Here is a 138,506-nt window from a genome sequence, read left to right as displayed (position 1 = left end):
ACTTGATTTTTCAAAGTCCTTAGCATTACATAGTATGTTCTAAGTTCAAAGCACAGTTGCCATTGACTTCAGTTACAGTGGTGAGTGCTCAGCACTTCTGCAAATGGGACCTCAGGTTATCAAGTTAGGCACTCAGAAAATGAGGAACACACAATTGATGACCACCAGTGAAAAGTTTGGTTTAAATTACTTTCCTAGCATCACTCAGGAGCTCTGTGGCTGAGGCAGGCATAGAATCCTGTTCCCCGGGGCAGCATTTAATTACCTTAACCATGACCTGCTTCTTTCTTTTCCTGCAATCCCCGGCCTTATTCACTACACACTTTCCAGCTTCCACCTCTCAGTTCTCTGACACTTCAGCTAATGAAGGAACTGATAGCAGTAGTAGACAGTCACACTTCACATGCACCAGAACCAAAAGAGGGTTAGACACATACCTACTGGAAAAGTATCACAGCTAAGGAATGGCAAGACTGAGAAATCTTGGGGTCTATTCCAGGCTCTGAAGAAGGTGTGGTCTAGGGGGCACAGTCTTTCCTGTCCATGCCCTCAAGGTTGATCTCTTCTGCCCCATCACCTCCAATCTATCCCTGTCCCAGGCCTGTCTGTTCCCCATCCCTGTCTCCCTATCCCAGTCTCCCCACCCAACCAGTCAACCACCTTTCCCCCTCAGTTATAATTTCTTCCCCCTCCTCCAGTGCCAGTCTCCTTATCCCAACCTACTCCTTCCCTCCCCCTCAAAGGCTGTTCTTATTCTCTTTGCATTCAAATCAGATAGCATTCTCCTCCAAGCTGCCTTGGCACCAACAGGGAGGTCATCAAAACCAATGGAGAGACAGGCTCCCTGCTCTCAGTTCCAGTTCTTGGACAAATCCTGATGCAGCCCACCTGGGCGCTACGATTACCGGAAAAGTCTGGCTTTCCCCATAGCTCTGGGCTGGAGTATGCTCAGTTGCTCTGTGGGGATGGTGCATGTACAGTCCGGTTACAGGTGGAAGCTGTGTGGGGATGGAGCATGCTTAGTCCGGTCAGCCCTGGGAACTGAGAGAGACTCAAGCAAGCTCCGGGGGGGCTGAATCTTTGGAGATTTTAACTTCTAAAATAAAACAAGTCTCCACTGAGCATGTGCAAACTACAGTTGTTTTAAAATTTATATATTGGCCAAATTTGGTCAGATTTTTACAGCAACAGTAAAGGGCATATTCCTGACACAAAGGCCTCCACCCTGCCGATTTTCAAGTCCCTGTGCCAAAGCCGTTCAAAGATGAGATGTCAGAATTTTTTAATATGGGCAAAACAATGCATTTTCCCCTATCCTTGTTCTCTGAAATGGGTGAACTGCTTTGACTGAAATTTCCCCAAAATATTCAGCCTGCTGCAGATACTCAGCATAGAAAATTTGAGCCCAAACAGCAAATGTATAAGGAGCTGAAAACAGGCTTTAGAATGAGAAGTAAGCGACCTTAAAAACTGGTGGTGCTACCAGCCTTGCCTATGATACATGAACCATAGTGCAGGTGCAGTGGTTTATAACGGAAGCATTTATTGCATTGTTGACCTCATTCCTCTGCTTATTCCATTTCCCAGTTCATAGAAAGCAGTGTTACAGAACTGAAAAAAAAACAAAAACCCACAATACGTTATGTGTAGTCTTTTCATTGTAACTCACTATATGTCAGTGGTTCTCAAACTTTTGTACTGGTGACTCCTTTCATATAACAAGCCTGTGAGTATGACACACCCCCCCCATAAATTAAAACCACTTTCTTATACGTTTAACACCATTATAAATGATGGAGGCAAAACAGGCTTTGGGTGGAGGCTGACAGCTCGCGACCCGCCCCCCCCCCCGTGTAATAACCTCACGATCCCCTGAGGAGTCCCAACCCTCAGGTTGAGAACCCTTGCTATAGGTCATTCTAAATAGTAATAAGTCTGGAATAGCAGAAGTAAAATATGTATTTCAGGCTGAACATGTTCTGTTGAAACTTTTTTTTTCAATAGAAAGTGGCATTTCTACTAAAGGGAAATTTTCACACACACACACAATATTTTCATTAATATTTTGGGAGGTCTCACCAAAGTACTGAAAACTCACCCCCACCTCCAATTTTTTTTAGTGTTCAGCAACCAAACACATTGTGTTTTGGTTGCAGAAAACCCAAATATATTCCAGAAAAAAAGTGTATTTGAATATTTTCCTTAGGAAAAAAATTATTATTTCCCAGCCACTTCTGGTCTACACACAGATCATCAAATAGGACGCCATAGAGCTCTTCTTACCAAGAACAAAGGATTGCCATATTATTTATGGGCATAAGAAATACAACCATGTTTTCCCAGGATATACTAATGCAAACTTTATAGCAGCCCTACAACACCACGTTATGTTTTTTGCCAGTTTTACTGTTTGCCTTTGATTCTTTGAGTCTTAATCTGTTTACCCCTATGAAGTACCTTCCTTTGTGTATGATGTTCCTGGAGTCATTTGTTGTTCATGTAGAGGGATGGTTTTTTTGCATGAATTAATTAGAATGTGAATACTATGTGGGATGGGGTCAAGAATGAGAGGGAGATAGACTCAGACTCATAGACTCTAGGACTGGAAGGGACCTCGAGAATTCATCGAGTTCAGTCCCCTGCCCTCATGGCAGGACCAAATACTGTCTAGACCATCTCTAATAGACATTTATCTAACCTACTCTTAAATATCTCCAGAGATGGAGATTCCACAACTTCCCTAGGCAATCTATTCCAGTGTTTAACTACCCTGACAGTTAGGAACTTTTTCCTAATGTCCAATGGTTTATAAAGGAAGCATTTATTGCATTGTTGACCTCATTCCTCTGCTTATTCTATTAATTTCAGTGTTCTTAGGCCAGGTGAGTGGATGAATAAAGTGGTTAAATTATAATTAAACTGGGCAAACCTGTTTATTGTGAGAAGCCTTTGGCAGAGCAGGAAGGGAAAGTCATCCTTTGGCCTAGATAGGTGATAGGAGATCCCACCACTATCATAATGGGTGGCACAGTCACATTGACACACACCTCCTGGGGACTATCTATGCTGAAAATTTAGAAGAGGAGGAAGCATTGTGTGGGGGTTTTCAGTCATGGAAGGACAATCTGAATACAGCCTAGGGTGGCTATAAATTTTCTTCTGGTCCTTTTTATAAGGCAGGTTAAGTGTTGATACTTGTGTGGGGGAGGCACCTTGGTAAAGGTTGTGGGTCACTTCTCATTTCCCTTGCTCCTCTATGGGAAAACTAATCACACAAGTTCTGCTTTTCCAAACCAACCTTGCTTTACAGAGCTGGAAGCAAGATTTTTAATTAAGAACTGGCTGAGGAGGCATATTTCATCCTAGGGGGTTAAAGCAAGTTGCTGGCAGCTATCTGAGAGCATTTTGAGCCAGCCTCATGTCGAGTCTCTGGTCACCTGCTGAAGCGCATTTGTCTGCACTGCCCTGGAAACAGGTGGTTCTTTCCAGACTCCAGCAGGTGCCCTATCAGCCATTGCATCAGGTCCTGGGGTCACCGCAATTCTTTGGAAGCACCATGGGGCCTAGCTCCTATTCTGGAGAGCACTGTTTAAGCAGGCACAAAGCATTCTGGGATGCAGAGGTGGCAGATAGGGTGCAGATGACTGAAATGGGGGGTCATGTTCTGAAAAAGGATGAAAAATGCTGATGAAAAGGAAATTTGATTTGCGTTTCTAGCATTCTACTCTGGGCTTGCTCATACTTGCGTGTGCTCCTCCACTGCTTAGTAAGTACATCATGGGTTAGGATTGAGGGAAGTTCTATCCCTTCCTTTCCTCTTCTCTTGTGACACAGCTATGCTGAAAAGAGAAGACGACGACTTTTGGCTCCACATCATTGCTGTTGGGGAAGGAAAGAGACTCGTACTCTTAATGAGGCAACTGTGGGTTTTAGTGACCCATGCCCCACAGAACTGGGGAATTTTAGAAAACCGTGACTTGGATTGTTAGTAAATAGCAGAAATGATTGCCCAGAGAAAGCTGAAATTCACCAGCCCACCAACCTGATGCCTCTGCTGTGACTACAGTTATAGATACGTGCAGAGATAATAGAGAGGGAAAGATGTCTACAGCATCCAAAGTTATTTTTTGTTTTTACTAAAATCAAATTACAAAGTAACTACACAATCATCTGAGCCTAACATTACAAGATTCCTTAATACTTGCAAGCAGAGTCAATCATTAGTGTATGAAATTCAAATATTTTTTATGATGATGGGCCCACTGAAGACAGTAATTCCATCGTGCTAGTTGCTGTATAAAGATATACAAATATATTCTTTGGGAAAATTTATGCTAGGTTCCTCATACAATTAAATAGGTATTTTGGTCACTTATAAATAGGTTAATAAATGATTAATAGATGCTCTTACCATATTACAGACAGGAATAATATGTGCCATAGCTGACTATAAATACATCTGTAAAAGGCATTACAGATGGTTAGAAATCATGGCTATGGGCAATCTATTCACCTGTTGGGTGCTATAACAAATGACGAACCATTTGTTAAAACATCTTTTAATCATTTATTATGCTTTTATAAGCTATTTATAAATATACCCTTTGTGACGCTGCACTCCATAAGTTTATGGAAATATGCTTTTGAATGTGAATATGATGTAACTGGAATATGCTTTACGGAAAAGGTCTCTTGTAAGGTATCATTACAAAGCTCATCATCTATTGAGTGTGGTCATCCTATTTGTATGTATGTATGATTCTTGTATCTAAAACTAGAAATATGAAGTATTACTCTGAAGTCCTATTGCAAAGTGTGAGCCATTAATGGTGGTTTAGAATCTTGATGGCTCCCATTGACTAGGACAATTGGTTGTAAATGGCTCTGTTTACTTGCAAGCGTTTCTGCGTTTGTGTGAGTCAGGCCAGGAAGAATGAAGGCTTGGGGTCTCACAGGACATGTGACTATGTCACCTAGTACTGGAATCCATCTTAAACCTGTTGCCTTTCTATTTAGAAGGAGGGGTGGGGACCCAGAGAGACAAAAGATTCCCGCCTTGTGCCAAAGCTATAAAAGGAGGTGGAACAGAACAAAGGAGATTGCCAGTCATGAGAAATCCCCTAGTTCAGTGGTTCTCAAACTAGGGTTGCTGCTTGTTCAGGGAAAGCCCCTGGCGGGCTGGGATGGTTTGTTTACCTGCCGTGTCCACAGGTTCGGCCGATCGTGGGTCCCACTGGCCGCGGTTTGCCGCTCCAGACCAATGGGGGCTGCAGGAAGCTGCATGGGCCAAGGGATGTACTGACCCCCTTCCTGCAGCCCCATTGGCCAGGAGCAGCGAATTGCAGCCAGTGGGAGCCGTGATCTGTGAACGCGGCAGGTTTCAGCCGAACCTGTGAACGCGGCAGTAAACAACCCAGCCTGCCAGGGACTTTCCCTGAACAAGCGGCACCCTAGTTTGAGAATCACTGCCTTAGTTACCTCCTGAGCTGGAACTAATATGGACTGTACCAGGGGAAAGAATTGGGCCCAGACTAAGAAGGAGTCTAGTCTGTGAAAGAAGCTTACTGGAACATCTCTGAGGGTGAGATTTACCTGTATTCAGTTTTTTAACGTATGAGGTTTAGACTTGTGTGTTTTGCTTTATTTTGCTTGGTGACTTACTTTGTTCTGTCTGTTATTATGTGAAACCACTAAATCCTCCTTTTTATACTTAATAAATCACTCTCTTTTATTAATCACTTACGCTGGGTTAATACATACCTGGAGGAGCAAACAGCTGTGCATATCTCTCTGTCAGTGTTATAGAGGGCGGATAATTCATGAGTTTACCCTGTATAAGCTTTATACAGAGTAAAATGGATTTATTTGGGGTTTGGATGCCACTGGGAACTGGGTGTCCGAGTGCTGGAGACAGGTAATCTGCTGAGTGGTTTTCAGTTAAAGCTTGCAGGTTTGGGGGCATGGATCACATCTGAGTCTATGTTGCAGCAGGCTAGCGTGTTTGGCTCAACAAGGCAGGGTTCTGGAGTCCCAAGCCATCAGGGAAAACGGGCTCAGAGGCAATTTCAGCACATCAGGTGACAGTCCCAAGGGAGTCTCTGTGACCGAACTCCTCACCCCCTTAATATAAAGTGCGACCAGCACCATTCTGTCCTACTACTTGGGACAATTGTAGGGGTAAGGTCAGTACCCTCAGGTCTTGTCTAGTGGGAGAGAGCTCAATAATCTGCACCCTCCTGACTTGCCTGGATGGAAAGAGAGCAGAGAACAGTAGACATCTATCATTCAAACCTTGCATTCCTTAGGCAATCTCTCACTGATTACATTAGGGGTGTTTGGGATCTACAGGGAATTCAGGATAATACCCTGCTGTACACAAAACCAGAAGCTGCTGGAGTACAGTTGGCCCTCTTCAGTTGGGGTTAGAGGGTTAACCAAAGTATAATGTACTATAATTTAGACCCTGCCACAAACTGTCTGCCTGGCATCATTATTAAGTGATCTTCTCTAAAGTTGAGCTCAGACTGGTCACTGAAAATACGGTGAACTGCAAACAGTGGATCATTCCAGCTCAGTGCAGGATGGTGAGAGCCAATGGGACATTTTTCTTCTCTGAAAATCAACCATTTGGTGAGAGCAGCTGAAGCCCATTCCTCCCATTTTGATCACCTGGAGGAATGTGCTTATTCAGAAGCACCACACTTGGACCATTGCGTTTGGTTTAACTTAATGATATGTGGAGTTCAGTTTAAAACTTGACCTTTCAGTGCACTGGAACGCAGGGGGAGGAGTTGTGTATGTACAGTGTAGGTGAGCTTGTGCGAGTTTTCAGATTGACGGCCCTGGAGACTGAAATCCTCTGTGTACCTACAGAAAATAAATATCGTAGACAACCACACTGCAGCATTCTCTCACACTCAGAGGTGAAAGTGGACCAGTACGGGCCAGTACAGTGTACTGGTAAGAAGTGGCATACTGGTAAGAAGTCATTGTCCCTTTTGCCACTGCCCACCCCAGTCCCATCGGCAGCCCTGGGGGGGGAGGCAAAAGGGGCAGCTTCCCTGGGGCCTGGCGATTTAAAAGGGCCTGGGGCTCCTGGCTGCCACTACCGCAGCAGTGGCCACAGCTCTGGGCCCTTTAAATTGTCACCGGAGCCCTGGTGCGGAAGGGCTGGCTGTGGAGCAGGGGAGGCTGACCCCAGCCCTGCCCCTTCCTCCCAAGGCCCCGCCCTTTCTGGGGACCTGGAGCCAAGTCCCTGTACCGGTAAGTCTTTTATCTTACTTTCACCCCTGCTCACACTGCACCCAGGGCAGTGTGCCTAAAGCCTGACTTAAAGGGACAGCTGCACAACCCGTTCCCTTCTTAACCTCTCTGCTGAACGAACTGAACTGTAGCGGTTGTTTTTAATCACACAGGCAATGGCCTGCTACCAACTGGAGCACTTGAAATAGAGTCACAGAGCAATAACTCTATATCTGAGTTATCAGTCCTCATTTTCAAAGGAAACCTGCACACACACATTCAAAAGATGAGCCTGGGAGCCTAAAGTCATAACTTTGCTAGACACAAAAAATGGTAGACTGAAGTAAGACACTGGATTTATGGCTTATTACAACAGCCTGTAGCCCACTAACGTTCCCTCCCAGCTGCTTCCCCCTCCCTTTCCTCCCTGTGACTGGAGGGGTATTAACAAACCACTGCACTTTGAATGATCCCTTGAAATCCGTGTTAACTACTGATGCTAAACAATCTGTTCCATCTTGTAGTTAGTGGTGACTCTGAGTAAGTTTCCTAGACCTGAAGAACAGTTCTGTGGAAGCTCAGAAGCTTGTCTCTCTCTCACCCAGAAAAGGTGGTTCAATAAAAGATATTACCTCACCCATTTTGTCTCTCTGATATCCTGGGACCGACACAGCTACACCACCATTGCATACAACATCTGCATTTCAGTCATTTCCAGCTCAATGGGAACCAAAATGCTGTTATTTGGGGGAAGCTTGCTGCGCCACTCGCTGGGTGGGATTGCGTCTGACTCCTAACAGGATTTGATTTGCACTAGGCGTCAGATGAGGAGGGGAGCCTTTGGAGGATTTCTGCCCACTGATCCCAATTATCAAATGGGCTGGCTCTTTTCCACACCTTTTTGGAGCAGTGGGTGTTGTCTGGGATTCTCTGCTCAGTATCCCCCTGGTTCCCATTTATAGAACCTTTGTTCTCACTCTCCATTTTCATGTTCATCGCTGTGTCTTTGTGGCCCCGCCCCATTCCGGAAAGGGGGTGCCATTGCTGCTGCTGTGATGGAGCTCCTTCACAGAGGTCAAATAGGCTCTTTTAAAAAAATAATAATAGGTCCCCTTGCCCCAAAGTGACTCCAGAAACCAGGACACTGACTGGAACTGCAAAAATATGAGCATGTAACACCTTCCCGTAAGCTTTCAACACTTCAGAAATTATCACATGGCAATAAATTGCCCAGTCATGATTTTCAGCTGCCCTCTAGAAAACCCTTCAGTCTGATTGTGTTTTGCAATATCACAGCAATGTGTTATTTTGTCCCTTACATGACCACCATGCAAATAATTCACCATTAAATAGATTCATAAATTTTTAAGGCCAGAAGGGATAATATAGGCTGATCTCCTGTATATCATAGTGTGACATACCAGGGCACAATCCAGATTCTGGAGTAGCTGCATCACCCTTGCCCTGTAACCTGGGGTACTCTTTACAATGCCCTGCTGCTGTATCCTCTACCCTGGACTGCTCACAAACAGTCTCCAGCATGTAAATCACTCCCAGCTACGTCTGTGTATGCTGCAGCCAGCCAGCCACACCTTGACTCTTACCAGTCTGGGTTATGCCACAGGGTGACCCCAACCCCCACCCCCACCCCAGTCCTGGATCTTCCCCCAGAAATTAAGTCCTGTCTTGCCCAGTACTCTCCTGGACAGTGCAAATATATTAAGTGTGTTATTCCTTTAAGGGAATAATATGTCAGCTTATTATTTTAAAATAGTTATCCAGATATTTCAATTTAAACACACAGGATTAGATAAAACAACTACAAAGAGACAGATTTTAAGCAAGTCCAAGTAATAGAAGTCAGAAATGCTTACAAGAAAAATAAAGATAAAACTCTTTCTGGTGCCTAACTTAAACTATATTAGATTCAAAGAGAAGTTCTCTCACCACATGCTTTCGGCAGTCTTACCGGCCAAATTCTTTAGGTCAGGATCCTTCCCCCAGAGTCCATCAGCTGCTTCCTTTGTCTTTTCAGGTGCAGAGAATGCAATGGGTGGAGGGAGAGAGACAGTCTGGACTGCCCTTTGAAAATTATTTCCAGCTGGGAGCAAGGCAACAGGCAGCCTGTATGGAAGGAAAGTCCATGCTGTTTCTTTGCTGACCCCTGACCCCTTTCCTGCCAAAGAATGGGCGCTTTGCAGGTAATGGTCCATCAGCCCTGTGTACACCTGGCTAAGGCATCAGCTTCCCCTTTCTCTCTGAGGAACTGGTTTGACCATCTCCAAGGTTTATCTGGAAAACATATGTTTAGTCATGATCTCAGCTCGTTTATAACTGCACAGATATGCTGCTATGTGCATTTTGCCATGCGATTATTGATCATCAAATTATGAGGTATTTAAATGATACCTCACAAGGCATACCTCGTACAAACATTATTATAATAGTGTGTAAGGTATGAACACAGGGACATATTCTATCACATTTCCCCCTTTACAAAGCTGCAGAAAGGTTGGCCACTGGCTGACCTGTAGGCAGCAGGGTCAGGACCCTCCTTCCTGGGTAGGGAATTTGCATCATGTTTTTTTTCCTCCTTTATATATACAATTTCCATATTAAACACCTGTAAGCCCCTAATCCAGTGTCTGATGCCTCTGTACACAGTTCAAACACCTTTTCAAAATATGAACTGGCTAGAACAGGCTTTTTAGACAAGATTTTTTTTACCTTATCAAAACCCTCTTGCCATGCCTTTGTCCATATGGCTTTGGTTTTTTTTTTTTACATAGATCTGTGCTTGCAGATACAATGTCAGTCACTGAACTGACACACAAACCTTCTATAATAATTTACCAGATCTATGAAGGATTGGAGTGGTTGTTTTGGTTGGGGAATAGGCCAATTTACAATGGCTTCAACTTACCAGGGATCAGGGGATATTTGACCTTCCCCTACCCAGTGTTCCCAATAAGGAACTCTGGCTGATCCAATTTTACGTTTGGAGGCGTTTCTAGTTAGGCCTGCTTCTTCGAGCTTTGATGCCACAATTTTGAAGTATTTTTTGTGATCAGTCCAAATGTTGCTAAACACTCCGACGTTGTTGACATCCGCCCTTGCAAAGTTCTGCAAACCATTTAACACTTGGTGGAGCAGCTTTCAAAAGGTAGCTCCTGCATTAATTAACCCAAATGGTAACATTGTGAATTCAGATATTTCGCTTGGCTTAAAATGCCCAGCATATCATCAATTCTAGTCATGGGATACACATCTGATATAGTGACAGCATTGAGTTTTCTGTGCTCACCACAAAACCTTATCATGTTGTCTTTCTTGGGTACCAAGACCACAGATGACACCCAAGAGCTGTCAGACTCTTTAAATTACTCCCAGTTCTAACATGCTTTACATTTTTATATTAATTTGTTCCTGCACCTTGCCAATGGCCCTGTAGGGTCTGCTGGCAGGTGGCTGTGCTCCTGCTGTCATGATTTTGAGTCAGGAAGTGTCTTCCCTGACTTGTTAGAAAACACCTCTCTGTGTTCTTGCAGCACTGACAACAGCTCTGCCCTTTCAACTGGAGTTAAGGCACTGCAGATATTAATGCTTTCCAGAGTTGAGTCAGTCTGGTGTTCAGCCATCAGATCAAAGAGGCAGCGTGCCTCCATTTCCCCTTCTGCGCAGCAGATGTTTACCCTGTCATCCCTGCTGTGGTATACTTTAAGTCTGTTTACATGTACTGGATGTGAGACAGCATTACATGAGACTTTTTAACATGATATGCATCTTCATCTACCTCGATCACCTCAAGAAGTCTTTCCCAAGAATTTCACATTTTTTTCCACCAGGTTAATACCATTACCAAGTCTCTTATTTCAAAAGTGCATTTGCAAGTATGTTGATCATACTACACATTTTCTTTGGATTGACTGTCTTTGGGGTTAGTTTGTCTCTTCTTTCTTTTCTGAACCTTTGTACATATCCAGTTACTGGCTCTCCCTCCGCCTCAGTGTTAGTCAGAGCTATTGCTTCAGGATATCTAGAGACAAAATCCACAAGGATATGTTCTGTCACACACAGGACATTAATTTTCACACAAATACTTTAGCTGCATTTCAGTCCTCAGAAAATGAAGTTGCATGCCGCAGACTGAGAACAGGAGAGACCAAGGTGCGACCAACGCCCACGACCACTGCAGTGGCAAGGAATCGATTAGATGAGACATTCCCAGATGACACGAGTATGTAAACCACGCCCCATGCTGCAGAGGACGACTAATAAACCTGCAAATCTGATCTGGGAGAAAAATCCCCTGACCCCAGATCTGGAGGTCAGTATGATCCTGAGTGTGTGAGGAAGACCCACAAGCCAGGGTCTTCTCCTCTAATCCACCCTATATGGTGTTCTGTCTCCTGCTGTGGCCAATCTCTGATAGTTCAGAGGAAGGTGGAAATGAACCAATCCCAAGGCATGTAGCCAACTGAGCATTGGGGAAAAATTGTCCTTTCTGACACCTACTGGTGACTGGTTGAAGCCCTGAAGCATTAGACTTGATAATAAACATTATCTTAATGAATAACTGCAGGTGTTATGAGTATGCTGAGGGCAATACAAGTGGTCCCATTCTCCACTTGGCCCCAGAAGGCAGCGGATGAACAGGAGGATTCAGCTTCATAGATTCCAAGCGCAGAAAGGATAGCCACAACCATCCAGTCTAACAGGGCACCTACTCCTTCCCAACCACATGGAGGCTATTGAATTTCTCCCAGAAGCTGGATTAAGGCATATGTTTTAAAAAGATACCAGTGCTTGGAGTCTTTGACATGAGAGAAGGTAAGTCCACCACCTCGCCTGATAAGTGTTGGGATTCCCTTCGAGACCTGTTTCCACTGGACTTCTCAAGAACTAACTTGGACTCCAGACTTTGTTACTCTGTTATCTTTATTTGGCATACAGCAAGACTATGCTAAATTGGTCAGATTCAAACCCAAAGGGTGGGTGCAGGGTACATCACAGCTCCAAAGTTACACAGAAACCCTCTCCCTTTGTATACATTTACACATTGCATCATACCTTTTGGATTGGTTCCTGCAAAGGAACCAATCCCTGTGCATTATGTGCTTTCCACCCATTGTCCACGCTCATTCCTAACTTATCTTGTCCAATAGTAAATGGTTCCCTCTTATCTTAGCTGACTCAGACTTTCCGTCTTTTAGCCTACTGCCATATTTACTTATCTGTGTTGCATAATGTTCTGTTTTCAGCCTAATGATCTAGTTCCCTCCCTAATTCTATCTTCCAAGAACTGCTCCCCCCATCTATTACTCATTTATGACAGGCAAAGCCTCAGCTACATTAAACTGTTCCAGTGTTTAATTATCCTCAAACTAGGAAATTATGTCTTATTTTAAGGCTGAATTTATTTAACTTCATCTTCCAGACATTGGAACTTGTTATGACTTTGAAACATGACCCCCACTCCCCAATCAAATGTCTCTTCCATGTGTAAGTGCCTACAAACAGTGATCAAGTCAGCTCTCAACCTTCTCTTCGGCAACTTGAAGAGATTGAGTTCCTTCGCCTCATATCAAAGGCTTGTCTTCTAGCCCAGGGATCATTTTTTGGTCCTCCTTTGAACTCATTCCAGTATTTCCTCAGCCTTCTGGAAGTGTGGACACCAGAACTGGAGACAGTATTCTAGTAGCGATCTTACTAATGTTGTATACAGATGCAAGATCACATCCCTACTTCTACTTGATATTCCCCTTTTTAAATATCCAGGAATCTCATATGTATCCTTTTCGATACAGCATTGCACTGAGAGTTAACAGTGAGGTGATTATCTATAATGACCATATAGTCCTTTTCTGAGTCACTTTTTTTCCAAGATAGATAGTCTCAATGTGTAGGTATAACCTGCATTCTTGGAACCCAGATGTACCACCTAACATGTAACTGTATTAAAACACAGTTTGTTGGATTGTGATCAGTTAACCAGATGATTCAGATCCCTCTGAAATAGTAATCCAGCCTCCTTGTTATTCACTACCTCACCAACATTTGTGACCTCTGAAAATGTTACCAGAAAAGATTTGTACATCATAATCTAAATCATGGGAACAAATATTAAATAGCATTTGACCAAGAATCAACCCCCAGAGGATAGTAACAGTCCACTCATTGATAGCTCCCCATTAACAATTACCTGTCAGTGACTCAGATTTTCATCCATCTAATGCGTGACCTCTCAATTCCATGTATAGTAATGTAAGTTTTTCAATCAAGATGTCATGTGGTACTATGTCAAATGCCTGGGGAAAATCCAAGTATACTATCTCACACAGTTGCCTTTATCAACCAGACCTGTAATCCTATCCTGTTTGACAAGACCTACATTGCATGAAACTATGCTGGTTAGAATTAATTATATATTTATATTTTTGACCTTCCTTATTGCTTTAAAATCAGATAGCTAATGTTTTGCATCTGCTGGAAGTTGCAAAAATGGAGTGGGTCCTATCAGTCTCCACAAAATGATCCTCTCTCCTATCAGGTACAAAATGTCTTGTCAGTGCCCCGGCTCCCATCATACACTGGTCCCATCACACCAGCTAAGTCTGTTGCAACAGGTTTTTGATGCTCTGCTGTGTTCCATCAGTAAGAGCAGATCTAGCATTGCCTTTTCCCTGGGTGGTGCCTGACTACTTTCAAAATATCAGGTGTCAGGATATCCCTGTGTGAAAGATGACCCTCAGCACTTGGGTTATACCTAAACATCCAGCACATGTATGATAATACTCTACAAGGGAAGTTAGCCTTCTTTACTCTTAGGCTATGTCTTCACTACCCGCCGTATCGGCGGGTAGCAATCAATTGCTCGGGGATTGATATATCACGTCTCATCTAGATGCGATATATCGATCCCCAAATGCACTTATATCGATTCTGGAACTCCACCAACCCGAACGGAGTTGCGGAGTCGACATAGGGCGCCACGGACATCGCTCCCGCGCCGTGAGGACGGTGAGTAATTCGATCTTAGATACTTGGACTTCAGCTACGTTATTCACGTAGCTGAAGTTGCATATCTGAGAACGATTTTCCCCCGTAGTGTAGACCAGCCCTTAGATGCTTGGTACATTCCCTCAAGCTGAGATATTTAATCATGCACATTCTTACATGCAGAATGATGAAAGGCATGACAAATATGCTGATTTTACAGTCCTAGAATTTAATTACTTCATCTCATGTTCCTCCTCTGCTACCCAACCTCCCCACATCCGGACTATACTAGTGCCAGCAAGCCTGCACATTTCCACGACCTCATCACCAATAAAAACACTGTCAGCATTTTCTGTTTCCATTTTAAAACCTAGGTTTCGTAGCTCTAGATTTTTAAAACCGTTCTCAAGAAAAGAAACGAAACTTGTGGGGTAGGTGGAGTGAAGGAACTGGATCTAAATATGATGGTGAACAATGCTTAACTCTGCTGCTGCAGCCAGATACATTCATGCTTCAAAAGAGAGCAGTAGCTGGAAGTGCAGATATTGAAATCAAACCTGTTCAGACTGGAAATGATACAGGAACAACCACATTTCCTGACACATGCGATTGGTTTGAAATTGTATTAGAACAGCTAGGTCTGCACAGCATTGCTGCTCCCAGCAAAATCCAGACAGAGCAAAGATATGTGACAAATTACAAACCAAACTGAAACAAACAAACCCAAGTTTTTTCAAAACCAAGAAATTGACCCCATTCAACGACTCCTAAAAATCAGCCAAGGGCACTGCATATACAACAGGTAGCAATTAAAGAGATACAAATGTAAAAGATCTCACAGGTAAAGGACAGATACAAAAGTACTGGACTGATTAGCATTTGGTAGGTACTCACCTGTTAGAATACAGATATTCAGGCCTGCTTGTAAAGGTTTATACTTTAAGAACGTAGGTGTATTTTTATCACTTAGCTACTTATAGAGGTATAAAACAAAGAATCAAAATCACCATCTGCCTGCGTAGGGGCCTTCTCTCACTAGGAGTCTGAAGCCTTGTCCTGAAGCAGGGGCAGCGGTCACATCCTCAGATTCCAAACCAATCACATTGAAATAAGGTGGTATTGGGCTGTTAGGAAGACAATCCTGTCCTGATAATGCCCATCACCACCAGATAGAGAAACAGATCTTAAGATTGATTTCTTGCCAGACAGGATGCCCTTATCAACAGTTATGGTTGTGAAACCCTCATTTCTGTATTGTTTTATCTTTATGGCCCCCCCGTTTCTATTGTGAATCTGTCTAGTTCTCTAGTTGTTTCTGTCTGCTGTATAATTATTTTGCCAGGTGTAAGTTCATTAGGGTAACCAATCCTAACCTATTGTAACATAATGTTACAATAGGTTAGGATTGGTTAGTTAAATTTCAGTAAAATGATTGGTTAAGGTATAGCTGAAAATATTACTATGTAACGGGTCAAACAGGAAGTGGAAGGTGGAATTGGAATCACGCTTGCTAAGTGTGTGGGGGAAGTAGGAATAGGGAATGGGGAACAGACACAGGCAAGGCTCTGCGGCATCAGAGCTGGGTAGGGGGACACAGGGTAAATGCTCTGTGGTGTCAGAGCTGGGAATGGAACACTGGGGAACAGACTATCAGCGTATAGAGATAAGCCCAACTGGTGTGAAGGGCTTCAGAATATGCTTGCTTGGAAACTAACCTCAATGAGCATTGCATTGTTTGCACTTCTCACTTCTGGTCTTTTGCTGCTTGCTGTCTGCGTGAGAAGAACCAGGGAAGTGAGAGGGTTGAGGGAAAGCCCTCTAATACAGGGGTGGGCAAACTACGGCCCAGGGGCCACATTTAGCCCTTCAGAGGTTTTAATCCAGCCGTCAAGCTCCCATCAGGGAGTGGGGTCCGGGTCTTGCCTTGCTCCAGCTGGGGAGAGGGACCAGGGGCTTGCTCTGCTCCACATATGCCGTGGCTTTGCACAGCTCCCAGAAACAGAAGCACGTGCCCCCTCTGTAGGGCAGGAGGGAGATCCGGGCTGGGGCAGGGGCTTGGAGCATGGGACGGAGTTAGGGGTGCAGGCTTTGGGTGGTGGCTACCTCAAGAAGTTCCCCCTCGAGCTCCTATGCGTAGGGGCAGCCAGGGGGCTCTGCATGCTGCCCCACCTCAAGCCCCACCCCCGCAGCTCCCATTGGCTAGGAACTTGGGCCAATGGGAGCTTCAGGGGCAGCACCTGTTACCAGGGCAGCACGCCAAGCCACCTGGCCGCATCTCCTGCACCCCTAACTCCATCCCATGCTCCAACCCCCTGCCCCAGCCCTGATCCCCCTCTGCCCTCAGTCCCACCCCAAAGCACCCTCCTGTATCCCCAGCCCTTCATTCCCAGGCCCACCCCAGAGCTTGCACCCCCAGCTGGAGCCCTCTCCCCCCTGAACCCCAACCTCTGCCCCAGCCTGGAGCTCCTTTCTGCACCCTGAACTCCCCATTTCCATCCCCACCCCAGAGCCCACACTCCCAGCTGGAGCCCTCACCCCCTCCCATGCCCCAACCCCCAATTTTGTGAGCATTCATGGCCTGCCATGCAATTTTCATACTCAGATGTGGACCTTGGGCCAAAAAGTTTGCCCACTCCTGCACTAACATCTTGGTGCTGTGACTCGGATACATCACATCAGACAGGCGAGTGGCAGCCAGGTGAGTATCCCTCAGTCCCCGCAGCTGCTTGGAGTGGTTTATGGCAGGCTCTCATGACGGTAGTTGCAGGTCCTTGCAAACTGGGGTAATGGTCTTTTTGGATAAGTGGATATGGAAGAATCAGGGCCCATTCCAGGCATGGGGGTCAACCTGGGATGAGATTAAGAAGGAAATGGAAGTAGTGTTAGGGGACCCAGAGGGATGGGGGCTGGCTGAGGAGCCCACCCTCCTGGATAAATGGGTAGTGGAAGGAGGTCCGTGCCCATGGGGACAGGATGCCTTCCAGGGAAAGGAGGCACTTAAGTCCACTTGTAAGATGTTTGAAGTAAAGGCAGCATTATGGGAAGCTACCAATAATCTTTCAAGTTTGGTGCTACTCCAGCGAAGGCTACTGGAGGATTGTAAATTAGTATTAGAGGTGGTTAAAGATGATTTGGCACAACAGGTTTTGGAGACAAAAGCAGAGTTAACAGACCACCTTAAGAGGCAGGAGCTGGGACTTGGTCCTAGGGGAGTGGAAAAAAAAAGTTTCAAAGTAAAAAACGGTAGGTTTTGCAGGAGTGGGTAACACTCTTCTCCCAGAGCCAGGATAAAAACCTGGGGTTAAGGGTTCCCAACTGTTTAAACTTAGGGAGCCCTACCCTGTGCTCAGAGCTAACTATATCTTTTTCTTCTTCTTCTTCTTTTTAATAACTTCACAGGGTTAATTGGTTGCTTTCCACCCCACTCTCCTCTCTCACACTTTTGGTTTTTCTGAAGTTTTAATGGAAGGTACTTTAGATATCCATGTGAAATGTTTGTTTGTTTTTGGAAATCTGCTGGATTCTGCTAAAATTTTTAGAGTAAAGATCCAGGGGTGACCAAGGAGATAAAAGTTTTTTACTGCCTTTTCGAACAATCCCGAGGCAAAGACAGCACAGGGTAAAAGGCAGTTGTTTGTAGAAATTAATACCACAGAATGTGGGGGGAATTTGGAGGGAAGTAAATGGTTGGGAGTTGTGGAAATGTTAAAAGGTAATGGTTGTGAAGATGTTACAGAGTAACAGTTGTGGTGTTATAAGAAGGAAGCTTTTGGTTTGATGATAAAACCCAGTTATGTAAATGTAATTATTTGTCCAACTCAGTACAGTCGCATTGGGTTGAATTGTGGTAGTTAAACAAATTACACAAGTGGGGGTCAGGTGGCTACTACCACCACCAGGGCCGTCCTTAAGCTTACGCAGCATATGCTGCATAGGCAGGGGTGGCTCCAGGCACCAGCATGCCAAGCACGTGCTTGAGGTGGCAAGCCGAGGGGTCGTTCTGCCGGTCGCTGCGAGGGCGGCAGGCAGGCTGCCTTTGGCGGCATGCCTGCGGAGGGTCTGCTGGTCCCGTGGCTTTGGCAGATCTCCTGCAGGTGTGCCACGGAATCCGCGGGACCGGGGACCTCCTGCAGGCAAGCCGCCAAAGGCAGTCTGCCTGCTGTGCTTGAGGAGGCAAAATATCTATAGCCGCCCCTGTGAGTAGGGAACTCAAAAATTAGGGGCAATTCCAGGTCTTACGGCTTGGCTACACTGGAGAGTTTCAGCGCTAGTGGTGGCTTTACAGCACTACAACTCACTCACCGTCCACACTTGCAAGGCACATACAGCGCTGTATCTCCCTGGCTACAGCGCTGGTTGTACTCCACCTCAACCTAAGGAATAACGACTATAGCGCTGCCGATGCAGAGCTGCTCCGCCAGTGTGGCCACCAAAAGCGCTGTTATTGGCCTCCAGAGGTATTCGGAGGTATCCCAGAATGCCTGTTCACCTACTCTGCTCATCAGTTCGCACTCTGCTGCCCTGTCCTCAGGACACCAACCATCAGACCCGCCCTGTAAATGACCCAGGAATTTTAAAAATCCCCTTCCTGTTTGCTCAGCCAGATGTGGAGTGCAATCAGTGAATCTTTCCAGGTGACCATGCCTCCATGCGCCAAACAAGCCCCAGCATGGAGCCATAGTGAGTTGCTGGACCTCATCAGTGTTTGGGGGGAGGAAGCTGTGCAGTCCCAACTGCGCTCCAGCTGTAGGAATTACGATACCTTTGGGCAGGTATCAAGGGCCATGATGGAAAGGGGCCATGACCGGGATGCGCTGCAGTGCAGGGTTAAAGTGAAGGAGCTGCGAGTGCCTACTGCAAAGCCCGTGAGGGAAACTGCCGCTCCGGCGCTGCCCCCACGATCTGCCGTTTTTGCAAAGAGCTGGACATGATACTTGGGGGTGACTCCACTTCCAGTCCAAGGACCACAATGGACACTTCAGAGCGGGGGAAGGAGGAGGAGGGAGGAGGAGGAAAGTGAGAGTGAGGGTACTGGGGTGAGGGGAGACACCCCAGAGTCCCAGGAGGCATATAGCCAGGAGCTCTTCTCAAGCCAGGAGGAAGATAGCCAGTCGCAGCAGCCCGTACTTGGTGGAGGACAAACAGAGGAGTGGGTTCCCGGTAAGCGGCTTTTATTTTCAGGATGGAAATTTTTCAGGAGAGGAGGGAGAGTTCGGGTTGCATGCATGCATGCCCAGATGTGGAACAGCGCATTGATGTGGTCTATCACGTTGCGGTAAATTGGCCTCACTAATCTCTTCAAAAGTTTCAGCCAGAGCATGGGCAATGCGCTTGCGCAAGTTTATTGGGAGAGCCACTGTGGTCCTTGTCCCAGTCAGGCTAACGCGGCCGCGCCACTGTGCCGCAAGGGGTGAGGGGACCATTGCAAGACACAGGCAAGCTGGATAGAGGCCAGGGCAGAATCTGCATTGCAGTAGAAGACCCTCCCGTGCTTCCCAGATGACTTGCAGCAGTGAGATATCTTCCAGGATAAACTCCTGTGGAAAATTTTGGGATAGTGTTCAGAGTAGGTGCCCCCTGCAGCTGTTTGCTTTCCCCAACACACAGAAACCCCAGTACAGCCCTGAACCAGTCCCCCTTACTCACCATTTCGGGGCTCTCGTGGATTACGTGCGCTCTCTTTAGTATGGGAAAATTATGCTGTTGTGAAGACTGTTACTGTGGGGGAATAATTCTGTCTGGTATAAACAATGCTGCCTCTGTTAAGTGTTGCATTTTGGCTTTACAGATGCAACCTTGAGATCTCGGCTGTCCGTGTTATCACTGGCTAAGAGACTACAAAACCTTCGGAAGAAGCCACGAAAAAGCAAAGAAGACATGCTGCAAGAAGTTATGCAGCAATCTCTCACAGAGAATCAAAAAGCGCAGGACTGGAGGGAAAGGGAAAGCAGGATCCGCCAGAAAAACGCAGCGAACAGGAAGAAAAGCATGAAGCAGCTGATAAGGATCCTGGAGCACCAAGTGGACTCTATCCAGGCACTTGTAGCCATGCAGGCAGAGCACTACTGCGCCCGCCCCCCCCCGCCGCCCTTGTCCCAAAGCTCTTTTCCTTGTGCCTCCATGTCAGCTCAAACCCCCCTTCCCCAGCGTCCAGGTTCTTACCACCACCAGCTGCCTCCAACACCTGTATGTTCACCAACCAGCCCTGAGAACTACGACCCTTACCCTCTGCACTCAACCCCCATCACCATGCAGTATAGCCATCCTGAAGTGCAGCAGTCATTGCACAGCACTCCAGACAGGACATAGTCAAGCCTGTGACTGTAAAGTTCCTCACCCCACCCCCTTGCCCTTTTAGGTTCCCAAAAAGTTCTGTGTTTGTCAATAAAGTAATTTTCTTTTCAATAAATGAATTCTTGGCTTTGAAAAGAGTCTTTATTATTGCAGAAAGTCAAAGATACCATAGCCCAGGAAAGAAATAGGCACTGCAAATCAGCTTAGGAAACACAGATTCCTACTAACATTGTAACCACTGCACTTCACTCACGTGCAAGGTACCAAACATTACTGTTGGTTTTCAGCATCAAATTCTTCCCTCAAGGCATCCCTAATCCTTGCAACCCTGTGCTGGGCCTCTCTAGTAGCCCTGCTCTCTGGCTGTGCAAATTCAGCCTCCAGGCGCTGAACCTTGGAGGTCCATGCCTGACAATGTTTCACCCTTCCCTTCACAAGTATTATGGAGGGTACAGCACGCGAATACAACCATGGGGATGCTGCTTTCCCCCCCCAGCTTCCCATACAGAGATCACCAGCGCTCCTTCAAACAGCCAAAATCACACTCCACAGTCATTCGGCACCGGCTCAGCCTGTAGTTGAACTGTTCCTTGCTGCAGTCAAGGCTCCCTATGTATGGTTTCATGAGCCACGGCATTAACAGGTAAGCGGGGTCTCCAAGGATCACAATGGGCATTTTGATATCCCCTACTGTGATTTTCCTATCTGGGAAAAAAGTCCCGGCCTGCAGCTTCCTGAACAGGCCAGTGTTCCGAAAGATGCATGCATCATGCACCTTTCCGGGCCAGCCTGTGTTAATGTCAATGAAATGCCCACAGTGATCCACAAGCGCCTGGAGAACCATGGAGAAATACCCCTTCCGATTAATGTACTCAGATGCTAGGTGGAGCGGGGCCAGAATAGGAATATGAGTCCCATTTATCGCCCCTCCACAGTTAGGGAAACCCATTTGTGCAAAGCTATCCACAGTGTCCTGCACGTTCCCCAGAGTCATGGTTCTTCTTAGCAGGATGCGATTAATGGCCCTGCAAACTTGCATCAAAACAATTCCAACGGTCGACTTTCCCACTCCAAACTGGTTCCCGATAGATCGGTAGCTGTCTGGAGTTGCCAGCTTCCAGATTGCAATAGCCAACCGCTTCTCCACCGGCAGGGCAGCTCTCAATCTTGTGTCCTTGCGCCGCAGGGTGGGGGCAACCTCCTCACACAGTCCCATGAAAGCAGTTTTTCTCATCCGAAAGTTCTGCAGCCACTGCTTGTCATCCCAGACTTCCATGACGATGTGATCCCACCACTCAGTGCTTGTTTCCCGAGCCCAAAAGCAGCATTCCATGGTGCTGAGCATGTCTGTGAAAAGCATAAGCAATTTTGTGTCATACGCATTACACGACTCGCTATCATCGTCGGACTCCTCATTGTCACTTTGGATCTTGAGGAATAGCTCAACTGCCAAACGTGATGTGCTGGCAAGACTCGTCAGCATACTCCTCAGCAGTTTGGGCTCCATTTCCCGCAGACTGAAACAGAACACAGAATTGCGCTGCACAGAAACCGTTGAAAGATGCAAGATGGAGCCAAAGGTTGAGGGAAAACCAGGGATTGCTGGGATGTGAAGCGATGCATCACGGGGCATTGGGACAGGAAGCAGAAAGACTCGCACCCTTCCCTCCCCTTCCCACAACCCACGGCGCCAAAATGGGACGAGGTGCTCTGTGGGATAGCTGCCCATAATGCACCACTCCCAACACCACTGCAAATGCGGCCACACTGCAGCACTAGTCAGTGTAGCCAAACCCTTAGTGTCCACCTCTCACCTTTTCCTATCGCTGTTCTGACCCTTCCTACAGGCTCCCACAGCTGGCTGCTGCAGCCTGGTGAGTCTTCTTCCGGAGAGGATCTAGTAACTTAAAAGTGAAAAAGCCTTCCAGCCTGCCAGACCTATTAGCACAACATCAAAACTGTTAAAGAGCCATTCAAGTGGCAATGAAGTCAAACCCCAAGGTATATACTGTCAGTTTCTGAGGGTATGTCTACACTACGGGATTATTCCGATTTTACATAAACCGGTTTTGTAAAACAGATTGTACAAAGTCGAGTGCACGCGGCCACACTAAGCACATTAATTCAGTGGTGTGCGTCCATGGTCCAAGGCTAGTGTCGATTTCTGGAGCGTTGCACTGTGGGTAGCTATCCCGTAGCTATCCCATAGTTCCCGCAGTTTCCCCCGCCCATTGGAATTCTGGGTTGAGATCCCAATGCATGATGGTGCAAAAACAGTGTCGCGGGCGATTCTGGGTACATGTTGTCACTCATTCCTTCCTTCGTGAAAGCAACGGCAGACAAATCATTCACGCCCTTTTCCCCTGGATTGCCCTTGCAGACGCCATAGCACGGCAACCATGGAGCCCGTTCAGCTTTTTTTACTGTCACCGTATGTCTACTGGATGTTGCTAACAGAGGCAGTACTGTAGCCCTACACAGCAGCATTCATTTGCCTTTGCAAGATAGCAGAGACAGTTATCAGTTGTTCTGTATGTCTGCCATGCCATTGTAAATTGGCTATGAGATGACGGTTATCAGTCGTTCTGTACTGTCTGCTGCTGTCATCGGTGCCCCTGGCTGAGGTCGGCCTGGGGCGCAAAGACAAAAATGGGAATGATGCCCCAAGTCAATCCCTCCTTTATGGTATCTAAAAATAGAGTCAGTCCTGCCTAGAATATGGTGCAAGTGTACTAGAGAACCAGAAAGCACAGCCGCTTCATGTCAGATCCCGCAGAAATGATGAGCTACATGCCATTCTAGGGGGTGCCCCTGCAACAACCCCACCTGTTGCTTCCCTGCTTCCCCAACCCTCCTGGGCTACTGTTGTAGTGTCCCCTCATTTGTGTGATGAAGTAATAAAGAATGCAGGTATAAGAAATACTGACTTGTTAGTGAGATAAAATGAGGGGGAGGCAGCCTCCAGCTGCTATGATAGTCCAGGCAGGACATTAAACGGTACAGGGGAGAGGAGCTCAGCATCCCGCTGCTATGATAGTCCAGGCAATACAGAATCTTTTCTTTACACATGAAAGGGAGGGGGCTGATGGGGCTCAGCTCCCAGTTGCTATGATGAAGACGGTTACCAGCCGTTCTGTACCATTGACTGGGAATGACCAGAAGTCATTCCTATTTTTACCCAGGCGCCCCCAGCTGACCTCACCTGAGGCCAGCCAGGAGCACTCACGGGCTGATTATGACAACGGATAGCAGTCACATTGTACCGTCTGCCACCGGAGATGGGAGGGGAGAGGATACTGCTGTTCACTGCCGCAGCATCGCGTCTACCAGTAGCATGCAGTAGACATAGGGTGATGTTGAAAAAAGTCAAGAAACAATTTTTTCCCCTTTTCTTTCACGGACGGGGAGAGGAGTAAATTAATGAGCTATACCCTGAACCACCCCGGACAATGTGTTTGACCCTACAGGCATTGGGAGCTCAGCCAAGAATGCAAATACTTTTCAGAGACTGCTGGGGACTGTGGGATAGCTGGAGTCCTCAGTACCCCCTCCCTCCCTCCTTCCCTCCCTCCCTCCCTCCATGAGCGTCCATTTGATTCCTTGGCTTTCCGTTATGCTTGTCATGCAGCACTGTGCTGTGGACTCTGTATCATAGCTTGGAGATTTTTTTCAAATGCTTTAGCATTTCGTCTTCTGTAACGGAGCTCTGATAGAACAGATTTGTCTCCCCATACAGCGATCAGATCCAGTATCTCCTGTACAGTCCATGCTGGAGCTCTTTTTGGATTTGGGACTGCATCGCCACCCGTGCTGATCACAGCTCCAAGCTGGGCAAACAGGATATGAAATTCAAAAGTTCACGGGGCTTTTCCTGTTTACCTGGCCAGTGCATCAGAGTTCGGATTGCTGTCCAGAGCAGTCACAATGGTGCACTGTGGGATACCGCCCAGAGGCCAATACCGTCGATTTGAGGCCACACTAACCCTAATCCTATATGGTAATACCGATTTCAGTGCTACTCCTCTCATCGGGGAGGAGTACAGAAACCAGTTTAAAGAGCCCTTTATATCGACATAAAGGGCCTCATTGTGTGCACAGGTGCAGCGTTAAATCGGTTTAACGCTGCTAAAATCGGTTTAAACGCGTAGTGTAGACCAGGCCTGACAAAACTAGTTGTGCATTACTGTAATATTTACTCAGAACATTTTCATCTACATAGGACCTTAGTTTAAAATTTGCTTTAAAGATATTTCATTAGAAGATTGCTGAGGATTATAAAATCACATCTCTAAAAAATCCTTGCATAGATTTTTAGATGCATAATCTGAGGGTTTGACTACACTTGCAGCTGTACAGCGCTGGGACTTACAGCTGTCTTCGTACAGCTGTGTAGGGAAAGCGCTTCATTGTGACCACATTTGCAGCTTTGCAGCAGTGTTGGAAGTGGTGCATTATGGGCATCTATCCCAGCGTTCAAGTGCTCTCAAAAGAGTGGGGTGGGGTGGAGTGTGACAGGGAGTGTGGGGGAGACAGAGAGAGTGGATTTTTGGAGCTGACACTGTGTCAGCTCCCTGCCTTGCAAGTTCTAAGGACTTGAAGATACACAGCACCAACCTTCAATCATTTTAAAAGTTTCGACCCCTTCCCCCACCCCTCTCTCATTCAGTAGTCTTCAGACCAGATAAGTAGCTGCTCCAAAACGGACCCCCCCCCCCGCTCTGGGCTGCTTCTCTCCTCAAGCAAACACTAGCTGTGGACATTCATCCCCCTGCCTGCCTCTGCTCGAGCAAACAGGAGCTGTGTTTGTTTTTTAGATAAGCAGCTCTGGGAGCTCGAGTTCAGAACAAAACAAAGAGAAGCATCACAACAAAACCAAGAGTGTTATCTTTACTTAAAAAGCAGAATGGGAAGGTTCCGGAGGTCAGTTACAGCGTAGTAAGATTAATCACTGTTTACCACTGGTACCCCAGGGCTGTAAGAGCAGCGCTGTTCTGTTTATTCCTCTTGTTGAGGTGAAGTACAGCCAGCGCTGTAGCCAGGGAGATACAGCGCTGTATGTGCCTTGCCAGTGTGGACAGGGAGTAAGTTACAGCACTGTAAAGTCACCACCAGGGCTGTAACTCTCAAGTGTAGCCAAGCCCTCACTTTTCATCTTTAGCCTTAAATGCTTGGCTCTTCAGACATAGTTTTTTAAATAAATCCTTCAAAAGACCACTCTTATCTAAAATACACATTTTAATTACTAGAGTAAAAAAAACTTGCTTCCAAAATCTTCCTGTCCTTTCTGTCCATCCCTTTCTCCCTCCACCCCCTCGTGCCCTCCACCCCCATTGAAGAGAGCCCTTAAAGACACAATACCCCTTTCCTCCAGATAGCTGGACAAACAAGTTTCCCTTTCTTTACTTCTGACTATTTGATGAACTGGTTTTAAGAGAACACTTCAGCAAAATCAGTACCTTAGTAAGATATAAAATCCTTTGTTATGCATAAAACCTTTGGAAACATTTTTTAAAGCTGGTGAAATTTCATAAACATGTCTGTTGTTATGGAGATCACACAAAGTAAATTAGTGTTCCCTTTTTCTAAAAGCAATGAATATTATGAAGACACTAAATCTCTGTGAATGAGTAATTTAAAATTATGTCTTTGTTTCAGTGAGTTAAGTCTGTAGTACTTATCTGGAATGATTATTTTATGAAGGCTTAAGAGTACATTTAAAATATAAAATCAGTTTAGAATTACTGATTAAGAAAATGGAAAATAGAAGAGCTGCATCATGTATTCCATAATATTTAACGTATTCATCAGGACAACTGACTCGCCCTTACTATGAAGTTTTTGCAAATAAATCTCTGACAAACTTCAGGGCATATAAAAAAACCTGTGACTGACAGTTTTTATTCCCAAATTTAGTGCTTTTAATTAGGTACCTTCTGCATGTCCAATCTTCACCAGCTGTCATGCAGTGGAAAACCTGCTCTTCTGCAATTTCTTTAATGTCATTTGCTTCATTTGGGTTCAGTGATTTGGCTGGAAGGGGGTGAGCAGGGAGGGGGAGGGAAGAGAGAAGGAAGACAGTGGGGAGAGGGTGGGACCTGCAAAGAGTGGGGGTGGGGTTTGGGGCGGAGCAGGAGTGGCTTATGGGCAGGGCCATAGGCAGAAGAGGTGGTCTGGGGAGCTGGCCTCCCCAAGCAGCAGTTTCACTGCACATGACAGCAGGTAAGAGCGGATCGGCTCCTGCATACCCAGTGTGCACTGCAGTCTCCTTAGGCAGGGGCCATATTCTCAGAGCCGAATGCATCGGCGCCATGCATTCTGCGAGAGGGAGAGGGAGAGAGGCTCTCTGCAGGAAACTGTGACTCTCTGCCGCCATGGGGCAGGCCGGGCAGCTTGGTATTCTTAGTACCTTGCCCTCCCCCCGGGCTGCCGTAGGGCACAGGGGCACCAGTTTAATAATACTGCGTGGGGCCCCATAAATCCTAAGGACGGCCCTGACCACCAATATTTTTTTGTCCCCAGGCTATTGCTATTGTGGGGCAAATGGGCCCTTTTCCCACAGAAATGGTCTGTAAAGGACTGCTGCAGGCAGCCAGATACTCTGATCTATATTATTTGACTATTGGACGAGTTAATCAAAATCACTAAAGGAATGTAAGGGGTTTCCATTAAAAATTGGCTGTCTCTAATGTACAAAATGGGAATGTAATCTGGATACAGTTGTGTAAAAAATAATAAAAGCAGTGCAAGGGGTGTTGGGTTAAAGAGAATGCTTGTGTGTGAATCTTTTTGTGGAATTATGTGAGGTTTTAAGGATCTAAACTAACACTCATGGTTTGTAGAATCCTGTTTGTAGGTTTAAGATAAATTGGTTTTGGGTTTTTTTTTAAATAAAGAAAAAAACAGTGGCACTAAATCCATTTGAATCCTTCATTCAAAATTGCAAAACTGAGTTTTTGCCAGACACAGGTAACTAGTGTTGTTTGGCTTTGGTATTTAGCATTCAGCCCTTAAGGTACCTCGATGTTTAATATGTTTTTAAATAAAGCCCAAAGTCGTGGCTGTTATGGGAGACGGCTGTGGCCACGGGCTGAGGGAGACATTCTGGATCTTTTGTGTATGTGTGCACAGGAAAGAAGAGAAGGAAAAGGGGAGCAATGTTGGAAACACAGCCTTTGGGTGACTCTGAGTGATCGGACTGTTGCTTTGGTGGGGGTGCATGAGAACTCTGTGGGCATGGGGGAGGCACTTACATCTTGTGTGAAAGTTGATGTGGCTAATATAATGTTTAGAGTTGAACTGTGGCGGGGGGTGGGGGTGGGGGGAAGAGTGCATTTTCCCAGAACAGGTGCAGTGTATATTGTAGAAGGGGTAAAAGAAGTGCAAACAAAACATGATCCTTAATTAAAATCCTATTAGGGCTCCAAAAGGAGCCACAATAGGTTGTTTTTTCTTTTGCAGGTGACTGTGTGTTTTAGAAGCAGGAGTTAAAAGTGAAAAGCAATCAGAACCTAAAGTTAATTATGTCCCTTTAAGACAGTGTCTCTGAGCTGCTAATAGCTTTGGATCCAAAAGCAAGCCAGAAAGCCTATGTGGATGCAAATTACCTAGCTGATAGGGGAAGGAGAGAACTGCCCATAAATGGCAGCACAAAGGAGCAGCAAATAATAAACAGTGGCATATTATTGCCTAGGCCAACAAGGCCTAGGCCTAGGGCAGCAAATATGCAGGGGTGGCAAATTTGCTCATGACTCCTCCCCAACTCCACCCCTTCCCCAAATCCCAGGCCTGCCTCCTCCCCCAGGCACGCCGTGCTTCCCTCCGAAAGCGCTGGGAGGGAGGGGGAAGCGAGTAGCAGCGCGCTTGGAGGAGGCAGAGCAGAGGTGAGCTGGGGCCCGTGGGCGCGGGGAGTAACCCAGGGGGGCCGGGAACCGCTCCCTGCCCCAGCTCACCTCTGCTTCACCACTGCCATTCCCCGAGTGCGCAGCAACTCCCCTTCTCCCCCTTCCCTCCCATGCTTGCTGCGCAAAAGCGCTAGGAGGGAGGGAGGGAGAAGCGAGTAGTGGCGCGATCGGAGGAGACGGAGCAAAGGTGAGCTGGGGCCAGCGGGCGTGGGGAGTGACTCGGGAGGGGGCAGGGAACCGCTCCCTGCCCCAGCTCACCTCCACTCCACCGCTGCCATCCCCCGAGCGTGCCACAACTCCCCTTCTCTCCCCTCCCTTCCAGGCTTACCGTGGGGGAGCAGAGGTGAGCTGGTGTGGGGGGAGGGGAGTGGCAACTTTTTGAGGGCCTAGAGGTGCCAAATTTGTTAATCCGCCACTGATAATAAATATACCTGGTCAGCAAATAAGCTACTTGTAAGCAAGACGACTCAGATTATGGCCCTCCAGGAAAGGGAGGTAGGAAAACAAGTCAAGCCTGAAAATAAGAGGGGACAGATTAATGCTAAGTATTCCTTTGTGTGTGTGTGTGTCTCCACAGTGCTAAAATCTGAAGACAGATACAAAAGGAGTCCGCTTACATACACAACACCCTGACCTTGTAATTCACCAAAACCCTAAGCCTATGCAAAGATTTCAAGAGGGTAATGAACACACTGGCCTCAAAGACAATTTGTCTAAATAAAAGGCATAGTATAACAAGATACTTATGTAACCCTTCTGCCCCTCTGAGTTGGCAGCAACAAGGACCAGGTTCAGTATCCAGGGGTTCCGTTTCAGTAACACAATGCATAACCGGCTCGAGCCCACACCCAGTGACCTGGGACACTCACATACCACACCCCCCTGGGCGCCTCTAGGAGGCAATACTTCCCCTCTCGCAAGCACGGAGTCTGAGCGTAGCAAAATCTTTTTAATAAAGGAAGGAATCAATGCGGCATCCCATTGGAGAAACACCACAAACAGGGTTATAACACAAACCATAAACAAAAACCCACCTCCAAGTACGTTTGGCACTGTCCTTTTTCCCCTTAGGGTTTTAAGTCCAATCACCCCAAAGTCCAACAAACCAAAAGTCTCTGGTCAATGCCACCCCAGAGTTTGAGAGTTTATCTGTAGAGGTCCCTCCCCCCAGCCTGGGTAGAAAGGGGCACCTTACGTGGTACGGGGCCAACTGCCCTGCCTCTCCGTGGGTTCTGCTTCTGCCTTCTCCACGAACTGCTCCGCTTTACCAGCCGCTCCACGCTGCTCCTCCAGCCGTCCTCACAAACTGCTCCGCTCCACCAGCTGCTCTGCTCCATGAGCTGCTCCAGTTCTCTCTGCAAACTGCTCGGCTCCGCTCGCTCTGTGGGCCGCTCCACCCGTCCCACAGCTACTCCGCTCTGCCAGCCGCTCCGCTGCCACCAGCTGTCCCGTGATCCGCTCCAGCCGTCCCCACAACTGCTCCACTCCGCTAGCTGCTCTGTTCCACAGTATAGCTTCAGTCTCCCCCACTAGTTAGCACAGTACTCAGTGCTCTCAGCTCAGTAATTTCAGCTCTTTAGTGATTTCAACTCTTAGAGATCTCAGCTCTTAGTGGAGGAGCCCCAGTGCTAGTGCACCATTAGCCCAAAGTGAGTTCAGCTTAGTAAAGTAACCTGTATCTAGATTCTTGAGGGAATAAAAAAAAATCAGCTCTGACATTCCACAGTGGAGAGAGGAGGGGGTGGAACTGGTGCTTCTGGCTCCACAAGGAGACTGCACCACCAGGCACAGATACCTGTCCCCAGCCTCTCTCAATTCACTGGGTTTTGGAACCCATGTCCCTTGTCTAGCAAGTACCACCCAACTGAAGGTGAGTCATTTGTCACCAAGCAGTCCCACAGCTCAGCAGTCTGGGATAGGGTAGGCGTGCCTATGCAAATACACTTTCTGAAATTCTTTCCACCAGATGTCAGGGTAGAACTTATCCTGCCTCTGCTTACATCCTCCCCCCAGCCAAGAATTTGTCGTCCCGACAAATCACATTCCCTACTATACCAACTTATTGGTCCTCTCCAAAAGGCATTAGATAGCCCACTCTAGCTTTCACAAACCTGTGTGCTAAATGTATAGGCTCCTCACTAATCACCCCAGGTGCATCGTAAGTTAACCGTTTCACTGGTCTTATTACCCTGTCTCGCCTATTGAGAATCTCTGTTGCTATGATGGGGGGACATCCTCTTGAGTGACAGATGGGGAGGTTTCCTGTGAGTTCCCCTCAGATACTGGCATAGGCCCCTGCATTTCTAGTTCTAACAGTGGAGGGTCGCAGGTGCTCTGGAAATCCTCCATCTGTATGTCACCACTGTCCAATAGCCTGTGTAAGTCATTACACAGGGGTCCCACCAGTGGCTCAGGGATGTCAGGAATGGGCCTAAATACTTCTGCCATAGGGTTTAGGGCGGAAGAGGATGTGCTCTCTTCTGATTCAGCGGATCGAGACTGAAATCTTGTCTTCATCCCAGGATACACCATGGTTGTGTCTTCCTCCTCAGACTCACTCTCAGATGTGCTGAGTAGGGGTAGGTTAGCAGCAGGGAGCCGACTGTCCACGTTGGAAGGCGGCTTTGGCACAGCACCTTCGTTCTGCCCAGTTGCCCGGTTGTGGCCAATCTCATAAGGGCTGCCTACCAGTTCCCCCACAGGGAGCAAAAGGTTTCTGTGGACGGTCTTTGTCTGCCCTGTACCCTCTTCAGGTTTGATCTTATAAACCGGCAGGTCTCCTAGCTTTTCCATCACTAGGTAAGGTATTGCCTTCCACCTGTCAGCTATCTTGTGTTTGCCAGCAATACCCAAATTTCGCAGCAGGACTCTGTCCCCTGGCTGGAGCTCTTGCAGATGTACCCTAGCATCACATCGATGTTTGTTGCGGCCTGCATTCTTCTGAGCTGCAGATGTAGCTAAGTGATAAGCATCCCGCAGCTTTTCTCGTAGTCGGGATAGATATTGCTGGTGAGTTTCATAGCTATCTCCATCCTCGGATACACCAAAGCACAGGTTTATGGGTAATCTTGGTTCTTGCCCAAATATTAAGAGATATGGGGTGACTCCCGTAGCGTCATTCTTTGTGGCGTTGTAGGCGTGCACTAGAAATGCGGCATGTTGGCTCCAGGTTGCCTTCTGCTCTGGCCGCAAAGTCCGTAACATATCTAACAGGGTTCGGTTGAACCTCTCTGGCTGAGGATCACCCTGTGGGTGATAAGGCGTTGTCCTTGACTTTTTAATTCCTGCTATCCTCAGCACCTCCTTCAGATGGTGACTCTCAAAGTCTTGTCCCTGATCCAAGTGTATCCAGGCTAGGAATCCATACCTGTCCCCAGCCTCTCTCTCAATTCACGGGGTTTTGGAACCCATGTCCCTTGTCTAGCAAGTACCACCCAACTGAGGGTGAGTCATTTGTCACCAAGCAGTCCCACAGCTCAGCAGTCTGGGATAGGGTAGGCGTGCCTATGCAAATACACTCTCTGAAATTCTTTCCACCAGATGTCAGGGTAAAGCTCATCCTGACTCTGCTTACATCTATAAACACCTGTTGGTAATAGATTTGACGCTAATGTTATTGTTAGTTCATATGGCAATAATGCTTCTCACCTGCTACCTGTGAATAAACAAAGTTAGGCACAGCAGAAAAACCATTACAAACGTGGTCTGTTGTACAAGAGGGGAAACTGAGGTACATCACCTCATGAATTTCATGAATGAACAGTGGGATAATTCACTAGCATGCTTATAGAACAAAACAAGGAAAGGATGGAGGTAATGCTTCTCTTTTCCCTGCAGTCAGCAAGATTTAGAAGGGTTATTTTTAGGCAATAATCTGTCCCCACCCAGGGGGCTGGGAAATGTTCCTTTTGTTTTTCAGACACTCTGCAAGCAAGCTGGTGCCAGGAGAAGAGTAACCCAGAGCACCATGGGTCTACTGTCGTGACAAAGATGGTGTTGTGTGTTTGTCTTCTTACTCTTATTTTGGTGGATGTTGTACAAGGAGGGCTAACACATATAGCAGCAAAGGTCAATGCATGGTGGGACATGCCTGGGAAGCACGGTCTACCCAAACCTGGAAATCAAGTGCAAATAAAAGGCACAAAATGGGAGTTAAGAACGAGGAAATATAAATTGTTACATGCATCTTACAGGTCGACCTACAAAGGGGAACCCAAGGATTCCACGGCCTGGAATGGAACAATCATTGTTGCTAATCACATTTGTCACTATAGTAAACCCTGCCCAGATCCCGCGATGTGAAGTGGCAAAAGGAGGGAACACGTGGACTGCTACAGCCCCAAGTTGTGGTAATAAGGCAGATAAGGACCTTAAGGATACAGCTGCAGAAAATTGTACCACTGATCCCTCCCATGGGAATTTGGCAGTGTTGGTATGTGGTATACTGATTGGAAGGGGGAGGGGTCCTAACCCAGTAGAGAATATCAAATTTATCAGGAAATATTGCATGGTATTTCTTAGGCTATGTCATGAAACACAGTCATCTGAACATGTGGTTTGTCACAGAGTGCCCAAAAAACATATAACCTTCTGGGCTTCTGGGGTGTTTGGGTTATGGGGTCCCACAGTTGGGGTGTGATGTTACCATGTGTAATCATAATGGTACCTCCACAGGGGAAAATCCCTGGACGTGTAGTTATGTACACATCACACTGGGCTTACAGTCTCCCTGGGATGCTGGGTATGACAATTTAACCACTTTACAGAATGTAACCCTACAGGTAATATGGATATCAAGCTGGAAGAATCCTGATCAAAGCTGGGTGCAGCCTGGAGCTGGAAATACTTGCGAATGCATGGGAGCCATTGTGGGAGTGGGTGCAACCAGCGCTTTTCAGCGTGTCTTTCCAGTCTATAACGTGGGTGGTACAGCCCAGAGAATGGTGGGCAGACCGGGTACAGCCCAACTGCAGTACATACATAGAAGGGTTGAAGCAATAATTTAATTGGTGAGTGAGGGGACTTACATGGAATCATCGCTGGAAAAGGGATTTGTGGGCAGCAGGAAACATAGGCTTGGGTGTATGAAATCTGGGGGACCGTTGGGTAACTAAGTAGTTGATAAGCCAAAATGTGAAACTGCAGTGGCAAATCAATGAGCTACTGACACAAAAGCTGTCTGCAATCACAATGGGATGGAAAAGGACAGCAAAAGTGAACCTGCAGCTAACTCAATGGACAGGAAACCTCGTGACGTGGTTGGAGGATGGCTTCAAAAGGCTAACTTGGGAGGGGTGGTGAGTATGGGGATACAAAATGCTCAACTCTGGGGCTAGCACTTGTGTAATAGTTACTGTGGTACCTTGGAATTGGACGGCTACTAAAGTGGTCCCCATGAGCCCTGCAGCAATAATGAGAAAGGGAGGAGCTTGCTGGGAACCACTAGGAGATAGATGGGGAGGATGGAATGGTGTAAAATGGACAATAATTCAGTTAAGTAATTGTTTGTCCAGAGAAAATATTTGAATGTGTCCCTCCTCAGTGGCCATAGAGGGGCAGAATTAATGGTCTATTGCAAACGGGGGCCATTTGGAGTGATTATATATTGGGTATCAGGTGTTTGCTGGGAATGTACACAACACTTTATGTACACAAGTGCATGAGCATCTGGAATAATTATGCACATTTACGTGCTCCCATTGGGACTTCAGTGCATGAGTGGCTCTGTGGAACTCATTGCTGTGGACAATTGAACCAGTGCACACTACCCAATTCCATACCAAGTGGTCGAGCTGGTTTAGACAATACCCAATTTTTCTGAGAATATCCAGTGGACTCATATTATGGACAAAAGCATGCGAAGACTGCAGGAGCAGCTCACTGCAACTGCCAACAACTGGACACATTTAAAATATATTCTCCAAAATGGTGTTAATTTTTTTAACCGGGTCAAAGGAGGAGAAGCAGTGTTTTTGGTGGTGGTCAGGAGTCTTGGTGGCGCTCTGGATTATATCATAGTATTGTTAAGTATACTTGTGTTACACTGTATATGGAAACAGTTAAGAGGGGCACAACCCCCTAAAGAATGGCTGCTAATTATAACCTATAAATAATGTAGTAAGGCCTCCCCCCCCCCCAGTGTACTAGACAACCCAGACTCAACCTTCTCAGGCCCACTATAATGGGAAGTCTGGAACACTAATTGCAAGAGGTGTAGGATGCCCATACAAGAGAAAGTGCAGGGCATTGTCCCACACAAGGGACAGTGGAACAGATGGAGCATTGACACATTCCACCTTGATGCCTGCCTCTATCAGGAAACGTGTCGCCATATTTTCTATGCTTTTCCAGGGATACCCGGGCAGGAGGATCTCAAAAGAAAAAGAGAGGTGGAGTGTTAGACTATAGATTTTCAGGCCTGCCTGTAAAGGCCTATACTTTAAGAACGTAGGTGTATTTTTATCACTTAGCTAGTTATAAAGGTATAAAACAAAGAATTAAAATCACAGTCTGCCTGTGTATGGGCCTTCTCTCACTAGGATAGTCTGAAGCCTTGTTCTTAGGCTAAGGCCCTTGGCTAAGCAGCAGGGGCAGCCATAACCTAGGAAGCGAATGGTCACATCCTCACATTACCAACCAATCACATTGAAATAAGGTGGTATTGGGCTGTTAGGAAGATGATTCTGTCCTGATAATGCCCATCACTACCAGATTAAAAAAAAGATCATAAGATAGCATCCTGTCTGGCAAGAAAACACTTATGAATGATCGTGGCTGTGAAACTCTCATTTCTGTATTGTTTTATCTGTATGGCCTCCACTTTCCTATTGTTAATTTGTCTGGTTCACTAATTGTTTCTGTCTGCTGTATAATTAATTTTGCTAAGTGTAAGTTAATTAGGGTAGTGAGTTATAATTGGTTATAGAATTATGTTGCAATAGGTTAGGACTGGTTAGTTAAATTTCAGTAAAACTTTTGGTAAGGTATAACTGAGAATATGACTATATAACTGGGGTCAAACAGGAAGTGGAAGCAGAAATTGGAATTATGCTAAGTTGCGGGGAGAACGGGGAACAAGGACACAGGCAAGGTTCTGCGGCATCAGAGCTGGGTAGGGGTACACAGGGTAAATGCTCTGCGGCATCAGAACGGTATAGAGATAAGCCCAACTGGTGTGAAGGGCTTCAGAATATGCTTGCTTGGAAACTAACCCCAATAAACATCACAATGTTTGCACTTCAGACTTCGGGTCTTTTGCTGCTTGCTGTCTGCGTGACAAGAACTAGGGAAGTGAGAGGTTTGAGGGAAAGCCCTCTAACATCACCCTCGAGGGACAATAGTCTCCTCCCTTAACTCAAGGCTTTGACAACAAGAAGAGCTACAAGCCAGGTTCAAACAGGTTGGAGCTGCAATTACTGTATTTGAAAATAATGTATCTGGTGTCAAGTCAGTCACCACTGGACTATGTGAAACCATTCAGTTTAGGTGAGCGCAGATGCTGGATATCTCCCATTGGCTGCTGGGCTTCTCAATTCCCCACCTATGGAGGACAAGTGACCTGTCTATATGCTGTGTGCACAGTATACCAAACCAGTTGGCATGTGCATGAGAAATCAGCTTTACACAGAGTGGAAAGTTTTTATTAACACAAACACTTAAGAGCTGGCACAAGGGATGGTTGTTAGCATATGATTCCATGCTAAAACAATGTTGCCTATATTAAAGCCTAAGGGCAAAGCAAGGAGCAGAAAAAAGCGACAGCAGGAGATGCAACAGTCCTAGCCACAGACTTTTTAAAAAGTATCTTCCATCTTTTCCAAAATGTTAAAAATGTAATTCTAGCAGGAGACGAAAGAAAGGGACTCTCTGAAAGAATAGGTCCCAAGTTGCAATTTGAGATACCATATGATTGGCTAGCTAGCTAGCAGCCAAGCTTTACTACAGAATACATACAAACTTCCTTACCGCAGTAGAGGTATGGTACAAAAACTATTACAGAGCAAGATGTAGATGTAGAGTTTATTCCTTTCCACAGGTACCTCCAGTGCTGTGTGGTTCTTATTTTGACCTGGCTTTCAGTTTTTTTCCTGAACTCTCCTCGTGTTATTAAAAGGACCTTCCATTGTCTGTACTGAACGTTAAACCCGAGAGAGAGAGAGAGAGAGAAAAAGAAACTTCTCACCGTGTATCATTCCTGGATAGTTTACACAAGGAAGCTGATTTTAGGAAGGTTTCATGCAGTTCTCAAGCATCAATAGGGCAGACTGGATTCCATGAAGAACCAGAGGGTGATGCAATTGCCCTTCAACAATTAAAGCAATGAGCTTAATATTTTTTTATCAGAGAAGGTGGTGGAAAGGATGAAGGGCTTCCCGTAATGAATAGTCACCATTCAAGCTCTACAGCCCTATCTTCTGCGCTGTTGCTGGTGTGTAAATGCTGGTTTTCTATGGAACATCCCCCAATTCATATTCAGATGCTGTTGCTTTCCTAAGAGTTGCATAGTCATTCTTTTTCACTGTGCCAATTGTCTCATATTCATTCTCTTTCACAGGCTGTGATGTATAGTTGTTTTCACCTCTAGATTTTGCTTCCTCATATGTGCACTTGTCATTGACTCCTGAACAAGTCTCTCCTCTTGTGAGGTTCTTGGAGTTATGACTGAAAGAAAAGTCTAATATTAATGGGACGAAAGAACCAGGGGAGACTCAACATCACCCAGCTTCAAGATCCTGGGCAGTGTTCCCTCTAATTTTTCCACCATGTATGGAATGAATTTTGTTATGTGCACCAGTAGGGAGGCGATGTGTTGCGGGGGTGGGGCTGAGGGGTTTGGAGTGTGGGAGGGGGCTCAGGGATGAGGCAGAGGATTGGGGTTCAGGGTGTGAGAGGGGGCTCAGGGCTGGGAGTGCAGGGAGTGGGCGAGGTGCCTCTCCATGTTACAGCCCCAGAGGTGGGAGGGAGAGGCATGTCCCCTCGTTGTGCCGCAGCCCTGGGGCTGGGGGAGTTAAGTGCACAGCCCTTGGCGGCGGCCTGTGTGGCCATGAATTTTAGAGGGAATTTAGATCCTGGGCCAGATTTTAGTCTGCATTACACCAGCATAACTTCAATGGAGTGACACTGGATTTACAGCAAGGTGGCAGAGATCAGGCTTTGGTCCTCTACTTTTAAATGACAGTGGAATATTAGTTATGGAATAACAAGACTCTGAATACTAACCCAAAGGACATTATAGGAGGCTGAAAAAGTTGTATTGAAAGGAAAAGCAACAATGATAATAGAAAGAGCCAGAAACAATCTGTTAACTTTGGGATGAAATTCTCTGCTGACATTATAACGCTGACCTCAATGGGGCTATGCCAGCTAGGGATTTGGCCCTTGGAAAATAAAGGACAGAATAAATAGTGGACAAATTGCAACCTATGGGCCAAGTACAGCTGATAAAGTTCTGCAAGGTGGCACGTGGCTGGCAACATCTTTTACAATGCAGGTGCAGCTGATGGAGAAGTCCCAGTATGTAGTGAACAATATTGATCAGAGTTAGACCTTATTTTAACATACGGCTACACACACCTCACTTGGACAAATTTCATCAGCAGAATACCACACTGCAACACACACTCTTATGATCACTTTCATTGGCATCTGGATAAATAGCTCCTACATTACATATTGTTTTATTGTCAGGACATTTAAATTGGCAGCTTGTCCTGTGTTAGTGAATGGAAGAGTAGGACAAGGTGATACAAATTTAAGATTAGGACAGTCCAGGAAGAAATACCAGGGAGTAATGGAAGGAGGTTCAGCAAAGGAGAGTTTTGGATGAACATCAGGAAACGATTCTCAACTGGGAGACCCATTCAACTGGGATACTATCCCAAGGGAAGAGCTAGAAATTCCTGTTCTTTAGATTCTGGACAAAACACTGGGAATTCACTACAGAAGACAATTGTGCACTGGTCTCTCTGGTGGAGGAACAGAGGATCCAATAGGTCTTTTTCAACTCTAATTTTGGTGATTCTAAGATATTCACAAACATTTCTATCGCTGTCCCCCGTGTGAATATCCAATGCTGTCAATCACAAATATCATTAAGCTATTCAAACCCCTCCTCCTGTGTAACCAAAGAGGACATTCATTCTTCACTTGGCAAATAGCTTTCCTGCCACAGAAATCAATATTACAACCCCAGAAGTTCTTGCAGCATGACAGATGAAGAATTTTACTCACTCTGTTATTTCATTCAGATTATCTGAAAAAAAGAAAAAGAAATGAATATTTTGCAGTTTTATTCTTCCTAGTGGAAATGAGATTTTTATTTTTACAGTCTTACCATTGAAAAATGGAATAATAATTAGTACTTACATAGCACAGTATGCTTTCATAACGCTGTACAACCATAAATTAGTGCATCCATTCCAAGACCCTGTTAGGTAAGTATTGTTATTCCCATTTTAGCCACAGTAAAGCCAAGGCACAGAGTGGTTAAGAGACTTGCTAAAACTGGGGATAGAAACAGCCTTGTGTTCAGTCCATTACATCTTGCTGCCCCTCCCTGGATGATGGTTCTACATAAAATGGCCATGAAGGGTCAGACCAATCGTCTATTCTAGCCCGGCATCCTGTCTTCCAACAATGGCCAATGCCAGGTGCTTCAGAGGGAATGAACAGAAGAAGCAATCATCGAGTGATCTAATTCTTTTTTTGAGTCCTGTGACAGTGATACTTTCCAAAAGGCATCTGTCACTGAAGTGCCCTATCCTGCAATGAATGCTGAAAATCTCTTTGTTTCAAACTGAAACAGGTTCAGAGAAGGGCTACTAGGATGATCCAAGGAATGGAAAACCTGTCTTATGAAAGGAGACTCAAAGAACTTGGCCTGTTTAGCCTAACCAAAAGAAGGTTGAGGTGGGATATGATTGCTCTTTATAAATATATCAGAGAGATAAATAGCAGGGAGGGAGAGGAATTATTTAAGCTTACTACCAGTGTGGACACAAGAACAAATGGATATAAACTGGACACTAGGAAGTTTAGACTTGAAATTAGACGAAGGTTTCTAACCATTAGAGGAGTGAAGTTCTGAAACAGCCTTCCAAGGGGAGTAGTGGGGGCAAAAGACATATCTGGCTTTAAGACTGAGCTTGATAAGTCTATGGAGGGGATGGTATGATGGGATAGCCTAATTATGGCAATTAATTTGGCAATTGAACTTTGATTATCAGCAGGTAAGTATGCCCAGTGGTCTGTGATGGGATGGGATCTGATCTGATCTGAGTTCTTTCCTGGGTGCTGGCTGGTGAGTCTTGCCCACATGCTCAGGGTTTAACTGATCACCATATTTGGGGTTGGGAAGGAATTTTCCTCCAGGGCTTCTGCCAATCTGCCCTGGAGGTTTTTCCGCCTTCCTCTGCAGCATAGGGCACGGGTCACTCGTTGGAGGATTCTCTGCAGCTTGAGGTCTTCAAACCACAATTTGAGGACTTCAATAATTCAGACGTAGGTTAGGGGTTTGTTATGGATGTGGATGGGTGAGATTCTGTGGCCTGCATTGTGTAGGAGGTCAGACTAGATGATCATAATGGTCCCTTCTGACCTTAAAGTCTATGAGTCTAAACTTGACACTAGTTTTGCAAAGTGATTCAGTTACATTTACCTGTGCACATCCTGCAATGACAAAATATATCCATGACATGACATCCAAACTAGTAATATATAGATACTTGGTGCTTTGAAAAAAAAAAGTCAGTTTTACAAAACTGAAAACAATCACAAGCCAAATCAGCTGGGTGAAGTACTTAAACAGGAAAATGTGTATGATAATTGGGAATTATTTAAGATGCCCATAAGCCACAATTGCACCATTTAACACTGGAGGAAGCAGATCATCATGAATTAAAAAACAAACAGCTAAGAATTGTAGAAAATTGATTAAGGAAGCAAAAGAAGTCTATGACCAGCAGAGTTACTAACAAAGGAGTTTTTAATAACAAACAAGGAACAAAAAGGAATCCAGACAATAGTATTGGTCCATTATTAGATGAAAATGGTAGTATGGTCAATAATAATGCAGGGGGGGAAAGGAAGTGGCCAATAATAACTAAATAGCATAATAAACTACTTATGCTAAACAATCTGTTCCACCTTGTATTTAGTTGTGATACTTGGCGTTAATATCCCACACCTGAAGATGTTTGCAACATCAGAGTGTCACTGTTAAATACAAGGTAGAACAGATTGTGTAGCATGAGTAGTTAACATATATTTCAAGGGACTAGATATGTAGCTCAAAAGCTTTTCTCTCTCAGTAACAGAAGTGGATCCATTAAAAGGTATTACCTCACCAGCTTGTCCCCCAGAATTGTTGGCATTTGACTAGAAGCAGCTGTAGGCGTTAGGTGGTTTTCTCTTCTCTCTGTCATGCACTCAGTGACAACTTTCTTGCTGCTTTATAACTTTCGCTTTCTCCCCATTTATTTTTACTCTTTTTGTAACAGACTAAGAGACTTTTGCTTTTCTCGGCTGTTCTCTCTCACTGTGTGTCTTGTTTATCTTCTCTAATATAGATGCTCTATTCTTTATTTCAAAAAAGACATACAATTATTTTTCACACTTTTTCAAAGTAACCTAAATGCATAAACAATATTTTCAAAAAACTAATATTTAACACTTTTACTTAAAAAATGGATAAAATATTTTCTCTGAAAAAACCTCAGCATATGTAAGGGACTTATCTTTTCTGTAGTTTTAAAACCCTCTTTTCTGACATTTCTTCTTTATTGCTTTGTCATAATCCACATTATTTTATAAATTATCTAAAAATGCCTATAAAAGCACTTTTCTTTAAAAGTGTGTAAAACTATGTTCATGTAAAACTCACACAAACAGCGCTGAAGTTCCCAGCTGCACCAAATGGCCAGCTGCACCAAAAGTAGACATGTCCCAATAAAAGACTGGTGCAGAACTAAACCAAAACGGGGCATGGAAACTGGGTCAGAGTTCTGTGGTGACAAACGCTATAGACTGCTTAACTATGTAGATCTGAATTATCCCAACACTGGGGCAGTATTTGATCTGGGAGTTGAATTATTACACTTTTAGGGGACAATATGGGGCCAGATCTGAATTTCATGTCTGTTCAGATGCAGGGTTTGGGCCTTTCGCCATACTGACATTATCCATTGCCTGCTCAGTTCTTGGTTGCCTGGTGACCGCTTTGCGCCAGCTGTGCTAGTGTAATATGGCTGCCAGGAATACCCCAGCACAGAAAGCTTTCTTTGGCAGATGCTGAGCCACCTTTCTGCCCTTTCATATTTGTTCACCACCCATGGAAGGAGTTGTGATGAATCTGCCAAGCAGGGAACTATCCATTCCCATCAACCACCTCCCTACCACACTTCATCTTCCACAGGCCAGATAGAAGGAGGGGGCAGAATTCTATGGAAAGAATGGACCAAGGAAGTTATCTGGCCCTTCTTTGGAAGCAGTGGTGGCATGGCCAGTAGCAGCAGTGAAGCCTGAGGCAGAGCGAAATGTCCAGGAACTATGTACAGAGAAGGTTGCACAGAAACCAGGAAACCACATGTGGAACGGGGGATGACTTGAAGCAGGAATTAATTCAGAGAAGTTCTGTGGCCTGTGTTCTGCAGGAGGGCCAAGGCTAGATGATTACAGTGGTCCCTTCAGTCATCTATCTACAGTTAATACAACTGTTGAGATGTCAATTGGAAGCAACTTTTATGGAATGAAACCATGTTGACTTCCTAGCAAACATCTCTGGGGCACACAGCTGGAAGAAGAGCATTCACACTATTGGAATGGATAGATAAACTACTACATGTTCAGTGCTCAAAGAAAATGAGACTAGCACAGTGGATTATGATTCCCCTGTCAGCTCCTGGTCTTGATACGATATGCCTACCCCTTAGTGTTCCATTTCAAGAAGTGATCTTGACCGACTCATTTTCTTTCACTGCATTGTAGCAATGTTTTTATTTGGCCCCTCTCCAGAAATCTTCAGAAACAAAGTCAGCCTGTTCACCCGGAGCATCCCCAGCACACCCTACTCACCCTTCTTGGTCTTTCTCTTACACAAGACGAGCGCAATGACAACACACACCACAGCCACACAGAGCACAACGATCAGGATGATGAGATAGAGGGGCAGGCTGGTCCCCTGGTAACCTAAATCAAAACAGCACATGGTGAGGTTTCAACTAAAGAAGCAAATTTGCTCCGCTGGGCTCCCCAACATACTGAATCCTCCCAAACCACTGGAGTTATGGAGGCAGGAATTTTGCTCCTGATGACTTCATGCTGTACCACATGGAGCTAAGGAAATCCATGACTTCTCTAGGCATGTCCTTCCAAGTGTTAGAACAGCTGCCATCCCATGGAGCCTGTAACTAAGTAGCCCAATGGCACAGGTCATGCTTCACAGGACTGCAGAGGAAAGGGGTCTAGCAGCTAGAACCACATAAGGCAGCAGAGGTCATTTCCAGCAAGCTCTATCGACCTGAGGACTAACTTCTAAAATGGCAGCAAGTGGATGTGTCACATTCAGCCCACCCTTCTCCATCATTCACACAGAACCGCAATGAAAACACCAGTTCCCTTCCAGTCTTCAAATTGCTTCCAGTTCAGCACTGAGCAGGCCTCACCTCCTTCTGAGACGATGGTCTCCCAAGTCTTTTAGAGCACTTTGCATTCGTACATCTCAATGGGCATTACAAAGGAAATGCCTGTTATCTCCAGGGGTAAACTGAGGCACAGGAAGGTGACTTACCTAAAGGCAGCAAGCTGGCAAGTGGCAGAGCTGGAGGATAGAGAACCAGTGATCACCTGCATCCTAACTATGAAGGCTGACAGTGAGAGCTAGGGAGTGTCACTACAGATGTTGTTTACATCCAGTCTAAAGGTCTAAACCATTCTTAAACCCTCTAAGCCATTTGCCTCATTATCATCCTGCAGCTGGGAGTGTCTCAAAGACCACCAAGCACTAGTTTGGGGCACTTACCCCTCACAGTCAGCTGCACTGCATCACTCTGCTGCATGACTTGCGAGCTTGCTCTGTTTTCTGCTTCACAGTAATATTTCCCCGTGTCAGACGTTCGCAGTGAATCAAACATGAGTATGGCATGATTGCTCACAAGCACTGTGTTTCCTCCTGGCTCTCCCTTGAACCAACGGTAGGTGATGGGTGGGGACCCTTTGGCAGAGCAGGTCAGGCTTGTCCTAGCCCCTTTTGGTACAGTGAATCCCAGAGGCCCTGGTCTGACGATGGGTTTAGTCACTGCAACTGAAAGACACACGGAAAGGGATCTGGGTCTGAATTGTCCTGAAATTGCGGGGTATTTGATCTGGGAATATCGATATTATAGAAAGGTGCAGGAGTCTTCCCTGAATTCCATGGCTGTTCACCCTTCTCCAGAAGGGATTAATTCATTACCTGCTCATATAACCCCCTTGTATACAGAGTTCTGAGCTCCATTCATGGTTTCCTTGTGACTACTTTGCACCAGCTATGCTAGCACAATGTGGTCACTGCAGGGAATACCCCAACACTGCAGGCTTTCACTGCCAGAGGCAGAGCCATCTTTCTGCCTCTCCATAAACCTTTCACATCAATGCACAGAGAGTTCTGGGGGTGTGTTGGGGATGTTCTGCAGTGTGTAGCTGGGGCAATTCTGTACCGCAGTTCTTCTATAACTGCTGCAAGACCCATAGAGATGTTCAGCACTGAGGTACCTTAAGGCAGTTGTGAAGGCTACCCCAAGTAGCACTAGTGGCCAAACTAGGTACAAGCCAAATCCCCAAATCAATGTCGCAGGCATGAATCCTGTTCTTTGGCTCATTTTCCACTCATTAGGGTGGGGATAGTGCCAGTGCAGTGAAGATGACGCATGGCGCTCAAGAATCCATGGGAAATGCTGGCCCCAACCTGCAGATGGGGGTAGTCAGTGTGGAGTTGAAGTCCCTCTGCATAACCCCATCCCCACCAGATCTGCAGCCAGCTCAGTCAAGTGCTTTATGACTGACAAATGCTACATAGGAGCAAGGGTTTATTACTGGATTTACCTTTAACAACCTTAACTGTAGTGGTTCTCTCCCTCGTTAGCAGGCTCTTGTCCTGGGCTCTCCAGGTGACTTTGCAAGTGTAGTGTCCACTGTCTCTAACTTCAAGCTTCTCAATTTCAAGAGAGACATCCCCTGGCATGCTATTTGGCATGCTGACCCTACCTCTGTACTGTGACAACAGGATGTGATCGCCAGAGCTATCCCTTCGAAAGACGGTGGCAGGGCTTTGATCTCGGAACAGGGTCCAAATGACAGTTTGCTGCACAAAGTCCTGGGAAGGCTCGTAGACACATGGCAAAGTGATGGAACTCTTCCACGTCCCTTCAGTGTCGTGGGTGCCAGTCAGTTCCAGGATGGCTGCAGAAAGCAGGAATGAGAGATGGAAATAAAAAGAACAGAGGAGAGAACGTCAGTAAGACCAAACCATGCTAGAAGCACATCCAGGTGGAGTCCACTAAGTTGCAGACAGTTATTCTTGACAAACACTGCTGCTTGGTTTCCCTAGTCACACCTAATGGATAGGGCACTGGCTTAGGATGTGGGAGACCTGGCTTTAGTTCCCTGTGCCACCGTGGAATTCAGGTGTTACCCTGGGCAAGCTACTTATTTCTGTGACTCAGTTCCCCCTCTGTAAGATGCAGATAACACCACTTTGCTGTCTCACAGGGGTGTGGTGAGGATACATACATGAAAAGATTGTGAAGTGCTTTGAGCTCTATTCATGAAAAGGAATTATGGTTATTGCCTCTCAGATCCTGTCATAGCTTAATGTGGCTGCTTGGAAAGCTTTTCCCCCTCTTCCTGCAAGTGCCCCACAGAGCAGAAAGAGATGTTCAGAGGCTGATGCACACAAGGCATGTTGTCCTAATTAGTTCGAACACAAGTCATGAGTTCTCTTGCAATGTCACTAGCCTTTGGTCTGTGAACTGGAACAATGGATCCGAAGGTCCTTGAACTTTGGGGCGGTCCAGATCTGCATCTGGTCTTCTTGTTCATGGCCACCTTTATAAAACAAATCCCAACCAGAGCACTGAATGGGAACTATGGGCAGGTTTGCATTTGGAGCCACAATTCTTATCTCATCTCCAAGTCCAGTGAATCTAGGCTCACTCTTCCAGTTTATTAGATGCCCATCCAAATTTTAGCCTCATAAATACTCAGAGAACTGCTGAAGCTCATTAGCAAATGACTTCAGAATTTTCCTCAAAGTCCAGCTTTTACTTTTCATCCCCCTGGTCCCCTTTTCTGAAAGTCTCCTGTTCCTTTTAACTCCGTTTAAAACGGAACTCCAAATAAGCAACTGAAATAGGAGTTCACATACATCTAACCTTCTACTTTTTCATCACAAACCAGGACTGGTGCCTTCCCCCACATCCTTTTCTAAAACATGGTAGTAACTGAGGGTTTCCAGACTCACCTTTCAAAGCAGTTTTCAACATTTTCCTCTTATCCTGTTTCCCAAGTTCTCTGTCATTCAGTGCAGATTTACTGATAAAGTGCAAGTGCATTTCATTTGAAACTGCAGCACAATGTAAAATGATAGCTTAGATTCTGATTTCAATTACACAAGTGTGAATAGAATCTCTTATAGTTATGGAGATCAGAATCTGTCTGGAGGAGAGTTGTATGTAGAGCCAAGCTAGCACTGTAATTACAATGACACCCACTAGTAAAGGGGTGGGCAAATTATGGCCTGCAGGCCGGATCTGGCCCATGAGCCCTTTTAAGCTGACCTGTGAATTGTACCATGTGGCTCAGCCCTGCTCCAGTGCTCCAGCCGGGGAACTGGGTTGGGGCCGCACCACGCAGCTCAGCCCCACTCTGGATGGGGCCCTGGGTTGGGGGCCAGACCATGGGGCTCAGCCCAGCTCCATTGCTGCAGTTGGGGCACTGGGTGGGGACTGCACCATGTGACTCAGCCCCACTCTGGACGGGCCCCTGGGTTGGGGGCTGGACCACGGGGCTCAGCCCAGCTCCATCACTCCAACTGGGGCACTGGGTCAGGGGCGCACCACGCTTGAGTTAAGTGCTGCTCAGAGCCTGCACCCCTGAGCCTCTCCCTGTGCCCCAACCCTGATCCCCCTCCAACTCTCCAAACCCTTTGATCCCAGCTCGGAGCACCCTCCTGCACCCCAAACCTCTCATCCTCCGCCCCACCCCAGAGCCCACACTCCTAGCCAGAACCTGTACCCCTTCCCACATCCCTGATCACCTCCGTCCTCCGAACCTCTCAGTCCCAACCCCAAACTCCTCATCCCCAGCTTCACCCCAGAGCCCACACTCACACCCCAACCCCAATTTTGTGAGCATTCATGGCCTGCCGTACAATTTCTATTCCCCGATGTGGCCCTTGGGCCAGAAAGTTTGCCCACCCCTGCACTAATATGATTCTGAAAAGCTAAGTTAAAAAAGAATCAACTTATTCCAACCACAACACGAATTTTGAAGAAGCGGAAATGCCAGAGAATAAACTCTCCCAGTACCCTGGACAGTCTTATTTTATTCTTACTCTGAGTACATTAAATCTGACAAATTGCTCAATACTGTGCTGTTTCTTACATTCTCCTCGTTGTATGTGTTGCAAAATGACTGAACTGGAAATATACAAGCTGCATTTTCACTCCAGGGATAATATGCTGCTACTTTCTACATGATTTGAATTTGAAGGGACTGAAATCCAAGCTGGTAGAAGGAACAGAAGAGATACTGGTTTTCACAGCCTTTTAATGTTTTAAATCTTTTATCAAGTCCATAGCTATGTGAACTTAGATTAACTGTCTCTGAATATGGAAAACGTTTTCATTTACTCACCATGGAAGGTGGTGAAGGAATTCATGAACACCACTAGCCACACTAACTTTTCCATTCTTCACAGAACCGCAGCTACTTCTCTTACCCTGGACCTCCTCTCCTGTCAGCAGACGCCAAAGCAGCCATACTTCCTTTCAGCACTCTCTCACTCAGCTAAACATACAGAATTGCCGATGCTCTTTTCCTTCCTTTTTTTCTCAAAAACCACAAGTACGTCTTACTGGCAGCTGAAGGTGTCAGAGTGATGGTTCTACAGATAGGACAGATCCTAATGAAGGATGGAGTTCAGAAAAAGGACTGTTTTTTACCCTCTTTTTGCATTATATATTGCACTTACTTTGAGTCTGCCTTGCTTGCCATTCATTTGATTGTCCAAGTAATTGCTTCCTTTGATTATCTTTTAATTGGACATTTTTGCCTTCTCTTCATGTTTTCCATTCTTCTCTCAAAGGCCATATATTTATATTCTCTATCACACACGCAAGTTCTGTTAAAAGCACATTATGGTTGCAAAGAGAAGCACTCAATAGTTAGGAAGTGCCAGAATTAAGACAGACTGTGTCAAATCAATTCAGGGCCCTTGTCTATATGCATTAAGGTACAGTATTGAATTATACGATCACATTTTTTCCACGGGACCCCTGTCTTATTCAGTGCACAAAATGGCTGGTGAATGAACAGCTGTTTGATTTTGTTTTCTCCTCATTGTTCAATGTGTGGACTTTGGCTGGTTGAGGAGCTTGATGGATTGTTAATATTGATTTTCAATAAGTTTTGGGGCACCGGGGAAGTTCCAGAAGACCAGGAGAAAGCACGCGTAGTGCCAATTTTTATAAAGGGTAAACCTGTGTAATCATAGGCCTCTCAGCCTGCCATCAATCCCAGCCAAGATAATGGAGCAACTGGTATGGGACTCAGTTAATAAAGAAGTAAAGGAGGATAACATAATTAATGCAAATCAACATGGGTTTATGGAAAATAGATCCTGCCAAACTAACTTGATAGCTTTTTTTAAATGAGATTACAAGTTTGGTTCTTAAATGTAATAATGTTGGCTTAATATATTAGACATCTTCAAGGCATTTGACTTGGTATCACATGGCATTTTGTTAAACAAACCCTAGAACAATATAAAATTAACATGGCTCACATACAATGGGTTAAAAACTGGCTAACAGGTCTCAAAATGTAACTGTAAATGGGGATTCAATCAGGTTGGCTTCCCATGTGGTTTTCCAGAGATCAGTTCCTGGCACTGTGCTATTTAGCTTTTTAATCAATGACCTGTAAGGAAACAAAGTCACGTATAAAGTTTGCAGATGATACAAAAACTGGGGGAAGAGGTAAATGAGAAAGAAGACAGGTCACTAATGCACAGCCATCAGGATTGTTAGGTAAACTGGGGGCAAGCAAGCAAATAATATGGGTTTTAATGTGACTAAACATAAATGCATACATCTAGAAACAACGATGGTGGCCAGGCTTATGGGATGGAGAGCTAGATCCTGAGAAGCAATGATTCTGACAGGGAATGGTTTCCCATGTCTGGGCATCTCTGACATTTTGAGAAGTGTTCTGGCATCTCTACTTTCAATCTGAACAGCTTCTAGAGCTGGACAGAAGGGACACTAGCATGAAATGTTCAAAAGGAAGGAAGGAAAGGTGAAGAGAAACCATCTTCCCTTAATTATTTTATCTCATAGTAGCCTGTTATGAGGGATCGCTCCCTACTGGGAAGCCACCTAGTAAGATTGCTAAGCTTATCTATATGGCAATGTCTGGGAACCTACAGAACTACATTAAGGCATGCTTAATGAGAGAAGACTGTACATGTGGAGGAAGGAACATAGCCTGAATGTCACACTGTCTTGGCTTGCTCTCTTTTTATATGTGAACACTGAACATGGAGTCAGAAGAGAATTGGCTCCTCCAGGTTAATACATTCAGAAACTAAGTATATCAAAAACAAGAACTCGAAGAGAAAAGGATAATCATGGCAGCAAAGCAGATTCCTGTCTCTGAGCAGATAGAGAAGACGGACAATGTATTTTGCAATTGGACATTCTTTAGATCACAAGGGAAAACTACAAAATTGCAACAAACTGGATAAAAAAGAAAATAGAATAAGAGCAGCCTCACCATTAACTGTGGGAGGCAAAGGCCACCACATGGACCGTTTGGGATCGCAAAACTTACACACAATAGAACATTTCCATCTGGACAAGAGAAGGGACTGAATGTTTAACTCTGTGCCCGAGAACCTCTGGGGAGCCAGAGTCGGGGAGCTCGGATGGTTCAAGGTGCCTGAAGGGATGACTGAGAAGCGTTGCCACATAGATAGTTTATGTAATACATAGCTTCTTCGTTGTCCAGGTGTAGTGGACTGCCCTTAGTTCTAGGATGCTGTTATGGAATGCTCTCTCTTGGGGGACCATTTGCCCTCTGCTGTGACCTCTTGTAGATTGTTGGCCCACCCACCCTGGAGAGAGGTATCTGTCATGAGAATTTTTGGAGGTAGGGGATGTGAGAATGGGCTCCCACACAAACCTTCAGGAGATCTTTCCACCACCTGAGAGTCTAGTACCAGCTGAGGCTCTGTGATTAGTTTGGAAAGACCCTGCCTATTTGGGGTCTACATAGTCCTTACCCCAGCCTGAAGACATCTGAGGCACAGTCTCACATGTGGTGTAACAAATATGGATGACAACATGTGGCCCAGGAGTTCTAGGCAGGCCTTTGCAGTTGTTTAAGGACTGTGCTTTAGAGGTGAGATCAGGCTGGTCATAGTGAAGAATCTTTCCCTGTGGAGATAAGCCTGGTGGATGGGAAGTATAGTGTGGCTCTGATAAAGTCTATCCACTGGACAGTGGTGCAACTGTTTAGTGCAAAGGGGAATACTGCCAGGATTATGAGTTCAAGCGCTACCTGGAGCACTGGTTTCTATTACCCATATGGGTCTTTTGCTCATGAATTGTGTTATGAAACCTGTTTGTGGTGTTTCCCCAACATAATGCCGCATTGCTTCCCTCCCTTATTAAAAGGATTTTGCTACATTCAGACTCCGGGCTTGCGAGAGGGGAAGTATTGCCCCTTAGAGGCGGCCAGGGGGTGGGGGTATGTAACTGTCCCAGGTCATTGGGTGGGGGTTCATGCCGGTTTTGCATTGTGTTATTGAAACGGAACCCCCAGATACTGAACCTGGCCGCTGTTGCTACCAACTCAGACGGGCAGAAGGATTACACATGTGAAATACTAGAAGTGTTCCAAACGATATGAAAGACGTCTCTTCAACAAATGTAATCAAGAATCTGAAGAAACAGATCAATATATTGCCAAGCTATGAAAATGACTGACTCATACATTACTAATAGATTGGTAATGGGACACAAGACAAAGGAGCTCAAAAAAGAATGCTCACAGAGCCCACACTAACTCTACCAAGAGCGAGGGACACGTGCAAAGCTAGTGTTCAAGGTCAAATCCAAATGCAGAGCATAAAATGGAGCAGACAGAGATTAGTTTACCAAGTAGCCGAGGGAAAGAATAAAAATAAGAAAAAAAATACACCAAAATTTGTGGAAAAGCAAATGCACAAATCACAAAGCAGAAAAGATAAAAATGCTGAGGAAGGTACTGTAGAGAAAAACATGTTAATGTAAAATACCAGGCATCTAGGGGCTTGACAAAGTTACGGAATAAGAAATTATGCCAAGGCTTGCAGAAAAAAAAAAAACACAAATAAAGAGTGTACCATGTCAAGGAAGCAAGCAGCGACTCAGAGAAGGAGATTCTGCACGTGATAGAGCAAAACAGCAAAATGAAATGGTTTCTGAAGCTCAGATTAGCAGCAGATGCAAAGACAAGGCAGTGGCACACATGCAGGAAACTGAATGCCAAATAGATGGGGAGGCATCAATGAACGTGCTAGGCTAAAACGATTGGTATTATGTAAGAAAAAGTGAAATTGCAACCAAGTGAAGCCAAATTAAAATTAGGCAAGACATGATCATAATACATTAGGATAGTGTAAATTACTAGCAGAATACCTAGGAAAAGTGATCAGGCAGTAAGGTGACCAGATATCCCAATTTTATAGAGACAGTCCCAATATTTGGGGGGAGGGGTAGCTCAGTGGTTTGAGTATTGGCCTGCTAAGCCCAGGGTTGTGAGTTTAATCTTTAAGGGAGCCCTTTAGAGATCTGGGGCAAAAAAAATCTGTCTGGGGATTGGTCCTGCTTTGAGCAGGGGGTTGGACTAGATGACCTCCTGAGGTCCCTTCCAACCCTGATATTCTATGATTTTCGGATTTGTCATATCAACACCTGTTACAGCCCACCCTCATCCCAATTTTTCACACTTGATGTCTGGTCACCCTATCAGGCAGAAATTTCTGGTAGCACAAAACACAGAAACCACTTATGTGAGCTAAAAATTGAAGGCTGAAACCTGGGACAAAGGATTCATACAACAGACACAAGCAAAAACATACCCAGAGCAGACAGTAAACCAGAGCAACCCTGCAGCAAAGCTGTCGAAAGATCATCAGGCTGGTCATCAAGGCACGTCACACCCAGAAACAAATAAAACAATTCAGCCACAACCTGCACTCTGTGAGGCAGATAAACATAAAAAAAAAAATAGGAGCAATAAAACAAAAAACTTAAAAAGGCAGGCAACATTATTAAAGTCAAAGCTCCCAAGTTGGAAAAATAGATTCAAATAGTTTAAACAAAGCACTAAGAGCAGCTCAGTACAAAATGCTTACAACAGAAGTGTTACTTGACATTGTAAAGCTCAAAATAGCCTCAGTATTTGCCAAAGACTGATACTGACAAGTGTGACTAGGTAAGGAAAGCAGCTACTTCAACACATTTTGGACATCAGCAGGTAGATACAGAGGGCTGAGAATGCTGTTTGGGAATCAAACCTGTAGCGAAAGACAATCAATGCCGCCAGCAAGCCATACTAAGAGGATTCGCAGGGATAAGTGTCACTCACAGCTGATGACGTTCTAGCATGCGGATGCAGACACAGCATTGCAGAAACGATGGCGGATAAGGACCTCAACCTCATCTCTCTGCTAGAAAGAGCCAAGGAAGTAAATCTGAAACTGAATTAAAAACAAGTTGTAATTGTGATTGTCTGCAGGATGATACAGGGGACATTGGCCGACCACTCAAGAGCTCAGACCACAGAGGCAAGTATTGGACAAAGATTCAATATGGACCTGGTTACCTTAAAATGATGCAGCCATCATACACACAGAACTGGGGCTCAGCTCAACTCTCCCATCCTGGCATGCTGTGATGTGAACCAAGAGGAATCCATATAATGTGATGACAGTGAAAAACGGGTTGGGGCATGTCTCCTACAGCAGCTTTCACATCAAGATCGCAAACACTAATGGGGGCAGGGGGAAGATACACCCAACATGAAAAGGAACATCTTGCTAGAGCTTCCCAATGAAAAGTCTATTATTGGAACAGAACATTTCTATTCTTTTCAAAACAATTTTTCATTTTGAAATTTTATTTTTTGAATAAAGATGTTGTAATTTTCTCTCAACAGAATGTTCTGATCAACCCAAAATTCCACTTCCCAGACAATTTCAGTGCCCCCCCTTCAGATTCAAAACAAAAATAAAACTTTCAATTCTGAACATTTTTAATTGAACAGAAATGCCAGTGACTCAACAGCTCTAATAGCATGTGTGCTGGGTGGAGGGGCAGTTACATTACCAAGATAGCAGTTGTTTAGTCTGTCATCACATTGTACCAAAGTGTGTCAATGTTGTCACTCCTTGTTACTAGGAAATAAACCACATTAATAAGATGGGTGTTTCCTTCTATTTCAACACCAATGTAACTAGCTTTCTCCTGCAGTGTCCCTCAATTTAGTACAGAGATCTTGACTTTTAAGACAATCCAAAGAAAAAGAAGTGAAGGGACCTGGATGGTTAAGGAAACTGTAAACAAGGATAGTGCTGCTTAAAGGAGGGGGTAAGGCAACAGTCTCTCATAACCTACCACATGGAGTCTTTTACCTTTGGGTCACAGTGATTCCAGGCAAAATGGGAACTGAAATCTGGGGAAGCTTGCTGTACCACTAAGTGTATGGCATCACTTCTGCCTATTCTCCAGGGCTGCCACACTAGGCCCCACCATCCCTTGCATGGGAGGGCTTTCTGTTCCAATGCTCTCTGCCCACCAATCCCAGTTATTAAAAACATAAGAATGGCCATACTGGGTCAGACCAAAGGTCCATCTATCCCGGTATCCTGTCTTCCAACAGTGGCCCATGCCAGGTGCCCCAGAGGGAATGAACAGAACAGTTAATCATCAAGTGATTCATTCGCTGTCGCTGATTTCCAGCTTTTGGCAAACAGAGGTTAGAGATGCCATCCTGGCTAATAGCCATTGATGGACCACCTGTGAATTTATCTAGTTCTTTTTTGAATCTTGTTATAGTCCTGGCCTTCACAACATCCTCTGGCAAGGAGTTCCACAGGTTGACTGTGCATTTTAGCTGCCAAAGTAGCTCAGTTGGGAGAGCATTAGACTGAAAAGCTAAAAGGTCCTTGGTTCAATCCTGGGCTTTGGCAGGCCCTTTCATCCCTCTTTGGGGGAAGAGATAGCTTAGTGGTTTGAGCATTGTCCTGCTAAACCCAGGATTGTCAGCTCAATCCTTGATGAGGCCCATTTACAGAATCTGGGGCAAAAATCTGTCTGGGGTTTGGTCTGCTTTGAGCAGGGGGTTGGACTAGATGACCTTCTGAGGTCCCTTCCAACCCTGACATTCTAGGATTGTGTGAAGAAATACTTTTTTGTTTTAAACCTGCTGCCTATTAATTTCATTTGGTGATCCCTAGTTCTTGTGTTATGAGATGTAAACAACACTTCCTTGTATACTTTCTCCATACCAGTTATGATTTTATAGACCTCTCTCATATCCCCCCTTCGTCATCTCTTTTCCAAGCTGAAAAGTCCGTCTTATTAATCTCTCCTCATACAGAAGCCATTCCATACCCCTAATCATTTTTTGTTGCCCCTTTCTGAATCTTTTCCAATTCCAAATTTATCTTTTTTGAGATGGAGCAACCACATCAGCACACAGTATTCAAGATGTGGGCACACCATTGATTTTAAAAGAGGAAAGATGACATTTTCTGTCTTATTATCTATCCCTTTCTTAATTCCCAACATTGTTTGCTTTTTTGACTCCTGCTACACGTTGAATGGATGTTTTCAGAGAATGACTCAGTGGTAAAAGCTAATTTAGACCCCATCATTTTATATGTATAGTTGGGATTATGTTTTCCTAGCCTGTGTTTCCTAGCTTTTAACCAGTTATCAACCCATGAGAGGACCTTCTCTCTTATCCCTTGAAAGCTTACTATGCTTAAGAGCCTTTGGTGAAGGACCTTGTCAAAAGCTTTCTGAGCACCTAAGTACACTATATTCACTGGATCCCCCTTGTCTACATGCTTGTTGACCCCCTCAAAGAATTCTAGTAGACTGGTGAGGCATGAATACTCTTTATAAAAATCATGTTAACTCTTCCCCAATAAGTTATGTTTATCTACATGCCTGACACTTTCATTCTTTACTATAGTTTCAACCAGTTTGCCTGGTACTGAAGTCAAACTTACTGGCCTGTATTGCCAGGATCAGCTCTGGATCTCTTTTAAAAAACTGGTGTCACATTAGCTATCGTCCAGTCATTTGGTACAGAAGCTTATTTAAATGATAGGTTACAGACTACATCATGAGCCTTCAATGCCCCTCTGCCATGTACATTGGCCAGACTGGATAGTCTCTAAGCAAAAGAATAAATGGACACAAATCTGACATCAGAAATTACAACATTCAAAAACCAGAAGAATATTTCAACCTCCCTGGACACTTAGTAACAGACTTAAGTGGCAATTCTTCAACAACAACAACCACCACCACCAACAAACCCTTCAAAAACAGACTCCAACATGAAACTGCAGAACTGGAATTGATTTGCAAATTGAACACCATCAAATTAGGCCTGAATAAAGACTGGGAGTGGATGAGTCATTACAAAACCCAATTTTACTATACTTATTTCCCCCTACTGTTACTCACACCTTCTTGTCAACTGTTTAAAATGGGCCACGCTCATTACCACTACAAAAGTGATTTTTCCTCCCTTGGTATTCTATTAATTGAATTGTTTCATTAGACTGAGCCCCCACCCGGTAAGGCAACTCCCATCTTTTCATATACTATGTATAAATATACCTGCTACTGTATTTTCCACTCCATGCACCTGATGAAGTGGGTTCTAGCCCATGAAAGCTTATGCCCAAATAAATTTGTTAATCTCTAAAAGGTGCCACAAGGACTCCTCATTGTTTTTGCAGACTATAGTTAGTAGTTCCGCAATTTTACATTTCAGTTTCTTCAGAACTCTTTGGTGAGAACCATCAGGTTCTGGAGACTTATTACTGTTTATCAATTTGTTCCAAAACCTCCTGTAATGATCTCTCAGTCTAGGACAGTTCCTCAGATTTGTCACCTAAAAACAATGGCTCAGGTTTGGGAATCTGCCTCACATCCTCAACCAATGCAAAGAATTCATTTAGATTCTCCGCAATGGCCTTATCATCCTTGAGTGCTCCTTTCAATAAAAATAAATTTGCTATTACTTTTTGACTCAAGTCAGCAGTTCTTAAAATTCTTTTTTGGCTTTCCTAATTATATTTTCACATTTCATTTGCCAGAGTTTATGCTTGTTTCCATTTTCCTCACTAGGATTTAACTTCCACTTTTTAAAGCATGTTGTTTTGCCTCTCACTGCTTCTGCGGGTACTGTGGGATAGCTGGAGTCCTCAGTCCCCCCTCCCTCCCTCCATGAGCGTCCATTTGATTCTTTGGCTTTCTGTTACGCTTGCCATGCAGCACTGTGCTGAGTCCCCACTGTGGCCTCTGTCTATCATAGCCTGGAGATTTTTTCAAATGCTTTGTCATTTCGTCTTCTGTAACAGAGCTCTGACAGAACAGATTTGTCTCCCCATACAGCGATCAGATCCAGTATCTCCCGTACGGTCCATGCTGGAGGTCTTTTTGGATTTGGGACTGCATTGCCACCCGTGGTGATTAGAGCTCCACGCTGGGCAAACAGGAAATGAAATTCAAAAGTTCACGGGGCTTTTTCTGTCTACCTGGCCACTGCATCCAAGTTCAGATTGCTTTCCAGAGAGGTCACAATGGTGCACTGTGGGATACTGCCCAGAGGCCAATACCGTCGATTTGCGGCCACACTAACCCTAATCCCATATGGCAATACCGATTTCAGCGCTACTCCTCTCGTTGGGGAGGAGTACAGTAACCAGTTTAAAGAGCCCTTTATATCAATATAAATGGCTTTGTTGTGTGGACGGGTGCAGGGTTAAATCGGTTTAACGCTGCTAAATTCGGTTTAAACGCATAGTGTAGACCAGGCCTTTGTTGTTTAGCCACGGTGGCTCTTTTTCAGTTCTGTTTTTTTAATTTGGGATCTATCTATCTATCTATATTATATAGATACAGATATATAGATATAGAAGTTGAGCCTCTATTATGGTGTCTTTAAAGAGTTCCCCTTTCTGAAATTAAATGCTAGTTTTGAGCCACTGTGGAGTTTTCCCCACCACAGGGATGTTAAATTTCAATTATATTATGGTCCCTCTTACCAAGCAATCCAGCTATAAGAACCTCTTGGACCTGATCCTGTGCTCCACTTAAACAGTCCTTAAACAGGCTAACTTCTTTGCACACCTGTTCAGAGCACTTGTGTAGGATCATCCGCACACTGTCCCCCTCATTCTCTTTTGTTGTACCTTTGAGCTCACTTCCCATTGTCATTTGTCCCACATACTTCATCTCCATGTCTTTGTGGCCCCTTCGCATTCCTGTAGTGGAGACCATTGATCTTGCTGTGGTGGAGCTCTTTCAGACGTCAGATGAACAGACTTCCTTCTTAACCTATTTACTCTTTTTTGGGGGGAGGGAGAAGGGAAGTGGGTTAAATAAAAGATCAGGATCTTACCCCAAAGGGACTCCAGCAACTGAGACCTTGAGTGGAACTGCAAATACAGGAGGATGCAACAGCCCCTTGGAAACTTTCAACAATTCAGAATTATCACTTGACAATGCATTGCTCAGACTGCCCTCTGGACAACTCTCCAGTATAATTGCTTTGCATTATCATTACAATGTGCTATTTTGTCCCTTATACCACCACATACAGAAACAAATACTCAACAATAACCCTCATCACTTAAAATTAGAAAGCTAATGTCCTGCATCTGCTGGAAGTTGATAGGACTCGCTTCATTTTTGCAGTTTCCATAATAAGATCCATTTTCCTTTATCACGTGCAACACATCCCAACACGCAAGCTCTAATCCAGGGGTTCTCAGACTTTTGTACTAGTGACCCCTTTCACACAGCAAGCCTGAGGACGACCCCTTTTATACACGAAAACACTTTATATATTTAAGACCATTATAAATGTTGGAGGCTACGTGGGGTTTGGGGTTCAGGCTGACCACTCACGATCCCCCATGTAATAACCTTGTGACCCCAAGGGGTCCGAACCCATTTGAGAACCCCTGCTCTAATCCCAGTCTGCTCCCACACCAGACCAACTCTTTTGCAGTTCTTTCCCCCCACCCTCAAAGAACACATTTTTATATGCAGAGTAACAAAAGGCATGAAACTTTGTCCTGATTTCACAATCCCAGAATTTAATTACTTCAACTCATATTTCTCCCTTGCTCCCACCCGTCTCACATCCAGCATAGGCTGGTGCCAGGAAGCTTGCACAAATTCACACATTTCCAAGACCATCATCAACAAAAAAAGCTGTCAGCATTTTGAAACCTAGTTTTTTTTGGCTCAAGTTTCATAAGCTCAGTCTCAAGGAAATAAAATGTGGAGAAAAAAATAAAGAAGAAATGAATTTGATCTAAACCAGTGTTTCTCAAGCTGGGGTCGCTGCTTGTGTAGGGAAAGCCTCTGGCGAGCCGGGCCGGTGTGTTTACCTGCCCCATCCGCAGGTCCGGCCAATCGTGGCTCCCACTGGCTGCAGTTCGCTCCTGCAGGCCAATGGGAGCTGCTGGAAACGGCGGCCAGTTAAGTGCCTCGGCCCGCGCCACTTCCAGCAGCCCCATTGGCCTGCAGCAGCGAACGGCGGCCAGTGGGAGCCGCGATCAGCCAGATCAGCAGACTGGGCAGGTAAACAAACTGGCCTAGCCCATCAGAGGCTTTCCCTACACAAGTGGTGACTCGAGTTTGAGAAACACTGATCTAAACCCTCAGATTGAATACATGATTGGCCCTGCTAATGCAAGGTACATTCACGATGGGTGATTTCAAGACAGATCAGTAGCAGGAAGTGCAGATGTTCAAATCAAAATGATACAGGAACATCCACATTTCCTGAACTGGGTGGTTTGAAATTGAACAGCCTGGCCTGTACTACTTTGCTACTTTTGGCCAAAGGTAGGGATTGCAAAAATGTGTGAAAACAAAAACCAACCAAGCAAGCTTTTTCAAACCCAAGAATAGGCCAAAACCTTTCAGCTCTTTCTAACAATAGCTTGGGATCCTGCACCCTTAACACCCAGCAGTTAAAGAGATACGAACATGAAACATCACCTAGGTAGAGGGCAGTTCAAAAACACTGGTTTAGGCCAGTCCTTTTTTAAGTTACACAACTTTAGAAACAGCCACTTCCTCATTTAACTCAAGACTCAGAGCAGGAGCTACAAACCAGGTTCCAACAGGCAGGAGCTGCAAATTACTCTATCTGAAAATAATGTACCTGGCATCGTTAGTCACTAGCCAAATAAATGTGGAACAGTTGTGTTTAGGCCTATCACTCAAACACCTCAGGTTCTTGATCAGGCACTTTTATGATTCAGGATATTTCAGAGTGTTGGGAATGCAAGTTCATTACAAACTTAACACAAAGTAAAGTTATTTCACAACAATTGCCATTCTTTCTAATGGAATTGCATCACATTATTGAATGTGTTGTCTCCAGCTAGCTCCCAGCTGTTTTGCTGGTTCAGGATATTGTCTGTTTAAAGACTATGAACCACACCAGCCTGAGCACAAGCAGGTTACACGTTTGATATCAAGGAGAAGCATCAGGTTATACCAGTGGCTGAATGTGTCTCTACATCACAGCTGATCACAGGCAGTGGCCAGCAGGAGTACAGGAGGGCTGTTTCAGTGCTCAGGGGGAAAATTTTTGACACCACTCTTGCTTTTTTTAATAAGCAACTTGGGAACAGGTTTAAAGGTGCTGAACACGTTATTTTTAAAGGAGAAAAATATAGTCTTGTAATTAGAACCCTTAGGAAGAGATTTGGGAATAGAGGACATTGGCTAAGGACAAAGTTCTGCCAAAGATGTGCAAATTTCCCAGCACACCATGCCTCAGATATAGCTGAGGGCAGAATCAGGACTAGTGTACGAGTGCAGTTGCATGAACAGGGAGATGTCATGGGTGAAAGAGAGCAGTGTACAGGAATTATTTTAAGTTAATGAAAAATCACCATGTGGCTCTTTCAGTTTGCTCCAAGTGAGCCAAGGCAGAGCTCAAGCTGGTTAAAGCACCTGTCAAGCTTTGTAACAACAGGTGCAGGAAAATGTCAAACTGTGCTCTTTTCTCAGGCAAGATCAGTTTCTGGACTTCTATGATCCCGAACTACTGAGGCCAAGTGACCCATGCGTATGATATGTCCAAATTACGCCAGAGGAGCTGCCATGCATTGTGCACAAGAAATCAGTTAATAGAACACTTAAGAACTCTGGTCAAGGGATGGCTGTTAGCTTATTAAAAAGTAATACTCCATGTTAAAAATACAGTTTTCCATAAGAAAATAATTTTGCCTACATTAATACCTAGGGGCAAATCTAAGATTAGAAAAAAGTGACAAAGGCAGATGCAAACAATCTTAGCAGCAGACAAAATATATTCCGTCTTTTCAAATGTAAAAAAAAAACAACAAAAAAAAACTACTTCTAACATGAGACAAGCCACCTAATGAAAGAGACTCTCAGAACAAGTAAATCCCATGTTGCAATATTCAATAGGATGTGACAAGACAGCTAAAAAAATACAGCCCAACTTTACAATAGGATACAGATTTCCTTTTGCAACAATATAAAATTTTTTTACATATTACAGTGCAATATATTGGTGACATTTGCTCCTCTTCCAAATGCCTTCCGTGCTGTGCAGTTCTTGTTTTGACATTGCTTTCAGCTTCTCGCATGAACTGCTCTTGCATTTTTAAGAGACCTTTCATTATCTTTGCATATTAGGCCTGGAGGAAGTGAGCGGAAGGGAAGAGAAGCTTCTAACTTGTACCATCTCTATATTTTACACCAGGAAGCTGACCATAAGATTTTGCGCAAGTTCTCAAGCAGTTTCTATCTCTGAGGCCTCTTCTATAAAGTTAGCAACAGGACTGAGAAGCAGGAGGGGAAATAATTTATACTCTCCATTTCCGTCTTCTGAAAGTAAAGGCTGATCATACAGTTCCAAGGTATCGAGGGATTCAGCCTTGTTTGCTGGAGCTGCCAGTGGTGAAGCTGCTTCGCTACTTGATGGAAGAGAGATAGCAGGTTTCTCCTCCAGTGAGGACAGGAGAAGATCTTTAGGATCCTCGGTCTTCCCTGCACCTTCAACAGAAGGCAGTTCTTCGAATAACGAAAGCAGAGGGTTGCCCCTGTATTGTATCAGCTGCATGTCTGTAAGGAAACAAACATTTAAACTCCGATTCATGACAGGTGCCAAGAGCAAGGAGGTCTTATTCAAAAAGGGAAATGGGGCAGGGGAAAATTGTTTCAAAAATTCCTTTACTTCAGATATCAGAGACAAACCACCTTTGGCCAGCTGTGAGCCAGAAACAAGAGGATCCCGAGGACTGCATTTAAAGCTTGTGTGAGATGGAGCAGACTTGGCTGCCTTCATTTTTAGGCTGGACACACAATTTGTGGATGCTACAAATCACATCACAAATGCATTTTAATTAAAAATGGCCTGCCCTGACCACTGTAATGCTATACAAATGGCATGCACCAGCCTCTCAACAACTTCCCTCTCCTCACTCTGCTGCTGCTAAAAGTTTCCCTCGTGTCACTCCAAACATCATTCCCTCTCCCTCAAACCCCTTCAGTGGCTTCCTGTCCTTATCACATAGTGCCCTAAAGGCACTATTGAATCTTTCTTGTACTTCCTCCTACTCTGCTTCTAGAGCCACACATGCTGCCGTGTCTTTACAACTGCTCCAATCTCACCCATCTGCCACTCCCCAGCTTCCAGCCTTTGCCATGCTGCATACTCTGTTTGGAGCAACCTCACACTTCTCAATATGCCTCCTTTCATGAAGCTTTCCCTTGCTGTCGCCTCAACCATCTTCTGTTTCAGGCTCCCTTGCATTTCATATTCATGCCTGAAGTAGAGTGCAAACTCATCGGAGCTGGGACCTCATACATCGCATGAAGCTGCATGTACACTTACCACGATCCATAAATAAAGCGGACAGAGCATTACATTTTGGGAGCTGAAGTCTACATGAGCCACACCGCCACAGTAAAAGGGGGTGCAGCTGTGGACCCCACTTTGAAGCTGTCTGAACTGCACTTGCTCCCACCACCCCAAATAGAATTATTAAAAAATGTGAAGTCTCCTTGGTGACATTAAGACATGAAATATTAAATCCAGTAGCTATGCTGATGCAATAGTAAATCCTTAAGGGCTTGACTCAGCTCCCTTTAAAGCCAATGACAAGTCAGGGTCTTGAACAGGAATTGGACTGGGCTCTCAACTATGGAAGTGAGGTCATACCAACATAGGCTGGGAAAGCTACATTCAAACCCCAATGATGTATTTTTAGGGTTTTCCCTGCTGCCCACCTTTGTTTCCTGTTTCCTGCTCACTTGTTCCTAGCTCTTCAACGCTGTCCGTCAAGTCCTCAATCTAGAGGGTAAGTGAACACACAGGCAGCAGGTTTAGTAATAGAGAATTTTTAGAATCAGAAATATAACTAGGACTTCCAGCTTTCCGTTAAGTAACGGAGACTGAGGGTGGGGGTAGTCATTAAATAAAACCTCCACCAAAAAAGGCCAAAATGGCATGCATGCACTCTCACCCTCCCCTATTTCTATTATTAATCTGCACAGCCCTGATCTTAAGGACTGTTGCTGCTCATAAGAGTGAAATAGGAGCTTTCAGATATGCTTCTTGTAATTCAGGTAACTAATGTTTCCTGTACACGTTTGCTGCAGCTGTTTTTTGGCAGATGTTTTCCAGTAAATATTGATCTCACCCTAAAATCAAAAGCTCTACTAGCTCTTTTATTCCATCATGGCAGACCATGAAAAGTTGTTTCAAGTAATGCTTACAAATTAAAATCACACCTGATGAAAGTTGCCAGCATTTTACTCTGATTAACGTGATCCAAAGCAGGCTGACAGAGAAGCTTATTTAACCAAGGTACATTGTTTCAAGATTTGTAAAATCAGAAGCCATATTTGCACAAGTTTTCTGTTTCAAGAGAGGAATTTACGAACTGGATTAAATACCAGCTATAAATTCTGATGTCTCATGTCTCCCTTTAGGAAGCTGCTATGGAGGTGTATTTGGGATAAGTGTATTTTATTCAAGTTTTTATGTCACGATGAAGAACTGGTGTCAATTCTTAAAGATGACAAATCTTCATCAATGCCCCGTTTACAGAGTTGACTGTATTATTCACAAATATATGAACTGAAAGCATTTCTGACTAGGTTTCTCCCTCCCCATTATTCCCCACTTCTGTTGACAAATCAAAGAATACAATACCAAAGGCAAAATGAGAATGGGTGAAATAAACATTTTCCAAAATAGGTGGGAATACTACAAACTTTAAGGGGACACTCATGACAACTTTCTCTTACTTGCTGCACATAGTAACACCTGAGATAATTCAACAAATCTAAACTTCAAGTTTTTCCCCATTTCTGCTCTTCGCTCACTTTGGATAGTGAAACAAACTAGAATGGCAGTTTTCACGTTGCATCTCCAATCAATTTCACTTGTCACACAGACAACTTGTTGACTAGGGTCAAACAAAACTTCAGCTCCTTCAATACCTCGTCAATCCTTTCCATCAGAAAAATTCCCCAACACTCACATTCTCCATACTGGATGAAGCATCTGTCAAGTTCGTGTCCAGGGCTGGGAGCTCAGGATTGAAAGTCTAAAGGTAAAGGGAAAGAACATACTATGTAATATATATTTTATGGAAAAATCACAGTAACACACACAGTATATGCAGGTTCACAAAGGAAGGAAGGAAAAAGGAGGCTAGGCAGATTGGGGAGTCTATTCCTCCCCTCTGCAATGGAAGGACACCACCTTTACTAGAGGATGTGTTACATTCAACAATATGTAGGGCCTTCCATTTGAGAATCTAAGTGTACTTCACAAGCTTCAGAAGATGATAGATTAGTATTTTCCATATTTTACAGGAACAGAAACAGAGGCACATAGGTAAAGTGTCTTGTCCAGTATCACAGCAGGACAGTAAGAACAGAAAAGAATTCTGATCTCCTATGGCTCAGAACTGCACTGTTGCTAGATAAGACACCTTATAAATTGATTTGGCTGAGATTAAGAGCAACAAGGCCCAAAATACTCGTGATCTTGTTTCCCCAGAGGAGCTGAGAATCCATAGTTCTCACTGATTACAATGGAAGTAGCAAGCACTCTGCTGTACAGGCTGTTAGTTTCTTGCATCTTATGTTCACTGTAGCCCCTCAGGACTTTCCAGTCATTAGATACAAGAAACAGATTGTAACAATGATGCAATGGAAAGTCCCACCACAGTTTATAAGGTTAGATGTGTGTTAAACCCTTCATATAGTGACTCTGAAGCAGTGAACACCAACCAAAAAAATATTTAATGCTGCATCATCCTGAATTCCTCAAGAGTTAGGGCAAACAAACACAAATATCTAGTGGGTACACAGGCAACTAAGGCATGACACGAAGGGAGAACGTGCTTGATTAACAATCTGTAATGCTGACAGGTAGGGCATGTTATATTTCTTGTTCCATGTAGCACAGGAAAGCGTACATGAGGGTAACAAACCATAAGATGGTCTGATATGAGTCACTACAGTGACTATTTATAACTGTACTATTTCATTCACTGAAATCTGCATTTATGAGGATCTCCTCCTCTACACACTCCTATGGAATAAAAGCCAACATGAGGAGAAAATGTAAATGCATCAATTATTACATCTGAGAAATCAAAGTGTGCAAATAAGGAGACACTCACATCATTAAAGGATTCAGAGCCAAAGTTAAATTTCTTCCCAGACAGCATCGCCTGGAGCTCCTCAAGACTGGCATCAATACAATTCAGAAAATCCTGAATCTCTTCCCTAAAAGAAATAAAATGACAATGTAAAGCAAGATTCATCAGAAAACCAGACATGTGCACTGTACTGCAGGCTGCGAACAGCCCAGGGGATAATCTAGTGGCCAAGTGATAGCAGGAGAACAACGTGAAATGGCCAGGACCCATAGTGGGCCACTGCAAGTACAAGATATGTCTCATTCCCATGCCACAGACCCGATTACATTGCAGTGTTGACACATATAGCACTGTTTACTTGTCAGGTAGTCTTCCTCCTCATGCCAATATACCAAAACCTACTGTATCAAAAAGAAGCAGGAAAACCATCTTTCATTCTCCCCTTTCTGCATATATTTTGCTCTCATGTTAAAATTTCTTCCAAATACTCAGGATCCTGCTGTGGTCTGAAATACATGAAGTTTCTCTATTTTAGCTCAGGTTCAGGATGCGCAGCTCTTGCCTTATAGACAGCAGCACTGAATGCAGCATGGGAAGAACCTGTTTGCAGGAAAGTCGGTCTGTATGGACACTGCTTATGTTGTAACACGAGCAGCCAGATTCTTGCCAGGCTGTACCTGCTTCCTATGGTGGCTGGCAGAACACAAAGGGCCTGACCTCAAATGGAAAGGAAATATGTAGTGAATGCAGACTGGCACGCGAGCCAGGAAGGAGAGAGACTGCAACCCCTCTCTGTCTGTTGAACTACTTTCCACAGTGGAAAGATATATATATATAGCTAAACAAAAAACTGTACAAGTGCAATGCAATACTCCAGGTCTTGCATTCTCAGTGAGGTGATATACTACTGGATATTGGGGATTTGCACCCACCACTCCACCAACTGTGTATTGCTGCAGCTATTCATCCCTGAAGGATAGCACCAGGGTCACTATGAAAAAGAGTTACTAGGTGTCATTTGTTCAGTAACCAATCTTGTCAATATGGCTGTCTGTTCTTATGAAACAGAATAAAGGAGAATTCAACCTAAAGCAAGAGTTAATTATAAAAGAATATGCTGGTAGAAGACTGCTTGGCAGAGAGACTATCACCTCTAAGTCACTGATCCAAACCTAGCCCGGGTCAGTACTGACTAACAGTCACTAATGGTTTTCCACATGGCTTACGTGGAGTTCATCTCAGTCCAGCTTCTCTTTTTATCTAATGTGCACTCCCATCCAATAGAACCCATAAAAATGGCACTATTCAGTCCCATTATTAGCAATCCCAGCTACAGCTGAATGGACCATTGAGAGAATTAACTCTCCACCTGTTCTACACGGAATTAATTCCCCATCTGCTTGAGAACCTGAATGTGTAAACCTTCAAGTCATTCTCACTGAGATACCTGTTTTGTAGGATAACAAAGCCCCTCAGTTTGTGGGGCTGGTCAGCCTAACCTCCTTTCCCAGCAGCATATAAATTCACTGCTGACAGCCTCAAACTCCGGCCAGAGGCAAAGGATTTTTTGCGGTGGTTGGGAGAAGTCCAGCTACATGTTTATTGCTCCCCTCATCTATGCTAACATGCACTTTTAGAATAGGCATTTGCCATGTTATATTGACAGATACAATTAAGTTAGAGATTTCTACCCAGAACAGACAATGCTCAGTTTCAGGAAATGAGACCTATTCCTGCAGGAATGCTAAGTAGTATTAAGCATCACCCTAATTTAGGGCTTAATTTTGAGAATGCTGGTACAGATGGAGAACAGATGATACCTGCTTTCAGTTAGCCACACATGCCCAACAGCTTTCTGTATGACACAGCAGAAAAATTTGAGGATCCACCTATTTTTTCCTATGAAGCCTTGAACAGTTTGTGAAACAATAACCCAAATCACTTATCAATTTGAAGACAGAAAAATTGGAGTGGGTATGTTACAAATTATTATGTTGAGGAAAAAAGGCTTTTGTGTTGTTTTTTTTAAATTTAACAAGAGACTCAATACTGCTATCCTGTCTTGCGGGGTTTACTGAACACAGCCTACGGCAGCATTCTCCTCAAAGCTGTCATGTGCCTGTTTTTGCCTGGGCTATTGTCTCAGAACGTTTTGATCCCATGTATCAAAGGCTGATCTGAGCGTATTGTTTTGGACAGTTACTCCTTTTCCCAGAGGGCTCTTTCATGTAGGATTCCATTCAGTCCTGTTCAGTGTGTATGAGGAGCAAGCGGAAGAGACAGCGAGATTGATTTGGGCTGTGATGCCATCAGGATACAAGAGATGCACAGATCTGTGTCTAATATTTCCAACAGATCCAGAGGGTTTGGCATTTTTTGCTTTCCTAGTGCTTGACTGAGAATGGCATTTGGAGGGGAACAAACTGGCTAAAACTAACTCTGGACAAGATGCAGCATGTGATAGAGGGTTGCAGGCAGAGAACAAATGTATGGCTCCTATCACAACTACTTTGCTCAAGGGGTTTGCAGTTGGAGAGTACTTGCATACCACCAATTACTATTGGTAGCAGTGATAAATGACAACACCTGATTTCACCTTAAAGTATTCAGGACCATGTCTCTTCGATCTGGACTTCACTAATGCTGTGCATACTGCTGGAACTTATAGACTGGATAACTGCAAGTGCTCCACCGGGAGCCACCTTACAATATCCCTTAGCACCAGCTGCATGGAACTATTACACAAAAACTTCAACAAATCCACTGGCTTTCTGATTTCTTCTTGGTGCATTTCAAGCTGCTGACTGATTTTAAAGCCCTACCATATACAGCATGACTCCTGACTAGCAGAAAGTCTGCCTCTCTCTCTACAAACTGCCATGGTAGTCGATGACAGCGGGGCCATTTGAGGGGACAATCCTGAGATTTTTTTAGTATCTGGAGGATATACATTCTCCGTGAATGACCCACAGCTCTGGAATTCACTCCCCCTGACCTAGTACAGATTGTGCTGACCTTCAACACATGGTGCAAGACCCATCTCTTTTCCAAAGCTTCTGAATGAGGAGTGGGGAATTATGTATCAGAGGGGTAGCCGTGTTAGTCTGGATCTGTAAAAGCAGCAAAGAGTCCTGTGGCACCTTATAGACTAACAGACGTTTTGGAGCATGAGCTTTCGTGGGTGAATACCCACTTCGTCAGATGCATGGGGAATTATGATTAATGGAGGGAAGAGAAGAAGGTCTACATTTTTCAAAAGTATTTGCTGTGTTCCAATACATACATACGTCTGTAATTGGAAGCATTTTATAAAATTAGCACAGTGTTATGTCACAAGAATACTAGTATATAGACTAGTCACCAGAATTATATTAGTATAAAGATACTCTGTACCTCTCTAGAAAAGCATCACTTTGAGCAGTGGAGCTGCTCTCATTCAAGATGGAATCAATCACCGATGCAGGATCTTCGGGAGCATTAACTTGTGCAGAATGCAGCTCTACAGCATCATTTCCTACTGCACTGGACTCGAGGGGATTGTCAGCAACTTGGGCTGGACAGTCTGGTTCTGTATGACTTAACTCAAGAGGGTGTGATACTTCGCAGACAGGCAGATCCTGTTCTTGAGCGGTCTGGGGCTCTCTAAGAAATACAAGATACATAATGAAAAGTCTCAGGAGCACTCAGCTACTACAATAGTTCATAAAAAACATAACAGCAGCCATAATGGGTCAGATCAATGGTCCATCTAGCCTAGTATCCTGTCTTCAGACGCTTCAGAGGAAATGAAAAGAACAGGGCAATTCATGAGTGACTGATCCCCAGTCGCAGTTTATGGCAATCAGAGTTTTAGGGACACCTGGAGCAGCGGAACGCATCCCTCACCATCTTGGCTAACAGCCATTGATGGACCTATCCTCCACAAACTTTATCTAATTCTTTTTTGAACCCAGTTATACTGCTGGCCTTCACAGCATCACACGGCAACAAGTTCCACAGGCTGGCTGTGTGTTGAAACAAGGTACTTCCTTCTGTTTGTTTTAAACCTGCTGTGTATTCGTTTCATTAGATGACCCTGGTTCTTGCGTTATGTGATGGGGTAAACAAACACTTCTTTATTCACTTCCTCCACACCATTCAATATTTTATAGACTTCTATCATAAGTCCCTCTTGTATGTCTCTTTCCTAAGCTGAACAGTCCCAGTCTTTTCAAGCTCTCCTTGTATGGAAATGGTTCCACATTCCTAATCCTATTTGTTGCCCTTCTCTGTACTCTTTCCAGTTCTAATAAACCTCTTGAGATGAGGTGATCAGAACTGCACCTGGCATTCAAGATGTGGGTGTGCCATGGATTTATATAGTGGCATTATGATATTTTCTGTCTTATTGTCCATCCCATTCCTAATGGCTCCTAACACTTAACTTTTTAGGCTGCCACTGCACAATGAGCAGATGTTAGAACCATCCACAATGAGTCCACGATCGCTTTCTTGAGTGGTAACAGGTAATTTAAACCCCATCATTTTATATGTATAGTTAGGATTTGGTTTTCCTATTTGTATTACTTTGCATTTATCAACCATGAATGTCATCTGCTATTTTCTTGCCCAGATACCTAGTTTTAGCAGATCCCTCTGGAATGCTTCATAGTCTGCTTTGAACTTAACCACCTTCAGTAATTTTGTATTGTCTGCAAACTTTGCCACCTTACTGGCTACTCCTTTTTCCAGATCATTAATGAATATGTTGAATTGTACTGGTCCCAGTACACATTGTTGGGAGGGAGCTGCCATTACCTGTCTCCACTCTGAACACCAACCATTTATTCCTATTCTTTTTCTCCTATCTTTTAACCAGTTACTGATCCACAAAAGGACCTTCCCTCTTATCCTATGACTGCTTAGTTTCCTTAAGAGTCTTTGGTGAGGGACCTTGTTAAACGTTTTCTGAAAGTCCAAGTACGCTATATCTACTAGATCACCCTTGCCCACATGCTTCTTGACACCCTCAAAGAATTCTAATGGATCGGTGAGGCATGCTTTCGCTTTATAAAAGCCACTTGGACTCTTCAATGTATTATGTTCATGCTATGATAATTCTGTTCTTTACGATTGTTCCAGTAAATTTGTCTGATACTGAAGTTAGGCTTACAGGCCTGTAACTACAGTGATAGCTTTTTTAAAAATCAGTGTTACATTTGCTACCTTTCCATCTGGCACAGTGGCTGATTTAAGCAATAGGTTACAGACCACAATCAGTAGTTCTGCAATTTCATATCTGAGCTCCTTCAGAACTCTTGGGTGAATAGCCTCTGGTCCTTTTGACTTACTGCTATTACAGTAATCAATTTTTTCTGAAACCTCCTCTACTGACATCTCAATCTGGGACAGTTCCTCAGATCTGTCATTTAAAAAGAATGGTTCAGATGTGGGAATCTCCCTCACATCCTCTGCAGTGAAGACTAATACAAAGAATTCATCTAGCTTTTCCAGAAATGGTTGCCTTCCTTGAGTGCTCCTTTAGCACCTCAATCGTCCATTGGCTCACTGATGTTCAGCAGGCTTCCTGTTTCTAACATACATAAAGAAAATCTGCTATTAGTTTGTGTCTCTTGCTAATTGCTCTTCAAATTCTTGTCTGGCCAGCCTAATTATACTTTTACGCTTGACTTGCCAGAGTTTATGCCCCATTCTATTTTCCTTAGTAGAATCGGACTTCTAATTTTTAAAAGGATTTTTTAAAATTCTGTTATTTAGCAAAGATTCCATTTTTTTAGTCCTATTACTGGTAGGGTTTTCTCTTAAATTTGCACTTAGTTTAACCTCTATCATAAGGTTTTTTAAAAGTTTCTACGCAGCTAGCAGGGATTTCACTCTTATGACCGTTCCCTTTAATTTACATTTAACTAATCTCGTCATTTTTGTATAGTTTCACATCCGAAGTGAAATACTACTGTGGTGGGTTTCTTTCGTATTTTCCACCCTTTAAAATTTAAATTACATTACGGTCATTACTACTGACTGGTTCAGCTATTAAAGTCTAACAGTGGTTCACCTGTTAGACCAAATCCTGTTCTCCACTTAGGACTAAATCAAGAATTGCTTCTCCCCTTGTTGGTTCTAGGACTAGCTGCTCCAAGCAGCAGTCATTACTGGTGTCAATTTTCTCTCTGTATCCCATCCTGAGGTGACATGTACCCAGTCAATATGGGGCCAGTCGAAATCCCCGTTATTGTGTTTTCTGACTTTGCAGCCTCACTAATCTCCCTGAGCATTTCACAATCACAGTTATGCTCCCTGGTAGTATATGCCTACTGCTACACTCTTGTTATTATGGTACACTGAGTCATTTGTGATTTTACTATATTTGACTCTATGCTTTCTTTCACATATATTGCAACTCCCTCACCAGCATGACCTACTTGGTCATTCCTGTATGTTTTATATTCTGCTATAATCATGTCCCACTGATCACCAGTCCATCAGGTTTCTGTGATCCCTATTATGTCAATATTTTCATTTAATACCAGGCACTCCAGTTCATTCATCATAGTATTTAGATTCTAGCATTCGTACACAAGCATTTATAAAATTTGTCAATATTAAATTGTCTGCGTTCTGTAACGCAGCGGTGTGCAAACTATCACACGCAGGCCAGATCCGGCCCCTCAGGGCTTTCAATCTGGCCCGTGGGATTGCCCCCCGTGATGCCATGGGCCCCATGCTGCTCTCAGAAGCGGCTGACACCATGTCCCTGCAGCCCCTAGGCAGGGGGGCAGAGATCTCCATGCGTTGCCCTTGACTCCAGCCACTGCCCCGCCACAGCTCCCATTGCCTGGAAATGGGGAACTGCGGGGAGGTACCTGGAGGTGCAGCAATGGCAGCCCATGGGGAGCACTCCGCTCCCCCTCCCCCAGGGGCTACAGTATTTCCTGGAGCGACGCAGGGCCGGGGACAAGGCAGGCAGCCTTCCCTGGCTCCGGTGCGCGCTGCTGCCACCCCAGAGCTGCTTTAGGTAAGCAGCGACATGCCGGAGCCCAAACCCCTCCTGCCCTCCCGCCCCTGCCAACTCCCTGCCTGCACCATGCACCCCTCCTGCCCCCCCACCTCCTGCCACACCCCACATCCCTCCTGCATCCCAACCCCCTGCCCTGAGCCCCCTCCTGCACTCTGCACACCTCCCATACTCTGCACCCCAACCTACATACAATTTCCCCACCTAGATGTGGTCCTCAGCCCAAAAAGTTTTCCCATCTCGATGCACCGTAATAGAATGGGACTCTGCCATTTGACTGTTTCTTCTCTTCAGTTCCTACCTGTACGTTATCAACTACTTTCCTCTTCTCTTTACTAGGAAAGAGTATTTCCTTAAATAAATCCTCTCCTAACGGAAATCTCTGTCTGAACCATACGCTCCTCTGCACATGTTGACTTTCTCCAGCCTTTTTTTGTTTTGAAAACTTCTCTATCACCTTTTTAATTTTACATGCCAACAACCTGGTTTTGTTTTGGTTTAGAAGGAACCCATCCATCCTGTACAGGCTCCTACTTTCCCTGAAAAATTCCCCCATTCCTAATAAACCTGAATCCCTCCTCCCAACATCACCATCTCATCCACACATTCAGATCCTCCAGTTCAGTGTGTTTAACTGGCCCTGCATGTAGAACTTGAGGCATTTCGGAGAATGTTACCATGGAGGTCCCGGACTTCAATCTCTTACCTAGCAGCCTAAATCCAGCTGCTAGGACCTCTCCCTCTACCTTTCCCAACCACCAATATTTCTACTAATCAAATCACTCACAACTATTACCTGTCTCTTCCTAATAACTGGGGTTCCCTTGCCCAGGACGGTATCCACAGTGGGAAAGGATACCATGACATCACCTGGAAGAAGGGTTCTAACCATGGGATCATTTCCCTCCACTTCACCTTCCCTGAGATTTTCATTGTTCTCAACAGCACAGAGGCTGTCAGATTTCCCATTACAAGCTTTAACATCTTAGTTCTCAATGCCTTTTAAAGTCTGTCAGATTAAATCCTTTGAGTGCTCAATTCATCATTCCAGTCTCTTGTAAAATTAGTGAAATATCTTTATAAAAAGAGGTGGAGAATCACTTATTATAGCTTAGAAAATGAACTATAATAGAACATTCTGTTTTGAAGAACTGAAGTAGTGTCTGAAAATATGAGAGCTGAAAAAAACCTTCTCCCTAAAAATGGGAGATCATGCTAGATTTGAACTACAATGCTTTGAAGTGAGGCTGTATTTGGTATTGGTTGCTGACAACTGCGTGGCTTCGGATTTTGTAAGACATGCAGATTGAGAGAAAGAGAAACCATCTGTTTCAAAGACTCCATGCTTTACATGGTTCCTCATTCAGTATGCAGGGACAGGTGATTTTCTTTGGGAACAAAGATCTCTTTTCCCTGAGCTAACTGAAACAGACAAGAAACACTGTCCTTTTTACTTTGGGCATCATTTCTAAAGACTGAGACTTGCCAAATTTACAAACATTTGTTAGGCGACTACATTGGAGTCTTCAGCCAATACAGTAACTGAGTCCCATCTTCAGATCATCTTGGCCCCGTCTAGGCTGTTTTATATTGTTCCTCCCAGACATCCTACAAGAGTCTCAGGTTGCAAGCTGGAGGTTTTCCCCCACCCCACTCATTTAACGGTTATGTTCTGTAGAAAAGAATCAAGGGAACTGGTCAGACTTGGGTAACAACTCTAAGGCTTGCTTTGAATATTATCGCAAAACTTGCCTGGCACCAGGGCCTCAGCATGTAAGCACTTGAGTATGTGCTTAATTTTAAGCAGGTAAAGAGTCCCACAGAATTCAACTCAAGGTGTTTACTTTGATTTACATGCTTAAAGGGAAGAACCCACTTAAGTGCTTTGCTGACTTAGTGCCCAAATGACCTGCATATTTTCTAACACACAAAAACAAAAAAAACAACACAATAATCTGTAATGCATTGAATATATTTAAAGATTTGTATAGGCTGTTAAATTTTTAGATTCAAGTAGTGCCACTTATGTGATCATGACAAGTATTAAATATGTCTAAAGTGCAAGTACTTTCACATCTCATTCATACCCATCACTTCCGCTTGTATGCACTAGAGCGAGCAGCCCATCAGTGGCATCATCCACAGTGTTGGTGATATCTTGAATAATGATGCCTGTTTCATTTTCACTGTTTGGATCATGTTCGGAAATAGCCACCTGCGTGCCACAGGAAACAATACAAAGAAAATCAATATGGCATAATAAGGTCATAGTCTCTAATTCTTGATGCAATTGGTGTTCCACATTTAGACTTTTTACATCAAGCATGTGTATTTCCATTGTTTTGGGGTCACAGCAGTAGTTTAACATTTTCTATATCAGAAAATGTTTCACCCAAAGTTGAGGACATTATGGTTGTAAGATTGCTCAACAGACCATACAATGCCAAACACATCCATTAGTCTATGGCCCCTCAAAATGTACCGCATTGCCATGCTCCACAGGTAGGTGAATATATTGCCGGCTGAATTTGGAAGGTGAGGCACCGGAGGCATCCGGTAGAGATCTGAGAAAAAAAAAAATTGAACAAAAATACAGCTGTAATGCAGAGTTAAAAGTAGGAATACAAGTCATAGCTCAATTTCACACACTTGCTTATGTAGAATAGCAGCAGTAGTTGCTAAGGGCACCTAGGAAGGGACTACTATTTAAGCGATTCAAAGCCATCGAACAGCTGGTGTAAAATGCATGCTCTCATTACTGTTAGCCTCATCCTTCCTATTTTTGTCATACACACTTGTTTTATTGAATAAGAGGGAAAAGTCTTGGGGGCAGGGATAATTTTTTCACATACTTTGCCCAGCACAAACAGAGCTCTAACGCTGGTTGGGTCAACTGGGCATTAATGCAACACAAATTATAAACAAACAAGCAAGCAAACAAACGAGAAGGATACTTGCTCTGAAAAGAGTCTGGACAGCAACTTTTTGGACAAATTCTTAGTAGCCCCACACCATAAAAACCACAGAATCACAAAGCCACATTTCAATTAGCAGAGCTACAGTTTTAACAGTAACCAAATGAGAGACATGCAAAATTCAGAAGCCTGTGCTGGCAGCACAGTTAGGAAGCCATGAGTCCCAGCTCTGTTTCTTTCTCATATGTATATAGACAGACATATGCCATACGTTTTTCTGTGAGAAGCAGTGGTATTATGGTCCAAAAAAAGTAAAATCTTTCAAAAGAGTCTCCATATAGGAAGTTTGATGACTTGGTTAAAAAAAAGAATGAGCTAGGAAAGGAGGGAAAAATAATAAAAGGAAGTGTGTTATGGACCTTAACAAGAGCTCTTTGGTCACCAAATAGTCAAATTAGTTACCTTTTTCTCTTGACTCCCACAACGTAGTTTCCTTTCATCAAACTCAGTATAAACTGAAGGATCTGAGGAAACAAAAGAAAATGTGATCAAATGGAAGAAATAACTCAGCATCAATGCATCAATGTATAGACTTTGCTACAAAATTATCAGCAGAGTGAGAGTACATGTGTTATATATAAATACTACCATGGCATGACTGTCTTTAGATTAAGGGAAAAAAACAAAATAAGAGGGCCCCCAAAATTAGATCCTCCCAGGTAGCTGAATTATGAACAAATTAAAAATCTCTGACACATGCAGCATTAATCATCATCACAGGCAGGATACAGACCAGATAGACCATGAAGTTCCTCCGGGACAATCCCTAAATTTTCATTTTCAAAAATCTCCACTGTCACAATTTAGCAGTCTCTCTCCCCTTGTCTTCGAGATTCCCCCATAGATTTAACTCTACTTGTTCACAATTTCCATGATTTTCTATTCTCCATGAGGTCCCCGCAGTTCCCAAATCCCACACTCTGGCCTGATCTACATTTAAAAGCTTTGCTGTCATAGCTATGCCAGTTAGTAGCATTGGAAAGAACAAAAACAAAACCACACACACATCTCTAATCGACACAGCTATGTCAGCAAAAGCCTTAAGGTAGATGCTGTCCTTCTGCTGGCATAAGCCAAGGGTGCGCTGGTAGAACTATACCAGAAAGCCCTTTCTTGTGTAGAAAAAGCCTCTGTTCTTTCCCATTTCTTCTATGAACAGAAAGATCTTCTCCCAGGCCCTGTATGGAACAGGTCCAGTAAACCTCTATGTACCACATATACTTCAAATCCCTGGTTTATGACCTAAACAATCCACCTTCATTCAGCTTCCTAGTTTTCTCACATGCTCCATCACTTCCCCTGAAACCTGCTCTTAACAACACTCTTGAAATTCTCTGCCCCACTTCCTGCTGGACGTATAACAACTGTGATTGCTTTCTCTCTTGCAGAATTATACTGGGGGTGGGGGGAAGGTTTGACTTAGTATCTTTTGTTGGACCACCTTCTGTTGGTGAGAGACAAGTTTTCAAGCATACACAGGCCTGAGGAAGAACTCTGTACACCTGAAAGCTTGTCTCTCTCACCAACAGAAGGTGGTCGCATAAAAGATACTACCTCACTCAAATATCCTGGGACCAACACAGCTACTACAACAACACTGCACGTATAACAGCATCATCTGTCATTCTACATAATGAAAAAATGCCATGGAACGTCACTGACAGGAAGAAAGAAGAATAGTAGCACTGAAGAGGCTGCAGTGGTACCTTAGACAGCAGCTTCTGTTGTTGGCTGTGCTTCTGCCTTAGAACAACCACTTCTTTCCACAGGGCTTTATTTTCCCTGCAACACAGAATAAACCAAGGCGGTAGGGATGAACAGAGAGTTTACTGTGCTCTAATTCAATTTTCAAATATTTATACTAGCCTGAGGGACTGAAGAAATCATTCCTTCCCTAGGTAACTGGGAATCAGTGACTCAGACCCACCAATCCAGACTCTGGGTTAAACTCGCTCCATCCTCCATCAGGCTGGACCAACCAATTGGTACTGGGGATTTTCACATCCTCTGCTGCTCAGCCACTCACTTTGGTCTGAGGTGTCCATCCAAAGCCTCCTGAGGTACTAAGCCCATAGCTTTCTTTTAACTGGTCATCAACACGTGATGCTCAGAGAAAAAGAGGCTCAGTGTAGCAAGGATCATCTCAGAACAACCTGAATGGCTACTTCAAAGAAACACAAAAGAATGTCTAGCAGGGGATGAAAATACTTACTGAGCTTTGGTTGGTGCTGCTTGCTTGTCAGAGGTCAGAACGGGATAACCCAGTGTCCAGAGGAATGGATCTGCAGGAACAGAGAGACTAGGACATGCAAATTCAATATACAGCTTACCTTCTCTCACATAACCACAACTGACCCTGTTTTGTATTTAGGAAGGCTAAATCACTTCCTGATGCACGCATCGACTACAACACAAATACTGCCATGGATTCTGATGCTGGTCATCAAACAGAAATCGCATGAGTATTACCCAGGCTCTGCATACTGGAGTTGCTGAGCCATGTAGGTAAACGAAACCCGGAGACTGGAAAATGGATTATTCAAAGGAAAGTAAGGGACAATAATGAAGCTATATGCTTTTGATTACTCTGAAACTAAAGTTTGGTTCCATTAATTAAATATAATCAATGTCCAAAATATAAACTCATCTGAAATATAGACACCATTTACCTCCTCATACTAGCCAGTCTGACATCCATGTTGTTCTGTTGCTCCCTCATTTCCTGGACTTCAGAAAGCACTCTGTGTAAATCTTCTGAACAGATTCGGAGATCCTCCGCTCTCACTGCAGAGACCTAAAATGAATTGGGTTGAAAGTGCTTTATTAAGGTCCATACTTCATGCATTTCATTTTTATAAGGAACAGCACAATTTGATTATTGATTCTGCTGAAGAACAGTGTCTGGATTGCCTCAATAGACTAGATAAGATTGAAAAAATAAACTCATACTTTGATGCATGAGAAGTCACATCACTGCAGACAATCTACCACTGTTCATTCATACTTGTTCCCTAAAGAAAACGCTCCACAATCTTTAGATTCTTTTTAGCCTGAAAAGTGTACAAAACCAGGAAGCCAAAAGGAATGTGGCTATCATGGTAGGGTGGGTATTTAACAACATGCATCATGCTGAAAGTTTAGCACAGATTCAGTCTTCTCCCCTCAAGGGCTCTCTGTATTACTGACATGAAGATATGCCAATACTGCTAAGAGTACAAACGTGCTGTAACCAGGAGCTAGAAGCAGCCCTGCTTATTGCACAACAGTGACATTATAGACTCTGAAACCAGCCCATATCGAAACAACAAGGAAATAAGGTAGAAGTTTACTGGGATCTGGATTGTTGTATTTAGATAATCCAAAATTACCAGGTGTGGACTAGAGACTTAATTCTTTTCCATCTCTGATTCTATGCTAATGTGGCTGCAGATGGTAATCAATAATACATTAGAGATTAAGATGCCGAGTTGGTATCCTGATCAAAATGCATTGCTGTTTGCTTCATTATCAGCACAGCACCAGTTCCCAGAGAGCACAGACAGCTAGAAAGTAAATTCAACTATCAGTCACTCTGTCACTAAAAACTGTTAGGCATTTATCTGGATGAAATGGGATTTAGGGCTTGTCTACATCAGAAAGTTGCAGCGCTGGTGAGGGAGTTACAGCGCTGCAACTTTGAAGGTGTACACATCTGCAGGGCACCACCAGCGCTGCAACTCCCTGTTTGCAGCGCTGGCCGTACTCCCGTTTTGTCTCGGGTGTAGAGGATCCAGCGCTGGTGATCCAGCGCTGGTAATCCAATGTAGACAGTTACCAGCGCTTTTCTTGACCTCCGTGGAAGGAGGAAGCCTCTGGTAATCAAGCTGGTTTCCTTTCCCGGTTTGCTCTCTCGGTCCCGGAGCCACCCAGCAAACCGCAGGGAAGGAGACCTGCTTGCTCGGGGTTCCGGGACCGAGAGAGCAAACCGGGAAAGGAGACCAGCTTCGCCGCGGTTTGCTCTCGCGTTCCCGGAGCCACCCAGCAAACCGCAGGGAAGGAGACCTGCTTGCTCGGGGTTCCGGGACCGAGAGAGCAAACCGGGAACGCCGCGGTTTGCTCTCTCGGTCCCGGAGCCACCCAGCAAACCGCAGGGAAGGAGACCTGCTTGCTCGGGGTTCCGGGACCGAGAGAGCAAACCGGGAAAGACCAGCTTCGCCGCGGTTTGCTCTCGCGTTCCCGGAGCCACCCAGCAAACCGCAGGGAAGGAGACCTGCTTGCTCGGGGTTCCGGGACCTAGAGAGCAAACCGGGAACGCCGCGGTTTGCTCTCTCGGTCCCGGAGCCACCCAGCAAACCGTAGGGAAGGAGACCTGCTTGCTCGGGGTTCCGGGACCGAGAGAGCAAACCGGGAAAGGAAACCAGCTTCGCCGCGGTTTGCTCTCTCGGTCCCGGAACCCCGAGCAAGCAGGTCTCCTTCCCTGCGGTTTGCTGGGTGGCTCCGGGACAGAGAGAGCAAACCGCGGCGTTCCCGGTTTGCTCTCTCGGTCCCGGAACCCCGAGCAAGCAGGTCTCCTTCCCTGCGGTTTGCTGGGTGGCTCCGGGAACGCGAGAGCAAACCGCGGCGTTCCCGGTTTGCTCTCTCGGTCCCGGAACCCCGAGCAAGCAGGTCTCCTTCCCTGCGGTTTGCTGGCTGGCTCCGGGACCGAGAGAGCAAACCGCGGCGTTCCCGGTTTGCTCTCTCGGTCCCGGAACCCCGAGCAAGCAGGTCTCCTTCCCTGCGGTTTGCTGGGTGGCTCCGGGACCGAGAGAGCAAACCGCGGCGAAGCTGGTTTCCTTTCCCGGTTTGCTCTCTCGGTCCCGGAACCCCCCTTGAAGCCGCCCAACAGCGCTGCAGTGTGGCCACATCTAACACCACTTGCAGCGCTGGTTGCTGTAAGTGTGGCCACTCTGCAGCGCTGGCCCTATACAGCTGTACTAATACAGCTGTAACAACCAGCGCTGCAAAATTTTAGATGTAGACATGGCCTTACCCCCTTTAGTCTGTATTTAAGTGACAGGGCCATAGGACTGACTATAGACACCCTATAGGAGAGAGTGCTAAGACTCCTCAAAAGCCTCACTTAGAAGATACTCTTCACTCCAGCCTGCTTTGCCACTGGAAGCCTGAAACAGAGTTTAGAGCAAACACTGCAATTATGACTCCCTTCCAGCTCAAAACAGGAAAGGCTGACCGACATTTTGTCTGCTGTAAAAACTACTCATGTTTGCAGCACAATGAAGGCTTGCTTGCCAGACTATTCCATGGCTCAATGTGAATTTTCTTGGCATTAATTAAAATCTTTTGTCTCCAGGCTAGAGGACTTCACCTAACGTAATGGTCTTAAGAAACCACATGAGCCAGCTATTTCAACATACTCGCTCGGTAGAACCAGAAAATAGGTTTGAGCCAAACCAAGCTAACAATTGTAGGAAAAGAGAGGGAGGGAGGGCGTGCATACGTGTGCGCGGAGAAAGGGAGGAGATGGCAGCATCAGAACAGCAGATAAATTTGGTCCACTTGAGCTGCACGAACTCGAAATCACAAAATAGGGCATCGAGCAAAATAAAATTGTAGCTTCCTAACTAGTCTCTACATCTACAGCCTGGTCTTTAACAACTCAGGCAACACAACAGCCAAAAGGATCTTCCACAGAGCTCAATGCACATTTGCATACTGCCAATTTCCACACTACACTCAGCACAATAATGTTCCGATGTGCACTGCTTGGTAAGGAGGTTTTGATATCTAATGATCAAATACTGTTTTTACAAAGCCGCTGTTATAAGACAGATTCAGTGTGTGAGTTTAGTATGTGGAAAAGTGCACTAGATTGATGGCCCTGGAGATTGAGGTCATCTGTTTTTCCTCAGGAGAGATATAATATAAATGGGGCACGCATCCTCTACATTACACCAGGATGACTGTGTTTGGAATTCAGACCGAGCGACCGACCCACCCACCGACCCCTGCACAGGTGAGATAGTGCTTTTTTGGTCATGCAGAATTTTTTAGCTGGGAAGTGGACTAAGACCCAACAACTTATTCCACATAAACTGCCTCTGAGAAAAGAATGAATACGCTCAGTGCACTATACCTTTCGTTTGATGTTTTCCAGTAGGTTTGCTTTCCCTTGTTTAAAGAAAGGGTGCTGGAATTCAATGGCTGCACTCTTCTCTGCTGTAATCATACCATTCTCCAAGGCAATCACTTTCCTGAACCCATCTGTTGAGGAAACATTAGAGCACTCATTTCTCCCAGCAGCCAAAAGGAAGTTCAAAACACGCAGTTAAACAATGAAAACTAAATCCAAGAAAGATGATATCTGTAGCACATAAGAATAAAGTTACCAAAAGCAGGACTTGAAAGTGAGACCAAATAACCTTTCCCCTGCCCTCAGCCACTTGACCAATGCTGAATGTCACAGCCAGAGAATGCACCTACAGTACTACTGAGTGTAACTGACGTGGACTAACAGATTCCATTCCCAGGGAATAAAAGGGGATGTTGTTTGGAAAGCAGGCACGGTACAGGACTGGGAGGAAAGAGTTGAACAGTGATTTCCAAGGAATCATGGAAGTTAGAGAGAGACATGCCCTGTTAGGATATCTTGGGTAAATACCTGGCCCACCTGAAGTAATGGTAAAACTCCCATATAACTTCGATGGAGCCATGATTTTACCTATTGTTCATCTCTCGCTCTTACGCTCACACAGCAACTGAATGCAGCAGAAACTGCATCTCCTTGTACTACCTTCAGTTAGTAAAATAATGTAGGGAAGAGAGAGGAGAGAAGCCCACAGAGCGGGAGGGGAGACTATGGCTCAGTTTATGTATTCACAAACACATGTGCTTCTCTCCCCACATCACTCAGCAGGAAAGCAGCATTAAAAGCATGTCTGCTCTAAAAACAGCATGGTGACATTGTGTTCTATTTCCATTAGTGCCATAAATACTACGATGAGGATGCGGAGCACACTCTTGAGGGGTAATATGGGTTCTTACTATTCCCAACCAAAGTTTCCAATGTAAATAAAATCGTCTGGTTACCAGGATACAGCTCTCTGGGCAACAAGTCTGAAAACTGCACTCAAAGCCTGGCTGGGCCCAGCAGGAATATCAAGCCCCATATGTCTGCGTTTCTTTGTGGGACAGGGGAGCTTTTACACGTTAAAGTCCAGTCCTGCCACAAGATAACTAGTAACTGTTCATTTAATCCTTTGATGCTCAGAGGTCATCCACTTCACCCTAAATTCCAAGAGTTTAAACAGATCCCCTCATCTCCTACATCCAATATAGAATTTAACAATCAGAAATGTGGACAAGTCCGTACAAATCTACTCAGCCAAGGACAAAGTTCCTTAGTCACTTCACAACAAACACAAGGGAATGCTGTGAAATGATTAAGGTCCAGTATCACTTTGTTAAGCCACTGAAAATCTGTTTCTTCTGCAAGTCTATATGCAGAACCTACTTTTTAATCCTCCTTTCCCTTCAAAAAGGGATCTGAAATAATGAGATACCTTCCTCTGGTTAGTGACAAGGGAGGATCTCTAAAATAAAGGAGTGCTTTTCTTTGCAGTGATCAGGAACATTCAGTAACTGACTCCTCCAGTTCACTGACATAGTTCCTAAAGAATTATACCCCAGGGAAGGGTCACAGGTAAGCAGAGCTATGTGAGTAACTGATTTTTTTTGGCTCATTCGCTGAACTGGATGGCAGGCAGGGAGCAGAGGAGAAGAGAAAACAAGCAAACCAAAACAGTTTTTTGGGGGAGGGTTTGGGGGGGGGGTAAACATTTAGTGAAATTGAAGCAAAATTCTAAATGAAAAGTTGTTTCAGATTGAGAGAAACCAAAATATTCTGAAAGCACTGAAACAAAAACATATTTTGATTTTTGGATTTTGTTCTTTCCAATCAAAACAGAATAGCAAATTCAACACGAACTCATGGTTTCTGTTGACCCAAATTTGCATTTATTGTCAAAAACAATTTCATTCAGCTCTTCTGATAAGCCTGGGACTTCCCCATGGTACCCTACTCTTTTTTCCCTGGGGTCACACATACAAAACATATTCTGACTGAAAATTTTAGATAAACATCAGAAGTTTCACTTAGAGTAGTTTTTCTACATAGTTTCCATCTCCAGTTGTCCCATGAAGTATTCCAACTACCAGACAACCAGGGATTTGGAGCAATCACATTTTTTAAATTGTTATGCTCCAGCTCCAGGCAAAAACCTACTCGTCTACGCTCTAGCTCCAGACTCCACTCCAAAGCCCTGCAGACAACAACCTGTTTGTTCTGCAGCATAGCATTGTATCGTGTCTTTGGAGCAGAACCTCATTCAGCCTTGGCTGACAAACTGTATAGGGCATACATTTATGGTGTTATAAAAACAACAATGCACCATATTTTCAAGGATGACGTTCAAAAAAAAAAGTTATGAAAGACTAACTTAATCCATCTGATCAACGTGACTAATCCTGTAAAAGCAGCAAAGAGTCCTGTGGTACCTTATAGACTAACAGATGTTTTGGAGCATGAGCTTTCGTAGGTGAATACCCACTTCGTCAGATGCATGTAGTGGAAATTTCCAGAGGCAGGTATATATATATGCAGGCAAGCTAGAGATAATGAGGTAGTTCAATCAGGGAGGATGAGGCCCTGTTCTAGCAGTTGAGGTGTGAAAACCAAGGGAGGAGAAACTGGTTCTGTAATTGGCAAGCCATTCAAAGTTTTTGTTTAATCCTGAGCTGATGGTGTCAAAATTTGCAGATGAACTGAAGCTCAGCAGTTTCTCTTTGAAGTCTGGTCCTGAAGTTTTTTTGCTGCAGGATGGCCACCTTAAGGTCTGCTATAGGCCTGGTCCACACTACGCTGTTAAACCGATTTTAACAGTGTTAAATCGATTTAACGCTGCACCCGTCCACACTACACTGCTCTTTATATTGATTTAAAGGGCTCTTTAAATCGATTTCTGTACTCTACAAAACGAGAGGAGTAACGCTAAAATCGATATTACTATATGGATTTAGGGTTAGTGTGGACGCAAATCGACATTATTGGCCTCATTCTTTTACAGTAGCTACCCACAGTGCACCGCTCCAAAAATTGACGCTAGCCTCGGACCACGGACGCACACCACCGAATTAATGTGCCTAGTGTGGACACGCACGATCGACTTTATAATATCTGTTTTATAAAATCGGTTTAAGCTAATTCAAATTTATCCTGTAGTGTAGACGTACCCTGAGTGTGGCCAGGGAGGTTGAAGGGTTCTCCTACAGGTTAATGTATACTGCCATTCCTAATATCTGATTTGTGTCCGTTTATCCTTTTCCGTAGCGACTGTCCAGTTTGGCCAATGTACATAGCAGAGGGGCATTGCTGGCATATGATGATACGCCGTCTGCTATGTACATCGGCCAAACTGGACAGTCGCTACGGAAAAGGATAGACGGACACAAATCAGATATTAGGAATGGCAGTATACATAAACCTGTAGGAGAACCCTTCAACCTCCCTGGCCACACTATAGCAGACCTTAAGGTGGCCATCCTGCAGCAAAAAAACTTCAGGACCAGACTTCAAAGAGAAACTGCTGAGCTTCAGTTCATCTGCAAATTTGACACCATCAGCTCAGGATTAAACAAAGACTGAATGGCTTGCCAATTACAGAACCAGTTTCTCCTCCCTTGGTTTTCACACCTCAACTGCTAGAACAGGGCCTCATCCTCCCTGATTGAACTACCTCATTATCTCTAGCTTGCCTGCATATATATATATATACACCTGCCCCTGGAAATTTCCACTACATGCATCTGACGAAGTGGGTATTCACCCACGAAAGCTCATGCTCCAAAACATCTGTTAGTCTATAAGGTGCCACAGGACTCTTTGCTGCTTTTACAGATCCAGACTAACACGGCTACCCCTCTGATACGTGACTAATCCTGTTTCAACATAACATGCAGCACAGATTAGAACATTTTGTCCTCCAAAAGATGAATGCACGTGTGTACATACGGCCTTGCTTCCTTTTAAATATGTATAAGTTTAGTACTCACGAAAATGAGGTATTAATAGCACTAGCTGGAGCCAGATATAGAATGCAAGCATCCCATGCACAGCTCTGCCAATACACATCATCCCAAACAACATTCTCTGCTATTTTAGCTCTGGATCCTCTTGAGCAGAGACCAACTATAGCACCCAAGTGAGCAGCAGTTTTGTGAGGCATACAAGCCAAGACTGAGATGAACTCCAGCATCATACACCTCTTCTGTTGCGAGCCAAGCTCAAGACTAGACTAGAGCATTGTATGGGACTATTTTTAATCCCATTCCCACTATTATGGCAGTCAGTCTTGCAAGACCCATGGGATCCTGGTCCTCCTGCAGGCCTCTACACTAGTCCCGCACGGGATTCTAGATTAGACTCCACGTCTTCAGGGGTAAAAAGGTCAGAGTACTCAATCTCCAGCCAACTCCATTCCTTTGTTTAAAGAAATTCCATATCACAGGGTAGCAAACTTAGCAGCATTGACACACAAGAACAGCCATTACTTACACATATTGAGCTGACGTATGAAGCTGCAAATATTGTTGTGTTTGAAGTATTTGGGAAGTAGCTCTTTAGCAAACCTCTGCTCATTCAGAATGCAAAAGCTCTGGCCACCCTAGAAGCAAATTAAGGGTAGAAATTAAAGCACAAATACATTTCCAAACTGTTTACATGCAAATGCCTTCTAGGCTGGTAACTACTTTAAGGAATGAGTAAAATAAATTCAGACAGATTTTTAAGTTGATAGAGTCCCTTGGAGCTCCTAGTAATACAGGGAAAAAAGTTTACAGTCAAAAGATATCCACAGCAGCATTTCTATAGGCAATGGGTGTTATAAACCCTTTTCAATTAAATGTTGAGCCTAAACCGTTTGAAAGCATGCCTCTTGAATAAGCTGTAGTAAGTATGGCACAGTCTTTCTAAAGGCAAGTCTCAGGTCCTCCGACAAAATATAAGCATCGCTTGTGCATGTTAGAATTCAGCCACTAGAGGGCCCTTCCACCTGCCCCAAAGCCAAGCCTTCTGACTTCCTTCTTCTGAGAAGGTTCCTCAGCGCTCCATTGCTTTCCTCACAATTGTCATCACATATAAATACATATATAAATCTCAAAGAGATACTGAAAGTACAGAGTGTGTAACCCAGCAATAAAAATAGCCATTTTATGGTAGCTGAACTACTTTTAGGTTCATTCTATTTCCAAGTTTAGACTTGCTGGAGCTGCGCTGGTCTTTCACCATCCTCTTGCTGTTTGTGCTTATAGAATGATACAGCTCCTCCTCACCCACACTTCTTATCCTCCCAAGGGCCAAACACAACAAAGTGCTAGCACAGCAGGGACTTTAATTCCAAGTTATTTTTAAATAAGTACCATTTGTTTTAACCTCAGTTTCATGTGTCTACATCTGTATACAATAACCAGAGCCTGACAGAATCATAAGCCAGTCCTACCTCTCTACTATCATCTACCCATGAGGCACAAAATTTGACTTCACTTAAAAGAAGTTGTACAAAACCAAAACTAATTAAATTTTTGCATCGTTTTTTAAAAAATTTTCCTGCTGTATCTGGAACTCACACATTGCAACATCATACTGTTGCATACAAGTGAAAACCATTAGTGCACATTTGCTGTTCAAGATTAGGTGCCAGAAGTAAATAGCGAGAAAGTTAAATTAGATCCTTTCGATTTTGATGTTCTAAGGCACTAATTACAAGGTGAGAGTTGCTTTTCATTAAACTGTTTGTAATTCTGCATCTGACTGATCAACGCATTTAGTTGCACTGTGCTAATACTAACAACACAAAGGCACTCACACAGTATATGACAGTGGTTCTCAACCTTTCCAGACTATCCCTTTCAGGGGTCTGAAACCCAAGCCCCACTACCCGAGGTGGAAGCATGTAACTTAGCTTTGAGGGCTCCCTTGTGGCATGGTGTCCCAAGCAATTCCCCTGCTTGGCACCCCTAACACTGGTCCTGCACTTGCAACCCACCTAAATCTGTCCCATGATCCTCCTGGGGTTCACAATCCCTGAGCTGAGAAACACTTCTCTAGATGAATTGATGTACCCCCTGGAAGACCTCTGTGTACCCCTGTTTGAGAACTACTGGTATATGATGTACCCAGCTAAAGAAGAGATGGGAAAATGGCTGCAGAAAATCAACACAAATACAGCTGTGTTCCTGGCATACCTACAATTGTGTGTGCATGCAACATATATCCAGACACACTTTATACCGGGGTAGTTAATTATTTTTGTCAAGGTACAGAGTCTAGAGAAAAGAATAAAATTTCAGGGTTCAGTCAAAAACGTCTGGTGGCCCAGATTCGGCCCAGAGTCCACCTACTGACCAGCCTGCTTTACACACACACCCCGTCGGAGTGAGTGAGCATAACCCGTACGGTACATGTGCAAACACGAGGGCTACTCGTGCACTAGCTCTAACCCCTACAAACGCCGCCCCTATGTGCTGCTACATTGCTAATGCATCATGTAGTCCTTACCCGGGCACCACCCCCTCCTGTACCCCTGCCTCCCCGCACATCCCGCACCGTCCAGCCCAGGTGCGCTCTCGCCACGCCCCAGGAGGCTTAAACTAGTCGTGCTGCCGCGCATGCGCCTTGCCCCTAGCGGGGGGGGGGCGGCTTACCCGGCCCCAGGCGATCACATCATCGGTAGCCGGGTCCTCCACCAGAGCCCAGAGCTTCGCCAGGAAGCCAGGCACGGGGGCGGCGCCGGGACCGCCGGCCGCTACCGCCGCTTCCCTCATCCTCGCGCACAGATCGGAGACGACGCAACACGCAAGAGACAGTCACACGCAAAGCGCCGCACGGAAGCCAACGACGCTACGTAAGAGGCGGGACCTCCCTTCGCGAGCCTCCTCATTGGCTGGGCCATGCCGGGCCTGGCCCCTCCCTCGTCTGGGCGCCCCCACCCCGAACGCGGCGGTTATTGTGGCGGGGCGGGGCCTTCAGGTCCTCGATGACGTCAATGGAATGCCCGCAACGGGCCAAACAGCGTGAGACGCTGTGTTGCGCCGTTTGGTTTGCAAACGGCCTCGCAGCCAATGTTTAAACCTGGCCCCGGGACAGGGAGGGGCCGCTCGTGAGGAGAAGGTGGGGGGAGGGGCAGGTTTAGGCGGCGACACTGACAAGTTGGGGGGAGGGGGCGCTCAGGTCCGGAGCCTCGCGCCCCTGACACACGCGTAGGGGGTACCGGCCACGCACGTGCACACCTGTAACGGCACGTGACCCAGCGCGGGGGTGGTGCAGTATTGCCAAGGGCCAGGCTCTTACTGGATGTTTTTTCTTAAAGCTTCGGCTCCTGCAGTCGTCCTGTGGGGAGACTCAGCTTCCATGTCAGAGGGGTGGGAGCCACACAGCCACTGTGAGCAGCGTGGCAGCTACCGCGAGAGCCACACGCAGTCCTGAGTTAGGTGTAGGGTGACCAGATGTCCCGCTTTTGTAGGGACAGGCCTGATATTTGAGGCTTTTTCTTATATAGAAACTTAACCCCCCCCGTCCCAATTTTTCACACTTGCTGTCTGGTCACCCTAGTTAGGCACCTGGGCTCCCTTTACAGCAGATGGGGAGAGACAGGCTCCTAGGAATGCAATCCACAAAGCCGGCATATCTAAACTGCCTGGCAAGCCGCCTAACCTCATCAAAGGGCAATGCCAAGGAGCGGGGTGTGTGCTAAGCCTATCTCCGCTTAGCCTTTCACACAGAAGAATCCAGCAGCTGGAGTCAGGCAGCTTAGGTGCAGTAGGTATGTTTTCAAGGGCAGCTGCCTCACTCCATACAAAACAGCAGGAGGAGGTAGTGGCAGTGGTGCTACACTCCTTATAGGCTTTAGCCTAGTGGCTAGAGGACCTCCCCTGAGAGGTGGGGGGACAGACCCTTGATCAAATCCCCCCGCCTGTTGCTGTGGGTGGTATGATTCTGGATCTCCCACTTCCCAGGTAAGTACTCTAACCAGTGGACTAAACATTATAAGGTGGGCACAACTTTTTCCTCCAACGGGATTTTGAATGGGACTTGATCTACTAGATAGCCTCTATCGTTGCCAATTTTGGTTGGATTATTTTTGGAGGACTGAATTACGACTTTTCAGCACTTACAGTTAGCAATACTGCACATCTCACGGGTATGTTCTTTTTGGGCTGAGTCTAGCTGCAGTGCAGAGATGAAGCAAGAGAACTTTTTGAGCTTCACCAATGAAACAACCCTGCCAGCTCTTTTCTAATAGGTCTGTTTTTATAGACATAATTAGGACAGGAGTCAGCAAATCTGCAGTTGCAATGGTAGACAAATCTTATAAAAATTTCTAGCCTTATCAGCATTTGAATTCTCTACATCTGTAGTTTCTCTATTAAGCTATACTATTTCCCTCATGTTCTGCAGCCAAGGCTGTGCTAGGGAATTAATTTAAAAACACGGTTCTGGGACCCATTACTAGCATTAGCTAAGGGAGTTCCGACAGCTCAAGTGGTAGAAGCCTGTGTTTTTGTAGCTGAAGTACCAGGTTACTTAGTCCCAGCTGCCCAGGTTAATGTGCATTATTAATATAATTGTTTCTGTTGCTTGCAGCAAATTAATTTAGCACACTGGGACCCACTGAGGCATTTAACAAGTACATGCATTTGTATATTTTATATAAAATCCTTGTATTAAAAGCAGTTATAGGCTGACTCCAAGGGATATATACTCCCCTGCCCCAATGGAGATCACATATGAATTCCTGTTCATAGGCTACAAGGAGTCCAGTGGCACCTTAAAGAGTAACAGATTTATTTGGGCATGAGTTTTCATGGGTAAAAAACCCACTTCTTCAGATGTTCCTAGGCTTAGAGCCTTGTGGAGAGAGCAGTATGCTCAACTCCCTATCACTCTGAAGTGATATCCTCCTCTGGCCAAGACACAAAAACAGTTTAACCGGCTTTTCTACAAGCAGTGCTGTCCAGTCCTCAGATGGAGAGTCATCATGCCAGGGCACCTGAGAGCAAAGCAGGAATGATGAATGAGGGGCAAAGTTGAAGAGGCCCCAGTACCCAGTTGGCCTCTGAATGAAAGCATGAGAAAGAGAAAGAGAAAAAAAGAACGGAGTGTCTACTGTGTGGTATCTGTTATCTGCATTGCCTTTCTCCTAGCATGTAATTAACTATATTAATACAATTTGTTTCCTCCCTGCCATAAAAAATACATACCTGGTTTCCTGTTTCATAATTAATCCTCAGATATGGTGCCATATGGAGAGGTTGCGGTAGCTTTTAAAAGCTGAAAGCAAAAACAAACATTGATGTGCAGATATTATTTTTAAATTATGTGTAGGCCCCTACCAAATTCCCAGCCATGAAAAAAGTGCCACAGACTCTAATATATGGTCTCCCCTGTGAAATCTGGCTATTGTAAGTGGGTTGTAGTATTGCCACTCTTACTTCTGAGTTGCCTTCAGAGCTGGGCAGCCGGAGAGCGGTGGCTACTGTCCTGGAACCCAGCTCTGAAGGCATCATTTGTGGGGTGGGGAGGCAGAGCTAGCCTTATGGGTGGGCAACATGGGCAATCACCTAGTGATCACACCATCCCCACCCGATACACACAGCCAGTTCAAGGCTTCTTTAACACCCCTGCTCTCCCCCTGAGCTCTGGGTGTGGGGGAGGCACCCCAGCCAGGCGCTCCTACAAGGCTCCAGCTGCTAGTTCCAGCTGGGCTGCAGGGGGGCAGGGGAAGAGTAAGTCTTGCATGAGCTGCTCCCAGGGCCAGGTCAGACCTACTTCCAGCAGCAGCACAGAAGTAAGGGTGGCAGTACCATACCATGCCACCCTCATGTCCATGCTGCTGTTGGCAGCAGCGTTCGCTGTCGAGCTGGGTGCTCAGCCAGCAGCCACCGCTCTCTGACCACCCAGCTTTGATGGCAGTGCTGCTGCCAACAGTGGTGCAGAAATAAAAGTGGCAATACCACAACTCCCCTACAATAGCCTTGGGACCTTTTGGATCAGGATCCCCACAGTTACACCACCATGAAATTTCAAATTTTTGAAATCCTATGACTATGAAATTTATTAAAGTGGACTGTGAATTTGGGACAGCCCTAATTACAGGTGATGCCTAAGTGGGGCATTTCTATAGTATTTGTGACCTGAATATAGCCAGTCAGGCTGCTCGCATTGTGACTATTCAGTGTCTAGTATGTTCCTGAGACAACCCACAGCTCAGACCTATCAATTAACGGCTAGGCATCTCCCTTTTTTACAACCTAGACTTTGCCCCCTCTGCATATATTGATATTTCCAGGTTCATTATTTCTACAATGCTTTAGGCTTTTAAAGAAGAGAGTCTCAGCAATGACTAACCCATTCAACATTGCCTGTTTCTAACCCAGCTCAACAGAGTAAGTAAAACAGCAGATAAGTTAATTTAATACTTTCTTCTTTTTCTTGGGTAGAGGTTTCTTAGTGGTGGAAGTGTGACAGTCAAGACAGCGACTGGTTTAACTTGATAATATGGAGTTTCACATGCCACAAGGAGAGAAGTAAAGAATAGTAGTTTTCTTCCTTTATATGCATTTCTTATAGTATCAGAGAACAATGTTTGGCTTTAAGATGTTTAATGTATGTTTTAGTGTCTAAACAGATTTATCTATTTCAGAGGTGATTAGAATAAGGGAGTTGAAACGTCTGTTTTCTCTCTGTTAGTTCATAGGCCCAATTCTGATTTTTTGACACCAGTGTAAAGTCAGGAATAACTCCTTACAAGCCAATGGAGTTGCACCATGGTAAAATAGGTACGAGTGATAGCAGAATCAGGCCCTATGAATCTGAGTTGAAATAATCTGCTTTACCATTTCATAGAAATGGAGCACAGGAAAGTGTAGTATCCTGAATCAAACCCCTACTTTGCTCCTGACCTGGTCTTTGCCTCTCTTTTTAGGATCTTTCTTTCAACGTCAAAAGATTCTGTTTCAGGTTTTTGCATTAGGGCTGGACAATTCACTGGAAGTTTAGTTTTAGGTGGACATCCATGTAAGTAAAATGTATTCAGTAAACCAGCTAATGCTGTCATATTGGGTTTCTAGAACAAGTGACCCACCTGTAAGCGACTCCTTTCCAAATCTGCTTTAAAACCACTATTCATATTTGATATCAAGTCCAAACTCACCCTCTTTCTGGAATCTGATTTTGTGAACTAAATATAAAGATTAGACCAAACCTTCACTCCACCTTTGACTGCTCTTAAGTATCCCTTTAGAACTGCCGAATCACATCCCAGAAATCCTCTCCCCTAGATAGCCACTGCCACCTCGTTTATATCCAGGTGGCTAATGAGCCACTTCTTAGATGAGTCAACAGATTACCCTTTCTCCTTGATCAATGTTAATAGAGTAAGAGGTTTCAAGCTAATCCAGCTACATACACCATCTATTCCTTCTCTTGGCTGGTCACCGCTGCCTCTCTCTATTCAGCATGACATTTGTGTGTGTGTTGAATAACACATGTACAGTTTAGTTGACAAATTGGTTTGAAATCTATTTTAAAGAACAGCACGAGTGTATGTAAACACAGTCCTTTCATTTCCAAGTAGTTAATAGTTACCTTAAGTGTGGCTTAGCGGATGGAGCAGTAGCACAAGATCTTTGTTCAGTCTTAGCTCTGCTGGTAGCATGCTGGGAGGCCATGGGAAAGATATTTCACTTCTCTTTGCCTTTGTTTCCCCATCTGTAAAATGGGTATGATACTTATCTCCTTTGCCAGGCACTTTGAAAGCTACTGATGAAAAACAATATAAGATTTACATATTATTGGATTGTAGAGTAGAAATTTCTCACGAGTTCAGAGACTGCTCTCAGTTGGAGCAGAGGAATGTGCGGGAACAGTTCACACATTTGGGTTTACCACAAAGAGGGGTTTTCCAGGTTGCGTACCCAGCAGTGAAAAGCTCAGCCTTGTAAACTGAATGACTATCTGGGATTTATTAACAATCACTTCTGACAGTTACCATTAATTTCTGGAGACAGATGAATTGGTTCAGGATTCTATCCATTAGCTCTCTATGTTAGCACAAGAGATAGTTGGAGGGCTAGTAAAGGCAATGATAACCTATAGTGCTTTTTATTCAGAAGGACCCCAAAGCATATTAGAAACAGATTTACAAGGACCACTTAACCCACCATAGCAGTACAAACACCGACAGTGGAGCACAGTAGATGTTTTACAGTGTGCAGCAACATGACGCAAAACTACAGAACAAGCAGTTTAGAAGAATACGATCCAATGAAAGTTGAGAAAATTGGCTAGGTCAGCATGAGAGATAGGCTTGGCATGCCTTGACTTTCTCCACCTGATAGGAATTACCCCAGTAGGACAAGCCAATCGTCCATAGTCCATTGCTCTGTCTCCTTCAGTTGCCAGTGTCAGATGCTGTTGAGGAAGGTATAACTCCTTCAGTACACTTTGTTGTATGTTAATAGACCAAGGTGTGTGTGGGGGGGGGGATGAGGGGGTGGAGAATTTTTTTTCTCATCCTGGAGCCAGTGACTACCTTATGCTTGAAGCATGGGAGCTGAGAATCCTTGTAATTTTCCCATTCATTCTGGTATAATTAAATGGTGACCCCAGAAGTTTTTACATGTTGATTCCTCCCCATGTTCTCAGAACATCCTGGACCTTCAAACCACACTGCCTAGGACTAAGTTATGAGAATCAAAGCCTGCTTGTTGTCCCATTACTCCAGACTCTTTTTGTTTGTTTCTTTTCCAAAAAAGCAGTTGCCTGCTCCTGAAGAGCCTTTACCTCGAGCTGGGATGGAATCTTGTCGGCAACTGCTGCCTCAGTCTCTGTTTTTCCTTCATTTGCTGCTGCTGCCCATCTTTGCTGAAGGTGCCACCAGAGTCTATTACCTGGGTATCTGTGAGGTGGAATGGAATTATGCTCCAACAGGGAAGAACATAATCACAGGCCGAAGCATTAAAGATGACCCGTATGTTTAACAACTATAAGTATTTGAGTCTAAAAAAAAGCAAATGGCTCCAGAGGTTTATGCAAGAAGTTTTATTTAGCAAGCAGTTGATGTTGTCACATATCTGATCTTTATTGGCTTAATGGTTAACCTGTTTTTATCGTAGGAACATAGAAATTATTGCATTGGGATAGGCCAATGATCAATGTAGTCCAATATACATTGACCAATTCCAGATGCTTCTGAGGAAAGTGCAAACCCTTTAGAATGCACCTTATTGCACGATGCTGTATCATAGGATTTATTTCTTGCTGACCCTAGCAGGTGATCTGTTTATGTGCCTTGAAGCCTGAGAATTTTATACCATTATGTACACTGGCGGTTAGAACTGATCAAAAATGTATTGTGACAAAAAAATACCTTTTTGATTAAGTGGAATTTTTTGCAAGAAAGCTTATGTTTTCATCAAAAATGTTCAGCATTTTGTTGAAAACCCAACAGCCTGAAAACTGAGAAAAAATTGGTTTTTGGTAATAAAAAAACCACCATATTTGGTTTCTGGTTTTCGAAAGCAAAAAAATAAACCAAACCAAACCAAGTCTTTTAAATCACAACTTAAGAAAAATTCTGAAAAAACATTCTCTGAAAATGAAAATTGTGCATTTCCTGTTGAAATTTTTCATGGTAAATAAAATCCATTTCCTGGTGCTACACTGTCACCATGAATTCTTTGTACAATTGGATCACTTATTTAAAAAAGCATATAGCAGAAATAGAAATGGTTCAGAGAAAGGCAACAAAAATGATCAGAGGCCTGGAAAGATTTTCATATATGGAGATATTTAATACGTTGGGACTATTTAGTTTATAAAGAAGACAAATAAGTGGGGACATAATGGAAAATACATATAAAATAATGAATATTTTAGAGAGGGTAAATCTTTTGTTTCTATTCACCTTCTCTCATAATAATACAGGAACAAAGAGACAGTCACTGAGATTAAACATAGAATTAGTCTGTGGAACTCATTTCTACAGGGAAATAAATAATAAAACTAGTTAAAATTTTTTGAAGGAAAAGTTTTTTAGTTGAAAATATGGCCTAGGTTTGAAAATGAAACCAAATTTGCAATAAACAGATTTTTTTCTATAACTATTTAGATCACACATGCATCAGGCTGGCAAAATGTCAATATTTTTCAGACACATTTTGAATTTTTTTTGGGGGGGAGGGGGATAAAATAAATCACAAAAACTACTGAAAGAGCGTCAGGGCTTTTCATTTTGAATTGGAAACAGCTTCAACCTTTTGAGAGAGAGAGAGAAAGTGTATATATGTGTGTGTGTCTGTGTTTTTTGCCAGGTGACCTTGGGCATGTCCCTTTCCCTCCCTGGGCCTCTAAAACAAGGATAATGATACCAACCTCCTTCATAAAGCACTTTGAGATGAAAAGTGCTAAATAAGAGCTACCACTTATTACACTATATTATATAATATTTATAAGATTTCATAAAATGTAAGTTCTCTTATCCCTTTTTAAAACATCTGCTCTGGCCCTGCTACATAGAAGAGCTGGCTGTAGGAGTGACTCTGGATGTGGTGCAGCTCTGAGCTGCATACCTACAGCTCCACCCTGCTCTGTTACAGTGAGTGACAAAGTTCGGGGTTGACTTCAGAGGTACAGCACTGAGCCCATACAGAACAGTTTTTCTATTTGCCCATGTGCCAGGACTATTTTTATTGCTGCAGCAATGATGACGCCTAGGAAAAAATATCTTCACCGTCCATGACCTGACACATTAGTACTTGAGTCAAGATTCACCTATCATCTAGTAGGAAAGGAAAGAAAAAAAACAAACAATCCACAGTTGTATTGACCATTGGACACTTGTAAGAGGTTTAAACTCTGAAGGTTAGATATGTGTTGTGGACACATCAGTCTCAGCTGACTACTCTTTCCAGTAATATTTCACATTGGCTTTTGACTAGAACCTCACCTTCTTTTCTTTTGTCAGTCTTTGTGAGAGAGCTCAGGAGATTTTTTTCCCCCTTGCAACTCACAGAGCATAGCTCCAGTCTGCACTAGATTTAAAGGACTAGAACAATAGGTAGGATAACAATCACTTGGGCTCTCAACATTCATTCTTTAGTGCATAAAATGATCACAAGATAAGAAAAAAATTTCCTCCCATCCCACCATTGTATAGCATCCACAGTTAAATACATTTAGGGGGACTGTGTCAGGTCTTCCCCTGAAGCATTCAGCACTGACCGTAGCCAGAGACCGAGTCTCAGACTAGATGGTCTGATGTGCTGATCTATTACATTGTGTCAGTTCCTCTCATATTTTACAACACTCAAAACCGGACAAGTAGCGAGGCCAGTGTTATTGTCCAGTCGGATTGCATTCCCAGCATTGCCATAGGGTCCTGGAAGAGGAAGCACGATGCTGGATTAGGAGTAGAGATAGAGCACTGGCACAGCAGAGACTCTAGGAGTCAGCTGAGCGAGCTACATTAGGTGTCCCTGTTATCACTACTCCCCATGTTATGCAGCTGTGGTAGATGGCACATTATTCACGATCTGTTATCCTGTTTTGAATTTAACAGAGAAGCCTCTACATTCCTCCAGTCTAGCAAGGACAGGGTGGGAAGCACTTACAAAAAATCTGTGTATAAGCAATACTCAGACTCCACGTATGCAAGAGAGATCCCCAAACCTGCCTGGCTGGGATTTCTTGGGCCCATCATACGAGCAGAAGTGGGTGACACCATTATCGTGCACCTAAAAAACTTTGCCAACCGGCCACACACGGTCCATCCTCATGGCGTCTTCTACAAGAAGGACTCAGAAGGTAAATGAGTCCCTGCTGAGTTGATTCAGTTTTCTCACTGTGAATTTAGGAGTATATAGGAAAACAAAACCAGCTGAGAAGGGGTCTTGTTTGGACTGGCTCAAAGCAGTATCACCTGGAAAACTGGCATAGTTAGGTAGGCTTTTAGCAATGCCACCGGAAGCAGGGTTATCGGGTTCCTAAGCATTACAGTACCACCTGAGATGGATGCACTTTTTCCAAACATGAACTCTTGAACAGAATGTCTACATTCCTTCCTAAAGAACACAGTCTTAGTAACACTCTCATTGCCTGAATACAGCAGCTGAGGATCAGCAAGCTAGTAGCTAATAAATGTTTATATTATAGAGCGATGCATATTTAGATGTCTTTAATGTGATGAATCTTGTAGGTGCCACAGAAATGATAGAATATGAGAACAGAGAATCACTGTTTGAAACAGTCCCAGAGAATTGAGAAAGGAACTATTTCTGGGGTACTGCAGATTTGATTTGAACTGAAACTTAGCACAGTTCTCTATTTTCCAATGAGAATATAAAGAAGCAATTTTTAGAACATGGGACCATGAGTCACCTTTCTGGTTCGGCCACCAGCATACTGGGCAAAGTCACTTAACAACTTTCCTGTGCCTCAATTTGCCCATTGGAAAAATGATGATTATATTACTTACGTGATGTGAATCTTAATTTGAAAGGTGCTACAGAAGTGGTAAAAGTAACTTGCAGCTGTCTGTGCTGTATCTAGTATGAGAAATGCAGTACATGTTTGTATGTTATATACTCTCTGCCAAAATTGAATGGATGCTGTGATTGCTCAATTATTCCAGGGTCCCTGTACCCCGATGAGTCCTCACAGGATCATAAGAAGGATGATGCTGTTCCACCAGGAGGGAATCACACATATACTTGGACTGTCCCTGAAGATCACAGCCCGGTGGCTGATGACCCAACCTGCTTGACTTGGGTCTACCACTCTCACACTGATGCACCAAAGGACATTGCTTCTGGGTTGATTGGGCCATTACTGACATGCAAAGAAGGTAAAACCTCAAGGGAAAGACAGCTCAGACACATACTGAAGACTTTGCAACGATCTCACTTATGGTACCGCAAGCAGTGATGCTTTGTTAGACAGCTCTCTAGTTCACGTGGAACTTATATGTAATCTGAGATAGTTCTCAATTTCTAGATTGATTCTAATTGTTCTTTCTTTGTGGTTTAGAGAGTTAGTATATTAACTTCTAAGCTCTGTGGATCAGTTCAAATGCACAAGTGGAAATTAGTGCAGGGATCTTATTCAAGACCCCATTTGTACATATTAAGAAAGAAAGAAAGAAAGAAAAAGAAAAACAAAGCCCTCAAACCTCCTCCAGACCCTACAGGATTTCAACAAGTGTGACAACACTATTGAAAGATTCAGGAGCGCAGGGGTTGCTGTAAATCAGAAGTGAAATGCATTGGAATTTAGGAATGGAATAGCAGGGAGTACTACAGGTCTACGGTGAGGTGCATTGGCACACCTCAGTGATAGTCTGGGCTGGAAAATCACTCATCGTCTCTCTGACCCTAGGAGCTCTGACTGGCACATCTCAAAGACGGCATGACGTGGACCTTGATTTCTTTCTCATGTTCTGCGTGATTGATGAGAACCTGAGCTGGCACCTGGATGAGAATATTGCATCATTCTGCACAGACCCAGAATCTGTTGATAAGGAAGATGAGGAGTTCCAAGTGAGCAACAGAATGCATGGTGGGTGTCACCTTTCACACTGGCTTTGCCCAGTCAGTCTATGCCTGGGGAGCTCCTTCCCTGATACCCCGAAGTGCAGTCTCATCTGATGTGTGCAGGGATAGTTTGAGAAGCCAGTAAGACCTTGTGCTGAAAGATGCCCCATCATAGGGGCAGCCATATCAGCACCATCAAAACAACCATAATTTTTGTCAGGGTTTTGGCTTTTACCTTCAGTGAACGTGTGGCCATTAATCTGACGTCGAGAATAAGATCCATGTTAGAAAATGATTTATGGAAGCAGGCTCACCGGGATTGGGCAGGAGAAGGGAAAGGTGTTCTGCTGAGACCTGTTTTCTGAATGTCCCATGTTTCTATAATGAGACCTGCAGGATGGAACTGTGAAACCTACCTCCACCCCCTTCCTGATCTCTGCTTCTGTTTCACTTGGTTTTACAGCTATTAATGGTTATGTGTATGGGAACCTGCCTGAGATGACAATGTGTGCTGGGGATCACGTGGCATGGCACCTCTTTGGGATGGGCAGTGAGACTGACGTTCACACAGCCTTCTTCCATGGACAGACACTCACCATCAGAGGCCACAGATCCGACGTGGCCAGCCTCTTTCCAGCCACTTTTGTTACAGCTGACATGATCCCCAGTAACAACGGGAGATGGCTTCTGAGCTGTCAGGTCAACAATCACCTGCAAGGTAAGGCACAGTCTGGAATCTGTCCTGTACCCTGTGGCCCCCATTCACTTCCCCACTGTGGCCCCTTGACACTACGGGATGAAGCAGACCAGTCTTGTGGGCAATGTCCCATGGTAAAAGGACTTCCCCTGCTGGGTAATCAATGGTTTGATCTGATGGCTCCTCCTATATTGCATAAAACTTGTGAGTTACAGCCATCCTGGTCTTTAATATGCAGGTGCAGCCTACAGGGATTACAGATGTGACATCTCTTGTTCAGAACTGAATATCACAGGACTGGAGCACCTGGTGGTGCTGCAGAAGGCGCTTTACATCAAAGTGGAGCACTGCATGCTGGGACCTGTAGTCTCTCCAGGCTGTACCTATATGGTACACATGAGGGTGGCTGAGGGCTATTTTTGTCCACCGACCACCCTAATGCAATGTCTTGTATTTATGGTAGGAACCCATGCCCGCTGGAAAAGAAAACTCTCCCATGTGAAGCAATTGCCTAAACGCTCGCTTCCAGCCATGCACAATTTGGGACAACCGGGCTCAGTGACTTGTGCAAAGGGAATGGGTGGTGCACTGTAGAAATAGGTCCCCTGTCTGCCTTCCATTCAGAATGGCAGACAGGAGTTAAGTGTGCATTTGCTTCTCCCATGTGCAGCTGGAATGGAAGCGGTCTATGAAGTCAGACAGTGTTCTCAGAAAACTCCGGAGTCCTCCATGAATGGGACAGTTCGGAAATACTATATAGCTGCAAAGGAAATACAGTGGAATTATGGACCCTCGGGGCTTGACCAGAGCACTGGGAAAAGTCTGCAGGAGCCAGGCAGGTAAGAGGGTTTTTGCATGCAAGGCACTATATTAAATCTGTAGCCATTGTCTGGAATACGAGCTTGACAGAAACTCTCTCAAGGAAATTTGGAACACCTTTTTCAACAGAATGGTTTAACATGCAATTCACATAACATACATTCACAAAGCTTCCAAGTGTCCCAGCATACTGTATGGTTGAGGGACACAGCGCAGTTGCCTCCAAGTTCCGTCTCTACTCACTGTACCTGATTTAGCAAGAAGCCTGCAAGTTTGATAAAAGAATATAGGTACGATTAAAAAAGCAAGTCTCGTGGCAGACACAGGGTGGCATAAGTGGACTACAGATTTACACTGAGCTTCCATCTAGCCTTCTATGTGAAATCTAGCAGCAAATGCAGAGCAATTGAAATGAAGAGCTCTCTTGAGAGTTTTACATACTTTCATTCCGAACAGCTGAAATAATATTTAACATATATAAGTGTGTTTAATATTTTCAGAACACATTGCAAATAGAAACTAATGAATTCTCACACCCATCCCTGGGAGGTGGTAAATGTCATGGCCATTTTTTACACATGGGAAAACTTGAAATGCACAGTGGTTAAGTGACTTGCCCACCACACACTGAGCCAGTAGCAGAGCCATGGTTGGATCTCAAGAGTCCCAGGCTCTGTGCTCTCTCCACTAGACTCTGCTGCTTCTCCTGGAGGGCACATTTTGGAATGCAGGGGAGGGGCTTAGTTTCTTTTCATTTCATGTGTGTTTCTTTTAGAGTTAGGATTGACACTACCCAAAACATCCCAATTCTCATAGTGCTTTCCTAAGACCTCCATGGAAAGTGTTGTTGAAGTGGTGTTGATTCAATAGAGGGCATCTTTCCCTTTGAGTCAGTACTGCAGTTTCATTTGGATATACTATTCTGTACATCCTGACCCCAAACTGTTGTACAGAATTGCTGTATAACTATTAAACAGCGTCCATGTTCCACCAGAGAGTGGGCCGCATTCCTGGGAAGAGTGAGCTGATCCCTACGTAAAGTCTGTCTATCAGTTTGTAAAGGGCTTTGTCACACTCCTGGATGAAAAGTGCTACCTAATGGCATTATTATACTTGGCACTGCTGGGTTTTCAAAATCAGAGGTTTTGACTCAGTTTGAAGGGCTGCAGAGCTGAGAGCTGCTGCTGTCACTGCCCTGATGGGGGCAGGGGAATTTGCCTTTTTGTAAAAGGACATGAAATTTGTTCTCTGTGTTTAGCTCTTCTGAGCAGTTCTTCAAGCATAGCACCAGCCGGATTGGGGGAACCTACTGGAAGGCCAAGTATGTGGAATATACTGATTCAACGTTCCGGGTAGAAAAAAAACGGTCAGAAGAAGAGACGCATCTTGGGATACTTGGTAGGGATTGTCTGGCAACATAAACCCTCTTACAGCACCTTCTAGAATGATCTATCAGCACCAAAAATGCTGATTGGCTGGCACTGTCCCATAATTCCTAGGAGTAATAACTTCTGTGGTGGAGGTGTTTCCTGCATGACATTACAATGCAGCTCTTTAGAGCAAGGAAGACCAATACTGGGGGGCGATGAGGTGATCTTGTGATTGATGGGGACCCAGTATTGTTCTGGCACAACCACCTTTGGAAGCAACCAGGAAGGGGCAAGGAACACATTATACCCCTATCTCTAACTAAACAATCATAGCAAAGAGCTGGTCTGACTGAGCTTCTGATTATGTGTTTCTGACTGCATCTTCACGACACAATGCAAACCCCACTTTCTGCTTAGAAACTTCTTCCGAGGAGGAGCTGGCAGTGCTCTGTGTGATCAGATAATGCTGAGACAAAAGGCGTGGGACTTGGAGAGCGAATGAATCATGCATGGAGGGGCACAGCATTAATTCCTTTGAATAAATTTTAGTACTGTCTATAATTTGAGCATTTGATGCCTAGATAATATTCTGGTGTGAGATACAACAGGCATGTGATAGATCAGAGTAGAGTAGAGTAGATGAGATGAGATGAATTAATAGATTGATTAGTCTGGCTGGTTGGGGTTAGTTCTCACAGAGGCCATTAGGGAGACGAAAGGCCTGATCCGGTCCCACTGAAGTCAGTGGAGCTTTGGTCATTGATTTAAAGTAGGATCAGGGAGTTGTGAGTAGGAACAGGACAGAAATAACTGCACCAGCTAAGGAGAAGGGGGTAGCTCTCCCTCTCCCTCCCATTTAATCCCAGCCTTTTGGGCCTGGAATAACCACTTCACTGAATTCTCTCAGTCAAACTTCAAGCTATTTTACCTTAAATAGTTCCCCCATCCCTGCCCTGAATGCCAGTCTGCCCAAAGGGCCAGCAGTCCTACTTAGCATGGCCAAAACCAGAAAGCTGGTGCTTCTGCTATGCCCATTTTTGTTAGTCATCTGTGGCTGTGAACTCTGGGTAGAAAATGGCCATTGATAACTGGATAAAGCAGGCTATCTTGGAAATCACTTCATTATCCCCCCCCCACTCTCTCTCTATGTGTAGGTCCAGTGATAAAAGCTGAAGTGGGAGACACTGTCTTGGTGACATTTGCTAACAAAGCCTCTTGGCCCTTCAGTATCCAGCCCCATGGTGTGCTTTATGGAAAGAAGTGGGAAGGAACGCTGTACCACGATGGTTTGTTATTTCATCCCACCCCCTCTTTCTAAACTGAGGCAGTGACAACACCTGTGGTATGGTTCCACATTCTGCAGTCACACCTCATTGGGTAGTGGTCCTCTCCAACCTCACTAGCTGAGCAAAGCGAGGCCTGCTCGGCTAGTGTACCATGAGTAGTGGGGCTGGTGATGCAGGAGGGGATGTTCTTCCTTTTGACCTATCACTGAACCACTGCCCAGCATGGCACCACAGAGGTGGTGGTGCTGGAGGTACTATCTCTTGGAGGAGAGATGAAATCATGGTGCTGACCATTTCTGGCCCCTAAAGATCCCATGACACTTGTTTCAAGAGCAGAGATATATCCCTGGTCACACTGTAATTTGGGTAGCTATATTCCACCTACCAAAATTCTCCTGAGGATTTAATTGGATATATTTTTTTATTTCATGCCATCAGGCCCACTTCTGTCATGATACCTACAATAAATTTGCCCACACGTATGTCCAGTAATATGTAAATATGCCCCTACTGTATTTCTGAGACATATAATGACTGCTCCATTCTACCCCGGAGGTGGCTGTCCTTTGGTGGTGAGTGAAATGAATCACAGTAGCAGATGACACTGAAATGCTGCAAAGCTTGCAAAAGGGGCTGTATGCATGAATACATATCAGCATCTTGTGTTTTAAAGGTCTGTCATGGAATGGGGCTTCCGTTGAGCCTCTCAATAACTTCACATACCACTGGACTGTACCACAGCACGTTGGACCCACTGCCAGTGACCCTCCTTGCCTGACCTGGATGTACTCCTCTGCGATAAATCCCATCCGAGATACCAGTTCCGGCTTAGTGGGCCCTCTGGTAATCTGCAGACCTGGGACTCTCAACACTAGCAACAAGCAGGTACAGTCAACTCTCCCACTGCAATGATTCAGGCTCTTCATCCTGTGGTGAAGAAATAACTGGAGACAGGAGACCCCAGTAAAACCTTAGTAACTGAAATATAATTAAAAATACATGGGTGAGGGAGGCCCACAGATTAGAATAAAAGCTTCTAGGCAGAATATCTGCGCTGCCTCAACCATGCCGACATCATGCATCAAAGTGCCTTATGAGAGAAGCCTAACACATTGGATTCCTGGGATATTTGACTAGTCTTTGACTAATCTAATCTTGGGGTTTAATTTAAGGGGAAGGGAAATGTTTTGCATTTAGGTGGATTTTGTCAAAATTCTTGGTCTGACCGTATGCTGACAGTTATGGGATTACACAGTGATACATTTGTTCTAATATATGTAGGGCAGAATGCCCTATTCTTTTTCTTCCTCTTCTTCCTATTATTAATGAGAAGTTATCATAGCATTCCTTCTCAGATCTGAACCTTAGAGTTCAGAAAATGAGATACTAGCACCTGAATCCTCTAAGCTTAATTACCAGCTTAGATCCGATAGCCCTGCCACCACCCAAAAATATAGTGTTTTGGGCACTCTGACCTCCCCAACCTTCCCTGGGGACCCAAGAACCCAGATCCCTTGGGTTCTTAAAACAAGGAGAAATAAACCATTCTCCCACCTTTCCCCCTCCCAGAATTTCCCTCCCTGGGCTATCCTGAGAGATACTGATCCAACCTTTTAAATCACCATACAGAGAAGCATCTCCCTTCCCTTCCACAAAGAGGCAAACAGATTCAAGGAAAACAAAGAGAGATTCTATCTCTCCCCCTCCCATCTCCCTCCCACCCGTCCTGGTGAGTAATCCCAATCCCCTGGACTAAAACAAGGGAAACAAAACAAAATCAAGCAGGTTCTCTAAAAAGAAATCTTTTAATAAAAGAAAGAAAAAGTAAAGAATTATCTCTGTAACTTCAAGATGTAAATATTACAGGGTCCTATAGCTTACAGACACCAGAAAGAGACTTTCCCCCCAGTACAATACAAATCAAAATATTTCCAGCAACTACACATATAAAAGTTAACCAGCCAGATCCACAGTTGCAAATAAAGAAAAACAATCAAAAAAACCTAAACTGCCTGTTTTTACTTACTATTAGAAAAGAAATTTAGAGAGCCTGTAGTAATGTCTGGTCTCTCTCAGACCCTCCGAGAGAAGAACCCACAATGGACAAAGAACACACACAAAAACTTCCCTCCACTCAAATTTAAAAGTATCTTGTCTTCTGATTGGTCTTCTGGTCAGGTGTTCAGTTCCCTGCTTGTAACCCTTTACAGGTAGCAGAGACATTAACCCTTCACAATCTGTTTATGACAGAAGTGTGTGAAAAATTCACCATAAAATTGAAAATACTTAAAATCATTTTCATGCTAAGTTGAAAACAGTCCCGTTTTTGCTAAAGGTTTGTGCAATTTTTGCTTGAAAGATGGAACATTTTGAGTTTCAAATGGAGCTAGGTTCTACTCTAAACTCAGCCCATTTTGAGAAGAACTCAAATGAGGGGATGATTTTACACAAAAAGCACATAAAATGGGTGGTGTTCTGCAGGCTTTTGTGATGTGGAGATAAGTGAAATCCTAGGGCTGACTAACACTTTCCCTTGGAATTTAATGAAGAAATGGTCATCACTTTTGCACAGGTGTTGCCAAGGTAGCACAATGAGTACACAAGGGAACAGGAAGCACTGACAGCACTAAAATAACAGGCCCACATGTGACAAACGGGGGGCAGCAGAAGACAAAACTAGCTGCATGATTGTGAATACATTGTAATGTGGATTGGGGAGTTGCTGGTGACTCTGCGAAGCAACTGCTTTAAAAGCCTCCCTTGAAGATCTTGCTTTCTGGATCAGAATGATGTGGCTAAACTAGATGGAGTTCAGAAGACAGCAAACCTGGTTAAGGGGCAGGAGAGTTTGATTTTGAGGAAAGATTGAACTATGTATAACTTGGCAGGTGGAGGGGAGATTATAATGATAAACTATTTACAGGTATTTGAGGGTGTGTACATAAATCCTAGTGTCAAATATTTAAGAGTGGTCCAAGGAGGTATTACTAAGAATAAGGGGAGGAAACTGAGCAAATGGAAATTTTGGCTAAATATCAGCAAAGCTCTCCTAACAGGGAAACATAGTGTGTGGAATAGGTTCCTCAATAGAAGTTGTGGAAGTCTCATTGCTTGTCAGTTCAAACTGGACTCAACACAGTTTTCAAGGCTTGATGGTAGGAAACAAATCGGGATTCTGATCTTGTATTAGGGAGGAGTGAGGTGGGCCCAGCTCCAGACCCTGCATAGTGGAGAGTGTTCTGATTTTGACCCCATGGAAACTGGTGGGGAGTGTCCAGCACCTGAACCTATGGATTGTGGAGGAAAGAGAGAATGACTTTTCAGTCTGGGAAAAATTCAGATCCCTTTACTCATGCTGAGAAGCACCTTTCTGCACATATGGTTCCAGTGCTGCTCTGGGACCACTTGTAAAGTAAGTGCTACTCAGCATGAGTAAAGAGATCAGCATTTGGCCTCTAAGAGGTGGAAATGGACAACTTAAGAAACAAAAAATTAGAAATTGCCATCATGCAAAGCAGCCTGTACTTTAACAGTTAACGGGTGTGGGTGATCTGTGTGTTTTTAAAATGAATGACCATTATTGTGATTATTATTGTAGAAGGGGATCGACAAGGAATTTTACCTCCTGTTCAGTGTATTTGATGAGAACCTCAGCTGGTATTTACCTGCAAATATGAAATACTATTTGAGAACGGAAGAAGCTTTTGTGAAAAAGGATGAATGCTTCAAGGAGTCCAACAGGATGCATGGTATGGCCCTGTGCTCTCTCTCTTACATAGACAGTGAGGACAGAACTATGAGGCGTGGGTCCATCTTTAACTGGTCCTAAAAACTCCGGAATGGTCCTAAAAACTACTGCCATGGCACCTAAGGATCCCAATACCGGCACCTTGGACATGCCATGGGGGATGGGGGAAGAAAGAGAGAGAGAGAGAGAGATCAGGTGGACTTAGGAATTAAATTTCTGATTTGCATCAAAGGCACCTTTTTTGATAATTCTCTACATAGCAATGTCTTGGAGAATGGGTCATGGGACATGAGGTCCTGCTGTATCCAAAAGCATGACTCAAGCAAATACCAGGGGTGAGTTGCTGGTGAGCTGTACTGAGGAGTACACAGCAATATGCAATTCCCATAGGTTGCCCTACATTGTAGGTATGTGTGTACAGAGGTCACCTCTTAGCTAGTGTGTAACTGTGTGGTTTTAATTCTTTTCTGTTGCAGCGATTAATGGATTTATGTTCTATAACTTGCCCAAGCTGGAAGTATGTAAAGGGGACACTGTGTCTTGGCACTTTTTGGGTCTGGGCACTGACACAGATGTGCATGGAGCTGCATTCCAGGGAAACACTATTCAGATGAATGGGATGAGGAGAGATGCAACCAATCTGTTCCCTCACACGTTTGCTACTGCCCTCATGCAGCCTGATCATGAAGGTAGATGCCTGCATAACTTCTCTGATGACCAATGAGCTATCTCAAATGTTAATATTTGTTCTCTCATGCTGATTTGTCTACAAGCGGTGTCAGAGTTACAGGACGAGCTGCACTTTAGACCCCTTTCACTTCCTCTTGAGTGCACCCCTGCAGGGACAGCACCAGCTTCCTGCCCCTCACTCTGGGTGGAACCACCCCGCCATACCATTAATAAACTAGATCTTTGGGCTGTAGCACTCATTTCCCAACTATCTTAACCTGACAGGCCCAACTGATTTTGACACCAGTCAGTCCTCTCACTCTGGCAGCCTGTGACAGGATAAATTTGCAGTGACACAGAAAGAACTTCTTCAAAACAAAGTACTGATTTGCCAAAAGGAACACTGCATGTAGGAAAATGACTTAAAAACAAAAGGTCACATAGGCATCTTATCATACCTAAGCTTAGCATCTCCAACTATAGCTCAGGTAGGTCCAGTTTATCCCAGACCCCCTTTCTGAATCTGAGGGTTTGTTTTCATCCCTGCAGACCCTCTCACTGTGTCAATCCTTCCTTCCCCTCCCTTTCTGCAGGATGAATCCTTTAACTGGCCGGTGTCTTTTGATCTCTCTCTTTTCACGCTTGGCAAAACAGCTGTGTAACTTTGTTGGCACCAAGCAGGTAGTTTCTTTACAGCCAATAACTTGGCTGGTGTGTGAGTGCTTGCTGGGATGTTCCTTACCTAGGCCATTGTTTTGCCTTCCTGCTTGGCTCCTCTAACAACTCCTCTCAATCTGACCCCACAGCAAGACACACATCATAAAGAGACACACAGAGGTATGTACCATATTCATACAAAATAATACAGCTATTTCCCGGTTCATCTCATGTAGTAAGGAAAGGACTTGCTTAGCTCTTTAGAGCTGACCTTTTTGCTTATGATGCCTCTAGGCACTTTTGATATCTACTGTCAGACTAGCAACCATTACCAGTCTGGGATGAAGGCGCGTTACTCTGTCTCAAAGTGTGGCAAAGGGGCACTTGCTCCTGACCCCCAATACGAGGAGGTGCGGACGCACTACATCATGGCACAAGAGGTGGAGTGGGACTACTCACCAGATCGCAGCTGGGAGCTGGAACACCACAACATCTCTGGGCAGGAAAGGTAAAGAGGGCACCTTGGGGAAACCTGTGGCACCTTCAGGCAAACTTTGTAAAACCCATTCAAACGGGGGAAGCAGCTTTTTACTGGAGAGAGCCAGACCTCTGCTGATTGGATGGATACTGGCTGACCATGCCATGGTATTGCAGACAGCCCTCATCGGGGATTCGGGGGCCCATTATCCCCTTTAATCCAAATGTTGGCAGTGTTTTTCCTCCCTGTATTCTGCAGCTCCCTGCATATATGTATGTGAGAGGGAAATTCTGTCTCTGTAGCCCATTTTCATTACTGGCTGCTCACTGGTGCCAGCTGAGGTGGTGGTTTTTTGATGCAAACATCTGTCCACCACCAAATAGACTGTTCTTCCCCTAACACCCTTCATGTAAGCCAGCGAGCAGCCACCCCTCATAAGGGAGTGCGGTAACTTTGATCACTATCATCCCAAGACAGATTCCAATGGGTGGCTTGGAAGTGTGTGGCTCTGTATCCTCTTGCCAACTTCCAGAGCCATTCAGCTCCCTCAGCTGATGTCATATGAAACTGGGGACTCTTCGGGGAGGAAACTGGTTCAGTTAATAAACCCTCTGCCCACAGAGAAGTGGTGTTTCTTTAATGCAAACAGAGCAGTGTTAACGTAACACAGCACTCTGCATTTCTCAGCTATGGCAACCAATTTCTGAGCAATGAGAATGGACTTCTGGGCTCCAAGTACAAGAAGGCAATTTACAGGGAATACACTGATGGGACATTCAGAATACCCAAGAACAGGACCAGCGATGAGGAGCATTTAGGGATATTGGGTAAGCAATTATTTGAGTGGTGCATCTCTCACTCGGACAGGGCTGAGACTTAGTCCTGAAGAATGAGCCAAGGAATTGGGACTTGTGAGAACTGGCTTGGCCACAGTCACACAGCCAGTCAGAGGCAGAGTCAAACCCAGCTCTCCCATCTGTTCCCCCTCATCTGTGCAATAGGGGCAAAGAGTCCTGTGGCACCTTATAGACTAACAGATGTATTGGAGCATGAGCTCACCCACGAAAGCTCATGCTCCAATACGTCTGTTAGTCCATAAGGTGCCACAGGACTCTTTGCTGCTTTTACAGATCCAGACTAACATGGCTACCCCTCTGATACTGTACAATAGGGATAAACCCTACCTTTGCAAAGCACTTTGAGAGCTATAGATGGAAATCTCCAAGTGCGAAAGAAACCCCTCTGTGTAGCATCATTAAAGAAAAACCCAGGCACCGTGAAGCAGAGGAGCATGCTGTGGATTCTTATGAGAGTCTAAGGAGGCAAGAGCTCCACTGCTTCACTCCAGGATATTTCAGTACAGGACAAGCAACGTGAGGTAGCATATCCAATCTAAAAGAGCAGGCTATGGCTATGAGCCATCATGATTTCAGGCCATTTTACACTGTCAGGTGTGATTAAATCAGACCATTGGATGATGATGATGAATCATTTGCATTATGGTGGCACTCAGAGATCAGAACTGGGTCCCACTGTGCTGGGCACTGTGCTCATAACAAGGCACGTTCCCTGCCTTGAAGAGTTCACAATCAGAGTTTTCAGGATCGTCTTGAATGTGGGATTAACTATGATTCTTTACTTTGGGGAAGGGATACAGTGATGAATAATTCACCTCCCACCCCTACGTTAAAGTGATTTCAAAAAATGATAGAGAGAAATACTCTCTTTTGGCCATTGATGGAAGCCGCACTCACAGTGTGATCTTCCTGTCTCAAGGTCCTTTTATCTGGGCAGAAGTTGGAGATGTCCTCAACATTGTGTTTAAGAACAATGCTACACAAGCCTACTCCATTCATGCGCATGGGGTACTGGAAAGGAATGATGGACAGGTGGAAGCTGCAAAGCCTGGTGAGTCAGTAGTCAGCTATTTGTTGGGCTAACTTCTGTTTATATGGCAATGATGACTCAACCCATTAAAAAGACCCAGCTAGGAGAGAAGAAGTTATTCTGGTGTGTTTGTTTTAATGTGATAAGTAATTGGAGCTGAATAGAAACCAGCTTTTCATGTTCAGTGTATTTTTATTGTTCATCTAATGTACTGGCTTGGCAGCCCTGGACAGTACCATCCTCTCTTTAGCCACAGAAGGCACACGACCTGGGTAGTGGCAGTGCAAATTTCCTCCTCCAGGTTACTCACCATCAGTGCACCCCTACCCTGCAGGGTTCATCTCTAGAAATGAGAGGGAGTGTGACAGAGTGCCGAGATGGAGCTTGAGCCAGCAATCTGGCCACTATTAGCATCAGTTAGGATCCTCTGGAGAAGGCCTGAGTGATCTGGGGTGTGCCTGATTATTAGGCTCCACTAGGACTAGAAAGCTAATGGGCTAATTAGCCCATCAACAGGCAAGCAAGGACTATTTCTCTGCAAGGGCAGGGGGACGGGGAAATCACTGGAAGGTCTTCAGAAGCTCTCTTTGCCATTGCAAGGTTCCCTCCATCACCGAGGCTGCCAAATCCCTACACCATCCATTTGAAATGGATGCAGGCAAATCCCAGACAAGCCCCCAGTTGTAACTGGGCAGTATGTTACACTCCCACCTTGTCCACAAACACAGTCCTCTCTGAGACCCTCTTGCCTGTAAACACCATCAGGTAGTTTACAATGTTTTAATCCCTCCATCAGTACATAGCAGTGTCCCCACTCTTTTGAACTGTATCCCACCTTCTAATCCCTTCTCCAAAATAGGAGGGATGTTGACAGGGAAAGTAAGGCAGCTCTGCTCTTCAAATGCCCTTTGTCAGTCTTACCTTGCCTTCTTTTTCTCTTCTTCTCTTTCTGCCTTCCTAAACTCTTTTTAAACCACTTGTCTATTAATGGGCTAATTAGCTCATTAGCTTCCTAACCCCAGTGCAGCCTAATCATCAGGCACACCCCTAACTAATCAGGCCTTTGCCGGGAACCTAACTGGTGCTAATAGTGATTGGAGTGCTGGCTCTCCATCCCCCAGCACTCTGGGGACCAACTAGTGACATTGGGCTGTGATAGTGTTCTTTTATGATGTGGACAACTGTCTGCTAGGAACTGCTGAGACCACAACTCACTTCCCTGCACAACTCTCACTCAAGGTAATAACTTTTGGTCACTGCCACCATGAGCTTGACTGGAGCTGGCATCTCATAGGCTCTGCATCTGGACTACACAGCCCCTCCACGCCATCCAGACTCTCAATCAGCTTCTATTTTTAAAACTGTGTATAGTATATAACACAAAGTTGAATCTGAATGAGAGTGGCATGCACCTCTGTGAATATACTTAAAAGCTTCCAAAGGTCATGCCGAGTCTTCCAGGAAGTGAGCCAGAATTTCCCTGGAGAACGCTAATCCTGGGTGATTCAGGTAAAGGTGAGGTGATTTTCCATAAGTTGGGGTTCAGATCCTTTTCCACTCCCCATCCCCATCATGCCACCTCTTTTGTTTGTAAGGGGAGGAAAGAGTCTCTAGTCTATTGTTCACAACCAGGGAAAGAATCTGTAATGTCCATGAGATTGCCATAATATTGCTCTTTGGGGCAGGCATCATGTTTTTTTTCTGTGTCTGTATAGCATATAGAGATCCTGGCCCTGGGCTGGGGCTGCTAGTTGCTGCTGTAGTACAAATAGCAACTACTACTACCGTCACTCCTTTTTGTCTCTCAGGTGACATTGTAACTTACCGCTGGGATATTCCTGAAAGATCCGGTCCAGGACCAAATAATTTTGTCTGCGTTTCTTGGGTTTACTACTCTATGGTGGATCCTGTAAAGGTAAAATATAGTTGGAATCTTAAAATAAAACAAGTTAGAGATGGAAAAGCCTCAGCGATCATCTATACAGTCTCCTAGGAAACAATCAGGGTTGTTCCCTGTAGGATATATTTTAGAGTTTGGTCCAATTTAGAATGCGATGTCCCATGTGATGGAGCTTCCACCATTTCCCTTAGGGAGACAATTCAACAGGTGAATAGATCTCATTGTTGATCTTGACATTAAGCCTAAATTCTTCCTTTCTTAATATAGTCCCTCATAAAATAATTCCTCCCACTCCTTGGCATTAACATCCTTCAAATATTTATACGGTGTTATCACATCTATCAGGGAGGAGGTAAGGCCATTCTGCACTGCCATATAGAGCTGGCCAGCTATGGAGCAGATGCATGTGCCTTTTAAGGGGTGGCTTAATGCCCCCATGTACCATCAGTAGGAGAGTCACAGCTCCATGTTGCACCCAATGCACAGCAGTAATTAACTGCTAACATCTGGCCCCGCAGTGGTAGTTTCTGTTAACTATTTCCAATAGAGCATATTTCACACACAGGATTGATTATTCAGTGGCTTGCAATGTATTTTATGGAGCGTACTGAAGGGAGCAGCAAGCCAGGGTGCTGAATGGTAGTGGAGCTGTGTGCAGGAGGGATGGGAGGAAAATCCCCATCTCTGAACACTTCCGACTTTCTTCTCTTTCCTATTAGGATATATTCAGTGGCCTGATAGGCCCCCTAAAGGTCTGCCGTAAAGGGGCGCTGGGCTCTGATGGGAGGAGGAAGGGCATCAACAGGGAGTTTGCACTCCTCTTCTTGGTTTTTGATGAAAATCAGTCATGGTACCTGGAGGAAAATGTGAAAACTTATGCACATGGGAATCAGAGCAAAATCAACCTGCAGGATGAAGAATTTGTGGAAAGCAACAAAATGCATGGTGCGTGGCCTTCACTTCACATCTTTTACTGGGCCCCATTCAGAGCTGCCTTTGCCATTTGCATGGGCCTAATTGACAAAGGTACAGAGATAGGGAGAGACAGTTCTGGACCTTCTGGCTCCTTCTGGCCCTACTACCAGAATTAGAAATCCAAACAGGAGCCATTTCCTTTTAGAGTTGTAGGTGTTATTTAAGATTGCTAAATTGTGTAAGGTACATTGTGCATTGGCTGACAGAAGCCTAATACACAAGGGCCTGATTCCTGCTGAGTGCTTCCTTTGGCTTTAGTGGTGCTCAGCACCACACAGAATCAGGCCCTGTGTTGCTGCTATTAATGTGGCATTGATAAGGCCCCAATCACAGATGAATGAGGTGACAACTAGTCATTACTATTATCCAAGCAACAGCAATGGAACAGAAAATTACAGGTGCCAGAAGTTTCCGGCCTCACAACATGTCTCTCCAGCACATAATCTCTCCCACTGCCCTCAGTGGAGATTTCCCTGTGTGCTGCCTTGCTTTATTATGCTGATCTTTCATTGTTTTGGATCCTTATTTCATTTGCAGACAAGGTGCAGCTCTCATTGTTGCTGTGCTAATTGTGAAATGAAATCCTACTGAATAGCAATTTACAAATGACCAGCACCTCAGAATAATGTACGACAACATATAGTATGCTGGAATTTGACTGTTGACGAGGACCTGTAATGTTTCCACTGCTCAATAAGTGCGTGGGCAATGGACTTTAAAAATGTGTAACTGCAGTTAGGCTACAAAGACCATATTTACATGGCCTGATCTTTAAAAGCACTGAGCTGCTTCTGCTGCCTTCAGCTCTTGGAGATGGAATGTTCTTCAGTAGTAAAAGCAAAAGAGCAGGAAGGAGGAGAGTTCTGAGATTTAGCCAAGCTACATCACTGACATAGCATCCGCTTGGGACAAGTCACTTGACCTTTTATGACTCAGTCAACCCAACTGAAAAGCAGGTGCAGTAGCTGAGTTGGGAGGTGACGGACAAAACATCAGGAAATCATGCTGTGGGGGAATCTCACAACAGAAGAGACAAATGTCTGATTTACTTGACCCTAGTTGAGCTTTGAAAGGTTTATCCTGCCTTGAGGGGAACTGTTTTTGCACTGACATGTGAGGTCCTGATCATCCACATCATTCTGCTTTCTCAACACATTGTCTACCCCACAGCCATCAATGGGAAGCTCTACGCAAACTTGCCTGGACTGACCATGCACCAAGGAGACTGGGTGAACTGGTACCTGCTGGGAATGGGCCAGGAGATCGATGTGCATACAGTCCATTTTCATGCCGAGACCTTCACATACAGGGTGAGAATCTCCTGCTGATTGCAGAGCCCAGCAGCAAGGGAAGGCTGGGGCTAGGGCTGGAATACCATTACATTCATTTGACCCCTTAACTAACTTCAGGCAGTTGGATGTGTTTGCAGCATTGTAATGTAACCAGCAAGAGGAGATGATTTTACATGCCCAAATCAGACCCAGGGGATCCCAGTATTTGTTGATCTCTCTATCTAACCAATCTTAAGCTTAGGCTTTAGCAGGCTACATTCCTTTTCCACTTAGGACCTTGGAATTACTTTTGGTAACTTTTTGTTACAACTCTTAACTACTGTAGCATCAATAAGGTTTCCAGGTCGTGCCCCCCAGATCCCTGTTACTCTAGACCAGAGTTCTCTAAAGATACATGAACCATTGCATGCTAACAGACCCCTTCCCTTTTTGACAGAACGGCAAGAGTTACAGGGCAGATGTTGTGGATCTGTTCCCTGGGACCTTCGAAATGGTGGAGATGGTGGTTGGGAACCCTGGAACATGGCTGCTTCATTGCCATGTGTCAGATCATATTCATGGTGGTATGGAGGCACTCTACACAGTCTTACCAAGACCAGGTAGGGAGAGAGCAGCAGCCATCTCTATGCAGTCATCTTCATAAATAACTTAAGTGTACTTCCAGATAATGATAATACTTAGTACTTATACTGCATCAAAGTCTTCTATATATACAGTAATTCACTCACTAACTAAAGTATTATTAACTTAAGCTGCTCCTTGTTAACACCATATAAACAGTATTTGGGGCTAATAAACACTTCGGTCCCAGAGTTTACATGGCCCTAGATATTATTATTAGGTTTATGTTGTTGTCTATCCTGGAAGCACTGTCCATTGATCCTCCAGCTATTGTTATTAGTAAAAGTGCTAGCTACATTAGACATGCACAGTGAAAGTGTTCTGATCTAATCACAAAACATTAGAAGCTATTTTGTGATGAACAGTACTTAAGGGCATCTTGTCATGCCTTTCCCTTCCACAAGTTATCAAAGGATCGTGTACCCCATTGGTGTCTCAAGAGCCCTATTTGGCTACCCATGGTGCCTGAAATTAACTGAGACTTGGGAGTGCAAAGGTGCTCTCCTGCATGGAAGGAAGGTCAGAATAAGAAAAAGAAAATCTAGCAAGTGCTGAAAAATACTCACCATGTTTTAATAAAGTCAGTGTCTGAGTTGGAACCAAGGAAACAGCCTGAAGTAGTACGTGGCATTCACCACAGAGACATAATACAAAAAAAGGATTAGGAAATGGATCTTTAGAGGCAGATTTTGCAAGGACATTCTGCTTGGCCTCTTTTCTTTTGAGGAACAATTTTATGCCCACCATGAACTGTGGACATACAATTACATCTGTAAAAATGGAAGCCATTGTTAAGTGTTATAATAAACCCTTCACATAACACAAGAATCAGAGGTCACCCAATGAAGTTAACAGCCAGCAGGTTTAAAACAAACAAAAGGAAGTATTTCTTCACACAATGCAGAGTCAGCATGTGGAACTCGTTGCTAGGGGATGTTGTGAAGGACCAAAGTATAACTGGGTTCAGAAAAGAATTAGATAAGTTTATGAAGAATAGATCCATCAATGCTCTTAGGCAATATGGCCAGGGATATAAGCCCTTGCTTTGAATGTCCCTATGTCTCTGACTGCCAGATGTTGGAACTGGACAGTAGGGGATGGATCACTCGATAGTTGCCCTGTTCTGTTTATTCATTCTGAAGCATCTGGCATCAACCACTGTTGGAAGACAGGATATTGGGCTAGATGGACCATTGGTCTGACCCAGTATGGCCATTCTTATGTTCTTATAATTAATATTTGTTTTTGTTATCTAGGGTCTTGTTCTAACTGTCCAACTGGTGCTGAAGCTGGTTTCCACTCCTTTCTACTAGCCTTGTGCTGTAGGGGTCAGAAATGGCATCACCTATTAGCATGCATTGCCTTCTACAGGCATTTACAACAGAGTTTAGAGAGAGGCTAACTTCTTCAAAAGCACCTAATTGATGTAGGAAACTAACTGTCATTGAAAATCATTGAGACTTAGTCACTAGGTGCTTTTGAAAATTGTACCCAGGATAGATAACAATAGCCTTCCCATAAAGTCTATACTGATTGCTTTTTTCCTATGCAGCATAACAATTCATCACTAATTTGTCATTCTCTTTCAGAGACAGTGTCCATGATCTTAGAGACAAAAAGAGGTATGATTTGCATTACACTGCTGAAAAAGCCTCTTGCATTGTGTGTAGGGGATAGTGCTGGTTGAACTTACCCTACAGACAGAAGATTTGGATCAGGTTGGATCAGATTTGGATGTGGGGCGGAGGCGGCACAAGAAAACATATCTCACCCCATTTCCATGTGCCTCTGGGCTGAGGTGTATCCACGTCCCAGTCTCCGTGTTCCCCAAGTATAAATATGGGGGGAGTGGTGTTAGTGTGTGGGGTATGACTATAAGCAATGTGATTGGTGGGGGGGTGGGCTCTGCCTGCTTGTGTGTTTCATCAGTAGAATTGCTGAGGATCGAGAGGTTATGGAGGAGGAGCATGTCTGTGCTTAGTTAAGACAATCCAGCAGATAAAAGTGACCTGCAAAACAAAGGATTTGTACTCTTTTTGCTTCTTTGTGACTGCTTAAAAAGAAGGCTTGAAAGATTTTTGTTTTTTAAAAGGGTGTTTTTCCTGTTCTGTTATACATTAGAACTTCTTACTTTATCTACCTGGCAGACTGTGTAGCAACTTGAGAGCTAGTGAAATTGTAAACTCACAAGAGCACCAAGACTGAGTAAGCAAGGGTGAAGAAGAGTTCATTCAGATTGTCTAAACCTCCTTGAGTTTCTTTTGTTTTCAGTAAGACCTAATTAACTCAAATGATAAATGAACAGCTTGGAGAAAGATAGCCCTTGTTAAAAATTCAGCACCCGCAATCAAGGTGTGAAAACTCACAACACACATGCTCTTAAATCCACTTCTCTAACAATCCAGGGGATAAGAGACTCAATATTTCACACAAAACCCAGACAGAAAAACACTTAAACATCCCACCCATGAAGGTGGTCTTTAACGATCACAAAGAAGCAAGGAGGGCAGAAGCCCAGTGCTCTGCAGGTGACCTTTGATTATGAGGTGTTTTGAGTATATTCTAAATGGAGATTTTTGACTCACTTGAATCATCGTGCTGGATTGTCTGAGTTTCTAGCTTGTGTTTGGGGAGGTTTTGGTTTATAATAGCTCCAAATATATCTGCTCTATGCAGTTATTAGATTGAATTGCCTTTCACTTCAGAAAGGGTCAGCTCTTCTTCTTGCATACTCTTTCCTGTGGTTTCACAGGCCTCTGCACCACAGGCATATAATAACTTCCAGCTGGAAGTTACTGTTTTGCAGCTCTCACATTGTGTAAGATGTTCTTGCACTAGGAAGGAGTGAATTATCTTGGCTGTGCTGCCCTGTGCTTGAAATGACAAAGGAGCAGAGTGAGATGATTAAAAAAAATATCAGAGGTGCTTTAGCACCTGTTTTCATTTTTGCTTTGCATTTTCTGTACATCAGGACTAGTAATAAAAGTGGCTTTTTCGGAATCTCACTGTGGGTGCTCCTCCCTCACCAAGGAACCCGCTTGCTTTACAGAAGCACAGATCAATCACAGAGTTGGAAAGGGCATTTCAAGCCCTCAGGTCTCATATACTTTAAGGCCAGAAGGGACCATCATGATCATCTAGTCTGACTTCCTGCACATCACAGGTCACAAAATCTTGCCCACCCACTCCTGTAATAGACCTATAACCTTTGGCTGAGTTATGGAAGTCTTCAGATCATGATTTGAAGACTTCAGGTTACAGAGAATCCACTGTTTACATGGTTTACATCCTGCAATTGACCTGTGCCCCATGCTGCAGAGGAAGGAGAAAAACTCCCAAGGTCTCTCCCAATCTGACTTGGGGGAAAAGTCCTTCTCAATCCCAAATATGGTGATCGGTTAGACCTGAGCATGTGGGCAAGACCCACCAGCAAGACACCTCGGAAAGAATTCTCTATAGTAACTCAGATCCCTCCCCATCTAGTGTCTCATCACCAGCCTTTGGGGATATTTGCTGCTGGCAGTTGCAAATCGGTTTACACACCATTCTAGGCAGTCCCATCATACCATAAACTTATCAAGCTCAGTCTTGAAGCCAGTTGGGTTTTTTACCCCCACTGCTCCCCTTGGGCTGTTCCAGAACTTCACTCTTCTGATAGTTAGAAATCATCATCTAATTTCAAGCCTAAACTTGTTGATGGACAGTTTAGATCCATTTATTCTTGGGTCCACACTGGTGCTTAATATAAATAACTCCTCTCTCTTCCTGGTGTTTATTCCTCTGACGTTTTTATAGAGAACAATCATCTCCCCTCAGCCTTCCTTTGGTTAGGCTAAACAAAGGTCAAATTCATGCCTCGCATAGTGCTGTCTTCAACGAGGTTGCACCTCAGATAAATTTGCCTCTGAGGCTAACCCACTGAACAGAGAACAGAAGGATCTCCCACTATATTGCATTTATCATGTACTTATTCATCTGCACAGGTATTTCAAGCTTCAAACTCGTATAAAGTAAAAAGAGGCAATTGGGGTGAGGATAACTTCCCTTGCTCTGTCAACCAAGCCCAACAGCTTTCATATAGACACATTTGTAAAAGTCTCACTCTTCTTATAAATGACCACAAGAGCCCCCAAACTGAGGGACGCTGTCAATGTCAAACATTAGCTTTATTTCCCCGTTAAATGTACAGTATGTATTTTCCTGTCCATTTCTTCCAGAAAGGAGCCTAAACATCCACCATCACAATTTCTAACATTATCTCAGGGAAATAAATTGCTTGAACCAATGTTTTCTGAAGTGATTCAATAGAACTAATAGGGGAAAGAAGTATTTAAAGGTTCAGAAGCATCTCACATGAGCTTCTTTTAAAATTGCCTGCTACAGGGAGTTCATTGAAAATTGACACCGAGTTGCTCTCCCTCATCCCTTTTCATACTGCATCAGAATTACTACACTGAATATATATGGGCCAGCTCTGTAGCTGGAATGAATGGACAGAGGAGCTCCATTGTCTTCAGAGGCAATTTAGACCTGCTGAGGATCTGGCCCTATATTTCCAATTTCTCCCTCCCGTCCCTGCCAGCATTTCAGAGCTATCAAAGAATATTTTCCTTGCTCAAAATGAGCACTGAACAGAGGAGAAATAGAAAACCTGTCAGGAGTTATAGGAGTAAGCAGTTAATTTTATACCAGTCTCAAGCAGCTACCTGTTAATCAAACCCCTGGTCTACAGTTCTTCACACAATTAGCCAAGCAAATCTTGCTTCTCAAAAGTTTGTCACACCCTGGCAGGACAAAAGCAGCAACAGCAATATTGGAAAGCATAAGATCTTTAATGGCTCACCATGGTCATTTAGCTACCAGGGCCAGTGACTTGGCACAGCAGCAAAATGATGCAGGATGAGTCTCGTGTACTCCTTGGGCAAGTCACTTTGCCTCTGTGCCTCAGTTTCCTTATGTGTAAAAAGGGGGATAATGATACTTGCTAATAGGGATGTGTGAGTTTTAATGTGTGAATGTTTGTGAAGTACATTGAGATCTTTGGATGGAAGGGTTTACAGAAGGGCAAATTGTTGCTCACTCTGCAAATTCCTTCACAGCCTAAAGGATGAGGGACCTGTGGGATTGAGCAACAATTGATAGGCCCCTCCCATATATTGAATCTCTCCTTCCCTTCTACTCCCCTTTCTCCATATTTCTCAGATGCCCTAAATTGTCTCATTCCCGCCCCCCAACAGTCACTTTCTCCTTTCGTTTGCTCTCAGAGACCTCTCCTGAGGATGAGTCCCATAAGGTCGTTGTGTTTGGGGTTAAGATGGCTCAGGAGCAAGTGGAGGTCACAGTCATCGTTCTGGCTGTTGCAGGGATTGTGCTGTTCCTCGTTGCCAGCTTCCTGCTGGGTATGATCATCCGCCTCGAGAGGCAAAAGAGGTTAAGACGCAACAGGAGGTCCATACTGGATGATGGATTCAAACTCATGTCTAAAAACAATCAAGTAATTTAGGAGTTGTGTAAGGCCTTTTACCCACAAGCATGGAGCACAAGCCACTTCATAAAGCCAAGCAAGGAGCCCTCAGCACTTTGTCAACAAAAATTCCTCCCATGAGCGTTCCCCTTTCAGCTAGCTGAAGAGGGGCCATGGGAGTGAAAAGGATCTCCAAGTGCCTTCCTTTTCCCAAAGGGGGAGAAGCAATTATGAAGACTTTTTTCTCACAGCAAATTCTCTCTCCACTGAAGCAGCCTCACTTGCTTGGGTCTTCTCTTTCTAATGAAGGAAAGAATGAGGAGACAAAAGCTCTCAGGCTGAGTTCTATCTTTGCCCAGCTGCCAGAGTTGGGCTGGACATGGTCTCCCTAAATGACCATGAACCATGATCTTACACTGAACCCAAGTAATCTGAGGAAAAAGATAATCGTTAGTGTTTGTGAATAAAGAAAGATGAGAATAGATAGGAGAAAGCACTTTATCTGATTTCTCTGCTTTTTATGAGAAGCTGAAAGAACACATACAGTATGCTGTGTCACAGTGTCTAAGGAGATCCATCAAGAACATAACAGTAGCTGTGTTTCAGCCTTTGGCACTGCTGACACATCACAATGCATATGCATGCTACAGGGAACACATCTGAGTATCAGGCTTTCAAGGGTTTACTATAAGTGGTTGGGGGTGGAGCTTTTACACATGCTGCAAAATGCCTTGACAGTTCCCTGCATTAAAACTGTTAATCTGTAAGTGTAAATTAAGTGCAATATTTAAGGGTATGGCTACATTTGGAATTTCGGAGCGCTGCCGCAGCAGTGCTTTGAAGTGTGAGTGTAGTCGGAGCGGCAGCGCTGGGAGAGAGCATGTAAACCACATCCCTTACGGGTGTAGCGTGCAGCGCTGGGAGCCGTGCTCCCAGCGCTGCTGCCCTGATTACACTGACGCTTTACAGCGCTGTATCTTGCAGCGCTCAGGGGGGTGTTTTTTCACACCCCAGTTGCAGCGCTGTAAAGTGTGAGTGTAGCCAAGGCCTAAGTGTTTGTACAGTTCCTAGTAGAGGGGGGAGCTGATATGCTATGAAGCATTGTCATTTATTTTCATGTCCATTGATGCTCTCTCTTTCCACTCTTCATATCAAAATACACATTGTTTTATTTAAGCTACCCTAGCATTTTTGACTGATTCAGAGTTATCGCTGTGAGCCAGGCGTGGGAAAGGCCAATATGCTCTCAGTTCCGAGGAGAAGCCGTAGGAACGTGCTTGAAGTGAGGCTTACATTTTAGCTCAACTGGGATTCTCAGACAAAGACACGGATCAGGGATCTCATCCTGTGCCATGAAGTTGTATTGAAGCACAAGTGAAGTCTAAACACCCTGGAGGGAGAAACAGGTTTGCATGTGCTAACGTGCCAGTAGCAGAGTTTGTTGAGAACACCAATGCAAGTTTGTCCTTCATGGTCCCTATGGTTAATGAGACTGCCTGAGCCTTGAGATTAAGGGAACTCCCGAAGCAAAGAAAGTGGCAGTTGCAAGTAAAGTGGGCTGGGTTTACCTTACCTCCTGTACGTCTCACTCAAACTACACAGAGTCAAAGGTCTTAGAGATGAAAAGGCGCTCAAGGTCAGTGAATCCCTTCCCATGCGCATGGAGAGTTAGCCTGTACTGGACATTCTGCTGTTATCACAACTCTGTGGTTTCCGTGGGTTGAGGGGTGGATAATAAAGTACTAGGTTGAAGCCGGGGAGATTCAATTCCTCTGTTCAGACACAGGAGAAATACAACCAGGGCACTGGCATGGCAAAATTTCCCCACATTCTGAGCCAGAGGGGCTGCCTTTGGGGCGAGAGGAGTCTCATGGCACTTTCAGCCTCTCTGTTTAGACAGCCCAGCAGGCTCAGAGAATAATGGTGTGGCACCCTGTTTTGCCAAGGACTAAACTAAGACCACCAAAGCCATTTCACACAGGCCACTGAACAGCTCTCAGTGGCAAGAACTTTGATTACATACTATCTGGTTGTGTTTAACCCCTCTTCCATTACCAATGCTCTGAGCACTCAGACCTCAAATGTCTCCCATTTTCACACACACAGGTATGGCAAGGAAACTGCATCCAGAGAAGATCTCGTTGACAACACATGTTTAAAGGGTGGGGAATGGGGAGGGGATGGGAATCCTCTCTCATGAGTGGCTGTCAGAGGCAGAAACAGCTAAGTGGACTTAATGCCAGGTTATTTAAGCACATCAGTTCTGTTTTATTCAGAGCAATAATTATAACACAATCACATTCGGCTCATGTGGAATCCCTGCTTTTCTCCAATGCTTCTTTGCTTTGGTGATCGTCTTATATCTGACAATTTTAAAGCACTCTACAAGCATTAAGGATTAGGCAGGCAGATACCGTTGTGTCCCCACTACATATATGAGTGTTAAGGGATACATTTTCTAAAGGTATTGGGGGGGGGCAATTTGTTTAGGGATGACAGGGCCTACAATGGTACCCAGCTGCTGCACAGGGAGATATGGGGTGGGAAAACTCCTTAGTTTCCTTCCCTCACCTCTCTGCACACCCACGTGGCTCAGACTCAACCTAATCCTTAATGTTTGTCCAGCACTTGAAAAACAGAAATGGCTATACGAGTGCAGCATTCATCTCTCTAGCTTTCTATGACGGCATTGAGTGTGGAGGGTGCGTTGGCACTCAGAGCAGTACTGTGAGGCCTAGATAACAGTGTTCATACCTCAGAGGAATCCTACTTGTTGACTTACTGCAATAAATAAAGATATTTGCCACATTCACCTTTCGTTTACATCAGTATAAACCCCGAGTAACTCTATTGACTTCAGTGCCAACGAGAGGAGAATTAAACCTCCTTGGCTCATTAAATTTCTTTTAGCCTATACCACCATCTTAGGCACCAAACATAAAAAGAAACAGTGGCAGAGGTTCTTCTTACTTAGGATACTGCATTTTGCTTGCAGTTTCGATGTTGCCCTGAATCAGCAAAGCACAGGTGCAATTGTGAGTAATCCCACTGATTTGTATAAAGTTCTGCAAGTGCTTTCCTGGGACAGCGCCATGATCTGTAACAAAAATTAAACTGTTCTGTCTCAGCAGTATCACCTATCATTTGCTGCAGGTCTGAAATGAAAAGTTCTCTTTTTTTTTACTTTATTAGTGCTCTGTCAAATTACTTCCTAATGTCTGTAATCAAACACCACATTTCTCCAAGTAGGCGGACATCTACTTTCCCTCTTATTAACCATGGTCTACGCTCTTAATAATTCAGTTCTTTTATATTGTTCTTAATAGCTTTGACATATAGTCAGCCAAAACACTGGTTTTGTTTTTGTGCTATTTAACAGTGATGTGCGTTATACTTTGCCTTTTTTAAAAAAGGCAAACACTAATGCCACATAACCTAAGGCATAGTATAAAAACATCAAGGTAATGGCCTCTTCTGGCAAGGAAGGGATGTGTGTTGCATATGTTTGATGAGTAATTAGTTCTTCGGTACTGTGTGCAGTGGCTGTAGCAGCTCAGGCACATCGTAATAGCTGCTGACAGTAACTCTAGAAATACATTGGTATTTGTAAAACATTTTTTTTTTTTAGAATAATGGAGATATACCTGTCTCCTAGAACTGGAAGGACCCCGAAGGGTCATTGAGTCCAGCCCCTGCCTTCACTAGCAGGACCAAGTACTGATTTTGCCCCAGATCCCTAAGTGGCCCCCTCAAGGATTGAACTCACAACTGTGGGGTTAGCAGGCCAATGCTCAAACCACTGAGCTATTGCATAGGGAAGGACCATTAGCACAATGGATAGCAAAACAAAGAGGATGGGAGGGATCACAGTCTACTGGGAGTTGAAGCGGAGACCTCCAAATCTAATAATTCAGCCAGAGACATATCCTCTTTTAGAAAAGTAGGGAATGTATGTGTGACTCAGTTTCCCCACTCACTTTTGTTTTGCTAACCACCCCATATTAAGGGATTAATTTATTTTCAGGGACAGGGGAATAAGTGGGATTGACTGGGTGTAGGTCTCTCACACACACGTTGGTATGAATGGACTATCAGCATGTGAATGAAGATATCTTGGAGATAAAATGAAAACCAGTAACTAGGCCATTAATTTTTCATTACTACTGGCCACAGAGACCAGATGGGCAACTACAAGTCTGACCCCAACCCCTCCTCTACCTGAACGTGGTGGGGGGAGTGGGTGGGTAGGGACCAGGACACATGCAAACAAAGAGTAGAACTTGAAACAAAGGATTAAGGCGTTAGGGGAGTGGGATCAGAATCCTGCCATTCCTGCAGAGGGTTAGTTGGATCCAGGATAGTTCAGCAAGGTCAGGGTGGTTTGCTGCCTTCCCACCAGGCCATGACACAGAGAGGCCCACCTCTCTGGGCAAGAAGCTGACAAGTTAGGTGAGAGATGTGCATTTAGGCTTTGCTTTACCATTTTAACCTACTGTCCCTAAATACTGTATTCCTGGCAAAGGCCACTCTAGGCATAGTCAAGCTGGGCAGCTGCCTTGGGCAGCAGATACACAGCAGCCTGAGGTGTGATACCTGTTGCACTGCAGACTGTCTGCACCTGCTGCACATTAGTCGTCCCTTAACCTGCTTTGATTTAGTCGTCTTTGAAACAGGGACTAGATCAAAGCACATTAATGACAGGGCTAGAGTTAGACTCACTGTGGGCCAGGGCAGAAACTAAGGAGCGAGTCCCAACCCTGCCACTCGGGCCCGAGCCCTGCCATCTGCAACTTACCTTCGCAAGGGCCCCTCCTTCTACCCCAACACCGGCCCTGTTAACAGACTGTTCATGCGCATCAGGAGGGTGCCCAAACACACACACGCCTTGGCACAGACCATGCCACTGGAGGGCCTGGCCTGATGAGGGCAGCCTAGGTGAGCCCACAGCCCAGCCCCTGGTGACTTCTCCTTGGATGAGCCCAAGGACAAAGGTCTCTGGGAATGGGCAGTGACTAGGTAAGTAGCACCTCCTGACCCCATTGGCCCATTGCCCTAGACCTCCTATCTCCATGTCCTACCCTACTCCATCTATCCCTGCTCCCCGTTTCCTCTGTGTCCTAACTTCCTGCCCCAAATCCCCCTCCCATGTCCTAGCCCACCTCTCACTCTGGCTCCTACCCTCCATCTCTCACCATCTTATCTACCCCAGACCACCTGGGATCTGCCTCCTTCCCCAGTTCTCCTGCCCCACCATCTCCTGTCCCCCGACTGTATCAGCCCCCTTCTCTAGCATCCTACCTGATATGCCCCCTGTGTATCTCCCTACCTCATCTGCCCTCTGTTTTCCTAACTACCCCACCCATCTGCCCCCCCATCCTAGTCCCCACCATCCCATTTGTCCCCCAATGCATCCCAAACCCACCCTATATGGCCCCCGTGTCATGACCCCCTATGTTCATTCTCCAGCCCCACCAATTATCTCCCCCATTATTCCACTTATGTATTGCTTGGTCCCCATCTTTCCCTCAGCCTTTCGGGAAACCCCCCCCACTTGCCTGCTGCAGCTTTCCCCACGCCTTACAATGCCTTCAGATCGACACTCAGAGGGGTTTGCTCACAGGAAATGGAGCTCCATGCCATGAGTCCCAACACATGGTGCTCTTAGGTATAGATCCCTAATGCAGGGCTGGGAATGGCTGCTCAGGATAAGGGACTCAAGTAGGGTCCTTCCAGAGAAGTTTGTTTATAGAGGTGCATACTGTTATATTTGCCACTCTGATAGGGAAGCTGAACTTAGCTTGGTCAGGGAGCTACAGAGGGTTAATATTGTCTGCATGGGGCACCCCTTTGAAATGTGTGTGGTGTTTTAAAAGAGTCACTAAGGTCCCGTAAACATTTTGTACCAGAACTTGGTCGGGGTGGGGTGGAGTCATTTACACTCCCAGGCCAGGGCGGTAGCTAGGTTAGCACCACACTTCTGTTCAGTCTGTGGGGACCAGACTTCCCCATGCACCCTTACTTTCAATTTTTTCTCCTACCTAGGGGGCTTAACTCCCCCCCAACTTATAGTATAGGGGGCTCTTCCTTGCACCCCATTGGGCTTCCCCCCCAAACTCAAGCCACACCAAAAATTTTACAAACCCAGGGCCTATGTTAAGGAACTGTTAATGTGCGCAGGGTGCATGCTATGTAGCAGAAGGGGGTTGGCCTGATGACAATCTATTGCCTTAGGCAGAATGTCTTGAGCAACCTCTGATTCCAGGCGACTATTAAATAGAAAAGCCCATCCAGTGTTGCTGCACACATCTTTTGGAAACCCTGCAACCAGCAAAGTAATTCTCAAGCTGGGTCCAGCTCATTTGGACCAACTAAAGGAGCCACAGAGAGAAACAGGTGCTGATGCAGAGGTGGAAAAATTGGAAAGAGTCCAGCGGAGGGCAACAAAAATGATTAGGGGGCTGGAGCACATGACCTACAAGGAGAGGCTGAGGGAACTGGGATTGTTTAGTCTGCAGAAGAGAAGAACGAGGGGGGATTTGATAGCTGCTTTCAACTACCTGAAAGGGGGTTCCAAAGAGGATGGATCTAGACTGTTCTCAGTGGTAGCAGATGACAGAACAAGGAGTAATGATCTCAAGTTGTAGTGGGGGAGGTTTAGGTTGGATCTTAGGAAAAACTTTTTCACTAGGAGGGTGGTGAAGCACTGGAATGGGTTACCTAGGGAGGTGGTGGAATCTCCTTCCTTAGAGGTTTTTAAGGTCAGGCTTGACAAAGCCCTGGCTGGGATGATTTAGTTGGGAATTGGTCCTGCTTTGAACAGGGGTTTGGACTAGATGACCTCCTGAGGTCCCATCCAACCCTGATATTCTATGATTCTATGCCTGGGACCGAGTCTCAGGGACACAGAGTCAAAACTCCCCCCTCCACCTCTCATGAGCTATCTGGAGGCCCAGGCCTTGTCACAAAGATGAATAACCTTTATACAGTTTTTCTGGGGTGTATCATAGCAAGCTCTGTAGATCAGTGACAGTAAATTCATAAATTAGCCCTTTTCTTTAGTCTAGCTGATTTGCTTTGTCCTAGATTATTACTGCTAAATTATTCTTGGTCTGAATAAATCCTTTTAGCTTTTCATTCACCTCTCAGCACTAACAAAGAAACTACATTGGAAGGAACTCAGTGAAGGCTCATAACTATAGAAATAAATTGCACAGACCGGTGCTGCTGCTCTGGTGGGTTGTTGCTCACTGGCCACAGACGCATCTGGGCAATTTTGTTGCTATACAATTACAAAACTATAGGGAGGGGGCAGAGCAGGAGGAATATATACAAATAATACATCAACCCTCCATAAACAACTCAACAGTAATTGATTAACAAAGCCACAGGCTATTGGGGTGATGCAAGAACAGCAAGACTGTACAGCTGATAGACAGAGCAGCCTCTATTGGAAATTAGTGTTTATGGTGTTCAGGTTCAGTTAGTCACAATTATAGAATGTCGCAGAACAATTTGGCTGCTATTTTTCCTTTTTCCAGACAAGTAAATCTATTACACAGCATGTCTCCTTTAAAAACCTCCCACCCTCCACTTTACTTGCTAAGTCAGAGAAAGCCAGATTCTGTTTTCATGTGCACCAGAAAGAAAGATCAAATATACCCAAGGAGCCATAGACGCTGAGTAAGGGAAGACGGCAGATTGTCAGCAGCACGTACATGGCATTGATACTAGCACAGGGAGCACTGTGTGTAATGGAGAGTTAAATGGAACTGCAGCTGCAAGCACGGTGGACTCAGCATGCTCAACCCCAGAGCTGGGGGTATGATGGAGGGCAATGTCGTCTCCACTGCAGCCAGGAGCAGGCCCTCAGCCCAGGCAGACAGACGCACTAGCTTGAGCCCTGCTAGTGTGAGCTAAACAGAGCAGTGTGGCCATTGCCTCTCCAATGGAGACTCAGGCTAGCCACCCGAGCCCAGACCAAGGGTGGGGTCAGGTAGGCCTGAACCACAATATCCATACTTGCTATTTTTTAGCACGCTAACTCAAGCCCCGGTAGTGTGAGTCTGTCCACCAAGGCTGGGAGGCTCATTCCCAGCTGCAGCGTAGCCATGCCCTGTGCTGCTCTCAGCAGCAATTCCTCCCGTAGCAGTGAAAAGATCAGCAACGGTGGTCTGTGAGAGAACCCCATCCAGCCTTTCCCTGCTGAAGAAAGACAGCGATTGTAACACAAGGCCTTGAGATCAGTCTGCTCAGCCCTGTCCAGAACTCAAACCTGGTGCCTGCCCCTAGATACTTTCAATCTAAAACCTTTTTTGTACAATTTCAAAATTTAATTTTCTTTAAAAGAAAGCTTAAATTCTGCAGGCACTGACACGGTTTTCCTGTGCACAAAGAGCAGCCACAGACTTTCAGTCAGGCTCACCTCTGATTTATATTAAACAAAACAACAGAAGAAAAAATACTCCACAAGACAGAGCACAGTGTGCGTTTCCTGTGCATAACAGGCTGCCACCGAGCGCAAAGTGCAAAAGGGAGGAGAGTCTCCTCTCTAGTTAAAGGAGCAACATACCGAAAACATTTCACAATAGCCATAATGGAAATAAACCACCCCGATAAGTCCACGGGGAATGTGTACTACTGAATCATGGCTGAAACCAAACCCTGCTGCTTACAAGGAGGATATTTTTGGGAACTGTTCCTCTGCCAAGTACGGGAAGATAATTGAATAAATGAGGCAAATTTAAATTGTATCATTTTTCTTTTCTTTCCAAGAAATGGCATAGAACGTGGCTAAAAGTAAGAACTGTGACCTATCCAAATTGTGGTCTCTAGATTTGTTTAAAAATAATAAAATGTTTATAATGAGAATATGACTTTCAAAGCAGCTGGATTGCTAATTGGATTATATTTAATTGGAACCAGTGCAGTGTTTCGAGGAGCTCATTAGTGGCCTATTGCACCTCTCATGTTCTCTACCTTCTGTCTTCAATACTTAGTTGATTAGTCACAATGAAGAGACCAGAATGAGCATGCTGTGCAGGAAACTTTTCCTTCTGTTTGCTTATCCTTTGCATGGAGCCAGGATTTATCTTCTTTTATTGTCACTTGCTCTTCAGTTTGGCCCAAATGTTCAACAGTATGCACATAAAAGTGCATTCACACATGCATAACATCTGGTCAGAACAGTTACAGGGCCTCCCACTTCCTCTCACTGTGCTGCCCCTAATCCTCCTGGATATGGGGGATAGAGGAATCCTCTCTCATGCAGCACTTTGAGGCATGAAGGCAGTTCCAACTCCCTGCAAGAGGTTCCTAAATTCAACCCTGCCATGCCATCACGTTGACTATTATTTGTATTACAGAGCTGAAATCAACCTGATAGTGACCTGTACAAATAGTAAGAGTATAGTCCTGGCCATGAAGTGCTCACAGCCTAAACAGAGAGACATGTTATAAAGGGGGAACGAAAGCACAGCGATCACATGACTTGCCCCATATCACAAGGGAAAACTGGTAGAACCAGAAATTGAACCTAGATCTCTTAGGTTCCACTACCTTAACCACTATACCATCCTTCCTCTCTTTCCAAGAGGGGGTGCGGGCTCCAGCTGGGGGGTTGGGCTCTGGTGGGGGGCTGGGGATGAAGGGTTTGGGATGCAGGAGGGGGCTCAGGGCTGGGGCAGGGGGGTTGCAGGCTCTGGGCAGCCTGTTGGGTCCCGGTGGCATTTACCGTGGCTCCCAGGAAGTGACCAACAGGTCCCTGCAGTGCAGCCCCTAAGTTCATGGACAGCCAGAGAGGCGCCGCCTCCACAACTCCCACTGGTCATGGTTCCCGGCCAATGAAGGCAGCAGAGCCGGTACTCGGGCTGGGGGCAGCCTGCGGAGCCTCCCTGGCTGCCTACGAGCCTCCGGGCTGCAAGGACCTGGGTGCTGCTTCCGGGAGCTGCACAGAGCTAGGGCATATAGGGAGCCTGCCTTAGCCCTGGACCCCTGCTGCGCTGCTGACTGGGCTTTAAATGGCCCAGTTGGCAATGCCAACCGGAGCCGCCAGGGCCCCTTTTCAACTGTGCGTTCTGGCTGAAAAATGGACGCCTGGCAACCCTAACAGGAAGGTACAGGATTTAGCCCTAACTATATTATTTTAACAGTGAGCACTTTCACGTTAAGCTCTGCTGTTCAACCAGACACTCCTCTTTGCTCCTAGTACATTAACTTTCCAGCTAGTAACGAAACAAATAAGTGACTCAAAGCACTAAAAGGGGCAGTTAAACCTCAGAGGAGCCTACTATATCCCAGATGAAACCCCCAGTCAATGGTTGCAATACTGGAAATGTAGTTTATACTATTAATAAACTGAGGTCTTCAGATAAAAAGTGCAACAGAAAAGGCCAAAGTACTTTCCTCAGTAAAATCCATGGACTCTCCTAGTTTTTCTCTTGCAGCCCTCCTCCCAACAATGCAGAGAGAAATCTACACAGCCCAACTCATGTCTGCCTTCAATATCCTTCTTCTGACATCCGATACATGCAGGTTGCACTGTAAAAAGAAGTATATTCTTCCTATTAACTGTCATTACCAGTAACAGGTGATAGGGCAATATCCACATGTATCAATCTCCCTAGAAACAATTCTATCCTTGTGCCTCTTTCCATACTGCCTGGGTAGGGGTAGAAGGACTTCCTGATCACAGCTCACCAAGTTACCACCTTCTCCTCATGTCAATCTCTCCTACCACCTCACTTGTCAGGCCTCCACTAAGAAGTGGGAGTTGCCCTATTTTTCCAAAAAGAGCTGATGGATTTCTGAGCCATCTAGATGTGCCCATGGCAGGCTTAAGTAAGACTGCAGCTTTAGCACTATAACCCTCACCCAACCTCCACCCTACCTTCTACTGACTGTAATCCTCACAAGCTACATTTGATCTAAAATGGGGTTGAAAAGTCTTTTGAAGAGGGGACCACAACGTCATTTGCTCTCTGCATCACTGAGAGAACTTTTTTTGGTAGTCTGTAAACAACTGTTGCACAGCCAGAATGAGTGGGAGAGAATGCAGGCTACCCACCACCTACTGTCTGGGCTCCCTTGTTGAAGCTATTATCTGATGGCTTCTTTGTGCTCCTCTGTAAGGTCAGAAATATGCTGATTTTAGAGAGCTAAAAACTGTCTGGAACCATTCCTTTCCCTCACCATAGTTGATGTGGCTGTCTGGGTGGGCTGGATTGCTTTAAGGAAGCAGTGATTTTGGCTTCTGGGTGACCAGTATGCTATTGTAGAAGCTGTTTTGTTGCTGGCTTGGTGAATCTAATCATTAGAATAATCACCAGTTTGGGGGATTGTCTGTCCTATTCTCTGCAGTTTGATCTCAATGTGCTCCTCTTCCCAAGCGAGTCACAAACATGCAGTTCCATCTCTCTCTCTCTCTCTCTCTCCTGTTATACACTTGAATTTTAAATGTCCTTCCTCCTCCTCCCTGCTTCTAAGCCTCCTCATTTTCTTGTGTTGAAGTGCAAGCCAGAATAGGGCCAAACACACCAACCGGAAAGACAAAATGAAAGGAATTCAGAGAAGAGCTGTACACATGATGAAGGAGCCAGAGGGACTGGCTTACGGAAAAAGATCAAACTGGCTTAATATGTAGAATTTGTGTAAACAACCAAGGATAGCTGAACCATCTCTAGATAGTTGTAGGAGAAGGAATTGTTTAGCTCCAAGGGGGTATAATTAGGAGAAAAGAATGGCCTGAAATTCAGCGAAGGAAATTTTACACAGGAAAAACTTCCCAGTGATCTATTAGACTATGGAAAGCTCTCGTAGGAAGTAGTGGAAACACTACGTCCCAAATCAGTTACAACTAAAGTGGACAAAGCACTGTAGAATGTAATGGAAGGAATAATATTGCTGGAGTTGGACTTTACAAACTAGAGGTGAAGCCATCCTTGGCCTAGAGGTATTTTCCAAGTCTAGTTTCCATGAAGCAATGCTGGGAGAGAGAGAGCAGGATCTCCCTGCCAAGATGAAGTCCCTACTGCAGGAATTGCTATGTAAACCATACCATGTGTGGCACTCATTTTCATGCTGTTTATTCTTTTAATGATATCCCATTTCAGTACATTAGAAAATGCCTTTTTTGTAGGTAACAAAAGTTTATCTTTCTCTCAAACCAAACCAGAGTCACATGATGGAGTTAGATTTGGAATTTTAAAGAACATGGGGAAAAAAAAAGTCTAATTTTTGTCATTGTTTTGTAAAAGCAGCAAAGAATCCTGTGGCACCTTATAGACTAACAGACATATGCTTTCGTGGGTGAATACCCACTTCGTCAGATGCATGTAGTGGAAATTTCCAGGGGCTGGTATATATAAGCAAGCAAGCTAGAGATAATGAGGTTAGTTTAATCAGGGAGGGTGAGGCCCTGTTCTAGCAGTTGAGGTGTGAAAACCAAGGGAGGAGAAACTGGTTCTGTAGTTGGCAAGCCATTCACAGTCCTTGTCAAATTTGCAGATGATTAAACAAGGACTGTGAATGGCTTGCCAACTACAGAACCAGTTTCTCCTCCCTTGGTTTTCACACCTCAACTGCTAGAACAGGGCCCCATCCTCCCTGATTAAACTAACCTCATAATCTCTAGCTTGCTTGCTTATATATACTTGCCCCTGGAAATTTCCACTACATGCATCTGACGAAGTGGGTATTCACCCACGAAAGCTCATGCTTCAAAATGTCTGTTAGTCTATAAGGTGCCACAGGATTCTTTGCTGCTTTTACAGATCCAGACTAACACGGCTACCCCGTGATACTTGATTGTTTTGTAAGGCGCCTTCTGGGAAATCTGCTGCTGGTGCCAGAGATGAGGTGGCTGATTTCCCCCGTGCTGTGCCATATGAAAAAGAGCTCTGGTAAAATTGATTGCAATGCTTCATTAGTCAGCATGCCCTAGAGGGCTCATCATCTGTCACAGCATCGATGCAACAATAGTCAATAATGCTGGCTATCATGTGACAAGAATAACATCTTCCCCGTCCTCAAGACCTGAATAAATCACTCTAAATATGTAACAAGTGGTCCTAGCAGAACTCAGACCACAGAGGTAGGATACAAGGCTTTGATGGGGACTGGAGCAAGCCAGTGGGGAAAGGCACCTTGAATGAGACAAGGTGATAGCCAGAAATGCCTGGGTGAGCCAGTTTAGATAAAATTGCTGATGCCTAAGTAGGAAGAGATGTTAAATGAGGCATCTTGAAGGGTCACATGCACTGGCCACCTTGGGGAACCCTGCCTCCCAGGGAGCTGGGGGCACAGGCACATTAAAATAACTCTGACTATTCTAGGAAAAGAAAAAATTAAGTATTCTACAAAGTAAAATTGAAGCAATCCTTCCTGTTAGGTCTGCATATTGATCCTTCCTCACTTGTCTGAATCACTCCGTGCTGATGAATGCACTGCACAGGCTGATTTCACAGAGGTTGTTCTCTCTGACTCAGCTGATCTTGAGCAGCAAGTGTTTGGAGACATTGTCAGATCTTGGTATCGATTTCTGCAGAATCACTTCTGATCAACCTTTAAAATGTAAAGCATAGAGACACCCCCTCAAAAAAAAAATCTGTTCCTTCCCTTCAGGGTGTCCTTTGAAAAGCCATCTTTCAGCAAGAGTCAGAAGCAGAGTGCCAGATCTAACAGGTGTTCGGCCATGCCAGTGCCGCAAGCTCATGAAATGAACATGCCTGGAATGCAACTCATCCACCTTTATGCTCTGATGGCTGAGAATAATAATTTTCATTGGAATGGGGAGAGAGCCGTTTGTCCTCTCTTTTCTGAAGAACTCCATTTTTATCATTGAAACCCCATGATGTTGAGAGATCAGCAAATACAGCCCACTTGGGGGCTGTTCTCATCCAAGGAACTTTACAAAGAGCATCTCATCCCTGTTCTTGTTCTTCATGTAAGTCATTAAACATGATTAAGGCTGCGAGTCTGTCATGAATCCCCAGACTTTCTGGGATCTCTTTGACTTCTGCAACTGGCAGGTGCAACAGATCACAGGGCCACCCAAGCTGCTCAGACAGCCCTAGGTCCAGCCACATCAGTCCATGACCTGTCCATGACATTTACTAAAAATGCCCATGACTAAACCTTAGCCTTAAACATGATGTCCTTGTCTTGCCTCACTTCAAGGGCCTCATTGCACATGTTTCAGCTCTCTTCCCTCAGACTATTTCTAACCCAGTTCTCGTAACCTTATGATTTAAGTGATGCGGATGCTCTTCTCATTAATCTAGACGGTACCAAATCATTATCTGAAATCCCTGAACTTTGAATGCTCATATGAAAAGGAACCCAGATCTAAACCTCTCTTGGTTTTGGTTTGGCCAATCCAAACCTGATCAAGCCAAGAGCCTTCCCTAATTTGCCCATCTTTACTCAGCACTGCAGGGTTTGGTACCACATCCATCACCTTCCTCCACTCTGACCCATTTTACCATTGCAATTGGTCCTTCATCTCCTAGCCAGCTCCTTGTTTATTAAAGGATAGTGCCTTATAGGACATTTTTGTCAGCGCCTGTGTCTTAGAGTCTCTGCATTGCAATATCTGAATGCTTTTCTGAAATGTCTGCTATGTTATTGCCCCAATCCCTGCACCCCCACCAAAATGTGTCAGACACAATGTATCTGCCATGAACCCTGCTGGCTTATGTGACCTGATCCCATTTGTCTTCAGATGATTTATGATCTCAGACTTTATTGCCTGGTTTTACTAAGTTGTGAGCCATGTATTAATTACAGCATATTTGTTTTAAAAGTGAGTTGCCTTGACAACAGCACATCTGGGTCTTTCAAAGATTCAGTGAATCTTGGAATATTGGTCTCAGACAACAATGAGGCTCATCCCCGTTACTTATAAAGTGAATAATCATAACTGGCCTTCTTCATCCAATAGAAACGGTTCAGAGTCATCAGAATCAGGTGATAAACCCCTCAGAATTCACCTCTTCCCATAATGCCGAATGTTCTGTCTGATAAACTGTCAACATATGAATATTCCAAGAAAGCAGAGGTGTGCCATTGTCATAACTTTTTTTCCCAGATCTGGACCTTAGCATCCAAAATATGGGTGCTAGCATGAAAACCTCCAAGCTTAGTTACCAGCTTGGACCTGGTAATGCTGCCACCAGCCAGGGATTTATACAGTGCCTAGCTCACTGTGGTTTCCCCAAAACCTTTCCTGGGGGACCCCAAGACTCAGATTCCTTGAGTCTCACAACAAAGGGGAATAAACCATTTCCCTTCCCCCTCCTCCCCTCCAGGTGTTCCCTCCCTGGGTTCCTGGGGAGATATACAGAAGCAAGCTCCGTGAATCTAAACAGAGTGACTCCACCCTCCCTGTTTCCAGTCCTGGAAAACACAAGTACTGAAAGAGCTAATCTCTCTTCCCCCCTCACCCAGAGGGTATGCAAAGTCAGGCTTAGTAAATCTAACACAAAGAGATTTTCCCCCTGACTTCTTCCTCCCACCAATTCCCTGGTGAGCTGCAGGCTCAATTCCCTGGAGTCCCCACTAAAGAAAAACTTCAACAGGTCTTAAAAAGAAAGCTTTATATAAAAAGAAAGAAAAAAAGACATTAAAAATAGTCTCTGTATAAGGTGAAAATATACAGAGTCAATTGCTTAAGAAAAAAAGTGAACAAACAGCCTTATCCAAAAAGAATACAATTTAAAACACTCCAGCAACTACACACATGTAAATACAAAAAAACCAATATAAACCTATTGTCATACTATCTTTGTACTTACAACTTGGAAACAGAAGATTAGAAAGCCAGGAGATAGAAAAATTACTCTCAGAGCCAAGAGGGCACAGACACAAGACAAAGAACAAAGAACTCATACCCAAAACTTCCCTCCACCCAGATTTGAAAAAGTCTTGTTTCCTGATTGGTCCTCTGGTCAGGTGTTTTTTGTTACCCCTTTCCAGGTGAAAGAGACATGACAGCCATGCATTTGATGCCATGAATGATAAACTGAACTCTATGAAGGACTGAAAGAGACGTGAATAATTGTACAGCACTCAGTAATCCAGCCCATCCTTTGGGCACACTCATTCAGATTTTAGGTCACGAACTGGCATATCTTGAAGCTACTGCCCAGAACGGTCTTAATCGCTCTCAGTGTCAAAACAAACAACTCTCTCATAAACTTGCTTCTTTCTCCAGCCTACTCAGCTGAGTGTTTGATTTGGTTTCGGGCTTCAAGGGGCAGCAGCAATGTGCTTACCACAGATGGCCATTGACTTTTCGCATCTTAGCATTGTTTGCTTTGCAACACCTGCAGCCACCCACCATTTATGAAACATTTGTTCTACTTCTCAGTGCTGAAATAAAAGCTGCTCAGGTGGATGTCACTGACAAAAATTTTTCCTTGATCATCAAATCCCCATTTAATTTCCTTTATTTTCTCCATCATCTTTTCAGAGCTCTAGGTGCATTTTAGATGGTGTTTGTAAAACAAATTGTATTTTTATTCTTGACATATATTTTCTGCACTCATACACTTTCTCCAGGTCTGCTGTGTCTGGGCAAAAGAAACAAAAATAGAATATAAAATCAATGATATACTCCATATTGTTTCCTCCCATATCCCAGAAACACACACCTGTCAACTAACAGGGCAGCTGTAGGCAAGTGGATTTAGCACTAGGTTGGGAGGCAGGGAAATAAATGTAATTACCTTGATTTATAGGAGGAGTGGAAATTGGGGGACAGAGGTTAACTGACGAAAGGCTACAGGAGCAAATCAATTCCAGAGCTAGGATTAAAACTCAAGAGATTTCTGGCTCTCTTTCATACACCACTTTTTCACTGAAATCTAGAGCTGTGGTCTAAGATTTTCAAAAGAGCCTAATGGAGTTAGGCAGGTTAATTAGTTTTCTGATGATTTGGTAATGATTTTTCCTAGATTTAAAGGGCCAAATTCTACACTGACACCCATGTGACCCCAATGAAGTAAATGGATTACAAAAGGTGTAAGTTGGGTGACGAGATGTCCCGATTTTATAGGGACAGTCCCAATTTTGGGGTCTTTTTCTTATATAGGCTCTTATTATCCCCCACCTCCATCCTGATTTTTCATACTTGCTGTGTGGTCACCCTAGGTGTAAGTGAGGTTAGAATTTGGGTCAAAGTTTAAAGCTCATTAGGATTGTTTTATACATTTAACTTATAAATGTATAAAACAAAATGATTTACACAATTGTTTATGGATATTTCAGAACACATGAGGAGGATTCATTAAAGCCACACGTTCAAACTTATTTGCTTTTATGTCAGCTGAATGATTAATTAAGAACTCTGGCCTGAAAAGATTTTTCCATTCCATTCTAGTCAGTTTCTTGTTCTGCTGAAGTGAGATAGACAAAAGCCACCTGAAACTGCCCAAACCACAGGGGCCAGTTATTCTAATTGTACTGGTCTACAGCGTTCTACATTTATGTAATTTTAAGGTCCTAGTGCGACCAATTAACATTTTTGTTTATCTAGTATGAAGGTGGTAAAAAGCTCACACAGAGTCACAAGTTAATATATACTCCAAAAATACAAACATGGGGAAATTTTCTTTTAAGGCAGATATGTAACTGATTATCAGCATTATTTCTCTTTACATGAAGAATACTCTTAGTGATATATCTTAATTTGTTTGCTGCCCCTCTCATTCTGAGTAGCTCAAAGAAATGGAGTAATTATTGTTCAACAATAAATGGACCATATGCTGTTCTCACCCACCAATATAAATCTGGTGCAACTCCAGTGAATTCAGGAGAATTGCTCTGGATTTTCCTGGTGTAAATGAGGGCAGAATCTAGTCCATAGTCTATAAACCAGAGGCACAATCAATCAGGTGAACATACTTCCTGCTGTGAGCATAGATCAATCTGACTTCAAACTCCGTGCAGAAAGTAACTGCCAAGGGCTCAATTCACAAGTTATCTGAATGGTGCTTGTAAACAATTTCAACTACAAACAAGGGAATTGCTCCAAGATGGACAGATCATGTTTTGTTTTGATTTTTAAGCTCTTCATTTGGGAGTGTGACATGTTGAAATACATTGTTTATATTCTTGGGCCAGCTAAGTCATTGTTACACAGGCCTAATGTAACCAGCCTGGTGGTATAGAGAAATTTAGTTGATATGTACTGAGGCACACAATTATGTTGTATTGGTACATGTAACAGGCTGTGAAGTATAAAGTCAACATACATGTTGATTATAATAGACATTCTTTCTTAGTTTCTGGGCTTTTATAATACAAGAAGATCTGCCAACCTCAGAAGCTTCTGCAGACCTATCCCTACATTAGCACATAGGGTGCTGCTTTTCCAATGTTTTC

The 138,506-nt window shown here is 44.5% G+C and overlaps 3 protein-coding genes and 1 non-coding gene across 7 annotated transcripts; 2 read left to right on the top strand and 2 right to left on the bottom strand.

The window, feature by feature from the left end:
• Positions 1-36,103: 36,103 nt before the first annotated feature.
• LOC115657325 (V-set and immunoglobulin domain-containing protein 4-like) lies at positions 36,104-52,045 on the bottom strand. 2 transcript variants are annotated; one of them, XM_030575027.1, is made up of 6 exons: positions 51,814-52,045; positions 44,514-44,870; positions 43,453-43,734; positions 42,507-42,620; positions 38,667-38,688; positions 36,104-37,097 (listed from the first exon to the last, which is right to left on the bottom strand). In XM_030575027.1, the coding sequence occupies exons 1-6, from the start codon at positions 52,001-52,003 to the stop codon at positions 36,884-36,886; spliced, it is 1,179 nt and encodes a 392-aa protein (XP_030430887.1). In that variant the 5' UTR covers positions 52,004-52,045; the 3' UTR covers positions 36,104-36,883. The 2 variants fall into 2 exon arrangements, with proteins under 2 accessions (XP_030430887.1, XP_030430888.1); XM_030575028.1 differs by lacking the exon at positions 51,814-52,045 and adding an exon at positions 47,325-47,683.
• Positions 52,046-53,851: 1,806 nt separating this feature from the next.
• TRNAF-GAA lies at positions 53,852-53,925 on the top strand. Its single transcript has one exon. It is a non-coding gene; the product is annotated as a tRNA-Phe (tRNA).
• A 6,375-nt stretch (positions 53,926-60,300) lies between these two features.
• On the bottom strand, positions 60,301-87,576 carry LOC115657248 (heat shock factor protein 3-like). Its single transcript, XM_030574774.1, has 13 exons — positions 87,382-87,576; positions 85,235-85,343; positions 80,759-80,886; positions 77,316-77,440; positions 76,353-76,428; positions 75,049-75,110; positions 74,154-74,235; positions 73,759-73,886; positions 68,050-68,298; positions 64,678-64,783; positions 63,526-63,591; positions 62,267-62,330; positions 60,301-61,099 (listed from the first exon to the last, which is right to left on the bottom strand). Exons 1-13 carry the CDS (start codon positions 87,499-87,501, stop codon positions 60,768-60,770), a joined length of 1,647 nt encoding a protein of 548 aa, XP_030430634.1. The 5' UTR covers positions 87,502-87,576; the 3' UTR covers positions 60,301-60,767.
• On the top strand, positions 87,509-120,901 carry HEPH (hephaestin). 3 transcript variants are annotated; one of them, XM_030574773.1, is made up of 22 exons: positions 88,325-88,499; positions 91,051-91,122; positions 93,493-93,707; positions 96,297-96,541; positions 97,368-97,580; positions 98,111-98,290; positions 98,729-98,983; positions 99,633-99,801; positions 101,040-101,179; positions 102,306-102,437; positions 103,111-103,322; positions 106,036-106,186; positions 106,662-106,874; positions 107,806-108,019; positions 108,677-108,816; positions 109,766-109,897; positions 111,685-111,791; positions 112,496-112,721; positions 113,922-114,061; positions 114,480-114,642; positions 116,254-116,286; positions 119,929-120,901. In XM_030574773.1, the coding sequence occupies exons 3-22, from the start codon at positions 93,532-93,534 to the stop codon at positions 120,165-120,167; spliced, it is 3,480 nt and encodes a 1,159-aa protein (XP_030430633.1). In that variant the 5' UTR covers positions 88,325-88,499; positions 91,051-91,122; positions 93,493-93,531; the 3' UTR covers positions 120,168-120,901. The 3 variants fall into 3 exon arrangements, with proteins under 3 accessions (XP_030430632.1, XP_030430633.1, XP_030430631.1); XM_030574772.1 differs by lacking the exons at positions 88,325-88,499; positions 91,051-91,122 and adding an exon at positions 87,509-87,581 and having other exon boundaries at positions 93,496-93,707; XM_030574771.1 differs by lacking the exon at positions 88,325-88,499 and having other exon boundaries at positions 90,971-91,122.
• Positions 120,902-138,506: the final 17,605 nt, after the last annotated feature.

This window comes from Gopherus evgoodei, chromosome 9 (genome assembly GCF_007399415.2).
Source record: "Gopherus evgoodei ecotype Sinaloan lineage chromosome 9, rGopEvg1_v1.p, whole genome shotgun sequence".
NCBI lineage: Eukaryota > Metazoa > Chordata > Testudines > Testudinidae > Gopherus > Gopherus evgoodei.
This window is presented reverse-complemented; position numbering and strand designations above follow the sequence as displayed.

Excerpts from the sequence above, each read along its gene's own strand:
- HEPH (XM_030574772.1), top strand. The coding sequence starts at position 93,532 with ATGGAATCTTGTCGGCAACTGCTGCCTCAGTCTCTGTTTTTCCTTCAT. Across the intron at positions 98,984-99,632 it reads GGTCAACAATCACCTGCAAG|CTGGAATGGAAGCGGTCTAT; the intron begins GTAAGGCACAGT and ends TCCCATGTGCAG. Across the intron at positions 114,643-116,253 it reads CACAGTCTTACCAAGACCAG|AGACAGTGTCCATGATCTTA; the intron begins GTAGGGAGAGAG and ends ATTCTCTTTCAG.
- LOC115657325 (XM_030575027.1), bottom strand. The coding sequence starts at position 52,003 with ATGTTGCCTGCCTTTTTAAGTTTTTTGTTTTATTGCTCCTATTTTTTT. Across the intron at positions 43,735-44,513 it reads TACAGTTAAGGTTGTTAAAG|TTGCAGTGACTAAACCCATC; the intron begins GTAAATCCAGTA and ends TGTGTCTTTCAG. Across the intron at positions 38,689-42,506 it reads TAAGAGAAAGACCAAGAAGG|ATAATCTGAATGAAATAACA; the intron begins GTGAGTAGGGTG and ends TCTTTTTTTCAG.
- LOC115657248 (XM_030574774.1), bottom strand. The coding sequence starts at position 87,501 with ATGAGGGAAGCGGCGGTAGCGGCCGGCGGTCCCGGCGCCGCCCCCGTG. Across the intron at positions 80,887-85,234 it reads CATACGTCAGCTCAATATGT|ATGGGTTCAGGAAAGTGATT; the intron begins GTAAGTAATGGC and ends TTTCCTCAACAG. Across the intron at positions 73,887-74,153 it reads CTGTGGAGCATGGCAATGCG|GTGGCTATTTCCGAACATGA; the intron begins GTACATTTTGAG and ends TGTGGCACGCAG.